Here is a 144,179-nt window from a genome sequence, read left to right as displayed (position 1 = left end):
GTTATTTTTTAATACAGTTTTTGATGTGCCTGTGGCAGATGGGACTAACTTTTAAAGGGAAACAATGAATAAACATGACTTGTTTTTAAATGCATTCATCCGTGTTGATTTAAAATTCATCATTACCGGCTGCTGAAAATGTCTGGCCGGCTAAATTTGTAATTGAATAGCCCTGATGTAAAGTATTACGAGTAGGGAGTAAAAATGTGAAGTATGAATATGCAATGGGAGGTCTGAAAATTGAGAGACCACCTTATGAGAAAGATTTAGGAGTAGTGGTGGACAACAGGCAGACAGTGTTCAGAAGTCATTAAGAAGGCTAACAGCACCTTGACGTGTGCAGTACAAGTCACAGGAGGTTCTGCTCAGGCTTTATAACTCACTGGTGAGGCCTCATCTGGAGTTCTGTGTGCAGTTTGGGTCTCCATAAGGACATACTGTAGCAGCACCAGAGAAGTTCCAGAGAAGAGCGACTAGGCTGATTCAGGGCTACAGGGGGTGAGTTATGAAGAAAGAGTAAAAGAGCTGAGCCTTTTCAGTTTAAACAAAAGAGGATTAAGAGGTGACCTGATTGAAGTGTTTAAAGTTATGAAGGGAATTAGTCCATTTGATCGACTGTGACTTTAAGATGAGTTCATCAAGAACACCGGGGCATAGTTAGAAACATAACTATAAATGTCACACAAACATTAGGAAGTTGTTCTTTCCAGGGCTACAGGGATGAGATATGAGAAAAGATTAAAAGAGCTGAGCCTTTTCAGAGATTAAGAGGAGACCTGATTGAAGTGTTTAAAGTTATGGAGGGAATTATTCCAGTCGATCGAGACTATGACTTTAACACTAGAATTCCTGAAGCCTATGAAAAAAGTCGTAATCCCTGGACACCTTAAATTCTTTCACACCTCTCCATCAGTGTCTTTTGAGCTGTAAATGTGTCGATCAGCACAAGCAGAAAGCGGCCTGCTATCCAACTCCCCTCTCACTGCCACAGCTGAAGTTGGACAAAAAGATCTTCCAGCTCAAGTCTCTTTATCTGGGTGAGACGTGCCTGGAGTTGTAGAGGCTAAAAAATATATCGTTATTTGGAACACATACATTTCATGTGTGTCCCGTGTCTACAGCGATCTGGGTAAATGTAGGATGACAGGAAATGCAAGGCAAGAAATGCTGAACACATAACTAAAACAGAAACCTTTTTCATGTAAAAAAATTGACTACATTTTGACATGAAGTGTATAATGCGTGAAGACCAAATATCAAATAAACACTTTCACAAATGGTACAAGTATAAGAAAACTAGTGCACTTTTATTCAAGAATATAACCAATGAAAAAGAAATCAGGTTAGGGTATGATACTGACACAACCTCTTGGGTGGTGCAGCAGTAAGAACAAAAGTAAGATCTCATAATCGAGAGGTTGTGGGTTCAATTCCTGGACCTTCCTGCATTTACCGTTTTGAGTAGTGAGCTGCTCTTGTCGTTACTATTATACAATATAAACATGCATTTGATCTGAGTCTGTAACAGCCGGTGTAAATTTATGGTACTTGTGAAGGTTAGCGTTTTGTTGTTATTCGGTTTTATTCTCTCAGCCATGATCACGCTCCTCCTGATCTGACACTGCTAGCTTTCAAATAAAGATGTGCTGTAACAGAGCTGAACTTAGGTGAGGATGAGGGTTCAACATCGGAGTAAGAGAACAGAAGCCCTCCTCGCAAAAAACGTCCACTCACATATAAGAAGGGCGAGCCTTGTCCTGCCAGTGAATCTGCCCCACGCATGTCCTTCAATGAAACAGCAGGGCCTACAGAGCTCGCCAAGGTATCATGCAATGTTCTGTTTGCGATTATGCTTTCTGATGGTCTTTATATGAAAACCAATCATGTGGCACTTATATAAACCCCACATTGAGTGTTATTTACCGATATTTATTTACTTATTTTCCTACAGCGTAAAGTCACAAGTAGACTGCAGAGCTTCCTGTGTTTGATCGACATGGGCACTGCCAGATCTAAGAACTAGCATGGAGAGTTGCCTTTTATTGGCTAGATAGATAGATAGATAGATAGATGTGACAGGCACTATAGATAGATAGATAGATAGATACTTTATTAATCCCCAAGGGGAAATTCACACACTCCAGCAGCAGCATACTGAAAATAACAATATTAAATTAAAGAGTGATAACAATGCAGGTATAACAGACAATAACTTTGTATAATATTAACGTTTACCCCACGGGTGGAATTGAAGAGTCACATAGTGTGGGGTCTCCTCAGTCTGTCAGTGGAGCAGGATGGTGAGAGCAGTCTGTCTCAGAAGCTGCTCCTCTGTCTGGAGATGATCCTGTTCAGTGGATGCAGTGGATTCTCCATGATTGACAGCAGTCTGCTCAGCGCCCGTCGCTCTGCCACAGATGTCAAACTGTTCACAATAGAGCCTGCCTTCCTCACCAGTTTTTCCTTCATCTTTATGCTGCCTCCCTAGCACACCACCGCGTAGATGAGGGCGCTCGCCACAACCGTCTGATAGAACATCTGCAGCATCTTATTGCAGATGTTGAAGGACGCCAGCTTTCTAATGAAGTATAGTCAGCTCTGTCCTCTCTTGCACAGAGCATCAGTATTGGCAGTCCAGTCCAGTTTATCATCCAGCTGCACTCCCAGGTGTTTATAGGTCTGCACCCTCTGCACAGTCACCTCTGATGATCACGGGGTCCATGAGGGGCCTGGTCCTCCTAAAATCCACCACCAGTTCCTTGGTCTTGCTGGTGTTCAGTTGTAGGCAAGGCAATCACAGTACAACACCCTGGTACCACATACAAACATTAGGAAGTTCTCCTTCACACACAAAACCACAGACACATGGAATAAGTGACTAAGTAGTGAGGTGGAGAGGAGGACTTTAGGGACTTTCAAAACTCGACTTGATGTTATTTTAGAAGTGTAAGAGCCAATCCTAGAAAGTGCAAACTTTGAATTAAACTCATATTAGTGTTTGCTTAATTTCAATAGAAATATACATTTCTTTCTTAGTCACAGACAATGGTATAGTCTTTTCCCCCTTTAAGCTAGTATGAGATAGAACCTTCTTGCTATAATTAAAATACAGGGTGACAATTGAGTCATTTGATGTCTCAGTGCACAGGGGCTTAAAAGACCCATTTTCAGCTTAGAAATGGGATAGACATACAATTCTCTGACCGTTCTGAAATGGTCCAGAAATGTTTAGAAGGGATTTTGGAACAATTGGAAATGAAACAAGATTTAAGCTTTGAACAGAACTTTTCTTAACAAAAACTTTTCTTTTTATTGCTATACAGTTTTATCTTCTTTGTGTGAACTGTTTTACTTTGAATTTTTACTAAAGCTTTTAAAAACGAAGATATTTTGTCTGTGGAATCATTTCGACACGTCAGGCTTTTTCTGAATTCCCTTTTTTTGTATGCTAGAGCTGCTGAACTTTAGTAGTGTCATCTCCAGACAGAGGAGTAGCTTCAGTGACAGACTTTTGTCACCGTCCTGCTCCACTGACAGACTGAGGAGATCGTTCCTCCCTCACACTATGCGACTCTTCAATTCCACCCGGGGGAGTAAATGCGAACATTAATTTTATTTTAATTCTTTTCATTTTTATTACTATTTAATTTAAAATTGTTTCTTTGTATCAGTATACTGCTGCTGGATTATGTGAATTTCCCCTTGGGATTAATAAAGTATCTATCTATCTATCTATCTATCTATCTATCTATCTATCTATCTATCTATCTATCTATCTATCTATCTATCTATCTATCTATCTATCTAATTTTGGGAAAATGCAGCTAAAAGAAGAATTACCATATATACTCACGGATAAGATCTCCCACAGATTAGTTGGGGCTTGATTTAACCATATAATTTCTGGTATTTGATAATGTCTGTCGTATAAGTCAAATGCGGAAAACTCTGGCTATTGGTCCAAGAGATTATGATATGCTAACGCCCACCTGAGAGAGTAACCGCGGAGCACGCTGCCTTTGTTTTCTATGCATTGTGCCTACGTGACCACACAGTAATACCTGAACTATTCCAAAGTGACATTTGCACTGTTCTGTGTTTTTTGTATCTCACACCCTCATACACCTTTATCATACGAGCATCCCTTATCTACGATGGGGCGTTCAATCAGAAGTAAATATGAAGCTTGTTTTAACTCTTCCAGGGCTGATGCCGACTTTTGTCAAAATTCAGGGGTAGAGGGCAGTAATCAGCTGTAAGCTGTGACAAAACTCGCCCATGTGTTTTAGTTGATTCTCTTGGCTAGAAGGAATGTTATATAGCTTTGTTGATTTGACCTCGCTTCCCTACGCGTGTGTGAGTAGCAAAGAGCAAACCACCTCTAAAATAGCTTCGACATCTGGCGAGATACCAAAGCGAATGTGCAAAGCAAAATACTCCATGGATGTTTTACGTAATTTCGTTGAATAGAACTCTGAGTTTGATAGTTATCTGGAGATGAACGACAGTGAGGTACCAGCATCATCTGATCGGTCTCCAGCTAATTGTGGTGCTGAACACTTTCATGTAGCTGATGCGCATACAGCACCATTTGCCTGGGAGGATCACCACATATTGCGTTACACTGCAACCACCACCAACCACCCACCTTCTGTGCGAAAACAGCCAGGCTGCAGGCCCACCATGTATTCCTGCTGTCCATTGAGGTTCCTCCATGCAGCCATTGCTGCTAGAGATGCCAAGCATGTGCCAACAGCAGCCACGGCATGTAGCAACAGATGTTGTATGTTGATTTATGTGTGAAACAATTGCTTTGTGCGCTTCTCAGAAAACTGAGTTTTTTAGAAAAAATATTCAGCCCTCAAAGAGTTCAATTAAAAGTCGTTGAAGTGGTGAAAAACTTTGGTAACTGCACCGTTGCCAAAAAATGCGAAGTGTCTGAGAAACTGGTGCGAGATTGGAAGAGGCAAGAACATATAAGAAAACAAACAAAACAATTAAGTGATGCATTTTTGAAAGGGTGCATAAGTCGGGTTCTGATTTTATGATCGATTTTTTCGGGTTTCAAGACCCGACTTGAACACGAATCTATATGATAAGTGGCTAGGGAACTGATGAAAAGCAACCCCCCTCTGAACACAAAGACGAAACTGCAACGTACACAAATACGGTCCATTCTACAGTATGGCACAGAAACCTTTTCTTTCACGTTGACACTTAGAAGGAAAATAACAGCTTTTGAACTATGGCGCTACAGATGGGTACTGAAAATGAGTTGGATAAAGGTGACTACAAACAAGGAAGTGATGTGAAGAACTGGTTTGACAAAACCAATTCTGGTGGAGGTGAAATTCTACAGTCATATTGCTTGGGGCTCGACTGGTGAAGAACTGTGCAAAATCGTGGAGGAGAAACTGGAAAAACAAAGGGAAAGGAAGAAGAAGAAGGTGGTGGATGGATGATGTAAAAGAAGGTGATGGGCAGCTGAGATGTGAAAATCGACATCAGAAAGGCCACAGACAGAACCAAATGGACAGAAATGGTCAATGCAAGATTCAAAGATCTGAAGACACCGATTGCCGCATACGGTCATGGGCGCACCGTGGAAGTGGCAGTAAGTGGGTAGAACTGGCGAGCTCTGTTGGGTTGAGAGGCCTGCTCTCTTCTATACACGCTCCTTATACTCCTTGTCGCTCCCTCAGGTCCTCGAGCAGTAATCTCCTTACTGTGCCATGCACCAGACTCTCCACCCTGGCAGGCAGGTCCTTCAATGCTATAGCCCCTCAACTCTGTAGCTCTTCTTCTATGAACTTTTGTCATCTGTGTAATTTTATTTATTTTTACTCTGTATGTAAAGTGACCTTGGGTTTGTGAAAGGCGCTCAATAAATGTAACTTATTCATATTTTTATTATTGTTCTAATATTCTACTGTTCTAAAAAGTCTCATAAAGTAGGGATGGTGAATCCCATCATGTCCTCTTGGCAGCCCCACGGAACCCAGCAGGGCTGCCTCATGTGACTAGGTCCCAGCATGCTCTGCATGCATCTGTGTGGGGAAACTTGTAGTTTATTGGAGGAGAAAATTCAGTGTTCATCTCTCCCAGTCCTTACATTCCAATGGCCTCCCAGCTGGGTAAGGATCCTTATTCAATCCTGTCCTGGATGCCAGTCCCTGCATGTTGTCCACTGCAATAGTAATGTGACTCATAACACATGGCTGCTTATGTCATCACATTATCGTGCAGAGTGCTGCTTGTTTTTAGTTAGCCTCTTTGAAACACAGAGCACTAACCACCAGGAACTCTGGCAGTAACCCAGCAGCCATGTATTTCATAACTTATGGAAATCCCCTACCTCGATTTTGAAGAACACTCTTGTCTTTTATAATGATATATACGTCAGAAAAGAAAAATAAAAGTAGAAATAAAGTAATGAGTGTCATGACACATACAGTCATGTGAAAAAGTAAGTCAACCCCAAGGAAATAGTTGACTTTCTCAGCATATTTGTACAGGCAGACATAGGGTGTTGTACCATGTTAGCCATTATGAATATAGAGAAAAGCCAAGCAAAATGACCCATTTTATTATTAACTAAAAGATTACAATATGCAAGCTTTCAAGGTAACTCTACATCTAGCCTGAAGAAGGGGCCTGAGTTGCCTCGAAAGCTTGCATATTGTAATCTTTTTAGTTAGCCAATAAAAGGTGTCATTTTCCTTGGCTTTTCTCTACAGGCAGACTTGATTAGGTCTTCATGCAAACAGTGCCCACAAATAAACGTGATCTGCCTGAACAAACAGCCCATAAAATGAACATGATGGATTCATTACCATAGTCTAAATTAATAAAAGTGCAGATTTGGAATGTGGAAAAAGTCAGTCCGCCCCAACATTTGTCACCACTTCGAATCCACCAGACTAGAATTAGGTTTTCCAGATGAGGTGCCAATGATTAGAACCTCCTTGGGGAGTGTTATGGAAGGATCTTATTCAATAGAGAAGAATCCTGAGCTATCGTTATACAGTATATGACATTCAAACATGGTTGTTGTTTATTTACCACGATTGGTGAAGACTCTGTTTACCTTGTTTAATGCAACATGGCAGACTGAAGAAATTTAATAGAAAGCTTCCTTTAATTAGATTAGATTAGATTAGGTAAACGCTATTAATCCCAAGGGGAAATCCAGAAGCATACAGCAGCAGAAACATTAAAACCAAGAATACAGACTCACAAGACAGATAATACAGCCGTAGCCAAAAGTTTGGAGAATGACCCAAGTGTTGGATTTCACAAAGTTTGCTGCTTCAGTGTTTTTTACATCTTTTTTTTCAGATGTTTCTATGGTATTCCGAAGTAGAATTACAAACATTTTTATAAGTTTCAAAGGCTTTTATTGACAATTACATTCAGTTTACGCAAAGAGTCAATATTTGCAGTGTTCACTCCTTCTTTCTTTTTCAAAACTTCTACACTTCAGGCAGGATCCCAGCCACCCTGCACGATCACTTTTCATCCTCCTCCCATCTGGGAAATGACTAAAGTTCTTTCAGATGTGGCACCTCCAGGTTCAGGAACAGTTTCTACCCAACTGCAATCAGACTCATGAACAATCAGTAGCCTTGTGTCACCTCCACTGCTACCTGCACATTCACTTCTGCCACTGTCTCTATTTATTCCTAGGATTCTGGTTTTATTTATTTACTAATTATATTCATTTATTTTGTGTGAGTTTTTTTTTTTTTGTCTATGTTCACTGTCTACAGGGACACATGCAAGCAAGCATTTCATTGTACACATGACAATAAAGAATTGAAATTGAAAATTGAAATTCACCCTGGCCGATGACCGATGGCAGCTGCCCATTCTTGCATAATCAATAAACAATAAACAATAATTGGTGGGTTTTTGTTTGTCCACCTGCCTCTTGAGGATTGACCACAAATTCTCAATGAGGAGTTTCCTGGCCATGGACCCCAAATGTCAATGTTTTGTTTCCTGAGCCACTTAGTTCTCACTTTTGCCTTATGGCCAGGTGCTCCATCATATTGGTCACCAAACTGTTGTTGGATGGTTGGCAGAAGTTGCTCTCAGAGGATTTTTTGGTCTCATTCTTTATTCATGGCTGTGTTCTTAGGCCAAATGGTGAGTGAGCCCAGCACTGCCTTGGCTGACATGAATGGTCTCGGGATGCTTTACAGTTGGCATGACACAGGATTGATGGTAGTGCCGCTCACTTTTTCTTTTTTCCAGATGCCCCAAACAATCGGAAAGGGGGATTCAGAGAAAATGACTTTACCCCAGTAGTCCCCCAGCAGTCCAATCCCTGTACCTTTTGCAGAATATCAGTCTGTCCCTGATGTTTTCTTGGTTTCTTTGCTGCCCTTCTTGACAGCCACCAGGCCATCCTCTAAATGTCTTTGCCTCACTCATACCCGCCTGCTGCCATTCCTGAGCAAGTTTTGCACTGGTGGTGCCCACAGCTGATCAACTTTAGGAGATGCTCCTGTCACTTGCTGGACACTCCTGGGCGCCCAGAAGTCTTTTTCACAATAGCATTTGAAATTGGGTTTTTAGGGATGAAGTTCATTTTCATGGCAATGAGGAACTTTGTAATTCATTGCAATTCATCTGATCACTTGTGATAACATTCTGGAGCCGAAAAAAATTGCCATCATAAAAACTGAGGCAGCAAACTTTGTCAAAATTAATACTTGTGTCATTCTCAAAACTTTTGGCCACAACTTTACAGCCTAATCAGCCAGGTTAATTTACATATAATGACCATGAAGTATTTCAAACACACCAATCAGCATACAGATAAATGGTATGGTCCAGAAACACGTCTCTGTATTATTAAGGATTACATGAAGTTCCAAACAAGTTAATTGTTAAAAGTCAGAGGTGAAAGAAATAAGACTTCTTAAATGTAAATTCTTATCAGAGAACATCATATAAAGTTAAATGTTACATATGACTAGGAGTCTGGCAAGGGATTTTTAAAAGATCCCCAAATTATTTGAATTTGATCTTTCCACTGTAAGGAAAAAAATCTATAAGTAGTGCAAGTTTCAAATGAATTTTAATTTGTCCAGGACTGGCCGACCCAGCATATTCAGTCCTAGAGTTGACCAACACTAAAAGAAAACTCCAAGAACCCCAAAATATCATAGCGGGATCCAAAGATAACTCTTGAAACATTTGGTGTCAAAGTGTAGGCATCGACAATCAGAAAGAGATTACAGGAAGTTTACCTCCATGTAAAGGTGTGCCAGGAAAAGGCCCTTGCTATCCAAAAAGAACATGAGAGGAAGACTACAGTTTGCCATTGGATATCTAGGCAAATACAAGGCCTGGCACAATGTGATCTGGACAGATGAATCAAAGATAGAGTTGTTCGGTCACAGTAACAGTAGACATATTTGTCGCAAACCAAAAAAAGACAGCATTTCAGAAGGAGACCCTCATATCAGCTGTGAAGTATTGTGTTGGAAATGTTTTGGTTTGGGGTTGATCTGCTGCTTCAGGGCCTGGGCAGCTTATTGAACTCAAGTCAACTATAAATTGTGCATCTTAGCAAAGTGGGCTTGAGGAGAAGGTGAGGCCATCTGTCTGAAAGTTGAAGTTGAACCAGAAATGGACCTTTCAGCATGTTAATGATCTGAAGATGACTAGCAAATCCACCTAGGAATGTCTGAAAAAGGAGACATTGAGGGGTATGGACTGGCTTTGTCAAAGCCCTGATTTGAATGGCATTGAAATGTTGTCCTGGGGGGGATTTGAAGCAGCTGCACAGGCAAGAAAACCCAGACACATCTTGCAACTGAAGGAATTCCACTTGATGCTGCTCTAAAATGATCACCAAGCTGACATCAGAGACTGGTGAGCAGTAATGAAGAACACCTCCAAGAAGTCATTTCATCTTAAAGGGATGATACCAGGTTGTGAGGCCAAGGGTGGGCTTACTTTTTCCCCAGTTGACCGTTACATCTATTTTGTGGAATAAATTACTGTAAAGACAAATTTCCTATTGTTCTATTCCTATTTCGTATTGTCCTATTGTCTTTATTCAAGTGTCATCTTTATCTGTAGGCATTGTCTGCATGAAGATCTACTGTTTGTCTGTCCAAACATGTTGAAAATGTCCACAACTTCCATGGGGTCTGCTTACTTTTTACATGACTGTAGGATCAAAACGACAAAAAAAATCAAAACTTACTAACATGTTAGTTTCTTTTAATTAAAATTTTGGAAATACCACTTTGCTGCCAGCTGGCCCTTTGTGTCCAAAAGCCTTGCTCTTTTCGGTAGGCAGTGCCACATTTACTTTATTATGGTTCTACACCCTTTGGCCAGAGTACAAGGGCAAAGGCAAGAGGCAGTTAAATAAAGCCTAGGCAAAGAAATGGCAAATGCAGTGGGCCACCGAGGCGTATACTGCCACCCTAACCTGACACAGACAGGCAGAGACACAAGTTCCAGCACAGTCACAAGCAGAGTCCAGCATTCAACATTCTTCTACAACAACAACATTTATGTATATAGCATATTTTCATACAAAAGGTAGCTCAAAGTGCTTTACAAAATGAAGAATAGAAAAATAAAAGACACAGTAAGAAAATAAAATAAGTCAACATTAATTAACATAGAATAAGAGTAAGATCCAATGGCCAGGGTGGACAGAAAAAACAAAAAAGAAAAACTCCAGACGGCTGGAGAAAAAAAATAAAATCTGTAGGGATTCCAGACCATTAGACTGCCCAGTCCCCTCTGTTCTGTCTCTCGCTTTTCCTCCACTCCTCCTGGCAGACTTCATCCACCTCCTCCAAACTCTGGCTCCTTTTATAAGGCACCCGGAAGTGCTACAGGTGCTCGTTGACCTACTTCTGGCAGTACTTCCCGGTGTGGCAGAAGTGCTGCACCAAAGGGTTCAACAGTTCTCCATGCACCCCCTGATGGTAGCCATACACACCAACAGGGTTGAACTTCCACGCTCCAAACCTATGGCACTACTACATGCCATGGGGGCTGCCCTCTAGTGCTCCGGGGGAGATAATGGTCTAGATAGGCTCTATTCCCTGGACCTTCCATTGTAGAGGCATCCTGGCCAAGAACCGCCACAATACATTAAGCAGATTTCAGCTTATTAAGTTCCATTTATTTCTGCTTATTTATTTTCAGATTGGGCACAGCTATAAAGATTAAGGATCATCAATCAGTTTGGGCTTTCAGTACATGGAACCTGCATATTTTCCCAGTGTCTGGGTGGAATTTTATCCAGGAGTGTATTGGGTTGATTGTTTAAGAACATAAGAAATTTGACAAAAGAGAAGGGGGCCATTCAGTCCAGCAGATCTGTTTATTTTGCTAATGGCTAAGCTGTCCCAGTATCTCATCCAGATCCTTCTTAAAGGCCGGTCAGGTTTCTCCTTCATCTCCATGTCTTGGTAGTTTGTTCCAGAGTCCCACAACTCTCTGCGTAAAGAAGTGCTTCTTGGCTTCAGTTTTAAATGCACATCCCCTCCATCTCCTCTGATATCCTCAAGTACCTGATTGACCCTAAATCTATAAGAATGTTTCTGGATCTACTTTATCAATGCCTTTGAGGATTTTGAAGACCTGAATGATGTCCTCACGCAGTTTCCGCTGCTCGAGACTGAACAGGTTTATTTGTCTGAGTGTGTCACAGTAGATCTTCTCCTTAAGTCCCATGATGCACTTGGCGGCTCAGAAAGAATGGGCAGTTTTAAAATAAATAATTTAAGGAGGGTGCGTGGTAGTGTGGTGGGAGTGGTTCCCAGGAGTAATGCGGGCGTGGATGTTTCCACACTGAAGTGCACAGGTGTATGATCGCCCGTGTTCATAATTAATGCCGCAAGCTGCTAATTGCCACAGCTGTGTCACAACCCCATTATAAATAGGAGAAGCACGAGTGTGGAGGGGAAAACCGAGACACAGAAGGACGGAGGTTACGGGAGAAGAAGGCTGCAGAAAGAGAGCCCGTGCGTGCGTGCGAGTGACCGAGCAAAAAAGCAAGAGCAGGCTCGCTGGAATGCAGGCAGATGGGAGGGGAACCCCTCTGCAGGAGTGTTTGACTGACAATTGGTTGCGGCAGTAGAAAGTGGCTGCCCCCAGCTGAGTGCTTCAGAGGAGCTGGACTGACCAGCAGCATAGACGACTTGCCGAATAAGTTCGAGAAAACAGTGGGAGTCGGAGAGGCTTGGAAGAGAGAGCCCCAGCGTGAGCGCCCTGGCCATTGGGGGAATCCAAGTTACCGACCAGTGTTGAAGGCAGCTGCACCTTCAGGTAGGGTCACTCTCCTGTGGCAATTGTTCTGTTATACTGTATTTGTACCTTTTGTGAAAGTGTTTCTTTGACATTTGGAATTCGGGCTTCACACATTATGCACTTTATGTTTACATTTTTAATTATTACTAAAAAATGAAAAACGTTTCTGTTTTAACGATCAGTTTACATAGGTCATTGTAGACACGGAACACACATGAAATGCAAGTGTTCCAAATAACGATATTGTATTCATAAAAGGTGTCATTTCGCTTCACTTCTCACTCTATACAACTTCAAGCAACTGACACGCAGGTAAACAGACTTGAGCTGAGAAAACTGTGCATTGGTGAGGGATTTGATAGCAGGCTGCTTGCTGCTTATCAACACATTTAAAGGACAAAAGACGCTGACGAAGAGGTGCGAAGCGATTTAAAGTGGGACGGATCTATGAGTTTTTTCGTAGGCTCTGGTAATTCTAGTGTTAAGTGCTGCTATGTCTTTCTTGAAGTGTGGTGACCAGAATTTCACACATAAGTCCAGATATGATCTTACCAGTGCATTAGCATAATGTCCCTTGACTTAAATTCAACTTTTTTATGATACATTCTAACATTTTATTTCCATTTTACTTGTCTTCTGTGCATTGCTTAGTCGATAAAAATGTTGCATCAACATATACGCCAAAATTCTTTTCAGAGGTTGCTTCCTGTATCTCATTGTCTCCCGTCTTGTATTTATAATTGACATTCCTGTTGCCCCAGTGTAGCACTTCGCACTTTTCTACATTAAACTCCATTTCCCAGGTGTTTGTCCAGTTCCAAAGCTTGTTCAGGTCTTTTTGAATTCTTGTTTGTCTGCCATTACCCCCCAATTTTAGTGTCATCTGCGAAAATTCACAAGTTTGCTAACCACACCAGAATTACTGTCATTAATACAAATCAGAAAAAGTAACAGTCCAAAGACTGACCCCTGAGGACTCCACTGATGATCCCCATCTCTTCTCATCTGCACTCTTTGTCTCTTACTGGTTAACCATCTAGAGATGCAGTTTTGCAGGTCATCTCTGATGCCTTTGTTTTTATGCAGTGAAACCAAATACATTCCTTTCATTCTCTTTCTTTCCATATCTTGACAATCATTTTTCTTCTTGAATAAAGTGAGTAAAACTTATCATCTGTCAGCATTTTTAAAAGTATTGTTGCAGGCCTGCGCACACTGGAAGCAGCCACACAACTCTGCTGAGATATTCACAATCAACACCCCCCTAGGTGAACCAAGTCAGTAAAGTCCTTTTTTCTGTCACCCACAGACCACAAGTTGAGTCACATGCTGGCCTCTGGTGTCACTTCCAGTTTGGCATTACAGACTTCACATGTTTTGCCCCGTGGGTTATTTAAAGAACACCGCGGTCAGAAATTGATGTTCATTTCTGGAACCGACTCCAAAAAGTGAATGGAGAATGTTTTAAACCTTTTTGCCAGAGAAAAGAGAAGGGCAGGATGGCATCATCCACCATCATTTTTGTTTGGTTGATTTACCCAACAACATTAAACAGGCTCCATGCTGGTCCCCACCCCTTATCATCTCCCTGTTGTCCTTATTTTTTTAAAGTGTATTTATTGTCGTGTCCTGGGTTTGAATCCTGTGCCCAGATGTTTTTCATGCATATTGTGAAGAAATAAAGTCACACAATATGAACTTTTGGGGTTTTCACCCCGGTTTACTTGAATGTAAATAGAGTACTGTCTCCACAATGCAAAGTAAATGGTCACACCGGACAAAATATACAGCAGAATAGGGGAACATTTATACAGAGGGACAGGAAATTGAATCAGGGATACTGGGAGAACTGAGATGCATGTTGGGATACTGACGTCATCATCTTGGGACTGGAAGGACAACAGGAACCCGGAAGTATGGCTTCTTTTTGTTTACCCTGGGCTTTCTTACGGCAGCGCTGTCTCGTTCTGGCATTAATACTTGTGTCATTCTCAAAACTTTTGGCCACAACTTTACAGCCTAATCAGCCAGGTTAATTTACATATAATGACCATGAAGTATTTCAAACACACCAATCAGCATACAGATAAATGGTATGGTCCAGAAACACGTCTCTGTATTATTAAGGATTACATGAAGTTCCAAACAAGTTAATTGTTAAAAGTCAGAGGTGAAAGAAATAAGACTTCTTAAATGTAAATTCTTATCAGAGAACATCATATAAAGTTAAATGTTACATATGACTAGGAGTCTGGCAAGGGATTTTTAAAAGATCCCCAAATTATTTGAATTTGATCTTTCCACTGTAAGGAAAAAAATCTATAAGTAGTGCAAGTTTCAAATGAATTTTAATTTGTCCAGGACTGGCCGACCCAGCATATTCAGTCCTAGAGTTGACCAACACTAAAAGAAAACTCCAAGAACCCCAAAATATCATAGCGGGATCCAAAGATAACTCTTGAAACATTTGGTGTCAAAGTGTAGGCATCGACAATCAGAAAGAGATTACAGGAAGTTTACCTCCATGTAAAGGTGTGCCAGGAAAAGGCCCTTGCTATCCAAAAAGAACATGAGAGGAAGACTACAGTTTGCCATTGGATATCTAGGCAAATACAAGGCCTGGCACAATGTGATCTGGACAGATGAATCAAAGATAGAGTTGTTCGGTCACAGTAACAGTAGACATATTTGTCGCAAACCAAAAAAAGACAGCATTTCAGAAGGAGACCCTCATATCAGCTGTGAAGTATTGTGTTGGAAATGTTTTGGTTTGGGGTTGATCTGCTGCTTCAGGGCCTGGGCAGCTTATTGAACTCAAGTCAACTATAAATTGTGCATCTTAGCAAAGTGGGCTTGAGGAGAAGGTGAGGCCATCTGTCTGAAAGTTGAAGTTGAACCAGAAATGGACCTTTCAGCATGTTAATGATCTGAAGATGACTAGCAAATCCACCTAGGAATGTCTGAAAAAGGAGACATTGAGGGGTATGGACTGGCTTTGTCAAAGCCCTGATTTGAATGGCATTGAAATGTTGTCCTGGGGGGGATTTGAAGCAGCTGCACAGGCAAGAAAACCCAGACACATCTTGCAACTGAAGGAATTCCACTTGATGCTGCTCTAAAATGATCACCAAGCTGACATCAGAGACTGGTGAGCAGTAATGAAGAACACCTCCAAGAAGTCATTTCATCTTAAAGGGATGATACCAGGTTGTGAGGCCAAGGGTGGGCTTACTTTTTCCCCAGTTGACCGTTACATCTATTTTGTGGAATAAATTACTGTAAAGACAAATTTCCTATTGTTCTATTCCTATTTCGTATTGTCCTATTGTCTTTATTCAAGTGTCATCTTTATCTGTAGGCATTGTCTGCATGAAGATCTACTGTTTGTCTGTCCAAACATGTTGAAAATGTCCACAACTTCCATGGGGTCTGCTTACTTTTTACATGACTGTAGGATCAAAGCGACAAAAAAATCAAAACTTACTAACATGTTAGTTTCTTTTAATTAAAATTTTGGAAATACCACTTTGCTGCCAGCTGGCCCTTTGTGTCCAAAAGCCTTGCTCTTTTAGGTAGGCAGTGCCACATTTACTTTATTATGGTTCTACACCCTTTGGCCAGAGTACAAGGGCAAAGGCAAGAGGCAGTTAAATAAAGCCTAGGCAAAGAAATGGCAAATGCAGTGGGCCACCGAGTATACTGCCACCCTAACCTGACACAGACAGGCAGAGACACAAGTTCCAGCACAGTCACAAGCAGAGTCCAGCATTCAACATTCTTCTACAACAACAACATTTATGTATATAGCATATTTTCATACAAAAGGTAGCTCAAAGTGCTTTACAAAATGAAGAATAGAAAAATAAAAGACACAGTAAGAAAATAAAATAAGTCAACATTAATTAACATAGAATAAGAGTAAGATCCAATGGCCAGGGTGGACAGAAAAAACAAAAAAAAAAACTCCAGGCGGCTGGAGAAAAAAATAAAATCTGTAGGGATTCCAGACCATTAGACTGCCCAGTCCCCTCTGTTCTGTCTCTCGCTTTTCCTCCACTCCTCCTGGCAGACTTCATCCACCTCCTCCAAACTCTGGCTCCTTTTATAAGGCACCCGGAAGTGCTACAGGTGCTCGTTGACCTACTTCTGGCAGTACTTCCCGGTGTGGCAGAAGTGCTGCACCAAAGGGTTCAACAGTTCTCCATGCACCCCCTGATGGTAGCCATACACACCAACAGGGTTGAACTTCCACGCTCCAAACCTATGGCACTACTACATGCCATGGGGGCTGCCCTCTAGTGCTCCGGGGGAGATAATGGTCTAGATAGGCTCTATTCCCTGGACCTTCCATTGTAGAGGCATCCTGGCCAAGACCCGCCACAATACATTAAGCAGATTTCAGCTTATTAAGTTCCATTTATTTCTGCTTATTTATTTTCAGATTGGGCACAGCTATAAAGATTAAGGATCATCAATCAGTTTGGGCTTTCAGTACATGGAACCTGCATATTTTCCCAGTGTCTGGGTGGAATTTTATCCAGGAGTGTATTGGGTTGATTGTTTAAGAACATAAGAAATTTGACAAAAGAGAAGGGGGCCATTCAGTCCAGCAGATCTGTTTATTTTGCTAATGGCTAAGCTGTCCCAGTATCTCATCCAGATCCTTCTTAAAGGCGGTCAGGTTTCTCCTTCATCTCCATGTCTTGGTAGTTTGTTCCAGAGTCCCACAACTCTCTCGTAAAGAAGTGCTTCTTGGCTTCAGTTTTAAATGCACATCCCCTCCATCTCCTCTGATATCCTCAAGTACCTGATTGACCCTAAATCTATAAGAATGTTTCTGGATCTACTTTATCAATGCCTTTGAGGATTTTGAAGACCTGAATGATGTCCTCACGCAGTTTCCGCTGCTCGAGACTGAACAGGTTTATTTGTCTGAGTGTGTCACAGTAGATCTTCTCCTTAAGTCCCATGATGCACTTGGCTCAGAAAGAATGGGCAGTTTTAAAATAAATAATTTAAGGAGGGGGCGTGGTAGTGTGGTGGGAGTGGTTCCCAGGAGTAATGCGGCGTGGATGTTTCCACACTGAAGTGCACAGGTGTATGATCGCCCGTGTTCATAATTAATGCCGCAAGCTGCTAATTGCCACAGCTGTGTCACAACCCCATTATAAATAGGAGAAGCACGAGTGTGGAGGGGAAAACCGAGACACAGAAGGACGGAGGTTACGGGAGAAGAAGGCTGCAGAAAGAGAGCCCGTGCGTGCGTGCAGTGACCGAGCAAAAAGCAAGAGCAGGCTCGCTGGAATGCAGGCAGATGGGAGGGGAACCCCTCTGCAGGAGTGTTTGACTGACAATTGGTTGCGGCAGTAGAAAGTGGCTGCCCCAGCTGAGGGCTTCAGAGGAGCTGGACTGACCAGCAGCATAGGCGACTTGCGAATAAGTTCGAGAAAACAGTGGGAGTCGGAGGCTTGGAAGAGAGCCCCAGCGTGAGCGCCCTGGCCATTGGGGGAATCCAAGTTACCGACCAGTGTTGAAGGCAGCTGCACCTTCAGGTAGGGTCACTCTCCTGTGGCAATTGTTCTGTTATACTGTATTTGTACCTTTTGTGAAAGTGTTTCTTTGACATTTGGAATTCGGCTTCACACATTATGCACTTTATGTTTACATTTTAATTATTACTAAAAATGAAAACGTTTCTGTTTTAACGATCAGTTTACATAGGTCATTGTAGACACGGAACACACATGAAATGCAAGTGTTCCAAATAACGATATTGTATTCATAAAAGGTGTCATTTCGCTTCACTTCTCACTCTATACAACTTCAAGCAACTGACACGCAGGTAAACAGACTTGAGCTGAGAAAACTGTGCATTGGTGAGGGATTTGATAGCAGGCTGCTTGCTGCTTATCAACACATTTAAAGGACAAAAGACGCTGACGAAGAGGTGCGAAGCGATTTAAAGTGGGACGGATCTATGAGTTTTTTCGTAGGCTCTGGTAATTCTAGTGTTAAGTGCTGCTATGTCTTTCTTGAAGTGTGGTGACCAGAATTTCACACATAAGTCCAGATATGATCTTACCAGTGCATTAGCATAATGTCCCTTGACTTAAATTCAACTTTTTTATGATACATTCTAACATTTTATTTCCATTTTTACTTGTCTTCTGTGCATTGCTTAGTCGATAAAAATGTTGCATCAACATATACGCCAAAATTCTTTTCAGAGGTTGCTTCCTGTATCTCATTGTCTCCCGTCTTGTATTTATAATTGACATTCCTGTTGCCCCAGTGTAGCACTTCGCACTTTTCTACATTAAACTCCATTTCCCAGGTGTTTGTCCAGTTCCAAAGCTTGTTCAGGTCTTTTTGAATTCTTGTTTGTCTGCCATTACCCCCCAATTTTAGTGTCATCTGCGAAAATTCACAAGTTTGCTAACCACACCAGAATTACTGTCATTAATACAAATCAGAAAAAGTAACAGTCCAAAGACTGACCCTGAGGGACTCCACTGATGATCCCCATCTCTTCTCATCTGCACTCTTTGTCTCTTACTGGTTAACCATCTAGAGATGCAGTTTTGCAGGTCATCTCTGATGCCTTTGTTTTATGCAGTGAAACCAAATACATTCCTTTCATTCTCTTTCTTTCCATATCTTGACAATCATTTTTCTTCTTGAATAAAGTGAGTAAAACTTATCATCTGTCAGCATTTTTAAAAGTATTGTTGCAGGCCTGCGCACTGGAAGCAGCCACACAACTCTGCTGAGATATTCACAATCAACACCCCCCTAGGTGAACCAAGTCAGTAAAGTCCTTTTTTCTGTCACCCACAGACCACAAGTTGAGTCACATGCTGGCCTCTGGTGTCACTTCCAGTTTGGCATTACAGACTTCACATGTTTTGCCCCGTGGGTTATTTAAAGAACACCGCGGTCAGAAATTGATGTTCATTTCTGGAACCGACTCCAAAAAGTGAATGGAGAATGTTTTAAACCTTTTTGCCAGAGAAAAGAGAAGGGCAGGATGGCATCATCCACCATCATTTTGTTTGGTTGATTTACCCAACAACATTAAACAGGCTCCATGCTGGTCCCCACCCCTTATCATCTCCCTGTTGTCCTTATTTTTTTAAAGTGTATTTATTGTCGTGTCCTGGGTTTGAATCCTGTGCCCAGATGTTTTTCATGCATATTGTGAAGAAATAAAGTCACACAATATGAACTTTTGGGGTTTTCACCCCGGTTTACTTGAATGTAAATAGAGTACTGTCTCCACAATGCAAAGTAAATGGTCACACCGGACAAAATATACAGCAGAATAGGGGAACATTTATACAGAGGGACAGGAAATTGAATCAGGGATACTGGGAGAACTGAGATGCATGTTGGGATACTGACGTCATCATCTTGGGACTGGAAGGACAACAGGAACCCGGAAGTATGGCTTCTTTTTGTTTACCCTGGGCTTTCTTACGGCAGCGCGTTCTCGTTCTGGCTGATGAGATAAGAAGAGAAAGGTTAGTGCGCCGCCTCTGTCCCTCGGCATGGGTTGTCGCGATTTGGTCCGAGTCCTTAAACTCCTCCCCATGCGCTCGTGCGTGACATGACCCCCCCTCTAGTCCAGACCCACCAGGTTGGGCGGCCCGAACCGAGAGGTCGTGAGCCCGTGCGAGTGCATCCGCGTTGGCCTGAAGGTTACCCGGCGATAGCGACAGTGAACTTATACGGCTGCAGGTCCAAAAACCACCTGGTAACCCGAGGATTCGATTCCCTATGAAGGGCCATCCACTGGAGGGCGGCATGGTCCGTCACCAGGGTGAATTCCCAACCCAGCAGGTAGTACCGCAGGTGAGTTACCACCCACTTGATCGCCAGGGCTTCCCGTTCCACCGCCGCATACCTCGTCGCCCGTTCTAACAGTTTCCGGCTCAGGTACATCACGGGGTGTTCGACACTGTCGATACTTTGGCTCAACACGGCGCCGAGGCCAGTGTCCAAAGCATCGGTCTGGAGGAGAAAAGGAAGTGAAAAGTTAGGTGTTCTCAAAATAGGTGCCGAAGTGAGGGCCTGTTTTAAGTCACTGAATGCTTGTTCCGCTGCTTCATTCCACACCACATGAAAAGGGGCCCTTTTCTTTGTCAAACATATCAAGGGTGCTGCCCTTTCAGAGAAGTGAGGTACAAACCGGCAGTAATAACTCGCTAACCCTAAGAAAGCCTGCACCTGTTTCTTGAGTATCGGAAGGGGCCATTCTAAGATGACTTTTATTTTTGAGCACTGTGGTTTCACCGTCCCCCCTCCTACCAGGTAGCCCAAATATTTAGCCTCGGTCAACCTAAAGAAGCACTTCCGGGGGTTGATCTGTAGGCCGGCCTTCGCTAGTGTCAGGAGGATGGCATAAACCTGTAATACATGCTCCTCCCAGGTGCCGGAAAAAATGATGACGTCATCGAGGTAGGCGGCACAATAGGACTGGTGGGGCCTTAGCACTCTATCTACCAGACGTTGGAAAGTTGCCAGTGCCCCATGCAGTCCGAATTGGAGAACTTTGTATTGCCAATGTCCACTAGGGGTACTGAAAGAGGTTTTCTCTTTAGCGGATGCCGTTAAGGGAATTTGCCAGTATCCTTTGGTCATGTCAAGTGTAGTCAAATACCGGGCTGTTCCCAATTTCTTGAGTAGCTCGTCAACTCGGGGCATGGGATAGGCGTCGAACTTGGAGACCTGATTAAGACGTCTGAAGTCATTGCAAAATCCCCACGAGCCGTCCGGTTTGGACACGAGAACAATGGGACTGGACCACGGGCTGTGACTCTCGTCGATAATGTCCATGTCCAGCATCCATTGAATCTCCAACTCTACCTCAGTCCTTCTTGCCTCTGGGAGGCGATAAGGTCTTTCCCGGATAACCACTCCCGGATCTGTCACAAAATCGTGCTGAATCAGTGCAGTCTGACCTGGTGCTTCGCTGACCACTTCCGGGACGGACAGGATTGGTCGTTCGAGCTCCTGTCATTGGAGGGCCGTCAAATTGTTGCTGAGGTTAAGTGATATATTTTTGGAGAAAGGGAGAGGGTGGACTCAGAAGGAGGTTTCTCCTCCCTAGACTTCCACAACTTTAACAAGTTTACATGATACACCCTCTCAGTCAGTCGATGATTTGGTTGGCTAACCAAATAGTCAACAAGTCCTTTTCTTTCTTTAACCTCGTACGGTCCCTGCCAATGGGCTAGCAGTTTTGAGTGGGAGGTGGGCACGAGCACCAGCACGCGATCCCCCGGCTGAAATTCTCGAAGGGAGGAGTTCCTAATTTAATTTCGGGCTTGCGCTGTTTGAGCCCGAGACATGTAGGCTTTTAGTATAGGTCTGAATTTATTTAATCGTTTGCATAATTGCGCGATATATTCCAACAGGTTTATGTTGGGAAGTGCCTCCCCCTCCCAACCTTCTTTTAGTAAATCCAAAATGCCCCGGGGCTGGTGTCCATATAAAATTTCAAATGGGGAAAACCCTGAGGAGGTTTGAGGCACCTCTCGATATGCAAAAAGCACCAAAGGCAGGAGCTGGTCCCAATTCCTTCCGTCCGTGTTGACTACCTTACAGAGCATCTGTTTAAGGGTTTGGTTAAACCTTTCTACCAACCCGTCCGTCTGAGGGTAATAAACAAACGTTTTGAGATGCTTAATATGGAGTAACTTGGCCACCTCCCTGAACGTATCCGAAGTAAAGGACGTACCTTGATCCGTAAGAATTTCTTTAGGTATGCCCACTCTGGAAAATAATCCTAATTAACGTGCGACATTTTTGGTATTAGCAGCTCTCAGTGGAACTGCCTCGGGATACCGGGTTGCATAATCCACCATGACCAATATATATTTCTGGCCTCTGGCCGAAAGCTCTAGGAGTTCAACGAGATCAACTCCGATCTGCTCAAAAGGGACGTCAATAAGGGGAATCGGGATTAGAGGAGCTTGGCCCTCCTAGGAATCTGACATAACTGACAGACTGGACAAGACTGATAGAAACAGCGGACCTCTATACATACAAGATACAATATTTTGTATCTTCTCCGCATGTCTGTATGGGTTTTCCTCCCCATCCATAAAGACGGAAAGGTTAGGTTAATTGGGAATTCCAAATTGGACCAGTCTAATGATGAATTAAAATGTGAGCATGACTGGGCCCTGCAATGGACTGATTCAGAGTCCAGAGCTGACTGAGAGCCCAGTGCTGCCAAGATAAGCTAAATCCCCCTGAAAACCTGAACTGGTTTAAGTGGTTAAGTGAGGATAACTTGCCATGACGAGACAATTTTATCATGCATAGTGTGGAGGCTGGCCCGGACACAGACAGGCAGACACATTCATGTCACCCACAAACATGTTTATTTACAAGTCCCAACTATTTACAAGGGTGCCACACAAACCCCCAAAGTCCTGGCTACACATTGCCTTACTTTCTTTAGGCCGCCTCTTTGCCTCCTCCAGCAAGCTCAGTGGTGAGTAAAACATGAGACATCAGACAGACAAGCTTTTCTTCTGTTTGTGAGGTCCAAAACCCTTGCGTTCCTCATTCCTTGTCGCTGCCTCCTATGCGTTGTACTTCCAGATGATAATTCACTGTTTGCCAGCTCTTGGACACACAGAGCTGCCACTATGACTAAAGACAAGCAGTTAATTGTAGGCTAATTGTACTGAATCACTAAGCATGTCACATTACACAACCGGGTTCACGGGAGCACGCCACTGTTTGCCTCAGATTCGATAAGATTGTATAAATAAAGGATATGACTGAAAACCGCTGGAAAAGTTGTCAAGTGTGACTCAAGCCACAGAAAGGTTTGCCACTCCTGACACTTGAGCAACTTTCACCCTTATAAAACCTTCAGGTCAGATTTAAACCCTAACCTTTCAACTATGGGGGAGGATCGAAAGCTTTAGAGTCGTTAAAAATTTTGATCTCCGGTTTTCGACAAATCTCAATATTTTAGGGTCCATTGATACCGAAAATACTGATATCTTGATGATGGGTGTGTGTCTGTCTGTGTGTCACAGTTTCTTGAGGACGGCCTAGAGCTAAACTGGCTGGACGGAAAAATATCAGACTCGAAATGTCAGCCTGTCATGAGATGACAATGTGCTGATTCGTTTTTGATCCAAATCGTGCAAGAGATAGAGGCACTTTAGAGGAACCCTTAAATACAGTAATTCTACAATTAATTACTGTATTTCTTCATAACTTATCCCCTGTAGCCCTAGTTGCTTTTCTCTGGACTTTCTCTAGTGCTGCTATGTCCTTTTTGTAGCCTGGAGACCAAAACTGCACATTCCAGATAAGACCTCACCAGGGTGTTATAAAGCTTGAGCAGAACCTCCTGTGACTTGTACTCCACACATCAAGGCACTATATAACCTGACAGTCTGTTAACCTTCTTAATGGCTTCTGTCTGGTAGTTGATAGTGTTGAGTCCACTCGCCTCCTAAACCCTTCTTATAAGGTGTACACTTGATTTTTAGACATCCCTGTTGTGTATTCAAAACTAACCTTAAATTTACTGACATTAAATGTAATCTGCTGCAAATCTGCCCAAACCTGTCTGGTGTCCAAGTCCACCTGTGATGATTTAACGGATTTCAAATTATCTGCCAATCCACCTATCTTGGTATCATCTTCAGACTTAACCAGCTTGCTACTTATATTCCTATCCAAATCATTTATAAATATTAAAAACAGCAGCAGCCCCAGCACTGACCCTTGCTGGACACCACTCTTAACATCAGCCAATTCATATAAGGTTTCTTTGGACCATCACTCCCTGCTTCGTATGTCTGAGCCAATTCCGCATCCATCTACAAACATCACTCTGAACTCCTGCTCCATTTAGTTTGATGGCCAACCTCCCATGTGGCACTTCATCAAATGCTTTCAGCGTGCCAACTTAGCGTGGTAGACAGTAGGAATTTAGGGGCCTCCAAAACTCAAATTATTTTAATGAATCTTTAAAAGTGCATTACAGTACATCAGTTAAAAGGGTCTAGGCCACCCTCTAATGGTCACAGCCATTACTGCAGCCCTCTGTAGAGATTTCTATCTAGTATAAGTCAAGTCATTTTTGTCATTTAATGACCTACTAAAGCTTTTGTTACATCTCGTTTGGATTATTGAAATGCCATGTATGTTGAGGTATCTTGTATGACACTGTCTCGCCTGCAAATAGTGCAAAAAGCAGCTGCTAGGGTATTGACAAGCAGCAAGAAAAGGGATCACATTACTCTGGTGTTGGTGTCTCTTCTTTGGCTCCCTGTTAGTTACAGGACGAGTTTTAAGATTTTAGTGTTTGTTTTTAAAGCCCTAGATGCGTCAGCTCCACCATACTTAGCTAATCGTCTTTTTCCATGTTCATCAGCCAGGCACCTGAGGCCTTCAGATGTGCTATTGCTTGCTGCCCCCCATGCATGAATGAACCTGAGGGGCAATCGGGCCTTTGCATTGGCCGGTCCTTAAATTGTGAAACGTTTTGCCCCTCGCAATAAAGTCAGCTCCCACACTTCATAGTTTAACATTAATAAGGGGTTTGCAACTTGTGCTGCCGCAATGTGATTTGCTCTTAGATAGATTGTAATATAAGAAACACTGTACAGATATCAGCTGGATGATACTTTATTTATATCAGTGTCAAGTTAATAGATAGATAGTTTTATTTGTCCCTCTGGGAAATTTGGCTTTTTGCAGAAGCTCATTAAATAAATCTCTCTCTATATAAAATCCAACGCCTGTTTGCCTGTCTTTCCAACTTTTCACGACAGAACTACTTAACGGATTTAGATCGGGATTTTTATCTATAATTTGCTTGAACATTCTGGCTGAATTTGCGACTTCTCTCATTGCGCTATGTATCATAGTTCGCTTGCAGTACTGATTTATTTGCGCTAATCTGAGAAAGATGCAGTGGGTAGAGGGGATGGGGCAGGGCCCTTCTCACTCACGCACCACCCTCGGGTCATGTACCTTACCTCTCTTGAGCTAGCGAATGATCAAACTACTTAACGGATTAAGATTGGGTTTTTATTTCTAGAATTTGCATGAACATTCCGGTTGATTTTGCGACTTCTCTCATCACGATAAGAATCACAGTTTGCTTGCAGGAGCGACGTATTCACGCTAATCCAAGACAGAGGCTGTGGGGCGAGAGGAGGAGGAAGCGTGACGTCAGGAGTGGGAGCAGGGCAGTGCAGTCCTCACTGTCGGTTTCACTACTAAGTGGGGGACGGCTATTAAATAAATAAATACACACACACACACACACACACACACACTATGGTCTGAACACACACCAGAATGACTTCAAAGAAAGATAATTAAAAAGAGAGAAAACTTCTTACTTTTAGCTCTTATTCTATGTAAAGCACGTTGGTCAACTTTTAGTCGTTATATATGTGCTTTATCTTCTTCTATAATACGTTACCATGGCTGTCCAGGATTTTAAATCACCTGTAGCTCGCAAACCGTTTGACCGTTGGACCTGAAATTTGGTACACACATACTACGTGACGTCTACTATCCACTTTCGGGTGATGATTGACCTCAAAGGTTATTCCTCTTTTTATTTTTATTTTATTTTATTGTAGAATCAACTCTCAGCATGAGTATGGGCGCCGTTCTCACCCCTACCACCTTCGCCGTCACTTCCCCTACCCCTTCACATCTTAAATCATTCTTGAGGCAGATTGAAGACTTAAGTGAAAAATTAAGGAAAACGTACTAAGTAACTGCAACACAAGCAGCTGACTTAATCAGTTTTAATGTGAAAAGATGCTGACGATAGAAGAAAAGAAGCAGCGGGCCACTGGGGGGTGGAGGACAGAAGAGCTGCTCAGGAAGCAGCAAGCGCATCAACCTCTGAGCAAACGAATGGTAAACGTACAGAGAAAGAGAATGACAAGTAGAAGTCAAGTGTATTCACTGCACGTTATACGAAATAAAACCATAAACCATAAACCACTACTTCTCTACAAGCCACACCAGGCAAGCACAGAGCAGACCAACAGAGATGAACGTAAATATGGAAATAATGGTGTTATGGTAAAGAAAAGGACTTCTACACATACACACAAATAATGATCTGTTACTGCACAAACTACGCACTGCAGCAAACTCCTCTTCTCTCTTTACAAAAACCACCAACAAATAAACCACTAATGCAGACATAACAGTTATATAAAAAGTGATGACATACAATGTAAAAAAGTCCTTGTTATGTCCATCAGTTTGACTCGGTTCATCTAATGGCTTCCTGCAGGTGGTGTATCTCCTCGAATGCCGGCACTTTCCCCTTTGCTTTTCTCTGGCTCCGCCCTCTCTTATTTATGGCTCTCATTGGGCCTTCGAGTCAGGTGGGCCCTCCAAAGCAATCCATAGGTTTGAAAACCCCCTAAGACTGAATTTATGTATTATTATGAAAACAATGAAAGGTATGGCAAGGTTCATTTCCCGTGTCCTCCCTGCATGGAGTTTGCATGTTCTCCCCATGTCTGCGTGGGTTTCCTCCGAGTGCTCTGATTTCCTTCCACAGTCCAAAGACATGCAGGTTAGTTGCATTGGTGGTCCTAAATTGTCCTGGGTGTGTGTGTGTGTGTGTCCTGCCTGGGGATTTGTTCCTGCCTTGTGCCCTGTGCTGGCTGGGATTGGCTCCAGCAGACCCCCGTGACGCTGTATTAGGATATAGCGGGATGGACAATGACTGACTAACTGACTGAAAGGTACAAACAGACACCTTCAGCAGATACATCAGACAACTGTTACAAGGTTTCTTGAGGCTGTTCCTCCATTTAGCTGTGGACCCCCCAGTCTTACTGAGATGGCACAGGCAGTGCACCAGCTGAGTGTAGGGAAGGCTGCAGGCATCTGTGGCATCCTGGGGTGAACTTCTCCAGGCTGGTGGTCAGGCTGTCCTACTGGTATCACAAGCAATCTTTTACTTCCATCTGAGAGACAGGCAGTCATCCCAATTGACTGGAAAATGGGGCTTGTCATCCCTTTCTGGAAAGGGAAGGGTGATCACCTGGATTGTGTCAACTACAGGAGGATAACACTGCTCTCAGCACTGGGTAAGGTCCTTGCTAAGGTCCCGTGATCATTTGCTCACCTACCAGCAACCAGAGACAGTCTGGTTTTATGCCTAAGAATTCTACCATTGACCACATCCTGCCACTGAGGGTTCTCACTGAGCACAAGCATGATAGAGCTGCCAGGGAAGAGGAAAGAGGAAGGCCTAAGAGAAGGTTTAAGGATGTGGTGGGAGAGGACATGCAGGTGATGGGTGTGACAGAACAAGATATGGAAGAAGATGATCCGCTGTGGCAACCTCTAACGGGAGCAGCCAAAAGAAGAAGAAGAAGAAGAATCGGTAACACTTTATAATAACTGCAAACTATGAGGCGTCATTAAGCATGACTCAATACTTTGTTCATCATTTAGAAAGCATCGCTTCCACATTAATTGGCATTACCAACCACTTTTTCATAGTGTGCAGTTATCTTTCTTTTATTATTGATAACTCTGTTGTTTCCCCATCATCTCAGGTCAAGAGTCTGGGTGTCATCCTCGACAGTCCTCTATCTTTCCAATGTCACATTAATAACATCACCCGGTCTGCTTACTTCCACTTACGTAATATTAATCGCATTCGTCCCTCCCTCACTCCTCATACTACTGCCATTCGTGTTCACAGTCTTGTCACTTCTCGGCTGGACTACTGCAATTCACTCCTCTTTGGTCTCCCTAATAAATCTCTTCACAAGCTTCAGTTAGTCCAGAATTCTGCAGCACTGGAATCCCATCTTTTCACCATATTACTCCGGTCTTGCAGCAGCTCCATTGGCTCCCGATCAAGTTTCGTATTGATTTTCAGATTCTGCTACTAACTTTTAAGGCCATCCATAACCTCACACCTCCATATCTGTCTGACCTTCTACATGTTGCCATTCCATCCCGTAACCTTAGATCCTCTCCTTCCACCCATCTGACCGTTCCTCCCGCCCGTCTAACCACCATGGGGAGCAGAGCTTTCAGCCGTTCTGCTCCCAAGCACTGGAACTCATTACCTGCGGATCTCCGAAATATCAAATCATATTCATCTTTCAAATGTAAACTTAAAACACATTTGTTTAAAATGGCTTTTTCTTCTTCCTCCTAATTATAGTGGTTTTGTTTGGTTTTATTTTTTAGATTTTCTGATGTTTTAAGTTGTTTATAATTGTATTTTGTATTTATTTATTTATTGTTTGTTCGGTGTCCTTGAGTTCTCTGAAAGGCGCCTTGTATAAATAAAATGTATCATTATTACTATTATTATAAAGTGTTACCGAAGAATCAACAAGGGCAAAGGGCATTGGCTGTTATGATTTCTGTAAACCACAAGATGTCACTGTTTCAAAGGTTTTGAAGCTTGGATTCTTTTTCTGGCACAATCAGGAAGAAGCTTTGGGCGCTTTGTCTGCCCATTACTAGCAGTGGAGATTTGCAGTATAATGGCCGAACCTGAACACTGGGAGTGCCAAGGATTTAAACATTTCAATAAAGAAGCTAGAAATGATAAAAATCAAGTCCTAAGTTTGTGTATGTCGGCTGTATGAACTGTGAAGATACATGGATTGAGAGTTTTCATTTAAGTGTTTGTAAAAAGAAGCAAAGTTTTTTTGGAGTATGAATTTGTCGATGTGTTTCTTTAGGTTAATTAGGCCCTGAAGCCCCCATGAGTCAAATGGTACACTGCAATTAGGGGTGACAGGTATACAGTAAAGCCAGTGGCAGTGGTGACAGCAAAGATCTGTCATTTTCATCAACCGAGAGAACACATGGGTCACAGAGAAAAAGTTGGGGCACCAGCCCCTTTAAATATTCACAACGTTCAAAATAGACAGGTGTGCTCGATGGTGTGCTAGAAAATAGCAAACGAAGAGCCGTGCAAAAATAAAAAAAGATTCAGCATCTTAGTAAAGTGGTCAGCACTCAGGTGGGCGCTCCATTCTTCAACCTGCTCTGTCTGAAATGGGTAAAGAAGAAACGTCCTGATGTTGGTGTGAAGTTTACTCTTCACAAGTTTCCAGCTTTGTCCTGTGTTCTTGATGAACTCATTTTAAAGTCACCGTCTGTATCCAGTAGGGGGTGCTCTTGAATGTATCTCCCTTGAATGTGTGCAGAACTGACTAGAGCCAATACCATCCCCTTTTGTACCCATGATGGAAAAATATGGTATAAAAAGAGTTACATGTATTTAACTTGCCTTAAAAGATAACTTGCATTCCCATAATGCAATGCATAATCCATTTATATATACATATTCAAGCCAGAGAGACGCCAAGGAAAAATACAACCACCATAGGTGGGGAAATGCTGTTACCTGTATGTTCGGCAGCATAGAGGTGGCGCTTCTAAATTCATGCTGGATCCTCGTCATTATAACCACTCACATATTTACAGATTCATAGAATTCTTGTCAGATACGGGGAGGGCTGTTTATTTCTGGACTGATCCCAAATAACACCTTCACCTGTTCTCATCATTTATTGCGACTCTGTGTTTTTTAACCATATTAGTCAAGCAGGCTTGTGTGTCCTCCACATGTTTTCTGTCCATCTCTCTCCCAGTCTCTCTCTTTCAGCCTAATTGCATGGCTTTGAAATAAATTTCACAGATTATATTGGCACAAAATAACCTTCTTGCTAAACCATCTCAATCCACTGGACTAATTCACTTCATAATTTTAAACACTTCAGTCAGGTCTCATCTTAATCTTCTTTTGCTTAAACTGTAAAGGCTCAGCTCTTTTAATCTTCCCTTCTAACTCCTCCTCTGTAGCCGGGAATCAGCCTGGTCACTCTTCTATGGACCTTTTCAAATGCTGCTATATTTTGTTAGAGCCTGGAGAGGACCTTCAAAAGTCTCCATTGTCAGAGGCTAAAAAAGCCAGGGTAGTGTGGATGAAAGCTGAAAACTGAGACTAATGTCTGCATTTTTAAATGAAAACGTAGCAATATGGACACAGCCTGACTTGGCACTGCAGATGTGTGTGTGACTGAGTGGCCCCGGTAATAAGTCAGTGGTCTGTCCAGTTTGACTGATGCCTTGTAGCCAGTGCTGCTTGGATAGGCTCTGACTCACTATAACCCTAAATTAACTTAAACTGCTTTGACTGTAATATTTTATTAAGACCATACATTAGCCATTGTTTCTCATGCTAATGTTTAATAGCAAGGCATCTAATTTTATGTTTTCATAATTAGAAGTATGGCCTAGCAGATAATGACACTTGACATCTATCTATCTATCTATCTATCTATCTATCTATCTATCTATCTATCTATTATATAGTGCCTTTCACATCTATCTATCTGTCTATCTATCTATCTATCTATCTATCTATCTATCTATCTATCTATCTATTATATAGTGCCTTTCACATCTATCTATCTATCTATCTATCTATCTATCTATCTATCTATCTATCTATCTATCTATTATATAGTGCCTTTCACATCTATCTATCTATCTATCTATCTATCTATCTATCTATCTATCTATCTATCTATCTATCTATCTATCTATCTAGTTTTAGTTTTATAAGTATTTTAACCGTATACATTCCACGATTGGTAAAAAGCAATCATTCACCTGTCACCTTTTTTTACATGACCTTGTATCCATGAAGTTGTTTTCCTTCTTTTCACCCTGTAATGCTGATTCACAGATATGTTCATTTGTGCAGTTTGTAGGAAATTAGACAAAGTTAAACAGCTTATGGGTCAAAGTTCGTGAGAATGAGTATTTCAAGGCTGTAACCTGATAAGTTAAACGGAGCTGAACGGACGTCCCCGATAATGAAGGGCCCGGCACAAGCCTGTGCTTCTAAATAAACTACTGAACAACTGATTTGAGGTGCAATGAACCACTAATGACACAACATTTCTTTTTATCTGAGGTTCAAAGCTCCATTCAACTCACTGTTTATGACTCCCCACCTAACCTAAGTGAACTGCTACCTACTTAGTCTTTATGTAAAGTTTTAAATCTTTTATTCTCCACATACCCTAAAATTTGCTTTAAGCTGAATGTTAAGTGTAAGTTGATGTACAGCACATCCATTCTTCAGACCCCTTCACTCTTTTCTCATTTTGTTCTGTTGCAACCTTGTGGTAAAATCATTTAAGTTCATTCTATCCCTGATCAAGCAACACTCAGTGCCCCAGAATGACAAAGCGAAAACAGCATTTTAGACATTTTTGCACATTTTTTCAAAATAAAACACTACAATAGCCCACTGACACAAGTGTTCAGACCCTTTAAAGCCATCTCAGGTACTTCCCTTCCCACTGGTCATAACTGAGATGTTTCTACACCTTGTTTGGTGTCCACCTGTGGGTCAGTTCAGCAGATTGGACAAGATTAGGAGAGGCACACATTTCATCTTTTGAAGGTACCACAGTTACGTTAATAATCTGAGGTCGATGGAATTACTTGAAGATCTGAGAGACAGGATTGAGTTGAGGCCCAGACCTCAGGCCTCATGTATAAACGGTGCATACACACATTTCAGTTTTTGTTTGTACTCCATGTTTTAGTGTGAATTCTACACACGCCGTTATACACAAGGCCCCAGGAGAGGGTTCCCAAGAGTACAATTGCCTCCATAGTTCTTAAATGGAAAATTTCTAGAACCACCACAACTTTTTCTAGAGCTGGCAGCCTGGCCAAATTGGGCATTCGAGGGAGAAAGGACTTTATTAACTGTTCTGAGGCGGGTGTCGACTTATAATACCATATAGGAGTGTCTCCACACAGTTGATCAGCTAGGGACCGATTAGCTGATGGTGGTACATCAGTTTCGTTTTTGATCTCCAGATCACTTGTGTCAAAAGTCCAATCAGTCAGAATCCAATTCAGCAATAATACGTTAAATGTTGTTCATGGAGTATTTTGTGTTGCGCATTTGCCTCACTGCCGCACCAGATACACCTTTAGCTCCGGCACCTCCTCTGCTGCACATTTCTGCCGGTGCCGAAGAGTCAAAATGGTCACTCAGGCTGAGCTGCAGAGAATCTGTGTGAACATAGGAGAAACTTCCAGAAGAATAGCAATCATCTGCAACACTTCACCAATCTGGGCCTTATGACAGAGTGGGCAGATGGAAGCCTCCCCTCAGTAAAAGACTCTGAAAAGACCAATTGGAGTTTGCAAGAAGGCACCCAAAGGACTCTCAGAATGTGAGAATCTGATGAAACCAAAATTAGTGTCATGTCTGGAGGAAACCAGGCATCGTTCATTCCCTGAGCAATGCCCACTAGGCTGTGACGCATGCCGGTGGCAGCATTAAGGACTGGCCGTCTAGACTGGGTGGAAGGGAAGCTGAACGGAGCAAATAACAAAGATGTCCTCAATGAGCTCCTGATCAGAGCAATTTGGACTTCCAACAGGGCCGAACAGGACAAAGCAAAGACACAGTAGTGGCTGAGGGTGACCTGTTTGTCCAGCCAGGGCCCAGACTTGAACCCAATTGAACATCTCGAGACCTGAAAATAGCTGACCACTAATAATCTCCATCCAGCCTAACAGAGCTCAAGAGGATCTGCAGAGAAGAATGGTGCAAAATTCCTAAATCCAGGTGGGTCAAGCATATCATGTCAGTAACAAGAAGATGGCAGGGTGGAATCGCAGCCGCAACAAAGTACTCAGTAATGAGTGTGAATACTTGCATCAAGGGGGTAGTTCAGTTTTTTATTTTTAATAAATTTGAGAAAATTTCTAAAATCCAGTTTTTGTTTTGTCATTCTGGGGATGTTGAGCTTTGCTTGATGAGGGCAAAAATGAACTGAAAAGATTTTAGTACAATATAAGCAAATGTGAAAATAGTGAAAACGCACACAATTCGCTTGAATGGCTAATTACATTTTTTACTTGCATTTCTCCCAGAATGCATTTTTTGTTTTTCTCAGTCTTGCATGAATGTTGCTGAAATTGGAAACCCTCTGCGTGATGAACTCCCCTATGTGTGTGTTTGCACCTCTGAGTGCCCACCACTCTTGTTGTCTTTCTTAATACAAGGCACTGCAATGGTTAGACACTGCCATGGTCGGAGTTAATCACAGATTGAAATCTCGACATCCTCTCCTTACATGAGAAATGGTGGAAGCCTGTGGATTTTATACTCCGAATGAGGTAACCTTGTCTGGTGGTGTGTATTTCACTGGAGCTCACAGAAAATGTCTCCCGTTATTCCTCTCATCCAGCCTGACCATGACGCAAAGACTACTTGCTTGTCTTTTGTCCTCTAAATGTAATTTCCTCAGACTCATAGATTCCCTGAATGTTGTTAGTGAGGAAAGATCTTTTGACTTTTAAATCTGAGATTGATAATTGGGAAATTCTCCCAATACTCCTCCTTAATGGGTCCTTAATCACCCAATCCTATGGTTTCTACTATCAGTGCTATACTGGTGATACACAGCTGTCTCTGTCATTCCCTCCAGTGGTCCACACGGTATCAGCTTGAACCTCTGCTTGTCTCACTGATACTGCAGCCTGGATGAAGGAACATCATCTGCAACTCCACCAGGCGCTGATGGACCTTCTTGTTATTCCAACTCGTCAGTCCTTTTAGCACATCATCTGTGTTCAGCTTGGTTCATTTAAAAAAGTGCCTTGAGCATGGGAAAGGTGGTATATAAATAAAATGTTTATTATTATTATTATTATTATTATTATTATTATTATTATTATTAATGCTAACACTGAATACTTCAAGGAATGAGAGATTTCTGTTTTTGATTTTTAATAAATGTACAAAACTTTCTGAAAGCTTGTGTTCACTTTGTCATTATTTGGTACTAAGTATTAGGCTAGACTGTAGTATCCCTAAGGGGAAATTGCCACTTTGCTCGTCCGGGTGTGGATAAAAGGGGGGAGTCGGGAGCGGAGAAGGACGGAGCTGGGGAGAAGAGGCGAGGAGGCAGCCTGAAGAGAGGGAGTGAGGCCTGGACTTTGGGGGAGATTTGGGGGTTGTGTGTGCTTCACTGTAAATAGTATGGACAATAAACGTGTGTTGGGTGTAACATCGCTGTCCGCCTGTCTGTGTCAGGCCACGTTCCACACTATATACTGTATATATATATACAGTGGTGTGAAAAACTATTTGCCCCCTTCCTGATTTCTTATTCTTTTGCATGTTTGTCACACAAAATGTTTCTGATCATCAAACACATTTAACCATTAGTCAAATATAACACAAGTAAATACAAAATGCAGTTTTTTTTACATTTTTACAAAATGGTTTTTATTATTTAGGGAGAAAAAAAATCCAAACCTACATGGCCCTGTGTGAAAAGTAATTGCCCCCTGAACCTAATAACTGGTTGGGCCACCCTTAGCAGCAATAACTGCAATCAAGCGTTTGTGATAACTTGCAATGAGTCTCTTACAGCGCTCTGGAGGAATTTTGGCCCACTCATCTTTGCAGAATTGTTGTAATTCAGCTTTATTTGAGGGTTTTCTAGCATGAAGCGCCTTTTTAAGGTCATGCCATAGCATCTCAATTGGATTCAGGTCAGGACTTTGACTAGGCCACTCCAAAGTCTTCATTTTGTTTTTCTTCAGCCATTCAGAGGTGGATTTGCTGGTGTGTTTTGGGTCATTGTCCTGTTGCTGCACCCAAGATCGCTTCAGCTTGAGTTGATGAACAGATGGCCGGACATTCTCCTTCAGGATTTTTTGGTAGACAGTAGAATTCATGGTTCCATCTATCACAGCAAGCCTTCCAGGTCCTGAAGCAGCAAAACAACCCCAGACCATCACACTACCACCACCATATTTTACTGTTGGTGTGATGTTCTTTTCTGAAATGCTGTGTTCCTTTTCGCCAGATGTAGCGGGACATTTGCCTTCCAAAAAGTTCAACTTTGGTCTCATCAGTCCACAAGGTATTTTCCCAAAAGTCTTGGCAATCATTGAGATGTTTCTTAGCAAAATTGAGACGAGCCTAATGTTCTTTTTGCTTAACAGTGGTTTCGTCTTGGAAATCTGCCATGCAGGCCGTTTTGCCCAGTCTCTTTCTTATGGTGGAGTCGTGAACACTGACCTTAATTGAGGCAAGTGAGGCCTGCAGTTCTTTAGACGTTGTCCTGGGGTCTTTTGTGACCTCTCGGATGAGTCGTCTCTGCGCTCTTGGGGTAATTTTGGTCGGCCGGCCACTCCTGGGAAGGTTCACTACTGTTCCATGTTTTTGCCATTTGTGGATAATGGCTCTCACTGTGGTTCGCTGGAGTCCCAAAGCTTTAGAAATGGCTTTATAACCTTTACCAGACTGATAGATCTCAGTTACTTCTGTTCTCATTTGTTCCTGAATTTCTTTGGATCTTGGCATGATGTCTAGCTTTTGAGGTGCTTTTGGTCTACTTCTCTGTGTCAGGCAGCTCCTATTGAAGTGATTTCTTGATTGAAACAGGTGTGGCAGTAATCAGGCCTGGGGTGGCTACGGAAATTGAACTCAGGTGTGATACGCCACAGTTAGGTGATTTTTGAACAAGGGGGCAATTACTTTTTCACACAGGGCCATGTAGGTTTGGATTTTTTTTTCTCCCTAAATAATAAAAACCATCATTTAAAAACTGCATTTTGTGTTTACTTGTGTTATATTTGACTAATGGTTAAATGTGTTTGATGATCAGAAACATTTTGTGTGACAAACATGCAAAAGAATAAGAAATCAGGAAGGGGGCAAATAGTTTTTCACACCACTGTATATATATATATTTATATCTTGTCACACACCTGTGCATGGGAGGCAGCTAAAGGGCTTGAGTGAAGGCAGTTCTGAGGCATGCCGGGATGTGACAGAGTGCACTGACTCTTTTTCTCCCTATCCTGTAGACCATTCCTGGGAGATTCCACCTGGCTCTCTTGACAGCACTTCCGGGACTGAGCCAATGGAAGTAGACATGACCAGCTCCTGCCCCTCTGACGTCACGTCCAGGCGTGATCCAATAATTGAAGAACACATGCCCGATCCTCATGACCTCACTTCCTGTCTTCCCCTTTAAAAGCCTGCTCTTTTCCCTTTTCCCTCAGTCTTGTTCTGGACTCAGTTGTATGCACTTCAGTGCTGGTTATCTGATAAAAATGACTTTTGCAGCCGGGATACCATATTATACTGGTGGCTGCCCCAAACCTTTATCTGTTTATGTCTCCTTTTTGTGACAATATATATATATATATATATATTTTTGCAGCTGGAGATCCACAAAAGGAGAAGACAAATCACGTATCATAAAGTGGCTTTTAATTTTGAGCTTACAGCCCCTGCCAGGAGCCATCATCAGAGGATAATTCTAAGAGATATAAGAATCAAAGGCAATATATAGCAAAATTAGGTGAGGGGGTTTGGAGAAGTATTGGTCGTAAAGTTTAATTTACTATGAAAATGTTCTTCTTAAGTTTACATATGCTGGGTTTAGAGTCCAAATGTCTGTTGATGGCGTTTTCGTTTGATAGCCAAGATTCAGCCAGCTCTCTGGCACTTTTAGTACTGGCCTTAAATCTTACTTGTACATTGTCCCAGTTGAATGTATGTCCGGTTGATTTTGTATGCGTATAGATTAGTGATTATGAGTCCTTCCTTCTGACGGCATTGTGATGTTCCTGTATACGTGTTGCGATTCTTTTGGATGTTTGTCCTATGTGTACCGCCGGACAAGAACTGCATGGAATGCTATAAACTGCGTTTCATGTTTCTGCTGTCGATTTGTTGTTTTTGGCATTGAAAAGGACAGTGCGCAGATTGTTTGAAGGCTCGTGTGCTATTCTGATACCTGATTTGGACAGGATGCGTGGTGCACCTTCTGACACCCCATGATGATAAGGAAGTGTGTACCAGGTGGGATGTGGGGTCTGGTTTGAGTTGATTTTATGTTCAGTTCTCTAGCGTCTCCTGTGTAGGCATTGTTTAATGAATGTCTTTGAGTATCCTTTTGAACTGAAAATATGGAAAAGATAGCGCCTTTCTTTCGTTTTTGTCTCCTTCGTATTACAATGGGTGTGGACTCTTCCGAATAAAGATTTAATACAGTGCTGTTTATGAGATGCTGGGTGATTGCTGAAAAAAGTAATGATGCCACCCTGATCACAAGTGTTTACTGTAAGGAATGCTATGCAGACAAGATATTACACTTCGCCAGCAAATCTCCCTTTGTGGATCTCCAGCTGCAAATATGCAAACCGTAGCACAGACCTGCGCTTCCATATTTCCGGGTGTCCCTGCTTCTCTTCCCCCCAGCACTTCCTGGTGTGGCGGAAGTGCTGAGGTCCAGGTTCCTCAAGGCATCGGGGCGCCTCCTGGCGGTGACCGCGGGCCCCTACAGGGTGGGGCTTCCATGCCCGTGGCCCCCAAAGCAACCAGGAAGGCGGCCCCCACGTGATCCCAGATGGGCACACGCCCACTTCCGGTCCTCCAAGGCGTCCCGGCCGGTTCGTGGCCCCTGGCATCCTCGACACTGCCCCACAGCCAGCGAAGACCACTCGGGAGGAGCGGCCCGTCCTGCGAGGGCAGCATACCCCCGAAGCGGGTCCTACTCCTGGGTCGCCGAGGTCCGGCCCTGTTCTCCCAACAGGGATAGGGGCAGAGACTGCACCTGGACACCACCAGTTGGTGTCTCCCTGTGTCTCGCACAGGTTGCGCTCCCCCCTCTTACCGGCACCCCGGCGGCCACTTGTTTGGTACCCCCTCTGAGGTTTCCGTGCCCCTTTGGTAGGAGCCACTCGCTCCTCCGTGGCCTCTGGCAGCCGTGGCGTCACCCCCTCACCGGCAGAGAGTCCTTCCCGCAGACGGCCTGTCTCCTGAGGGCAGGTACCCAACAGAGTGGGTCCTACTGCCAGTCCGGGGTCCAGTCCTGCAACAGACAGAAAGAAAGGGGCAGAACCGCTGCCTAGACACCCTTCCCCGGCGTCTCTTTGTGCCACGCACTGGCAGCGTTCCCCCCTCCATCCGACAAAAAAAAAAATATATATATATATATATAGTGGCAGATTGCCGGGGTCATTACCTGGGTGCATCCGGGTGGGAATAAAAGGCGCCGCCTCCTAACAGTCGACGAGCCAGAATCGTGAGTGGGAGTAGGACGAAGCTCCCAGGAGGAGAATAGAGGCGGCGAAGGACTGAGAGAAAGAGAAGGTTTATTCTGGGGATTATTGCTAAGTGCTTTGTGTGTTGTTCAGGACTGGATCCTGTGTTTATTTGGGGGAAAAATAAACGTGTGATTTTATAAAGATGTGGTCTCCGACTGGTAGTGTTCGGGCAAATACCACAATGGCGCCCAACGTGGGGCCTTCCGTTTGCTACAAAGCAAGGGACCCTACAAATACATTTTTTGTGAGCTGCCCGGAACCTCAGTCGGCCATGCATATGCAGTACAGGGAGGCGGTCCGCACACACACCACGGACGCTCCACAAATCACCCTAAAGCCGCTGGAGATTCTCCAGAGGGCCGTCTTCTACCCAAGGGGGGCGTGGAATGCCAGCCAAGGCAAGAGAAAGGCGGATGCTCCAATGTTCATCGTCGCCGGAAAAGCAGGTAGGCACAACACGCGGCCGGAGGAACCTGCCTGGCACCGTGTCAAAGGCAGAGGTGTGCCCAACCTGATCGCAAAGGTGGGACGGCCTCACTTGAGGAAAGGGAGGATCCGCTGCGTCTGCAGAGGCCGAGGCAGAAAGATGGCAGCGAGCATCACAGTTTCCTCAGGGGGAGAAGCAAGATGGCCGCGAACCGGAAGTTCATCCCCGTGACAGGCAAGAGATTGGATGGTGTGTGTCGTGTTCCTGTTGATGATTGGTTGAAAATGGGGCAGGCGAACGTCCATCTCGAGCAAGGGGAGGGACTGGTGAATCCCGGAAGAAAGCTCCAGAAAACACAGCCGGTGAAAAGGACTGATGTAAAGGTAAGTCCTTCACGGGCTGTTGATGATTATTTTCTACCTGCAGATCATGATATGTTGGACAAGATGCTTCAATTAATGCAGAGGATCGAGCAGGCAGAACACGACCTCCGTGTCTATAAGGATGAGCTGAAGGAGAAGGCGGTCGCCATGTCAGACGGGATGTCACAGGGCGGAAGGGCGCGCGCTGGAATCTTTGGCCAGAGGTCTATGGTGGTAGAGGTAAGTAAAACTAATACCGTAAAGGAAGAAAGAGGCACGAGCGAATCTGTCCCAGGATCGCGAGGTTCCGGGGACTTAGTAGCTGCATCTCTGAAAGCAGAAACAAAGCAAGGTGCTGTTCGCTTGGAAGGGGTGGAGCCAAGACGCTGGCTAACAAGTGCCGTGGGTCCTAGTGCTCTACCGCCGGAGCCAGCATCAGTCTTGCGTCATTCTGCAGGGGCGCAGACGGCAAGGAGTCTTTTCCTTTCCCATAGGAAGACCCAAGCTGTCAGAAGGCCCCAGAGAAACAGGAAGAATCGTTGGAGGAAAGCCAGTTCTTCCTAAAAAGAGTACTGGTCAAAGGGGGGAGCGTTGGCCCTATTATAGAAAAGAAAAGCCAAACAGTGGCCTCTGGGCAACGACTTCACCCTGTGCTCCCAGGAGGAGAATAGAGGCGGCGACGGACTGAGAGAAAGAGAAGGTTTATTCTGGGGATTATTGCTAAGTGCTTTGTATGTTGTTCGGGACTGGATCCTGTGTTAATTTGGGGAAAAATAAACATGTGCTTTTATAAAGATGTGGTCTCTGACTGGTGGTGTCGGGCAAATATCACTATATATATATATATATAAATATATATATATATATATTGTGAGCTGGAGGGCTGATCACACCCCAAATAGATACAGACACCCCTGGGAAAACCACAAACCCTGAAACACTGACTACCACCCTCACATTGCTCCTTATCCTTGTACTATAACGCGTAATACAAGCCTTGCGCACCGCCGACTTATAAGCCTTGCGCAGCGCCTGTCAGTTTTGGAATTGATTGCTTTTATCTCTCTCTGCTCCTAGCGGAAGTGTCATCTCTGACTTGTCATGGAGCACGTTTAAGCTCATGTGTTTGCAGTGTTTGAATAAAAAATCCTTCTTGTTTCTTCGACCTCCTGTGTCTCTGTGCAAATCTGTGTCCCAAGCGTGACAAGTGGTAACAGAAGTGGTTGCACAGATGGATGCCGCCGAAGACTTATTTCAGAGGTCTAAAACTTATGCACTTAAAGACTGGAAACTAAACATGGATGACCCAATCCATGCGCAAATTCAAGATTTGATACATAAAGTGCACTGCTGGTTTGAAGGAGACGTGATGGAAACAGTTGTCGTGAATATATTACTCTTATTACCTTAGAGACTGTGAGACTGTAAAAATACGCTGTGTACATGGTAATGTTAAAGATTATCAGACTTTACTTCTTCCTTTAACTTATAGGGGTCGCCACTTTAAGGTTTGGTCTGCCGTTTCAGACTCGTGCCCTTGGCCATTACTCATAGGACGGAGAAATGCCCTTTTTCCGAAACTGATTAATAAATGTAAGGGACCAGTAGTCCAGTCCACTAATGAACTTAGTGGGGGGGGGAGAAGAAGAAGAAAACAAAGACAAAGAACTGGTAGCGGCCGGGGAAAATCTAGAGCCCAACTTAGATATTGAACCCGATCTCTCCAGCGAGATCGAGGAGGTCACCCCCGACAATCTTCCAGAATGGGCTGCTCCTTCTACATCTTCCCAGATTGCAAACGCCTCTGAACACAAACCGAGCGTTAACGAACAATCAGATTTTGTGCGTTTGCAGCATACTGATAGCTCATTAGAATATGCATTTAAACAGGCTCGCCCTGCTAATGACTCTTATTACCAAGAGCGTAATTCCGGGGGTGTGAAAACCCCACACTTTATAGAAAAGGACGGTTGCCTTTTCAGAGTGATATCAGATCATTTGGAGGGAATTTATTGAACAACTGGTGGTACCTGAAGCACATAGGGAAACTGTTTTGCATCTGGCACATTCACACATCTTGGGGGGGCACCACGGTGCCGACAAAACTAGAGACCGGTTATCAAAAGATTTTATTGGCTTAATATGGGAAAAGATGTTGAACGATTTTGTACTTCATGTCCAGACTGCCAGATCGTCTCTGCTTATAAGCCTCCTCGGGCTCCCCTTTGTCCTATGCCCATATTGGAAGTTCCCTTTCAGCGTGTGGGATTAGATATTGTGGGACCATTACCTAAGACTAAGGATGGGTACCAATATTTGCTGGTGTTGGTTGATTATGCGACACGATATCCAGAAATGATTGCGCTGAAAAGGCCAACTCTTCACTGTAGCCAAAGCACTATGTGAAACTTTTACTCGTATTGGTATCCCTAGAGAAATCTTAACTGATCAGGCACACCTTTCACTTCTCGTGATGAAACAATTGTGTGACAGCTTTGCTATTAAGAAATTGAGTACTACTGTTTACCATCCTCAAACGAATGGTTTAACCGAGCGATTTAACAAAACATTGAAACAGATGATCAGGCGAGTTGCTCATAATGATCCCACAACATGGAACACTGTCCTACCTTTTGTTTTGTACGCGCGTGCGAGAATCACCACAGGCGTCCACTGGCTTGAGTCCCTTCGAGTTGTTATTGGCAGGCGGCGCGAGGCATCCTGGATGTGGTACGTGAGGAATGGATAGGAAACGAGAGAGCAGCTAAGGTCCAAGCTTTGCAGATCGACTAATTTCGTTGCAAGACAGAATTTCTATGCTTTCCTCTATTGCTGTGGAACACCAACAACGAGAACAGAAAACTCAGAAGCGTCTTTACGATAGGCAGCAAGCTCCGTGAGTTCAAACCTGGCGATCGTGTTTTGGTACTGGTTCCCTCGGATCCACACAAATTCTTAGCTAAATGGCAGGGCCCGCCATTATTGAGGAGCATGAGTCCGTAAATTACAAGGTTAGAATACCAGGCGGCGCAAACCATTCCAGATTTTACACATTAACCTCTTGAAGGAATGGCACGACCGACAAGAGGTTAACACTTCCTTGGCTGCTGTTTCTCAGACCGATGTTACCATTGGTAACGATCTTACTGACACGCAAAAGACAGAACTGTTATCTTTGATAGAACGGAACACTAGATTTACCAGGCAAGACTAACATTACAAAACATAAAATTACCACTGAACCTGATGTTGCGTACAGATGCGGCCGTTCGGATACCGAAGCGCGAAATATTGTGTGTGAAGAGGTAAAAAGATGCTGACACTGGGTGTAATTGTGAAAGTAAAGTGACTGGTGCAGCCCAGTCGTATTAGTCCCAAAGCAAGACGGTTCGGTTCGGTTCTGTATCGATTTCAGACGCTTGAATAAGGTCTCTAAATTGATGCTTATCCCATGCCCGTGTCGATGAACTGTTGGAAAAACTGGGTCAGGCGAGCTATATCTCCACGCTAGATCTCACGAAAGGCTATTGGCAGGTGCCTTTAGAGGCTAGCAGTTGTGAGAAAAGGCATTTGCGACTCCTGACGGACTCTATGAATTTACAAGACTCCCTTTGGTCTTCACGGGCACCTCTAACTTTTCAGCGTATGATGGATCAGATCCTACGTCCTCATCTGAATATGCTGGGGCATACCTTGATATGTCGTGATTTTTAGCAATGATTGGAAAACACACTTAGAGCGGCTTCAAGCCGTTCTTGAAAGCTTGAGACAGGCTGGCCTTACTGCTAACCCTAAGAAATGTAAACTAGGCATGTCCGAGACTCATTACTTAGGCTATTCTATGGGCAAGGGTTTACTTAGGCCACAATTAAGGAAAATAGAAGAAATGCTTGTTTACCCGAGACCTGAGACACAGAAACAAGTGCGCTTTCTGGGACTCGCTGGTTACTACAGAAAATTCATTCCAAATTTTGCACATAGAGCTGCTCCTCTTACAGAACTTACTAGAGGCAGAAAAACCGACCTATCTTGTGGACAGAAAATTGCGAACGTTCTTTCAACGATTTAAAAAAAGCATTGTCTTCTTACCCGGTTCTAAGGAACCCGGATTTCACAAAAGATTTTATCTTGCAAACAGACGCAAGTGCATTTGGTGTGGGCGCAGTCCTGTCACAAATTTTTGATGGAGAAGAACATCCAATCACATATTTGAGTAGGAAATTACTTCCTAGGGAACGCAATTATTCTACAATTGAGAAAGAATGCTTGGCAATTAGGTGGGCTGTGGAAGCGCTTCGCTATTACTTGTGGGGACGAAACTTCACTTTGGTAACTGATCATGCTCCACTCAGTGGTTGTACCGACAGAAAGATACAAACTCTCGTAATGAGATGGTTTCTGGGTTTACAACCTTACAGTTTCACAGTAAAGCACCGACCAGGTTCTGAACACGTCAACGCAGACGTATTATCACGACTAAATGAACCTGGTACAGAGAGTCGCTTGATTCACAGGAATGTGAATAAAGCTGAGGGGGAGGGTGTGAGCTGGAGGGCTGATCGCACCCCAAATAGATACAGACGCCCCTGGGAAAACCACAAACCCTGAAACACTGACTACCACCCTCACATTGCTCCTTATCCTTGTACTATAACGCGTAATACAAGCCTCGCGCGCACTCCGCCGACTTATAAGCCTTGCGCAGCGCCTGTCAGTTTGGAATTGATTGTTTGCTTTTATCTCTCTCTGCTCCTAGCGGAACTGTCATCTCTGACTTGTCATGGAGCACGTTTAAGCTCATGTGTTTGCAGTGTTTGAATAAAAATCCTTCTTGTTTCTACGACCTCCTGTGTCTCTTTGCAAATCTGTGTCCCAAGCGTGACAATATATATAGTCAAAGGTGGCTGGGGGTGGAGCCCAGCCGGGACGCCCATAAGGGACCGGAGGAGGGCTGGTGCCTCCTCCTGACCATGAAGGGGCGACTGCCTTGGTTTTGTTGGTGGCCTCGGTTAGGGGGCTTGGAAGCCCAACCCTGTGGGGGCCCGTGGCCACCGCCAGGCGGCGCCCCTGTGCCTGAAGAACCCTGGAGCCCAGCACTTCCGCCACACCAGGAAGTGCTGGGGGGAAGAAGACAGGAGACACCTGGAGGGCTTCCGGGTGCGCAGCCGGCACTTCCGCCACAAAGGGGCGTGTCCAAGGAGGAGTGCCGGGAAACACCTGGAGCCCATCCGGGGTGGAATAAAAGGGGCCGCCTCCCTGCATTCGAAAGCGGAAGTCGGGTGGAAGAGGCCTTAAAGGGATTGTGAAAGGCCCGGACTTTGGGGGATCGGTGCTGGAGGCACTGGGTTTGTGCACTGAACTATTTGTACATATTTGTAAATAAATGTGTGTGTGGTGGAAGAAACGATGTCCGTCTGTCTGTGTCCGGGTCACGTTCACTATATATATATATTGTAGAAGATCAGGCCCCGGGCACAGACAGGCAGACACCATAAGTCAAAAAACACACGTTTTATTTATCAAGCCCCCTTCACACAACACAGTGCTCCAAACAGTGCTCAGTCACTCTCTTCCCGTCTCTCTTCTACTGCTTCCTTCCCAAAGCTTTGTCTTCCTCCTCCCGACTCTGGCTCCCGAATGAAGTGAGACGGCCTCCTTTATAGAGCACCCAGAAGTCCTCCTGGTGTCCCTTGATTAACATCCGGCAGCACTTCCGGGTGTGGCAGAAGTGCTGCCCTGGAACCCCGCTCTTCTTCTGGCAGCACTTCCGGGTGTGGTGGAAGTGCTGCATGTCCAGGCGCCCCCTGGCGGCGGCCATGGACCTCTACTGGGTTGAACCTTCAAGCCTCAATTCCATGGCCCCGATGTAAACCCCGGGTGCTGCCCTCTCGTGGCCCAGGGGAGATACTCCTGATAGCATGTCCATTCCCCAGGTCTTCTCCTGGAAAGGGCCCTGGCCGTCCATCACACTATATATATATACAGTGGTGTTAAAAACTATTTGCCCCCTTCCTGATTTCTTATTCTTTTGCATGTTTGTCACATAAAATGTTTCTGATCATCAAACACATTTAACCATTAGTCAAATATAACACAAGTAAACACAAAATGCAGTTTTTAAATGATGGTTTTTATTATTTAAGGAGAAAAAAAATCCAAACCTACATAGCCCTGTGTGAAAAAGTATTTGCCCCCTTGTTAAAAAATAACCTAACTGTGGTGTATCACACCTGAGTTCAATTTCCGTAGCCAACCCCAGGCCTGATTACTGCCACACCTGTTTCAATCAAGAAATCACTTAAATAGGAGCTGCCTGACACAGAGAAGTAGACCAAAAGCACCTCAAAAGCTAGACATCATGCCAAGATCCAAAGAAATTCAGGAACAAATGAGAACAGAAGTAATTGAGATCTATCAGTCTGGTAAAGGTTATAAAGCCATTTCTAAAGTTTTGGGACTCCAGCGAACCACAGTGAGAGCCATTATCCACAAATGGCAAAAACATGGAACAGTGGTGAACCTTCCCAGGAGTGGCCGGCCGACCAAAATTACCCCAAGAGCGTAGAGACAACTCATCCGAGAGGTCACAAAAGACCCCAGGAGAACGTCTAAAGAACTGCAGGCCTCATTTGCCTCAATTCAGGTCAGTGTTCACGACTCCACCATAAGAAAGAGACTGGGCAAAAATGGCCTGCATGGCAGATTTCCAAGACGCAAACCACTGTTAAGCAAAAAGAACATTAGGGCTCGTCTCAATTTTGCTAAGAAACATCTCAATGATTGCCAAGACTTTTGGGAAAATACCTTGTGGACTGATTAGACAAAAGTTCAACGTTTTGGAAGGCAAATGTCCCGTTACATCTGGCGTAAAAGGAACACAGCATTTCAGAAAAAGAACATCATACCAACAGTAAAATATGGTGGTGGTAGTGTGATGGTCTGGGGTTGTTTTGCTGCTTCAGGACCTGGAAGGCTTGCTGTGATAGATGGAATCATGAATTCTACTGTCTACCAAAAAATCCTGAAGGAGAATGTTCGTCAACTCAAACTGAACCGATCTTGGGTGCTGCAACAGGACAATGAGCCAAAACACACCAGCAAATCCACCTCTGAATGGCTGAAGAAAAACAAAATGAAGACTTTGGAGTGGCCTAGTCAAAGTCCTGACCTGAATCCAATTGAGATGCTATGGCATGACCTTAAAAAGGCGCTTCATGCTAGAAAACCCTCAAATAAAGCTGAATTACAACAATTCTGCAAAGATGAGTGGGCCAAAATTCCTCCAGAGCGCCGTAAAAGACTCATTGCAAGTTATCGCAAACGCTTGATTGCAGTTATTGCTGCTAAGGGTGGCCCAACCAGTTATTAGGTTCAGGGGGCAATTACTTTTCACACAGGGCCATGTAGGTTTGGATTTTTTCTCCCTAAATAATAAAAACCATCATTTAAAAACTGCATTTTGTATTTACTTGTGTTATATTTGACTAATGGTTAAATGTGTTTGATGATCAGAAACATTTTGTGTGACAAACATGCAAAAGAATAAGAAATCAGGAAGGGGCAAATAGTTTTTCACACCACTGTATGTATATATATATATATATATATATATATATATATATATATATATATATATATATATATATATATATATATATATATATATATATGTATATATATATATATATATATATATATATATATATATATATATATATATATCCATCCATCCATTTTCTAACCCGCTGAATCCGAATAGGGTCACGGGGGTCTGCTGGAGCCAATCCCAGCCAACACAGGGCACAAGGCAGGAAACAATCCTGGGCAGGGTGCCAACCCACCGCAGGACACACACCCACACACCAAGCACACACTAGGGCCAATTTAGAATCGCCAATCCACCTAACCTGCATGTCTTTGGATTGTGGGAGGAAACCGAGCCGGAGGAAACCCACGCAGACACGGGAGAACATGCAAACTCCACGCAGGGAGGACCCGGGAAGCGAACCCGGGTCTCCTAACTGCGAGGCAGCAGCGCTGGCACCCTGTGCTTTTCCCAGATGAGAGCAGGTTCACTCTGAACCCATGTGACAGACGTGAGAGGGTCTGGAGAAGCCGTGGAGAACATTATGCTACCTGTAACATCGTTCAGAATGACTGGTGTGGTGGGGGGTCAGTGATGGTATATCTGGTGAGGCATACAGTATCCATGGAGGGACATACAGACCTCTACAGGCTGGACAATAGCACCTTGATTGCCATTAGGTATCGGGATGAAATCCTTGGACCCATTATCAGACCCTATGCTTGTTGCAGTGGCTCCTAGTGCACAACAATGACCAGCCTCATGTGGTAAGAGGATGAAGGAATTGATACCATTGACTGGCCCCCCAACACTCTCACTCGCCTGACCCCAATTCAATAGAACACCTCTGGGTGGGACATTATGTTTTGGTCCATCTGACGCCTTAGCCTGTCCAGGAGCTCAGTGATGCCCTGGTCCAGATCTGGGAGGAGATTCCCCAGGACACCATCCGTCATCTCATTAGGACAAGACACATACAAGAATGTACAAGAACATTTGTTTTTGGGGGTTAACACATACAAACTACTGAGTACGATTTGGAGTTGCTGCAATGAAATTTTGGCCAAATGGACTCACCTGCCTGCCACATCATTTTTTCAATTTGATTTTTGGGGTGTCTTTGAATTCAGCCCTCTGTCGGTTGATTGTTTTCATTTCCATCCTTTCGTTCCTAATACATCACCAGTCCAGATCAGTAGAGCTATCCTGAAGAATTTTTTTTCCCATTGAGATCTGATGTGTTTTCAAAGTGTTCCTTTGATTTTTGTGAGAGTTTTTAAACGCGGAATACATTGAAGGTAGTGTAAAAATGATGGGAAAAGTGAATTCCTTTTAAAAGGTTTTTTGGCAGAAACATTTTTGTTTTGTGGTGTAGTTTTTAAATGCATAATTTTTGACAATGAAAAAATGTCAATTAAATTAATATTATTATTAGGTTGATTTAATTCTATTGCCACTATAACATTGTTTCAATAAGACTAATGCAAGATGAAAATATAGTTAAAAAAAAAAACAAAATCCAATAGAACACCTCTGGGTATGACATTATGTTTTGGTCCATCCAACGCCGCCAGTTTGCACCTGAGACTGTCTCAGACTGTTCTAAGTGTTCCTTTAATTTTTGTCAATCGAGCTCCACGGTGCCCACTAAAAGATGTCCGGCCCTCAGACCACCCCCATGAAGTCTGTTTCTGATTGTTTGGTCAGAGACATTCACACCAGTGGCCTTCCTACCTGCTGGAGGTCATTTTGTAGGCTCTGCCAGTGCTCATCCTGTTCCTCGATGCCCAAAGTAGCAGATACTGGTGGGTCCTGCTGATGGGTTAAAGACCTTCTACGAGGGGCCCTGTCCAGCTCTCCTAGAGTAACTGCCTGTCTCCTGGAATCTCCTCCATGCCCTTGAGACTGTGCTGGGAGACACAGAAAACCTTCTGGCAATGGCACGTATTGATGTGCCATCCTGCCTGTTCAACCTCTGTATCGTCCAGGTATGGCCAAATGCAAAACGATTGACAAAACAGATGAGGAGGGAAAAATGTCAGTGGCTTCCACCTGTTAAACCATTCCTGTTTTGGGGGGTCGCCTCATTGTTGCCCCTCTAGTACACATGTTGTTCATTTCATTAACACCAAAGCAGCTGAAACTGAAGAACAAGCCCCTCTGATACTCTGTGATGCCAGTGTGAATGAAAGATATGGTGAGATAACCTATCAGGACTACAGGCTCTCCTGATACACTGGATGGCAAATGGGACCTGTTGTCCCATAGGGCAGCCATGTTGGGTTCCATGGGGGCTCCCTGTGGGAACTCTGGAATATCATTAGAAAGAAAGAATACACTGATGAGCTGTGGACGTGCCAGAGATGACTATATGCATAAGACTTCATGAACAGGCATACAGAGGCCACACTGCAAGATGCGAACCACAAAGCAGGATGGCCAGGTTACAGTTTGTGGAGAAGGACTTGAAAGAGCCCACAGAATTCTGGGAAAGGGTCTTGTGGACAGACAAGACAAAGATCAACCTCATCAGAGTGATGGCGAGTCCACCTCATTTGTTACATCTGGTGCTGGGGGTGTCATGACTTGAGCATGTTTGGCTGCCACAGCTCCTAGCACACTTCTTTTCAATGATGAGGAACTGTTGGCAGCAATCACATTATGAATTCTCAGGTGTGTTGAAACATCTACTCAAGTTCCAGTAGATGCCTATAAACGTAATGGACGGCACTCCATCCTACAACAAGATACAGTAATGATGCAAACATACTGGTGAGGGGACAAATGAGTCTATCAAAGCTAAAAAATGGAAATATCTTGAACAGTCAAGCCGGTCACCCGATTTTAATCCAATTGAGCAGGCCTTCCATATGCTGAAGAGAAAACCTATGGGGACAAACTTCCCAAAAAAAGCAAAAGCTGAAGATGGCTTTATGAGGGGCTTGGCAGAGCATCGCCAGAGAAGACCCTCAACACCTGGTAATGTCTGTGAATCGCAGACTTCAAGCAGTCATTGCATGTGAGGGATGTGTGACCTCAATATGACAACGGCTTTAACAGACCTGCCTTTGCTGTGTTCTAACAATGGGGAGATTCTGTAGAAGAAGTCCTGTGTGATGGACATTTCTTCAAATCCCCTTAAATGAAAGTCTGTAACGTGCAATTTAATCATGATGCTTGAATTCTTTGATTTGGAATTTTAAACTATGGAACAGAAGGTCAAATCAAGGAAAATATGGCTTTGTCCCAAACATTATGTAGGGCACTGCGACTGCATAATAACAAATTTAACTAAAAGTAGTTTTTTAAATCTTAAAAACGTATTCATTTTGAGTAGAGTCAACCTAAGATAATATGGTAATGGCAGTGTATCTAAAAATGTTGTCTGTTATTGGTGGTCTTAATTAAAGCAATGAATTCCATTTACATTGTTTGCGTGCTAATTATACTTCTTAATATGAAACACAAGGAAACTGAAGTCAGTTGTGCGTAAAGCCATAAAATCTGCTCATTTTGAGAAAAGTTACTTTACGTTAGCTGAGTTACAGCAACACACCCCAAGAATAATTTTTTTTTAGAATCCTTAACTGTTACCCTGTTGATGAAGCTTATTTTATCTATATATATAATTCACTAAGGGCATGCAAGACAGTGAGCGCAAGCAAAACAGAGCCCCGCCCGCCAACTCTAACCCTCCTACCACGTCATGGGATACGCACGACAGAGCCACAAATGCCAACTGTAACCGTCCTCCCGAGTCCAGTGTCACTCTCGAGGCACGCAACAACTCACCAAACACAGCCTCAGTCGCTTTCGTCTGTGCAAAAGTCCAAATGCACCTCTGAGTCACGTTGACTTTACACCGCACGCAAGACAGAGAGCCACGATCGCCAACTCACAGAGCCCTGCCCGCCAACTCTAACTAAGGGCAAGCAAGACAGAGAGAGCACACAAGGCAGAGAGCCACGCCCACTCACTCTAAGACCATGGGATACGCACGCATTTAGTGTCGAAATGGATTTAAATAATTGCATGTAAACAATTCGCCAAAATCTGTTGTATGTAAACGATACTGTTTAAAACTTTATTGTTTTTTCATCAGAAAACCCGGTTTCCACGTCTGTCTGTATTAGTTTAAATGGCACTTTTACCACTCGCAATAGGGTGGATGCGCTGACTCATCGTGTCGACTGGGCAACACAGTGAATGCGGCGTCTATCTATATATGTCTATGTTTTCCGTAGCCTGCTACAGGAAGGTGCTTTCTCGACCATTGGCATTGGTTTCGCTCCTTGCTATTTTCGTTATACTGTAACGGTGGTTTCCTAAGCCTTTGTTATACTGAATTCCTTTCTCATCGTTTTCTATTCCTACTCTTATACCTCCGTATGGTACGGCGGGCTTCGGCTAGTTGTGTTATATTTCACTAGCGACGCCCGTAGCGCACGATGTAAGAATAGGAACGGAAAACAGTGAGAAAGGAATTCAGAAATCAAGAAGAAATAAATACTTCTTCAAAGACGCAGTGTGCATATAGAATTTCCGGTCAAGCAGGATTACGTGTGTATCTTGGACTTCCTGGAAATGTGGATGGTAATATGATCATTTTGCCTGCTCGAACGTTGTTATTTTCAGTGTTTGTTTGCTGTGCGTCTAAAAGTCCTTTATATTGTTCCACGCGCAGATCTCGTTGATGTAATCTGAGATAGTTGAGACGCGCGCTCTCTGTTTTAACATACGCATCTACGACGTACTGTTGGAATAGTCTGCCGCTGGAGTGCAAAATACTAAATGTATTCCTCATTGCTAATCTGTACGTGTAAAATTGGCATTGAGTAAGCCTTATTCGCTTGCCGGTTCTTTTATCGGGAACATGTAAATCTTTGTGACCGGCCAATGTCTCCGTAAAGGGAATAAAAGTGGGTAAACCTTAGGATTGCAATTCATATTGAGCGTGGAAATCTGTTTACAGGAGTTGCTTCTGGGATAATAACAAATGTCCATTTCAGTAGGAGTTTTGCCATCTTCTCCAACGAAAATCGCTGTCAACATCGGTGTGACATGTCGGGGCATTGTATTGTCGTAAATCCTGCCTAGGGGTTTCCTTGAAAACCATTCGTACAGATGCTGTTGGATTGGACTGAGCGATTTCATGCATGTGTTTGTATGATTTAGCGAAGGGGTTGATGGTTCTGAGCATGGAAACTAGCTGGAGAAGTTCATTTTCGATGCATGCAGAATTTGCTCTATTTTGTAAGCGTACTGCAGTAGCTTGTGCTGTGTCAAAAACATACAATGTCCATATCCTGGAGAGGTAGAAGTGTTAGCGTATAGTGGAGAGATTTGGTGATAAATTTGCCCATGTATTTTAAAACAGTATGGTCCGCGGCCAGGAGGTTGAGTTATCTGTGCACCCATGGAGGCAAACGCTAGAGAAGGGTTGTATTCTCGAATGTGTTCACGATAATTTTTAGCTTCTGATGTTTGCTGTATAAGAAGCTGTTGTAAAGACAACCCGCAAGGGTGGTTAACCTACTTTACCGTCGTGGCAGCACCTCGAGTACTTGTTGGATGTATTACGCTCAGCAGGCCAGTATAGTGCATGACATGGAAGACGACGAAATGGGAATCGAGAAATGCTGTGTCGGCTGCGTGTGGATGGGACCGGTTTTGAAGTGGAAGCAGGACGAACCAGAAGAGAAATATATATAAGAGAAGAGCAATAGAGCAATGAGAGAGACCTGTTAGCAAAGCAAATCAGGAGGAACCGAAAAGAACAATGAAAAGTCAATGTGGCTCAGAGGTGCATGTGGACTGTAGCAGAGAACAAAGCGACTGAGGAAGTGTTTGGTAAGGTGTTGGGGATGGGCACATGAGCAGGCAGTGCGCATGTCTCGAGAGCGAGGGTGGGCGTGGCTCCATCATGCGTACCCCATGGTTGGGTGACTTGGTCGATTATATACTGTATATAGATGTTCTCTAAAATTGTTATATGATGTGTCCTTTTCTTTGATAGGAAAACCACTTGTGTAACCACACTAAAGAGGAAATGTTTGCGGAGACGGCACACCAAAGACTAAACTATCCATCCATCCATCCTTCCATCCATAATCCAACCCGCTATATCCTACCCACAGGGTCACGGGGGTCTGCTGGAGCCAATCCCAGCCAACACAGGGCGCAAGGCAGGAAACAAACCCCGGGCAGGGTGCCAGCCCACCGCAGAAGGCTAAACTATCAAAGATGAAACCCCCTACAGTGGAAAGGGCAGTCCAGTGAGATGAAAAGTCAAAATTCTAAATGTTAAAATGCTCAATTTCTGGACTCTCCACTACCGTAAAAGCGAAGCAATCAAATCTTTGGCTATCTTCTCATGCACATGTACTGATATAATCTGTAAAAATGATATTGGACAGAGAGAGGCTAAGCAGGGCTGGCAAAAGTGTTAATTTTGCACCATGCAGTGCCAGTTGAAGGCCATTTGGAACAAATCTCACATGCCCATGACCCGACGACAGCCTCCTGTGACTCAAATATGGCTGGCAGGCACTGGATTAGGTATCTGTGAATGTATGACTGGCTCTGTGCCCAGGGCTGCCAGCACAGGCATTGTGTCCCCACCTGTAACCCAGAAGCTATCATGAAAATATTTGAATTGGCTGAGTTTAATCCAGATGTGAAAGACAAGAAAAAAGCCACATCAACAAGAAAATTCACTAAATAAACCTATGTGGGGCAACCACAGGAGAAGGCAGGAGAAGATGGGTGAAGTGCAGCACAAAAATCCCAATGGAGTTTACCAAATGTCAGCTTCCTTTGTGTTGAGTGGTATACGAAATTGTTCCAAGGACTGGCATGAAAACTAATTTTGAAAGTAAAGGTTTGCATGAGTATACAGGCATACATATTTAGTTACAAACTGTTTACTTGCTGCTTTGGAGTCTTATGAAGTGTTTGTGTGTGTTTTGTCATGGTGTGTGCTAATGGGAGACAGTTTAAGGGCTTTGGAGATGGAAATTCTCCACCGGTCCAGGGGTTGGCACTGAGCAATAATGACCTCTGAAGACTGACAGCTCTCCTCCATCCAAAATCTCCCTGCCCACGCACGTCATAACCGGAGGAACCACAGTCTTAGACAGCCACCTAACAGGACTCAGGTCTGAGGAAGACTCAGTTTGTGTTTAACACACTTTTTCATTCCATTAATTTATTCTTTATTGAATGATACAGAGTTTGTGGTGAGGTGCCACAACACCCTGATGCTGTCTTGTCTGTTTGTCACAGTGGCGTAGTCAGCAGGATTTTGTGTAGATTTGAAGATGACGGAACAGCAAAATGTAACTGTGATCATTCAAGCCATGACCTCCGAGAAACAGAATTGTGTTTTGTCTAAAAAAAAACCTTTTGTAAGGTATTTGGTTCTTTAAAACCTTTTATTTGTACTTGGGAATTGTATCTGTACCCCAGTGTTCACAATATGTATATTGTTTTCTAAAAATATATATATATGCATATAAATATATATGTTGTGGAGACTGGCCCAGACACAGACAGGCAGAAACATTCATGTAACCCACAAACACGTTTATTTACAAGATCAAGTCACAAGTGCACCACAAAACCCCCAAAGTCCCCAAAGTCCTGGCCACAATGCCTTACTTCCTTCTTCAGGCCGCCTCCTTGCCTCCTCCAGTAGGCTCAGTCCATTCCCCTCCCGACTCTCGCCTCGAATGAAGGGAGGCGGCCCCTTTTATTATCACCCGGATGTGCTCCAGGTGGGTTCCGGCAATCACCTGACGACACGCCCCTGTGTGGCAGCTGCATCCCCAGGAAGGACTGGAAGATGGAATTTATATCTTCCAGGTGACAAGGGGGCAACCACCAAGGGTTAGGAAAGGACCACTGGAAAGGAACAAGGAGATTCCAACCCATTGGGACCCGTGGCCACCGCCAGGAGGCGCCTTAAGCCTCAGGGAACCCGGGAAACAATTACTTCCACCACACCCGGGAAAATGGAGGAAGATCTTTCCAGGGAGGCTTGGAATTTTTCCGGGGTAAAAGGCAGCATTTCCGCCACACCAGGAAGTGCTGCCGGAAGGACGTCATCGGGCATCTGGAGCACATCTGGGCGGGAATAAAAGGGGCCTCCTTCCTACAATCGGGGAGCTAGAGTTGGGAGCGGGAGCAAGACGAAGCTTCCATAAGGAGAGGAAAGGTGGCCACGGACACTGAGAGAAGCCCGAATTAGAGGTGACTGGTGCAGGGGCACTGTGTGCTGTGTTTGGGACTGTGTTATTTGTGATTTAATAAATGTGTGCTTTTATAAAGATGTGGTTACTGACTGGTGGTGTCTGGGCAAGTCTCACAACATATATATTGCCACACACATGCACTTGGGACACAGTTTAGACAGTTTATGGGCTCGAATAAGTATGTTCCCACCAGACCACATGTTGGCGCTGCCCTCTAAACTCTTTCTCCTCTTTCACTGCAGACCAGCTGACAAACCATCAGCCTAAAGCCACTTCCAGTCCTCAGAAGACAACCACCATCGCTTCATCATCCGGTCCTCAAGATCCCACCTCCTTCCGACATCATTTCCAGTACCCTGAATGCCATTCTCCCATTACATCATTTCCCGTTTACCGAATATATATATATGGCAGCCATTTTTGTTTTTCCTCAGTTTTGTTTTGATCTCCTGTCTGTAAAGACCAACTTTAACCAACCTTATTTCAGGTATACGAGGTGTATCCCCAAACCTTTCATGTTGTTTTGTGTATTCTTCTACTAGATGTTGTGACAAAGGATGGCGCTATATCAGCGCTTCACCTGACACAGACAGATGCAGGAGGTGCACTGATGAAACACAAATGGTTTTATTTTCTTCAACTTGTGGGAAACGCCTTCTTCATTTCCCACAGGCACAACACAGTCCCAATACGCAGAACACTGCACAATACTCTTCCTTTTCAATTTTCATTCTCCTCCACTCCTCCTGGCAAACTTTGTCTCCCTCCTCCGGGTCACAGAGTACTGTCCGCTGGTCACCTGGAAGTGCTCCAGGTGCTCGTTGACCTACTTCAGCAGCACTTCAAGGTGTGTCGGAAGAACTGCCCACACGGGCTCAGGAATTGTTACAGGACCCCCTAGCAGTGCCCCCAGATCCTAACTGGGCTGTAACGAACTCCAATTCCCATGAAGCCCAGTGGGAGTCCAAGGTACTGCTGCCTTCCATGGGAGCTGCCATCTAGTGTTCTGGGGGAGGTGATGCTCAGTCCATACTTGCTCCAAGGCAGAGGCATCCCAGCAGGGCAAGGGCCCCGTCCATTTATGACTATCTCTATATATTATATATACAGTATAAATCCAAGGGCAATACTTGTTATGAGAGATATTTTAGGTGCAGGAGACTAAATGTTTTTTTATAAAGGGGGGTACCTTGCACTAGACAGTAAAATTTGTCAATGCCATGGAATATGCCCTCTTGTTTCTGGACTTCTCTAGCGCCTTCAGCACCATCCAACCTCTGCTCCTTAGGGACAAAATGACAGTGATGGGAGTAGATTCATACCTTGTGCCATGGATCGTGGACTATCTTACAGACAGACCTCAGAATGTGCATCTCGGGAACTGCAGGTCTGACATTGTGGTCAGCAGCACAGGAGCACCGCAGGGGACTGGACTTTCTCCGGTCCTGTTCAGCCAACATACATCAGTCTTCCAATACAACTCAGAGTCCTGCCACGTGCAAAAGTTCACTGACGACACTGCTATGGTGGGCTGCATCAGGACTGGGCAGGAGGAGGAGTAAAGGAACCTAATCAAGGACTTTGTTAAATGGTGTGACTCAAACCACTTACACCTGAACACCAGCAAAATCAAGGAGCTGGTGGTGGATTTTAGGAGGCCCAGGCCCCTCATGGACCCCGTGATCATCAGAGGTGACTGTGCAGAGGGTATCTATCTATCTATCTATCTATCTATCTATCTATCTATCTATCTATCTATCTATCATATAGTGCCTTTCATATCTATCTATCTATCTATCTATCTATCTATCTATCTATCTATCTATCTATCTATCTATCTATCTATCTATCTATCTATCATATAGTGCCTTTCACTCTATCTATCTATCTATCTATCTATCTATCTATTGTAACAGATTAAGATGCTTGCTCGCACCCTTGCACCCTCAGACACCAGGTCAGACACTAGGTAAAAGTCCAATAATGATATTTATTATATCAATAATGTGCACAAAGCACCCTCCACTCCCAAATACTCCAATAATAATAATAATCCTCCACTCTCCCAGACGCTTAGCCACCCTGCCTCCCAACTCAGCTCATCGTCTGGGAGCTCCCACAGTCCTTTTATATTCCCTGACCCGGAGGTGTTCCTTCCCAACAGTCCAAAAGTCCTTATTCCTTCCGGGTCAGGGTAAATGATGTTTTTTCTCACCCCGGAAGCCCGTCGCTCTTCCTATGATGAACTTCCGGGTCATAGGGCATGAAGAACTCTTCGGTCCTCCCTGCAGCTCCCTCTCGTGGCCCCCATGGCATCCAGCAGGGCGGTGCATAAAAACTACATGGTCCATAATGCCCTGCTGGTCTTCTGGGGACCTCCATGCTGCAAGGAGGGCTCCACCTGGCGGCTTGGGGGTATTGGCCGGGGTACATGGCCGGCCATATCTTACACTATCTATCTATCTATCTAAACTTGGCACAATGACAGTTGACAGATTGGGTCACAAAAAAAATGGACTCCAGGGTTGTGCATCTTGAAATGTCTTGGTTATCCATCCATTATCCAACCCACTATATCCTAACTACACGGTCACGGGGGTCTGCTGGAGCCAATCCCAGCCAACACAGGGCAGGAACCAATCCTGGGCAGGGTGCCAACCTACCGCAGGACACACACAAACACACCCAGCACATGTAGAATCGCCAATGCACCTAACCTGCATGTCTTTGGACTGTGGGAGGAAACCCACACAGACATGGGGAGAACATGCAAACTCCACGCAGGGAGGACCTGGAAAGCGAACCGGCGTCTCCTAACTGCGAGGCAGCAGCGCTACTACTGCGCCACCATGCCGCTCATGTCTTGGTTATGTCCTGTAAAATTCAGTTTTTTTTTGGAAAGAAAACCCTGAAGCACCACATTTTATTGAGTTTTATTTAGTTGCTATTGGTGTAAACAAATGTTTTAAGTCAGTTAGTCACTTTCTTTTAACAATTGCTACTCTTCTGCCATTTGCAGCTTCTTTTTTACAAGAAATGACTAATAGATGTTTATTTTTGGGTTTGTAAATTAGTTATAATAATCCCAAAAATGGCTTAGTGCCTAACGGGTTCATATAAACTTAATATGCAAGATCTTTGTTGATCCGAACTGCATATATTAGAACACTTAAAAAAGAAGAGAAACAGACTTTAGTGCAAAGCATCGTAAGGTTCATAAAAGCAAACATCAAGCAGTCTGACCACGAGGGATGGCACAGATTTTGTAAGGCACAGGGGCACGCGTGAAGCCAGTGATGGCATCTGATGTCAGGCTTGTTCCTTCAGGGGCACGGAAGGTGAACTTTCTCAGGAGACATGTGAAAAATAGGAAAAGCTCAATTTTTGCCAGTGGTTCACCCAAACAGGGCCGCTTTCCTAAAAAAAAAAAAAAAAAAAAGTTAAATCAAGAATAGTGAAGTTAGTCTTTATAGGTTCAAACTGTTATTCAGAGGTGGGAAAAGTAAGTCTTTATGTAGGCCGTCACACATGTGCGCCTGGGGGGACCCCCTTCTGGCTTTCATTGAGGTAAGAGGTCACAATGGGGATGCTGATGCTAATTGTAACTCCTCTTTCCCTTCTAGCTCTGATAAGATTTCCACGGATGTCATCTAGCCCCACCCACAGAGTGCTGAGAAGGCTCCGCCCCTTCCAGCATGAACACTATAAGAAAAACGGGCGGGCAGCAGAAGGTGGCATGGCATTTTGACCGAGCGGTCAGCGAGGACAGAGCTCCCAATGTTGCTTATTTGTTGTGCTAAGAGTATGTGTTGTATTGTGACAATTAAATGAGGCAATCCGACATTTGTTCTGAAGCAGAAAACTTGACAACCTTCAAGAATACTCTGGATGAGATATTGGGACAGCTTAGTTATTAACTAAAGAAAAGGGCCTGATGGACTGAATGGACTCCTCTTGTTTGTCAAATTTCTCTTGTATGTTTCTGCTGCCTGTCTCTTGGTCTGTTCACCCGTTCACAAGGCCTAACTTATAACTGGCTGGTTTCAGGCATAGCCTGACTGTTATAATTCTGCTTTTTTGATTTTTTTGAGTTTAATACATTTTGGTTTGTAATGTTATAATGTTTTCCTCAGGTTCTCAGATATTTGGAATTCACTTTTATTTCATTATTTTTGGGTGTTTCTGAATCAATTCTGATTAGCTTGATTTATTTTACCATCTTGTTTGTTTCATTTTTATGCAATGCTCCTCAGAGTGCATCAAGGGACCACAAGAGTTGTAGCATTGCAATGCGGTGTTCACTGGCTGTTCAAACTGTTCTTTATTCAGCCTCCAGTTAATCCAAAATGCCGCTGCAAGAATTATTACAAGAACAAGAAAATATGAACACATAACCCCAGTTCTTAAATCTTTACACTGGCTCCCAGTTAAATTTAGGGCAGATTTCAAAATCCTCCTTTTAACATATAAAGCATTAAACGGCCAAGGTCCGGCTTACTTGTCTGAACTTATCATGACTTACAAACCTGAGCGCACATTAAGATCTCAAGATGCCGGTCTGCTTAGGATTCCAAGGATTAATAAAATAACAGTGGGAGGTCGAGCTTTTAGTTACAGGGCCCCTAAACTGTGGAGTGGTCTGCCTGCTACTATAAGAGATGCCCCCTCGGTCTCAGCCTTTAAATCCCGGCTGAAGACTCACCACTTCAGTTTAGCATATCCTGACTAGAGCTGCTGATTAACTGTGCAGACTGCATCTCTGTTGTCAGTCATTAGCACTATAACATAAGTAACATGAATAATTATATTTGAATACTAACCCTCACCTATTCTGTTTCTTTTCTCGGTACCCAAATGTGGCCATTGGTGCCACGGCCCACCTGCCAAGTTGTTTGCCTGCCTATGGTATAGTCATCCCTGATGGAGGATCACAGGAATCATGGGAAAGAGGGGTCCTTTCATCGGAGCAACGTTTCAGCCGTGGCATGGCCAAATGGGGATGCAGCTAGATGGATGAGGTCTCCAGGACTCTAAAAATATCGAAACCTAATTATGTCATATCATCTACTGTTAAACCGTAATTCTAAAATTTTTATTATTATGCTGTCTTAAGGAATTGTTCTGTTGTGTATATTGTATTTTATTGACCCCCTACCTTTGACACCCACTGCACGCCCAACCTACCTGGAAAGGGGTCTCTCTTTGAACTGCCTTTCCCGAGGTTTCTTCCATTTTTCCCTACAAGGTTTTTATTGGGAGTTTTTCCTTGTCTTCTCAGAGAGTCAATGCTGGGGGGCTGTCAAAAGGCAGGGCCTGTTAAAGCCCATTGCGACACTTCCTGTGTGATTTTGGGCTATACAAAAATAAACTGTATTGTATTGTATTGTAGTTACTAGAGACCTTCAGTCGTAGGTTGGCAGGTTCAGGGTCCCTCGGTGGATGAAACTTTCTTCAAGGTAACTCTTAAGGTGTGTTCACAACTAGTCTGTTTGGTGTCTTTTTTGCCAACACTGCTGCGTTTACGTTAATGTGAACACTTCACACACTGGTGTGGACCAAAGAAATCATCCTGAGACCTTTTGGAAAGAGTTTTGCCCGTGAAATACTGGCTTAAATTTCCCCCTCACAGCCCAGTCATTCCGGCTCCATATTCACCCCATGTCTCTAATTGGCGGACTATCTCTCATCTCTCACCTCTTCACCACCTAACAGCTGATATGTTGTGGGCGTACCAGCACAAAAATGGCTGCTGTTGCATTTTCCAGATGGGTCTTGCACATTAGTGGTGGCTGAAATGGCTCTACACTCACTATGTAAAGCACTTTGAATGGTGGGTGAGAAAAAGTGCTCTCTAAATGTAAAGAATTATTATTATTATTATAACCCAGAAGTGGTTCTCAAGATGTATGAATGTGATCCAGAAATTATGGAAACTCATTCACAGTGTGTGTCGAAAGTTAAAATGGAGCATTAAAAACAACAAAGAATTGAAAATAAATACGCACATAAGTACAAAAGTAACGCCGTTCACATAAAACAACTGCCACAATTACCAGGCGATTAATAACTGCTTGCATTTATATAGCGCTTTTCTCACTACTCAAAGCAGCTGAGCAATGGCAAGTTAAGGGCCTTCCTCGCTCAAGGGCCCAACAGAGCTGAGTCTCTATTGGCATTTACAGGATTTGAACCGGCAACCTTCCAATTGCCAGTGCAGATCCCTAACCTCAGAGCCACCACTCTGTGCCAAGGATGGTGCGTATTACTCGATATATAGCTGCGATTCTTGAGAGACGATCTACCAGAAATTATTGCAGGGATCCAGGTTCGAATCCCGCTCATGGCACATTGCTGAATGGAAATATATATCTCTAAAATATATATATATATATATATATATATATATATCTGTTTAAACTTTCTCTTCAACGAATGGTGCTTTGAATTCTACTTTGCAGATTTAGTTGTTTATTTTTCTCTTTTGATTAAACAAAATTTACTGAATGATTACATTTGTCAAGGAACACATAGACAACAAGCATAGTTAAAATCACAATTAAACAAACTGCCTTCAAATGCTTTTGTATCATAATTATAACAAATAATAACGCATTTCACTTCCTTATATAGCGCCTTTACCATGGTCTCAGACGGCCGCACAGATAATCAAGAGGGGTACAAAAAAAATGGCAGCACAATAAGAATGAATAAATAATAGTGCACAGCCTTGTGTTTGTATGTATTTATAAAATTTGGGAAGTAATATATTCTAGTTGATGCTGACATTTAATTAATCTGAAGTTGGTAAAAATAAATAATTGGAAATATTGCAAAGGGAAATGTTTATATACTTAGTGCAAAATAACTAAATGTGTGCTAGTAAACACATTATACACACCACTTAGTTAATTATATATATATATATATATATATATATATATATATATACTAATAAAGGCAAAGCCCTCACTCACTCACTGACTCATCACTAATTCTCCAACTTTCCGTGTAGGTAGAAGGCTGAAATTTGGCAGGCTTATTCCTTACAGCTTACTTACAAAAGTTGGGCGGGTTTCATTTCGAAATTCTACGCCTAAGGGTCATAACTGGAAGCTATTTCTCCCCATATAATGTAATGGAGTCTTGAGTTGGAGATGGCCGTGGGGGGCGGAGTTTCGTGTGACATCATCACGCCTCCTACGTAAGTACGTAGAGAACAAGGAAGAACTCCAAACAGCGATGAGCACAAAATGCCATTTCACAATTGAGAAGGCAGAAAAACATTATGAAGCAAATGATGCATACAAGCATATTCATAAGTACAGCTACTGCGGAAACAAAGCACACGGTGGAAAAAGTGAATGTCCTGCTAAAGGAAGACAGCGTAAAAAAAAAAAAAAACGTGCATGCAGTTTGTCACGTCTCAGATAAAGAGGAAGACGAGCTGTTTATTGATGCAGTAAGAAACTAATCGATGAATGAAACCTCTTATCTTTACAATGATTGACAAACACGGAATGTAACTTGAACACATCCTACAAATACGAGCCTGATTGAAAGAAATAATGATAATCAAATCCTTGATGACAGCAACATTCAATAACACTCACAAAACAATTACTGTATATTGACAATCATGTTACGTTATTTTTAAAATGTTCCCTTTATTAGCACAAGCACAGCTGAGAAGCTTCGATGCATGTACTCCATAACGCATTAAAAAATAACGCATTTAATCACACTTTCAATTCCAAGCAAACGGGAACTTTTGTCAATGCATGATTTCCTGGTACATCCATTACACTGATGCACACATCACAGCTACAAAAATGTTAGAGTCGGAATAAAGCGCGTTCCTACGACTGATCATTTCGACTACCCGAGCGAAGCCTTGATAAAAGCCTGGTTTTGTGCTCACTGAAAAGCAAGCAAAATTAGATGCATTACAGAAAGCGGACTTTGTGGCTCTTACTGGGGATCATTGGACTTCCGTGACCGTTAGTAATTCTAATTACATCTAATTACAAAATGTTCAATGATCACACTGTTTTAGCCTAATGTACAAAATAATTTTGGCTAATGTTACTCAGAGTTTAAAGATTAAGTTGGTCAAATTACCTTTTATGTTTCTGACTTATTTTTTTAAGAAGAAAACTGCACTTTATGTTGAAATTTTGGTTATTATTATTTAAAGACAATACTATTCTGAAAATGTACTTAAAGTACTTAAACTACCACTTTATTTTTAAGTCTGCCCAATTTTAACCAGGGATGATATTTTTGTTTCTGTTTTGAATTCAAATGCAGTTTAAAAGCTTTTTTTCAGAAATTAAAACAGCTTCAGTTTACAATATTCATGTCCATGTCTATTATTTGATTCTGTCGCCCACTAAAACCGTTTTAAATTAAAAAAAAAACATTTGCGATTTGGGGCAAATTTCGTGCGATTACATACGATTAATCAAGATTAATTCTTACACAGCCTCTAATTAATTGGATTAATTTTTTTAATCAAGTCCCACCCCTAATATATATATATGTAGATATATATGTAGATTTGTATATATATGTGTATATACAGTATATATGTAGATATGTATATGTTGTATATACAGTATGTATATATGTGTGTGTGTATATGTATATATATATAACTGTATATATATATATGTGTATAGATGTGTATATATATATATATATATATATTTATATATATGTTTATATGTATATATATGTTTATATTTGTGTCTGTGTGTGTAGTATATATATATATATATATATATATATATATGCCAGCAACACTCATGACAATGACAAAACAATTACATTGTCAATCATGTTACGTTATTATTAAAATGTTTCCTTTTCTTTTTACTTCTCCGCTGCCAATCGCAGGTATTTTGCTATATATATATAGATATATATATATATATATATATACTAATAAAAGGCAAAGCCCTCACTCACTCACTCACTGACTCATCACTAATTCTCCAACTTCCCGTGTGGGTGGAAGGCTGAAATTTGGCAGGTTCATTCCTTACAGCTTCCTTACAAAAGTTGGGCAGGTTTTATATCGAAATTCTACGCGTAATGGTCATAACTGGAAGCAGTTTTCTCCATTTACTGTAATGGAGATGAGCTTCAACGCCGTTGGGGCGGAGTTTCGTGTGACATCATCACGCCTCCCACGTAATCACGCAGTACATAGAAAACCAGGAAGAGCTCAAAAAAGCGCTTAAGAAAACATGCATTATATAATTGAGAAGGCAGCGAAACAATAAGAAGCGAGCGAGTGACATATACAACCATATTCATGAGTTCTGCTACTTCGGAAACAAAGCATGATGTAAACCTACACTTTAAATTAAGTTCATAGACAGGCTGCGCTGGCGTTTGTAATTTAGTGCCTGCCCATATAAGGCCGTCCGTCAGCGGCAATCCAATAGCAAACTGCCACGGGTAAATATTCACGGGTGAAGGACTGTGCTTATGGAGAGGAAGATGAGATGGTCAGGGTGGTGTTTGACACAAACTCAGCGAAACTGCGAGAGAAAGTTTTAAGTGCCAGGACTAAGGTAACATTAAATACAGCCACGGACATAGCACGAGATGGCACCAGCACAGGTGGGAAACTTCGATGCATGTACACCGAGTGGCTCACGTGAACTGGACGCAGTGCACAGATAAAAAGCAACAGTTCCAAAGAGCGCTGAACAAAAACCGAATTACACAATTGAAAAGGCAGCAAAAAATATGTAGCGTCTGATAAGCATATTCATAAATCCAGCTACTGCGGAAACAAAGCACACGGTGGAAAAAGTCAATGTCCCGCTAAAGGAAGACAGTGTAAAAAACCCGTGCATGCAGTGTGTCAGGTCTCGGATAAAGAAGAAGACGAGCTGTTTATTGATGCAGTAAGAAACGAATCGATGAATGAAACCTGTCATCTTTACAACGATTGACAAACACAGAATGTAACTTGAACACAACACATCCTACAAATACGAACCTGATTGAAAGAAATAATGATAATCAAATCCTTGATGACCGCAACACTCAGTAACACTCACAAAACAAATACTGTATATTGACAGTCATGTTACGTTATTTTTAAAATGTTCCCTTTTCTTTTTCTACCTTTTTTAACACACTACTTCTCCGCTGCGACGCGGGTATATATATATATGTATATATATATATAACCCGATCTACATACTCGAATAATGGATACTTTATTCGCCATCAATGATTGTTTTGGTAAAGCCATACTCAGTGTATTCATTAAATGAACGGTAAAAAGTAAGAGCGAGGGGAGGATGACTCATTGAGGCATGCAGGCTGTAGTCTTGCGTCAACTCTATCTGAATTGCGATCACATTTGAAAAATATATCTTTTCAAGTTCTATTTAGTCCATATGTGTCAAACTCAAGGGCTGCGGGCCACATCCGCCCGGCGTGTAATTATATCCGCCCGAGATCATTTTATATACTGTATTATTGTTATTAAAGCCCGGGTATATGAAGCGCTGGTAACACAATAAACTACAGATCCCATAATGCAGCGCTTCAGCTGCCTTGCCGAACACTTACCGCTTACTACACATATTGCGCACTGAGTTTGCACGGCGCTTTGGTGACTTTGAAGAACAAAAAAAGTCCGTCTACATGCGGCTTGAACCTTGTGCATGTTTGGTAGCACATATCTGTGTGAGAAGCTCTTCTCAGTGATAAAGATTAACAAAACAGCACACAGGAGTCGCCTCACTGATGAGCACCTGCAATCCATCCTGAGAATCTCCACAACACAGAACCTCACACCAAACAGAAACGAACTTGTGGCCAAAAAAAGATGCCAGGTTGTCCAGCTCTAAAATGACATCTGAGCAAAGACAACTGAATGATTTGATTTGTTATTGCACGTAAGAGCGGGAGTCAACCGTTTTAACAAACAGCGTATTGCACTGATACTGAAATAGCTGTGTGTGTATATATGTAGATATGTATGTATATGTATATATATGTTTATATATGTGTGTGTGTATGTATGTATATATATATATGTATTTGTGTGTATATATGTGTGTGTATGTATGTATATGTGTGTATATATGTGTATATGTATAGATATGTATATATATATATATGTTTATGTGTGTGTGTGTAAATATATATATATATATGACAACAACACTCATCACTCACAACAATGACAAAACAATTACATTAACAATCATCTTACGTTATTTTTAAAATGTTTCCTTTTCTTTTCATTGCTTCTTTAACACACTACTTCTCCGCTGCGAAGTGCGGGTATTTTGCTAGTATATATATATTGTGAGCGATAGGGGGCGCTCTCGCGCCCTTGAACCCCTGTCCACGACTCCAGACACCAGGTAAAAGTCGTCAAGTTGACTTTATTTTGTCGCCACAGTGCACAAAGCACACTCTCCACCACAATACTCCTATAAATACTCAATAATCACTATAAACAAGAATCCTCCAGCACCCAGACACGTTGCCACCCTTCCACCCAGCTCAGCTCATTGTCTGGGAGCTCCCACAGTCCTTTTATAATCCCTGACCTTGAAGTGTTCTCAACCCTCAGTCCATGTGATCCTCAATCACTTGCGGGCCAGGTAAAAGTACTTTTCTTCAACCCGGAAGTCCGTTGCTCCTACTATGACGAACCTCCAGGTCACAGGGCACGAAGAAGCCCTCGGTCCTCCCTGCAGCTCCCTCCTGTGGCCCCCATGGCATCCAGCAGGGCTGTGCATAAAAACTCCATTGTCCATGATGCCCTACTGGTCTTCTGGGGACCTCCATGCTGCAAGGAGTGCTCCACCTGGCGGCTTGGGGGTATTGGCCGGGATAAATGGCCGGCCATCCTTCACAATATATATATATATATATATATATATATAGTGGTACCTCGGTATTCATCCTTAATCCGTTCCAGATCCTTTGACTTATACCAAACAAGACGTATACCAAACACATTTTTCCCATAAGAAATAAAGGGAAAATGATAATCCGTTCCCATGAAAACAAATCCTATTGTTATTGGCATATTATACATTGATGGGGTTGTATAAAATAATTTAAACTCTGATTAATACTAAAATACATAAATACAAAATCAATTGGATGAAATAAATGAAAATTTAACCTCACTTTACTTTTAAAAAACATCTTTGTTTTTCACAATCGTAGATACCGTCGTTCTCAGCATATGGTATGCAGCAGCCAAAATCATATGAAAATTCACAGAGAGTTATAGCGCGGGTTGTTCACTAAATGCTACCATCTGGCGCACTGACGCTCGTGGGCAGTCGTGACTTTGTCTCGAGAGGGGTAAACAAGGGTAGCACGCGAGTCGTATTCCAAACAAAGGTCGTATACCAAGCAAAATTTTTTGCGTCCAAACAGGACGTTTACCAAGTTGGACTTATTCCAAAGCAGACGTATACCGAGGTACCACTGTGTATATATATATATATATATATATATATATATATATGGTGTTCTACAGCACGATTAGAATCGTCTGAGTATTAAGGTGTAGGTCTATTTTATAAGCATATTTGTCTATATTAACAATGTTAATATAGAGTATACAGTAACTATAATTATTATAATTCTGTATTACCACTGATATGAACGATTTATGAAATTAGTGTTAAGTATAAAAATGAAACTATGATTATACAATTCGATGTTTATTATATTTATACATTATTACATCTGTCTTTACACGTTTTGCCCACATATTTAATAAATGTAATAAATTGCACCAAGAATGTTTAAAACATCATTCTAAAAATGTGTAGTTGAATGTAAATATATTTGCACAAACCGACACTCATGAGTAACATTTTTAGAAAGTTCAAAATGAAACGCAAATCGCAAAGCGTTTGTGTGCCAACTTGAACAAACATTTGCAGAATACATTAACTGACAATAGGTTGGCCCACCCTTTCCGAGTTTTGGTAGCCAACATGAGCCGTGATTCATCAATTCTTGGTAGCTGACCGAGTCGTCATTGGCCAATTCTTGGTAGCCGATACGGGCTGCAATTGCCCCGAGTTTTCAATTCTTGGTAGAATCTTGGTAGCAGAAAGTGATCTGATTGGTTTTCCATCCATCCATTATCCAACCTTCCAATATCCTTTTCGCTACCAAGAATTACCTCGACTCATGGCTGCTTGGGGGCGCCCTAGATTAGATGAACCATAGCACCTGATTCAACCTCACAACCCCTTGTTGTGTGCAGCAGTTGACCATGTTTAAAAACATCGGGTCAATCAAAAGACATAAAGAGGTGTGGTGAGAAACAAACAGCAGTGCCCTATGAGCCTGACGATCAAACTCTCTAATTTTACACCACCAAAGTTATGCGTCCTCTCAATGCGCACACTAACTTTAGTGTAAGTAAGTAGTAAATGTTAATCAAACATTCCAAAATGAACGTTATTAACAAATATTACATGTGTGATTTGAGATAAACTAAACTGAGGTGATGTTCATATGTCGGCTACCGGAGACTACGCCATATCACACGGTTAAATGAAACCCACCGGATCCATCTACTGTCGGAATGAAGGACATCAACAGAGCTCGCTTTGCTTTGTACAGTTGCCATTTTTAAACGTGTCCTTTATGTAACAGAGGTGTACTGGCAGGGCAGGCGATTTCTTGGGACCACATACTGGAGACCCCCTTTGAGTGTCCATTTACATTGTAATGACAAAATCTGTGAGTACCCCTTAAAGCACACCATTGACAGACTGCAATGACACATTCCCTGCCCAAAAAGGGCCCCAATCTCCATTACAATAGCGTTTGTGATGAAAGTTTCCTTCTTACTAACATTAAATGTAATTGGTGCTGTTTCCATAAATTAAGAAGAGGATTTACTAATTCCTGGAACCAAAAAGTGGAAAAAAATAAGACTAATAAATTTTATCATGTCCTGACTGTACTTGGTGGGGCAAATTGAAAGGCCCCATGGAGTTTTTTTATGTATATTTGATAGAGTCCCAAAAATGGCATTCTAGCAGTAGCACATAGCTGTTAAGTTGTCTTCTAGTTGTTAAATACTGTAAGTAGGCGTTTATGTTTGCTAAACCAAATAATTCTGGAAAATGTAACGGTGAGCAAACACAGCTGTTCTCGGCCTTCTGTGACATTTTTTTCCCAGGAACAAAGAAAAAAATGTTTGCATTCTATGAAAGAAGTCCAAAACAAGCCCGCTCGATGTTTAGTGTGCTTTCCAATACAAACTGAAACCGAACTACTTGTATATACTCGTGTATAAGTCGGGTCTTGAAACCCAAAAAATCGAACATAAAATCAGACCCTGACTTGTACGCCTGTTCAAAAATATGACAATTTTTTTTTTTCTTCTTGCCTTCTCAAGTCTTGCACCAGCTTCTTAAACACATTGAATTTTGTTACCAGTTTCTTTCGTCGCTTCAATGACTTTTAATTTAAAACCAGCTGCATATTTTCATCTGATCGTAGATAAGGGGATGCTCTTATGATAAAGGTGTATGAGGGTGTGAGATTCAAAAACACAAAACAGTGCAAACGGCGCTTCAGAATAGTTTGGGTATTACTCTGTGGTCACGTGGGCACAATACATAAAAAATAAAGGCAGTGTGCCCCATGGTTACTCTCTCGGGTGGGCGTTAGCATATCATAGTCACTTCGACCAATAAGTTTTCCACATTCGATTTATACGACTGACATTCTGAAATACTGGAAATTACACGGTAAAATCAAGCCCCGACTTATACACCGGAGAACTTAAACGTGACTATATAGTATATAACTGGAAACTGGAACAAAGTCATGAGTCAAGGAGTAGATTCACACCTGGTGGCATGGATTGTGGACTATTTTACAGACAGACCTCAATATGTGCATCTTGGGAACTGCAGGTCTGACATTGTGTTCAGCAATACAGGGGCGCCGCAGGAGACTGGACTTTCTCCGGTCCTGTTCAATCAACATACATCAGACTTCCAATACGACTCGGAGTCCTGCCACGTGCAAAAGTTCACTGATGACACTGCTATTGTGGGCTGCATCAGGAGTGGACAGGAGGAGGAGTACAGAAAGTTAATCAAAGACTTTGTTAAATGGTGCGACTCAAACCACTTACACCTTAACACCAGCAAGACCAAGGAGCTGGTGGTGGATTTTAGGAGGCCCAGGCCCCTCATGGACCCTGTGATCATCAGAGGTGACTGTGCAGAGGGTGCAGACCTTTAAATATCTGGGAGTGCAGCTGGATGACAAATTGAACTGGACTCTGTGCAAGAAAGGTCAGAGCAGACTATACTTTCTGAGAAGGTTGGCATCCTTCAACATCTGCAGTAAGATGCTGCAGATGTTCTACCAGACGGTTGTGGCGAGTGCCCTCTTCTACGCGGTGGTGTGCTGGGGAGGCAGCATAAAGATGAAAGACGCCTCACGCCTGGACAAACTTGTTAAGAAGGCAGGCTGTATTGTAGGAGTAAAGTTGGGCAGTTTAACATCTGTGGCAGAGCGACGGGCACTAAGCAAACTCCTATCAATCATGAAGAATCCACTGCATCCACTGAACAGGATCATCTCCAGGCAGAGGAGTAGCTTCAGTGACAGACTGAGGAGACCCCACACTATGCGACTCTTCAATTCCACCCGGGGGAGTAAATGCTAACATTAATTTTATTTTAATTTTTTCATTTTATTACTATTTAATTTAATATTGTTTCTTTGTATCAGTATACTGCTGCTGGATTATGTGAATTTCCCCTTGGGATTAATAAAGTATCTATCTATCTATCTATCTATCTATCTATCTATCTATCTATCTATCTATCTATCTATCTATCATATAGTGCCTTTCAAATCTATCTATCTATCTATCTATCTATCTATCTATCTATCTATCTATCTATCTATCATATAGTGCCTTTCACTCTATCTATCTATCTATCTATCTATCTATCTATCTATCTATCTATCTATCTATCTATCTATCTATCTATCTATTATATAGTGCCTTTCAAATCTATCTATCTATCTATCGAGTTACCCTCTGATTTGGAACAAAGCAAATGGACTGTGAGTGTGAAAATGCCTTTTGGTGTCAGTGAGTGCTTCAAGATTTTTTAAGTGCAGTTTGGAATTGCCTGCTGCTCAGGTTTGTACGCTCTTTCCGTTTTTGGCTTGCGATTCTGTATTAGTTCCCCTTAAACAACAGAGATGCTCATTCTGCTGGTTTGTCCTTTGGTGAATCATTGACTCTCCTTTTACCTCACACCATCAGTTTCATCTCCTGGACGTTGTTACCTGCTCTCATCTCACAGCCATTTTTTGCTCTTTCCTTTGCCCAGATCATTCCGAAGTATCCCGAACCAATCGCTGACATATTACTTGTAAGCTGGTAAGTTGTTGACATTATAGCTGTGAAGATTACTGTGTAGTGCTAAGTTGGCACTGCCCATATTGCTAGGCTTTAGTGGCACAGCAGATTTAACAGGGTGGCATTAAAGCCAACTGCGCTTACTAGAATCAATGCAAAAACATCCAATAATAGAACTGAATTCTACATACCAAAAAATCTTACATTTCTGCAATTAACAGATGCCTTCATCCAAAGCAACTTACAAAAGTGGTCAACACGATCGAGTAAGCATCAGTTTGGAAACAAGTTTGACAGGACAGAAACTGATCATCACAAGTGAAGAGTTCAGAACAATACAAATGAGTCACACTTGTTATAAGAACATATCAAAACCATTAAGAATTAATTGTAATAAAAATAATTCTTTACATTTATAAATCACTATCCTCACAACACAAAGTGCACATAGTAAGTGGGGAGCCACTTCAACCACCTCTGACGTGCAGCACCCACCTGGATGATGTGACGGCAGCCATTTTTCCACCAGTTATACTCACCATACATGAGCTGCTAGGTGGTGAAGTGGTGAGAGAGATAGCAAATTAAAGTAAGGGAATGATTAAGGGGGGTCACAATGACTAGGCTGTGGTGGGCAATTCAGCCTGGACCCTTACTCTTTTTGAAAGATGTCCAGGGATCTTTCATGACTACAGAGAGTCAGGAACTCAGTTTTATGTTTCATCCAGAGGATGGTGCCATTACTACAGCACACTGTCCCCCATCAATACACTGGGGCATTGGGGTCCACAATCAGACCACAGGGTAAGTGCCCCCTGCTCCCTTCACTAACACCTTCTGCCAGCAGCAACCCAAGGTTTTCCTATGTGGTCTCCCATCCAAATACTGGCCAGGCCTGAGCTTGCTTAGCTCTAGGTGGGTGACCACTTCTGAAGTGCAGGTACTAAGACTAATAGACATAAATTCAGCGAACAAAAGGGTCTTCAAACACTTCTTAAACACACTGAAGGAGTCAGAATTTTTAATGGAGGGTGGGAAGTTATTTCACCAGCTTGGAGCTACACGTGAAAAGAGTCTGGATTGAGATTTGATGCCTCACAGGGGTGGCGTCACCAGACACCATTCATCAGCAGACCTGAGTGGTCGAGAAGGAGCACCGGACCTAACAAGGGTCTCGATATTTGTGGGTTCTGAACAACTGAGTACTCTCTGGGAAAGTATCAGAAATGACATTAAGTTAGTGAAGAAAATGTATTAAACCCAAGAAAAATAAAAATTCAAATGGAAAACGATATCCCTACATTGTATAGGAACAAGACTGGTAACCTCGTAAAATTAAGAAGAAAGAGACGTTGGTTATTCTTATTTTGAAAATACAAAAAATAGAAGCTCCATACCCATCTAACAATTGCTAAAATAAAATTCCCATTACCAGCTGAGAAAGGCATAAAGGCTTCCTTTCGCCGGAACTTCCCATCCGGGGTGAGAAAATGTCCAGGATTAAATGTGTCAGGGGTCTCCCACTCATTCTTGTCATGGAGGACTGAGCTCAGATTAATGAGTACGGCCGTATCCTGAAAATAAAAACAGCAGTCACTCTCCATGCCACAAAAAATGAAATGAGTAAATAAGAAGTGACAAAGAGGAGTCACAAATTTACAAAAAATATCTTAAATATAGTTTGACACTACAGCTCATGAGAAATGCAGTTTAAAAATTCTTCTCCGAAAATCCATCAAATAGGAAACAAGAGCTAAATATCATAAGGTGTTCCTTTGTAGACTATCCAGGGTGGACACCCTGGTGGTAGTATTTGGACTACCTCCCCATATTTTGGCTGGATCCCTGCTTTAGCTGTCATTGGTTCAGCATGAGGCTGCATCCCGTCTTCGCCACCAATTGTTGTCTAGCAAGGGGGCTCATGATCCCTGGGAATGTGTTGTTTTTTAAAAATACTGATCATAGTCTGAACCGGTGTACATACCCCATTGAGTAACCATGATGGAAATATTAAAAGCAGGGAAATATGGTACAAAAGAAAAGATAGATTTAACTTGTTTCAAAATACAACATTCATATTCTTGTGGCTCACAGGCTCTTAGTTTAACACCATCACTGATGCCGAGCTACTCTGAAGTTCTATACACCCACTACCCTTTTTTACACCCTCAATATACATTGTAGTATAATCATTTATATATACAAGAGGAGCCATTGGATCAGTGTAAGCATCGCTCAGTTCTTCTGATGACTGAAGTTCCATTTTAGCTGTACTATGATCTGCACTTCTAAAAAGAACACATTACCAGACAGCATGGCACCCCAAGGCCTAAGTAAGCCATTCTTGAAGACTTTTCTTCAGTTCAACAATTAATGGACATGTATGGGTGGGCTCCACCCAATAGACATGCTGTTTTAAAAATTCTTCTTCTACGTCCATCAAATGGGAACCAGCTGACAGAGGTGGGAGAAATCTGAACTAGAGAGACATCCATTGTCAGGCCATTTATGGGACAACTCTTCAGCTTCCCAGCAGCCTTAGTGGCCAGTGAGCCCAGGGACAATGAGGACATGTAAGTAAGAGTGTATACAGCATTCATTTTATTATTTTATTAGATTTTATTTTATTAGATCACCTTTGGAATTAAGTAGCCTCCAATTGTCATGTCCTCCATGGTCATTTTCACAAGGTTCACGGGAACAATGTCGCCCACCCTCTGGATCTCATGAACCACTGCCTCGGTGTACGGCATGTTGATTTTGTCCTCTATCGATGGCAGATGAGTTTGGCCCAATACACTGTCAATCTCGGCTTGGACTTTTTCTAAAATGAATGAGAACCAAGAGCATCATATCACAGGGTGATCATTTGTCATTTGTCCATTCGTCCATCTTTTAATAGTTGTACTGGCAGGCTGGGTGGGCAGCACAGGGTGTAAAGCAGAAAAACCTTGGATGAGATGCACATCCACACAGTCGTTGTCACAGTTCAGTTCAGATTCAAACTGCTTTCTGCTAAAACAAATCTGCCTTTAATTAAGGCTGATTTATACTTCTCTGTCATTCTATGACGTAGCCTGACGCGCAACTACTCAAAAATTTGACCATGCGTTGCAATGACATGAGCGCTACGGCTCTGATTGGTCAGTTTGATAACTACATATTTCCATTCACGTTCCACTATTTTGAAGTAAACAAGGCACAGATTGAGGAACAAAAAGTTAGAAAATACACACATTTATGTGATACCTCATCACAACACTACAAGGATGATCAGATGGCGATGAATTTCAGGCACAAAATATCGCCCGACATCGGTTTGGAAGCTGGTCAATGTATGAAAAAGTGGAAGCCTATAGAAGAAAATGTGTAGCAATAGGAGCATTGATCCTGCGGAGGGCAAAAACTGGCACATTTTAATGGATCATTTGCCTTTCTTGCATGCACCACACACCGCCACCGAGCATTCAGGCATGCGCAGTGCGATGCTTAAGTATAAATTGCTTAGCGCATAGGCTACATGCATAGCTACGGCGTAGGCTCGGCACAGAAGTTTAAATCGACCTTAAGTGCAGCTAAAGTGGGCATATGGGGGTTGGAGAAAGGAAAATACAGTTGTGTACTGACTTGGACCACCTTGTGAACAGATCTAATGGACTGCATGCACTGGTCAATGTTACAAAATAAATTTAACGCACATCAGACAGACTGTTATGGGCGTGAAAAAGCACAACTAAAAAAATCATGATTATAATTGGAAGGAAGCATAGAGTGTGTGATGGACGGTTAGGGGGTCCTGCCCAGCTGGGACGCCTGGAAGGACTGGGAGAGGAACAATACCTTCCCTGGGCCAAGAGACGGCAGCCTCCCTGGTCTGCATGGGGGACCTGGGTACAGAGCTTGGAAGCTCATACCTGTTGGGGCCCGTGGCCACCACCAGGGGGCGCCCGGACAATTATGGAGCACTGGACGGCAGCACTTCCACCACACCAGGAAGTGCTACCAGAAGAAGAGTCCAGAGACACCCGGAGTGCTGCACCGCTCTTCTGCCACACCAGGAAGTGCTGCTGGAAGAAGATCAGGAAGCGCCTGGAGCACATCCGAGTCGGGAGGGAGAAGACGGAGCTTGCGAAAGAGGAGTGTAGGCGGCTGAAGAGAAATAAAAAGGACTGAGCTTGAGGTGTTATTGTGTGGTGCAATAAAAAAACGCAAGTTTTTGGGACATCTGGAGTCCGTGTCTGTCTGTTGCCGGGCTGATCTTTCACAAGTGATACTTATTCAAGTATATTTAACTCAATGCCACAAAAAAAAGACAAGTGATGCATGGAATTATTTACTGTATATACTCGTGGATAAGCTCTCCCGCAGATAAGTCAGGGCTTAATTTTACCGTATAATTTCCAGCATTTTATAATGTCGGTTGTATAAGTCGAATGCGGAAAACTCACCCTATTGGTCCAAGAGATTACGATATGCTAATGCCCACCTGAGAGTGTCACCACGGAGCGCACAACCTTTTGTTTCTACGTATTGTGCCTACGTGACCACACATTAATACCCAAACTATTCCGAAGCGACGTTTGCACTGTTTTGTGTTTTTTGTATCTCACACCCTCATACATCTTTATCGTAAGAGCATCCCTTATCTACGATGGAGCGTTCGATCAGAAGAAAATATGAAGCTGGTTTTTAAATTAAAAGTCATTAAAGTAGTAAAAGAAATTGGCAACTGCGCTGCTGCAAAAAAAATTGATGTGTCTGAGAAACTAGTGCGAGATTAGAGGAACCAAGAAGATGTAAAAAAAAAAATTACGTGTCGTATTTTTGGACGGGCGTATAAGTCAGGTTTGATTTTCTAATTGATTTTTTGGGTTTCAAGACCCAACTTATACGCAAGTATTTACGGTATATTGCAGAATACGTTTTGTCTTGTTAGAGTTCTGTATTACTCTGCTTTACCCTTTTGTATACTTTATTGTGTAGACTTGCCTCAGATCCAGTAGACTTACCACTGTTTATAAGATATTGTACTTTATAACTTCTCCCCACCTTCTCTCCTACATCTATAACCTCAGATAATTAGGCCCTGTCTACACAGGCATTGAAATCTTGGTTAAACGAAGGCACTCTGAGCGACATACAGTGGTGTGAAAAACTATTTGCCCCCTTCCTGATTTCTTATTCTTTTGCATGTTTGTCACACAAAATGTTTCTGATCATCAAACACATTTAACCATTAGTCAAATATAACACAAATAAACACAAAATGCAGTTTTTAAATGATGGTTTTTATTATTTAGGGAGAAAAAAAATCCAAACCTACATGGCCCTGTGTGAAAAAGTAATTGCCCCCTGAACCTAATAACTGGTTGGGCCACCCTTAGCAGCAATAACTGCAATCAAGTGTTTGCGATAACTTGCAATGAGTCTTCTACAGCGCTCTGGAGGAATTTTGGCCCACTCATCTTTGCAGAATTGTTGTAATTCAGCTTTATTTGAGGGTTTTCTAGCATGAAGCGCCTTTTTAAGGTCATGCCATAGCATCTCAATTGGATTCAGGTCAGGACTTTGAGTAGGCCACTCCAAAGTCTTCATTTTGTTTTTCTTCAGCCATTCAGAGGTGGATTTTCTGGTGTGTTTTGGGTCATTGTCCTGTTGCAGCACCCAAGATCGCTTCAGCTTGAGTTGACGAACAGATGGCGGACATTCTCCTTCAGGATTTTTGGTAGACAGTAGAATTCATGGTTCCATCTATCACAGCAAGCCTTCCAGGTCCTGAAGCAGCAAAACAACCCCAGACCATCACACTACCACCACCATATTTTACTGTTGGTATGATGTTCTTTTTCTGAAATGCTGTCTTCCTTTTACGCCAGCTATAACGGGACATTTGCCTTCCAAAAAGTTCAACTTTTGTCTCATCAGTCCACAAGGTATTTTTCCTAAAGTCTTGGCAATCATTGAGATGTTTCTTAGCAAATTTGAGACGAGCCCTAATGTTCTTTTTGCTTAACAGTGGTTTGCGTCTTGGAAATCTGCCATGCAGGTCGTTTTTGCAGGCCAGTCTCTTTCTTATGGTGGAGTCGTGAACACTGACCTTAATTGAGGCAAGTGAGGCCTGCAGTTCTTTAGACGTTGTCCTGGGGTCTTTTGTGACCTCTCGGATGAGTTGTCTCTGCGCTCTTGGGGTAATTTTGGTCGGCCGCCACTCCTGGGAAGGTTCACCACTGTTCCATGTTTTTGCCATTTGTGGATAATGGCTCTCACTGTGGTTCGCTGGAGTCCCAAAGCTTTAGAAATGGCTTTCTAACCTTTACCAGACTGATAGATCTCAATTACTTCTGTTCTCATTTGTTCCTGAATTTCTTTGGATCTTGGCATGATGTCTAGCTTTTGAGGTGCTTTTGGTCTACTTCTCTGTGTCAGGCAGCTCCTATTGAAGTGATTTCTTGATTGAAACAGGTGTGGCAGTAATCAGGAAATTGAACTCAGGTGTGATACACCACAGGTAGGTGATTTTTGAACAAGGGGGCAATTACTTTTTCACACAGGGCCATGTAGGTTTAGATTTTTTCTCCCTAAATAATAAAACCATCATTTAAAAACTGCATTTTGTGTTTACTTGTGTTATATTTGACTAATGGTTAAATGTGTTTGATGATCAGAAACATTTTGTGTGACAAACATGCAAAAGAATAAGAAATCAGGAAGGGGGCAAATAGTTTTTCACACCACTGTATATATATATATATGCATGAAACCGAGTCCAAAACAGAATTCAGGGAACAGGGAAAAGGTGGAGGCTTTTAAAGGGGAAGACAGGAAGTGAAGTCAAAAGGGTTGGGCTCATGTTGGTCTTCTGTCATTGGTGCGAGCCCAGACGTGACATCACAGGGGCCGGAGCCGGCAAGGTCTCCTTCCATTGGCTCGGTCCCGGAAAATGACGTCAAGAGGACCAGGTGGAATATCCCGTGAGTCTTCTGCAGGCTCCTCCAGAGCGCTGTAAAAGACTCATTGCAAGTTATCGCAAACGCTTGATTGCAGTTATTGCTGCTAAGGGTGGCCCAACCAGTTATTAGGTTCAAGGGGCAATTACTTTTTCACACAGGGCCATGTAGGTTTGGATTTTTTTTCTCCCTAAATAATAAAACCCATCATTTAAAAACTGCATTTTGTGTTTACTTGTGTTATATTTGACTAATGGTTAAATGTGTTTGATGATCAGAAACATTTTGTGTGACAAACATGCAAAAGAATAAGAAATCAGGAAGGGGGCAAATAGTTTTTCACACCACTGTATATATATATATTGTGAAAGATAGCAGCCCTGACACACACCGCCACCAAACCCCCCAAAGTCTAGGCTCTCAATAGCCACTATTTTCCTATACAACACACTCGGGCCTCTCCTCACCTCCTCTGCCTCGACCTCGTCCTCCTCCTCACCCGACTCCTTAAGTAGGTGGCTGATTGGTGACCACACCCAGCCACCTGCGACAGTACTCCCCCGCTAGCTGATACCTCCCGGCGGCCCTCTGTTACTCCCTCTTTCGGCTTTCCCATGCGGTAAGTCCACCTCCCGCGCTGCGAGGTTCTCCTCTGCCTCCGCAGAGGCCAGCCCTTCACGGGACGTGCGCACCCAGCGACACGTCCTCCCCTGTTGGAGGAACTGGTTTCCTCAAGCCGCTTCCTCCGCCTACTTTGGGATGCCGTGGCGGCTTGGATCTGCTCATTGTAAGAACGCAGACCCGGCCCCGCTGGTGTCCGGAGCTTTACGGGGTCGGTATCACCTACCTTCCCCGCTGTACCTCTCCGTCCAGGAGCTCCTGCAGTACGCCGATCCTTTCTCGCCTGCGGCGCTCGACTTAACGTCACTGCCATCCTTCCTGAGTCAAGCTTCTTCGCCTGGAGGGCACATCGCTCGGCCGGCGGCGACAGCATAAGGCGCAGTTCTTCTTGCAGCTCCTGTAACACAGCCGCCAAGGAGAGAGAAGCAGCCGACGGTGGGCTTACCTTGTGCGGGGTTCCACCGACAGACTGCTCTCTATGGGCCTTTCCCTGCGGCCCATTCGGGTTTCCTGGGTGCACGGGACGGGCATTCCCTGCTCTCGCCTTCGACCAACCGCTGGCGAGAGAACAGGACACACTGTCCAATCCCGTGCCTGTATTGAGGAGGGACTTTTGTTCGGCCTTAACGCTCTCCTCTCTTCCTGGAGAGCGTCTCTGCTGGCAGCATCGCGGCTGCTGTGGCTTCCACAGCTCCAGCCTCACCTTCTCGGCAGTCCCCTTGCTGGGCTCCGCATCGGTGAGCCGCCCCTTAATGACAAAGTCCTTCAATGATCCCCCAATGGTCCATACAGCACTTCGCTGCTGCGGGGTTGGGTGCACGCCGCCTCTGCGGCACGTGGGTGGGCTCCCCTGTTGTGCCGGGCCTTTCACAGAACTTTTTAGGAATACAGGTCCCCACCTCGACCCAGGTGGAGCATCCTGCCGGCTATGCCACTGTGAAAGATAGCGGCCTGGACACACACAGGCTCCATCAGTCACATTTACTTATACAATTATATTACAAAGTCAAGTGCACCACCACCAAACCCCCAAAGTCTAGCCTCTCAATAGCCACTATTTTCCTATACAACACACTCAGGCCTCTCCTCGCCTCCTCTGCCTCGACCTCATCCTCCTCCTCACTCGACTCCTGCCTTGATTGCAGGGCGGCTCCTTAAGTAGACAATATATATATATATATATATATATATATATATTGTGGAAGACTGCCGGCTTCGAGGCGGTCCGCACCCCCAGGCCGACAGGAGGAGCTCTCCCGACAGCGGGATCATGCCCCGAGGTCCAGCAGGGCCTTATGGACTCTGTGGTGTTTATACACAGCCCTGCTGGATACCTTGGGCCACCAGGAGTCGCTGTGGGGGGACTTATGGGCTCTGTTGTGCCTTATGACCCGGGAGTACGTCACGGTCACGTGACAGGAAGGTATGGCGTGCTCCCGGGTTGAAGTAATGGACTGATTGCCCTGACCCGGAAGGAATAAGGAACTGTGGACTGCTGGGACAGGAACACCTCCGGGTCAGGGGCTATAAAAGGACGCTGCCTCAGTCCAGACACTGAGCTGTGCTGGGTGGGAGAGGAGCAAAGTGTCTGGGCGAGGAGGAGAGGTCATTGTGTTTATTATTAGTGTGAGAAACAGATTTGTGAGGAGTGTGGGAGGTGCTTGGTGCACTGCGAAAAATAATAAAAGATTCGTGGACTATTACCTGGTGTCAGGAGTCGTACCTGAGGGTTCAAGGGTGCACTACTGCCCCCTACTGCCACACTGGCGTAGTCGGCAGGATTCTCTGGCCGTCTGTTGGCAGAGGACCTGCATAAAAAACAAAATTTGTGTGGGCAGACAACCCTCGGTCGAATCCCCATTTTTACACGGAGGTGCACAACACCACCCGCTGCCAAGGAAGCGGCAACAGTGCGTGCTATCCCGCTCTACAGGGCCATGGGAAAGAAAACAGGAAAAAAGAAGGTCAGTCCCAGCCGCCTGCAGGGCATGACGGACGCCGCGATGTCCTGGACCCTCCTGACCGGGAGCGAGGAAGACAAAGCGCTGATACGGGCCAAACAAGCCCGGGCCGCGAAGGACCCGGCACACGGACAAATCCCGGGCGCAGCGTACTCCTTAGACGGTCCGGGGGTGCCGCATTCCGTTACGGAGGCGGCTTCAGGTAAACCGCCCGATGTCCCGTCTTTGTTGTTTTCCTATTTTGCAGACGTCCGCCGGGAGGATTGCAGCGGCGTCTTGGATGACGGCCTCATGCCTCGGCAAAATGGCCGCGGCTCCCAGAAGGCAAGTCGCGGTGAAAGGCGGCTAGAGACAGCCGCGGTTGGTGACAACAGACTGGTCACCCGCGGGGTTGTCGGGACGGTGGAGGAAACCCGAGTCCGCCCGGCGAGGCGGTCGCCCCTAACGGGTCCGAGCCTCCTCGAAGGGAGGGAAGGCGGGCGGCGCTGCCGAAAGAAAAGCCGCCGACAAAGAGGGCGGGTTGTGGCTGACGAGTCTGCCGCGGTAAAGGAGAAGGCAGATCGCAGCCGCTTGTAGTAGCCAGCCGTCCCTCTGAGGACTCCAACTCCCAGGAGCCTTTGCACGACCCAGCGGAACACGTGCCTGGAGGCGACGTGCTCATTGGTTCCCGGCCGGAAGGTAAGCACACCGCGGAAGCGAAAATGCAGCCGGCCGTAGTAACTGACTGTTTGGACTTACGGGGTCTCGAGAAATACCTCGAGCCCCTGCACCGTTTCTTGCAGGGTATCGAAGACCTAAAGGAACGAGTGGAGGAACTAGGAGCGACGGCAGCAGCACCTGTAAAGGCGCTGAAGGATTTCGTGCAGCGGCTGCGCCGGGAAGCTCCGGAGATGATCGGCGGGAGTACAGGTGAGTCCCTCCCGTGTCGAGAGAGTAAGGGGACACAGTGCGATCGGGCACCGCGGAGAATGAGTAGCGCGTGTCAAAGCACTGTGTACCCGACAAGAGACTGGGGCACGATGACCGATTGGTCGGGGACTGGAGCAAACAGCCCGGGGCATGCGCATGGCGTGGCTTTCCGGGGCAGTACGGCTCACCAGGACCCGACCGGTCTTAAGTGCGGGGTAGCGCCGATGGTAGGAGTGCCGGGGGATGCGCCGCTCGTGCCGGTGCAGCTGAATAGTGCTGTTCATCGGTGCGGGACGGTGCAAATGACGCCGACTCCCAGTAAGCGGAAGGTAACGGGTGTGCAGACAGCACAGAGGCTCTCCTCTTCCCATGGAGGGCCTCAGGCTGAACGCAAGCCCACATTGCGGGAGATCCCCAAAAGGAATGGTGGGTCTCCCAACAGGATGGAAGGAAGGCTTGAGGGCCGCCAGGCGGCCATGATGACTTCCCTGGCAGGTGAAGGGGCGGAGACGACGCTGACGGAGTTCCCGAGATGTTTTTGGTCCCGCAGAGGGGAACAGCCAGGAGGACTCCGTCGGTGCTATAATTGCCGGCGACCGGGCCACGAGGCGCCATTGTCCCCGAGAGACAGGAGGTACACCGTCCCCAAGGTTCGCTCGAGGACAGGGGCAACGCACTCAAGGCCGGACGACGCGTCCTCCTGGAGGAGGACGTCCCTCTCGGGGCCGGACGCTCCGCCCCAGAAGTCGTCACTAAGGGGGGGGAACTGTGGAAGACTGCCGGCTTCCGAGGCCGGTCCGCACCCCCAGGCCGACAGGAGGAGCTCTCCCGACAGCAGGATCATGCCCCGAGGTCCAGCAGGGCCTTATGGACTCTGTGGTGTTTATACACAGCCCTGCTGGATACCTTGGCGCCACCAGGAGTCGCTGTGGGGGGACTTATGGGCTCTGTTGTGCCTTATGACCCGGGAGTACGTCACGGTCACGTGACAGGAAGGTATGGCGTGCTCCCGGGTTGAAGTAATGGACTGATTGCCCTGACCCGGAAGGAATAAGGAACTGTGGACTGCTGGGACAGGAACACCTCCGGGTCAGGGGCTATAAAAGGACGCTGCCTCAGTCCAGACACTGAGCTGTGCTGGGTGGGAGAGGAGCAAAGTGTCTGGGCGAGGAGGAGAGGTCATTGTGTTTATTATTAGTGTGAGAAACAGATTTGTGAGGAGTGTGGGAGGTGCTTGGTGCACTGCGAAAAATAATAAAAGATTCGTGGACTATTACCTGGTGTCAGGAGTCGTACCTGAGGGTTCAAGGGTGCACTACTGCCCCCTACTGCCACAATATATATATATATATATATATATCCATCCATCCATTTTCTAACCCGCTGAATCCTAACACAGGGTCACGGGGGTCTGCTGGAGCTATCCTGGGCAGGGTGCCAACCCACTGCAGATATATATATACAGGTATATATATATATACATAATCATGGGATTTATCAGGTTATCCAAAATGTTTTCTTTGCGCGCATTGGAATTTTGCCAGTGTGAGGTTTCTGAACTCTTTCAGGACCTACTCCAATCGGGGCAAACCTGCCGTGTCTGTGGAGAACTGTTTCTCCATTGCCGAGAGAACCACTGGTTTGCAGTGCAGCAGCAAAGCGCCACAGAAACAACTACGAACCGATCGAGATTGCGCTATACACGCCTGTGGCCGATGGGTGATGCAAGCGAAATTCTAAATTCAGGGAACGGTATAACTTGGCCACTGACCTTGCCCCGACTATGCCCGTTTGCTGTGTCTGTGTATAGGAGAGTGGTAGCTCCCACTGCAATAAATAACCCTGTTGTTAAAGATGAGTAAAGCTGGTGTTGCTAAAGAACTGAGACTCAGCCTTGTGTTTTGGGGTGCAAGACAGGGAGTCACACGTCACAGAAGAAATTGACGCCAAGAAAAAGCTGCCTGCAATGTTTTTTTGATGCCATCCAAACACACATCCGACAAAACACAAGAGGTGAAACCCCTTGTTGATTATCTGATTCGCTGCAATGAGCATAAAAACATTCGCTGTTCAATTCGCGCTCACCTGACTCTACACACAGCAGAAAAAAGCTCAGTTCAGATGTCTGTGTGGACGGGGCTTTGCACAGAGTAAAAGACAAGCAGGAGTTAAGTTACAACTTTAAATAATGTGGTATTGATAATATATTGTTAAAATAATATCAATAAGCAAAATACATCTGAACATTGGCAACCATACAACCTGATAAATGCTGATATGTAGTTTCAGGCGGCACACAGACTTGTAGTTACTTTAATGTCTCTAGTTAAGGCATCGTTTTTAGTCCGCATGCCTGTCTCAATATGGCGGCCGAGTTGTGCTTCTCAGTGTGTTGTCTTTCTGGCCATGGTGTCAGAGAGAGAAGCAGGGTAAAGCGACCACATTTGTACATACGACTACATTCTCTCTCCAAATCCTTACACCAGCAGGGTGTTGTGGTACAGAATGGCCTCTGATTCAAAAACCAATCCCAAACAGCCATACCTCAGACCAATAGAATTTCAGTGTGATTCATCCCCCAGATTAGGGGTTCTCAACGTTGGTCCTGGTCCAGCTTCTGTTTAAATTGGAATCCTGAGCTAATGAAGTGAACTGTTCTTGCCCAGATTCTGTGTTTTGGAAACAATATAGATTTATATAGATATAAATATAGAAATTAGAAAACTAAGTTTGGTTAAAAAAATAAAAATAAAATATACTTAGCAGTTTTTTTAATGTTCATTCTGTTTTTCTAATTGTTTAATTAATCCATTGTTTTCTAACTAGTGGGTCTGATGTTAAAGTACAGTAGTTGCAGCCTTTCATGATTCAGTGTTGTTTGCCCGGGTGTCTGCTCTGCTGGTTGTCATTACTAAAATACAATAAAGGGAGAAAACTGCACTGAGAAAGGGCAAAATATAATGAAAGCAACAAAAGTGAGTTAAGCATTTAAATCTATAGTGAAAATGGAAATATTTCTAAATGCCTTATAATAAATGAAAAAATCATGCCGCTAATTAATGGTCCACTACCTCCCAACTTCGACTCGCATGAATAAGGGGTCTGCTGGAGCCAGTCCCAGCCAACACAGGGCACAAGGCAGGAAACAAACCCCGGGCCCACTGCAGGGCACACACACCCACACACCAGCATACACTAGGGACAATTTAGGACCGCCAATGCACCTAACCTGCATGTCTTTGGACTGTGGGAGGAAGCCAGAGCACCCGGAAGAAACCCACGCAGACATGGGGAGAACATGCAAACTCCATGCAGGGATGCCACGCGAAGCAAACCCAGGTCTTCTAACTGCGAGGCAGCAGTGCTACCACTGCACCACTGTGCCACCCTTGTTAATTATATATCTATCTAAATCATTTATATATATTAAAAATAGCAGCGGCCCTAGCACTGACCCCCGCTGGTCACCACTCTTAATGTCACCCAATTCTGATGAGGTTCCTTGCACCATCACCCTCCACTTCCTGTGTCTGAGCCAATTCTGCACCCATCTAAAAACATCTACCCTGAAAGCCCACTTCTTTTAATTTGATGCCCGCCCTCTCACATGGCACCTTATCAGGACAGTGAGGAGGACCTCGCCCGGCTCCCCACTCCTGACATCACGCTTCCCCCTCCCCTTGTCCTGCAGCATCTGTCTCAGATTAGCACAAATATATCGCTCCTGCAAGATAACTATGATTCTTAGCGCAATGAAGGAAGTTGCAAAGTCAACCAGAATGTTCAAGCAAATTATTGAAAAAAAAAAAACAATCTAAATCCGTGAAGTAGTTCTCTCATTCGCTAGCTAAACGGAGGAAAGGAAACCCCCGAGGCTGGCCCTTGAGTGAGGTGGGCCTCACCCCCTTCCCTTCAGCCCGCTGCGTGTCTCTCAGATTCACACAAATAATTTGGTACTGCAAGCAAACTCTGATACTTAGCGCGGTGAGAGAAGTTGCAAAATCAATCATAATGTTCAAGCAAATTGTAAAAAAAACCCCAATCTAAATCCATTAAGTAGTTCTCTTGTGAAAAGCAGACAGACATACAGACGTTGGATTTTATATATATATAGAGATAATGTTATATGATAGTTATGTGATAGTAATATCCATCCATTATCCAACCCGCTATCCTAACTAGTGGTCATGGGAGTCTGCTGGAGCCAATCCCAGCCAACACAGGGCGCAAGGCAGGAAACAAATCCCAGGCAGGGCGCCAACCAACCGCAGGGCACACACACACCAAGCACACACTAGGGACAATTTAGGATTGCCAATGCACCTTACCTGCATGTCTTTGGACTGTGGAAGGAAAGACACACAGACACAGGGAGACCATGGAAACTCCACGCAGGGAAGACCTGGGAAGCAAACCTTGGTCTCCTAACTACGAGGCAGCAGCGCTACCCACTGCGCCACTGTGCCACCCGTGATACTGTAGTAATATGATTATTAGAATTTGTTACTAATCCTCACCTATTGTGATTCCCTTCTTGGTACTAAAATGTTGCACTTGGTGCCACTGCCCACTGCCCAGGGGTCCTTTCATCAGATTGGCTGGCCCAGCACTGACTCAGCTGTGGAATGGCCAATAGGGGGAGGCATCTCGATGGCCGAGGTCTCCAGGACTCTCTGAACAAATCCAAATATTATTATTTGATATCATCTACTGTTGAATTCTGCTCTGTACTTGTAATATTTCTATTGCACTATTATATTGTATTGAGGATGACTTGTGTTCTGTTCTGTGTATTGTATTGAACCCCCTTTTGTTGACACCCACCACACGCCCAACCCACCTGGGAAGGGGTCTCTCCTTGAACTGCCTTTCCCGAGGTTTCTTCCATTTTTTTCCTACAAGGGTTTTTTTGGGAGTTTTTCCTTGTCTTCTTAGAGAGTCAAGGCTGGTGGGCTGCCAAAAGGCAGGTCCTGTTAAAGCCCTTGTGTGATTTTGGGCTATATGAAATAAATTGTATTGTATTGGATTGTTGCTGTATTGAGCGAACTTCCGCCTGACTCAGAAGTGCTCCCCATGGGCTACGCCCTTACACTGAAAGTACTTGCTGAAGTGTCACTCACTCTCCTTCACCTCACCTTCACCTATAAATGAGGGCGATTCAGACCTCCCAATCTAAAGAGAACATTCTGAAGTGAAGGATCATGGGACATTTGTAATTACACTCACCCTGTATGTGTGGGTTTTGAGCCATGAAGAGCAGAGCCCAGCGGATGGCCGTGGCAGTCGTTTCACTTCCAGCCACAAACAGGTCAAAGGTGTCTGAGCACAGAGCATCGTCGTTGAATTCAGCTGCAGGGTCATTTTTGCGCTGAAAAAAACACAAAATATTCCACTGTCAGTGCCAGATACAGCAGTGCCGGTATTTTTAATAGAATCAAACAAGCAATGTCTAATGTAATAGTGGCATTACAAGTATGAAACTGTCACATATGCATGCTGTACTTTCTTCACATTATGTAATTAATATAATCATCCAACCTCTGCTCCTTAGGGACAAGCTGACAGAGATGGCAGTAGATTCACACCTGGTGTCATGGATCGTGGACTATCTTACAGACAGACCTCAGTATGTGCGTCTCGGGAACTGCAGGTCTGACATTGTGGTCAGCAGCACAGGAGCGCTGCAGGGGACTGGACTTTCTCCGGTCCTGTTCAGCCAACATACATCGAACCTCCAATACAACTCGGAGTCCTGCCACGTGCAAAAGTTCGCTGACGACACTGATATGGTGGGCAGCATCAGGAGTGGGCAGGATGAGGAGTATAGGAACCTAATCAAGGACTTTGTTAAATGGTGCGACTCAAACCACTTACATCTGAACACCAGCCAAACCAAGGAGCTGGTGGTGGATTTTAGGAGGCCCAGGCCCCTCATGGACCCCCGTGATCATCAGAGGTGACAGTGCAGAGGGTACAGACCTATAAATACCTGGGAGGGCAGTTGGATGATAAACTGGACTAGACTGCCAATACTGATGCTCTGTGAAGGAGAGGTCAGAGCCGACTATACTTCATTAGAAGGCTGGCGTCCTTCAACATCTGCAATAAGAAGCTGCAGATGTTCTGTCAGACGGTTGTGGCAAGCGCCCTCTTCTATGCGGTGGTATGCTTGGCAGACAGCATAAAGAAGAGGGATGCCTCACACCTGAACAATCTGGTGAGGAAGGCAGGCTCTATTGTAGGCACGGAGCTGGACAGTTTGACATCCGTGGCAGAGCGACGGGCGCTGAGCAGACTCCTGTCAATCATGGAGAATCCACTGCATCCACTGAACAGGATCATCTCCAGACAGAGGAGCAGCTTCAGCCACAGACAGACTGAGGAGACCCCACACTATGCGACTCTTCAATTCCACCCAGGGGGGTAAACGTTAACATTACACAAAGTTATTGTCTGTTATACGTGCATTGTTATTTATCAGTATGCTGCTGCTGGAGTATGGGAATTTCCCCTTGGGATTAATAAAGTATCTATCTATCTATTATATAGTGCCTTTCATCTATCTATCTATCTATCTATCTATCTATCTATCTATCTATCTATCTATCTATCTATCTATCTATCTATCTATTATATAGTGCCTTTCAAATCTATCTATCTATCTATCTATCTATTATATAGTGCCTTTCAAATCTATCTGTTTATCTATCTAATCATATAAATCTCTTCTTTGGGACACATAAAGTCTGTCAATGGCGATACGGATGGACCAGCAACTCGACCAGGAGGTCATAATGGATAGACAGTATAATGGAAGAAGCAGCCCAGCTAGGATGGCTATTAATTCCTATCCCAGTCTGGGCAGGTGGGGCGTAGTGAATGGACTGGGACAGTTTATCCCCCCAACAAGGGAGGAGGAGGTGCTTCTCTGGTCAGCTCCCAGCTTAGACATGTGCAGGGTATCATTAGGACCTGTAGACTTGAAGGGCTACCCTGTTGGGGTCTCTGGGTGCCACCAGAGGACACTAACAAAAGAATCTCTTCTTATTTTGGGGAGCTTCCATCTGACCTGGAAGTGCTTCCCATAGGCTAAACCCTGACACCTCAACCAGAATGTTTGAGAAAATTATAGAAAAAAAAACCAATCTAAATCCGTTAAGTGATTCTCTCGTGAAAAGCATACAGACATACATACAGGCAGACAGAGATTTTACATATATAGAAATGTATGCATAATTATTATTATCTAATTTTAATTTGTTTTTCTTTGCATGTGACTACTTTTTTGATATCACCTAACGCACATTGAGCCCATCCTTTGTATGAAAATGGGTTGTAGAACTACATGAGAAGAACAGGCTACAGCGAATACTCAACGATCCCCGTCGCTCGTCTTCCCACCTTTCAGGAATCGACCTATTCCAGATTCACAAAGTGGGTGGGGATAAAAATCACAGGTGGCCCCTCACTAGAGTTAGTTTTAGGGCTGTTGGAGGGTCATCTGACTCACAAAATGCCAAGTCCTCCCAGGGTGGAGGCTCCGGGGCTGCGGAGATACCAGACTCATCTCAACAGAACGGACAAATCGAGCCAGACGCCTCACATCCAGACCACAACCTCTTTGAACTTCTGCCATCTGCCAGGCCAAAACAAGCAGAAAGCAGAACTGCAGCAGGCCATCAAGCTCACAAATAGTTCTGCCATCGACTCCACTATCTTGTGAAATTCCGTACATAAAACTAATGCTTGACTGAATATTTATTTTACTGCACTGCCATGCACTTTGTATGCATGTCTTTACATTCTTTGTCTTGTATTTATCTCATCTTGTCTGTCACATAATGAGTTGAAGAGTCACCAACAAAAAAGGCACAGAATCGGATTCCTTGCATGCCGGCAGACTGGACCAATAAATGTGATTCTCATTACAATCGTAAACTTCTCTTTTGCTTCTATGCTCCATTTGCGCCCTTATTAATTTATTTCTTTTTGTTTCTCCTCATTGTTCCTCATTCATGTAGAACACCACACTGGACAACTAAGCCTCATGTTAAAAGACGACTCTGCTCCTGCATTTCTCCATCCTGCTCATCTTTGCACAATGAGAGCATCGTGACATGTACATTTCATCAATTTCTGAACCTGACCAAAATACAAGTGACACAAGATGGACCTTTTCCATTTCCTTGAGGTAGGCGTCAATGAAATCACGAGGGGACGTCGGGTCCAAGTCCTTCTTATGGTTTCTGATTTCTTCTCTCAGAAAATCCTGAACTTTTCCATAGCTTGAGAAAAGCTTGTTGTGATCCCCTGGTAAGTACCTCATGAGTCGAGGAAACGCATTGTAAGCCTAAAAGGAAGAAGAAAAGATGTCACTTCTTATTGGAATCGTTTCAAAAAGACGTTAAACCAGCATGTCAGTGTCCATTTATACCGACTACATACTAGAGGTGGAGAGAAATGGAAGAAATAGAGCAGAGTTTCTCGATCACTGGGTCACAACCCTCTTTTGTGTTTCTGGCTGTCGCTGGCGGGCCGTGAGTTACTATGTTTTATAATGGTAGTGGGTTGTATTGGGTCAGTGCTCCAGTGTTCCTCCCTGCTGTGACGATCATGCTTGGTTCATCAAAGGGAACCCCCAGGCCAACTGTTTGTAGGATTGTGAAGACACTTACATGGGAAAAAGGGGGTCACGGCACACAAACTCTGTAGGGCATGGATACACTGGGCACATGTACTGGGGTTTGTTTATCTTCCATTTGAATTAAAGTTTAGTGATACAGTCAAACACTTGTGCTCAAGTTAAGTTCAGACTAGCTGTGCTGCCCATCTAGAGGAGAAGGAGGAGAGGTTGGGAGCAAACACAAAGAATACATATATACAACGGGGAAAATGAGTATTGAACGCGTCAACGTGTGTGGCAGACGGCTGGTGATTCAACCCAGCAAGGACACCTGGAACAACCAGGAGAGGGACAATACCTCCCCTGGGCCACGAGAGGGCAGCCGCCCTGATCTGCGTGGGGGCCAAGGGAACAGAGCTTGGAAGCTCATCCCTTGTTGAGATGTTAGGGACTTTCAAAACTCGACTTGATGTTTTCTTGAAGGAAACAAGTGGATAGGACTGGCGAGCTTTGTTGGGCTGAATGGCCTATTCTCGTCTAGATTGTTCTAATTGTGGCCCGTGGTCACCGCCAGGGGATGCCCAGATAATTATGGAGCCCTGGAAGGCAGCACTTCCACCACACCAGGAAGTGCTGCTGGAAGAGAGTCCAGGTATTCCTGGAGTGCTTCCAGGTGCGAGGGTAGCACTTCCGCCACACCAGGAAGTGCTGCCAGAAGATCATCAGGAAACAACGTCAATGTCAATTTCTTTATATAGAACATTTAAAACAGCATAGGAATGCTGTGGCCAAAGTGCTTTGCAATAAAAGAAGAAAAAAACATACAATTAACATAAATAGAAATAAAATAAATGAACATAAATGAAATATATAATAAACAGAAGTAAGATTACATAATCACAATGAGGAAACCATCAGTATTACTGAAGGTCACGGAAAGCAAGTGGATAGAAATGAGTCTTTAATCTCATTTTGAATTGTCGACGATACATAAAGATAAGTGATTGTGCATCGATATTATCAATTTGTTATGATGAGAAACAAAGAGATATAATATTTCAGAAATATTGCACAACTGGATGTGGTTCTGATGACCTTTTCCTCCGAGTACACGAGAAAGTCGAGGGGAGCGCACTCCCGATTTTTTAATTCATTTTATTTTTTAATCCAATATATTATGTTGTATTTTACAGATGAAAATAGCTCACAAAATTTCTATTTTTATTCTTATTTTTAATAAATAAAATAAAATTCACGTCTTGCTTTTTTGTTGTGTTTGTTTGCTTTCACTATGTTCTCATTATATAAAATGGAGGTGACAGTAACTAGCGTAGAAAGGCAGTAAAAGTAAGGAATAAGTAATGGATAATCAGCGGGTTTATTGTGTAACAGTATAACAGTCAGTCAGTCATTTTCCAACCTGATATATCCTAACACAAGGCCAATCCCAGCCAACACAGGGCACAAGACAGGAAACAAACCCCGGGCAGGGCGCCAGCCCACCGCAGGGCACACACACACCCATACACCAAGCACACACTAGGGGCAATTTAGGATCGCCAGTGCACCTTACCTGCATGTCTTTGGACTGTGGGAAGAAACCCACGCAGACACGGGGAGAACATGCATCTCCTTATTGTGAGGCAGCAGCGCTACCACTGCACCTCCATGCTGCCCTAGTACAACATCCATCCGTCCATTTTCCAACCCGCTGAATCTAACTAGCGGTCATGGGAGTCTGCTGGAGCCAATCCCAGCCAACACAGGGCACAAGGCAGGAACCAATCCCGGGCAGGGTGCCAACCCACCGCAGGACACACACAAACACACACTAGGGACAATTTAGGATTGCCAATCCACCTAACGTGCATGTCTTTGGATTGTGGGAGGAAACCCACACAGACAGGGGGAGAACATGGAAACTCCACGCATGGAAGACCTGGGAAGTGAACCAGGGTCTCCTAACTGTGAGGCAGCAGAGCTACCATGCTGCCCTAGTATAACAGTGTATAATTAAATTCTAATGAATAATACAATTACTGTAATAATGTATAGAATTCAAAAAAAAAAAAAAAAGAAATGCATAGTAGATGCTCGAGATGGATGTCCATGGCTCTTCATTCCATTGGATTTCAATCACAGCCAAATGAAGTCGATTACACTGATTCTTTTTATTCACTAGAGATCTTAATTTAAATACTAAATAAGAAGCAGACACATATACAGAATTACTGCATGTAAAGGCTTCCAAAGAGGAATTAAATGTCTTTCTTCTTAAGAGAATAGCACAAATTTAACAGAAACCGAAATACGACTCATTTCACAGTTTTTATTTTTTGTGAAGCGAAACACAGCGTTTTCCTTTCAAATCCAACTTTGTGCGCATCGTTTTGCTCATCACTACCTATGAAGCATAAAGCGTTCATGAATTGTTCCAAGTTTTAATGTTCTCTTACCCAAGCCCACCAACTTCCTTCCAAAAATACACCCTTGTTCATCAGATGTTGGATCTCTCGGTAGTGGCTGTCGCTGTACTCAAATCGATGACCAAGGACGATCGAGCAGATGATGTTGGAGACGGCGTTGTTAATCATATAATGAGGATTAAATGGCTGGCCTGAGAAATTAAAGATAGTAAAGCATAGCAATGGTCAAGATCTGCTTTTCATGAACGCGTTCCTTCTAAATGTCACGACTATGCAGTAGACATGCAGCGGCAGTTCAGTTAGTAGTAGCAGTTTATTTATATATATATTTCTATGTTAATTAATGGTGACTTATGTTTATTTTTTATTGTGTCTTCTATTTTTCTATTCATTTTGTAAAGCACTTTGAGCTACATTTTTTTGTATGAATATGTGCAATATAAATAAATGTTGATTGATTGATTGATTGATTGATATAGCGCCCCTCACAGACAAAAGGGCACAGAGCGCTGAACAGCAAATACAATACAAATACAAACAATTAAAACAAAACCAATAAAAACAATACATAAACAAACTGGAACTATTCAGCTCCGATTAAAAGCTTGTTTAAAAAGAAATTTTTTTAGTTGTATTTTAAAAGAATCAACAGACTCGACTCCACGCAGACCACAAGGCAGGCTATTCCATAGTCTCGGTGCCACAGACTGAAAGGCACGATCCCCACGGGTTTTAAGCTGAGTGCGTGGGACAACGAGAAGAACCTGCTGCCCAGATCTGAGAGTCCGGCAAGCTGTATGGCGTTGGAGCAGGCTGGTTAGGTACTCAGGGGCCTGTCCGTGCAAAGCTCTGAAAGTAAAGTACCAAAAACTTTAAAATGAATTCTATAAAACACTGGGGGCCAGTGCAGTGTGTACAGAATGTGAGTTATATGATCACTCCGGCTGGCACGGGTTAGGAGCCTGGCAGCTGCATTTTGAACTAACTGAAGGCGTGAGAGAGAGGACCTGCTCAAACCTGTAAAGAGAGCATTACAGTAATCAAGCCGTGAAGAAATAACAGAATGAAGAAGCATCTCCAGTTCTGGACATTTCTTAGTTTTGAGAGATTTCTTAAATGAAAGAAACACGAGCGGCTGACTGACCGTACATACTCATCAAGTGTCAGGGACTGGTCAAAAATAACCCCAAGGTTACGTAGACTCGACTTAATAACTTGAGAGACAGAAGATAATTTTAATCTGATCTCAGAATGAAGAACAGGAGGAGCAACTATTAGTATCTCAGTTTTCCTGAATTCAACTGCAGGTAATTAACTACTGAGCCAGTCGTTAACCTGAGACAGACAATCAACCAAAGTTGACCAAAGTATTTATTTGGTTAGGCTTAAATGAAAAATAAAGCTGTATATCATCTGCACATACAGTGCATCCACAAAGTATTCACAGCGCATCACGTTTTCCACATTTTGTTATGTCACAGCCTTATTCCAAAATGAATTAAATTATTTTTTTTCCTCAGAATTCTACACACAACAGCCCATAATGACAACGTGAAAAAAGTTAACTTGAGATTTTTGCAAATTTATTAAAAATAAAAAAACTGAGAAAGCACATGTACATAAGTATTCACAGCCTTTGTCATGAAGCTCCAAATTGAGCTCAGGTGCCTCCTGTTTCCCCTGATCATCCTTGAGATGTTTCTGCAGCTTCATTGGAGTCCACCTGTGGTAAATTCAGTTGATTGGACCTGATTTGGAAAGGCACACACCTGTCTATAGAAGGTCCCACAGTTGACAGTTCATGTCAGAGCACAAACCAAGCATGAAGTCAAAGGAATTGTCTGTAGACCTCCGACACAGGATTGTCTCGAGGCACAAATCTGGGGAAGGTTACAGAAAAATTTCTGCTGCTTTGAAGGTCCCAATGATCACAGTGGCCTCCATCATCCATAAGTGGGAGAAGTTCGAAACCACCAGGACTCTTCCTAGAGCTGGCCGGCCATCTAAACTGAGCGATCGGGGGAGAAGGGCCTTAGTCAGGGAGGTGACCAAGAACCCAATGGTCACTCTGTCAGAGCTCCAGAGGTTCTCTGTGGAGAGAGGAGAACCTTCCAGAAGGACAACCATCTCTGCAGCAATCCACCAATCAGGCCTGTATGGTAGAGTGGCCAGACGGAAGCCACTCCTTAGTAAAAGGCACATGGCAGCCCGCCTGGAGTTTGCCAAAAGGCACCTGAAGGACTCTTAGACCATGAGAAACAAAATTCTCTGGTCTGATGAGACAAAGATTGAACTCTTTGGTGTGAATGCCAGGCATCACGTTTGGAGGAAACCAGGCACCGCTCATCACCAGGCCAATACCATCCCTACAGTGAAGCATGGTGGTGGCAGCATCAGGAACTGGGAGACTAGTCAGGATAAAGGGAAAGATGACTGCAGCAATGTACTGAGACATCCTGGATGAAAACCGACTCCAGAGCGCTCTTGACCTCAGACTGGGGCAACGGTTCATTTTTTAGCAGGACAACGACCCTCAGCACACAGCCAAGATATCAAAGGAGTGGCTTCAGGACAACTCTGTGAATGTCCTTGAGTGGCCCAGACTTGAATCCGATTGAACATCTCTGGAGAGATCTTAAAATGGCTGTGCACCGACGCTTCCCATCCAACCTGATGGAGCTTGAGAGGTGCTGCCAAGAGGAATGGGCGAAACTGGCCAAGGATAGGTGTGCCAAGCTTGTGGCATCACATTCAAAAAGACTTGAGGCTGGAATTGCTGCCAAAGGTGCATCGGTAAAGTATTGAGCAAAGGCTGTGAATACTTATGTACATGTGATTTCTCAGTTTTTTCATTTTTAATAAATTTGCAAAAACCTCAAGTAAACTTCTTTCACGTTATCATTATCGGATGTTGTGTGTAGAATTCTGGGGAAAAAATGAATTGAATCCATTTTGGAATAAGGCTGTAACATCACAAAATGTGGAAAAAGTGATGCGCTGTGAATACTTTCCAAATGCACTGTAGATCATACGAGATGTCCTTAAAAGAGTTAAGAATCTGTGATACGGGAAGAATATATAAAGAGAAGAGTCCAGGTCCAAGAACCGATCCCTGTGGCACTCCACATGTCAGATGAAAAGCCAGCCACACCAACTGAGAAACTCCTATTTGACAAATAAGAGGAGGACCAGTCCAAAGCAGAGCCAGAGACACCTAACAGCTCTAATCTATTAATTAAGATCCAATGGTCCACCGTATCGAAAGCTGCAGTAAGATCTAACAGTACAGGCACAGAGCACCTGCCTGCATCAGCAGCAATTAAAAGATCATTAAAAATGTTACGAAGAGCTGTTTCTGTAGAATGTCACCTCTGAAAACCAGATTGAAAAGAATCAAAGAACCCCTGCTTTTCTAAGAAGGCACAAAGTTGCTGTTCAACCACCTTTTCCAAAACTTTGGCAAGTTTTGAAATTGGCCTGTAATTACTCAAAATAAAGGGATCAGAATTATTTTTTTTCAGTAATGATTGAATTACAGCATGTTTAAAATACGATGGAACCACACCAGATCTCAAGGAGCAATTTATGATATTCAAAAGGCACGGACCTATAAAACTCAAACTACAGTGACCAGACGTCCCGATTTATCCGGGACAGTCCCTATTTTGGGATCACCTGTCCCGGCATCCCCAAAAGATCAGGAAATGTCCCGGCCTGTGGCATTTTCCGACAAAATGCGTACTTTTCCTTAGAGGCCTAGGCCCCATTCAGTCTTTTTGATTCCAAATCATTCTTTCTACCCATCATGACGTCAGACGGTTAGTCGAACTTCTTCTGAGTCTGACGCCTGCTGGTGGCCATTGTTTGCAGTATGGAAACGCACGGAAGGCGAGAAGGCGGAAGCGGACGCATCGTCGGATGGTATCGGCCGTGCCTTGTGATACGACACGTTTTGGCTATGCTACGCTCTGAGCCAGGAATTATCTTATTACAAGGCTGACCCGCCTTTTAAGGCGACCGACTTTTAAGTTGACCACTTCTTAAGGCAATTCAATATGTAGATCAAATTTGATATTTTATACAAACTTATTAATTTGGTTATATTGCATTTGAGCGGTATTACTTTAATACTCATAGTTTCTGTTATTTTTGTGATGAAATTTAAACTTTTTTTCTATATTGAGGTCGCCCTTTTGAACCCCCCTGATATTTACTATGTGGTTAGGCATTTGTACTCCATCAACATTAATTATTTCCAGAGACATAATTTTGTCTGTTTTTCCAGCGCATCGCGCACAAAAGCAAGGGAACGATGGGAGCACCAGAACTCTGCTCACATCATGTCGCTTCGTACCGCAAGCTGCAAGTAGTAAGTCTGTGATAAACGGAATACCGCTACGCTTTCCACTCGCGGGACGGAAGGACAATCCCGACCGCTTTTATATAGAAGGATTCCTGCTCTGAGCCTGATATAAGAGCTGATGCCTGATTCAGTCATTCACTCGCCAATAAGGCGTTCGAGGTGAGCCGTTTTCACTGAAGTTAAAACTTAAACGAGTTAAACTTGCCAATTTATTTTGTAGGACAAAATTGAAAGTGCTGACAGTTTATTTTTTTTAACTTTCATTTTAGCTCTTTATTCTTTAAGTAAGTACTGCTGTACCCACTTTACTGTATAGTCTCAAGTCTGCAGACTGTACTCTCTGTAAATTTCGTCGTATCTGATAATATTAATTTATATATTAATAGTGAATGAATATTTGACACAAGTCACAACAACATTTGCGGATGCTTGCCTGTTCCTTACACTTACAGCTGTCTTTTACTTTGTTTTCCTTTAGTTGAGAGTGCAGAGTGACATTGCTTCTTCCCTTGCCTCTTTGGAATTTGGTTTGCTGTTTCTTCTTTTGAAGTCGGGACGCGCACTAGCAGTAGCACATGTACGTGGGATGCAATATTGTGAATGAAGCACGTTTATCCTGCAAGTGTAACTGACCTAATAATGTACACTAATGAGTTTATTTGCTCTTCAGGAAAGCGTGTCGTTCAGTCAATTTTCACGAACTGTTTTTGGCAAGATCTAGCCAGTAATTTCACGAAAAATAGCAAACAATGGCATAGAACCCTACTTTGAAAATGGGTATATGTTTGTGGTTTAATAATATGATTGTTTCAAATGGAAGAAACTCGTACAGAATAAGGTGCCGGAAACACGAAAATAGGCATTTCCATTATTAAAGTCTATCTGGCTTCTGAGGCCCCCCGCCTGGTGTCCCAGGTTGCCCACAGAAAAATCTGGTCACTGTATTTTAATATTAATGATGTTGGCAACAGGTCAGTAGGACATGATGAAGGTTTCATCTTCCTGAGCAAGTCAGAAAGATCCGAAAGTGAAACTTCTGAGAACACAAATGACTCAGAACATGAGTGAATGAGGTAAGACAGCGGGAACAATATTAGCCCGAACAACATTAACCTTGCCAATAAAAAATGTAAGAAAATTATTACAGTCACTACCAGAAAAAACCTGAGTAACAGATTGAGATGGAGAAATAATATTGTGAATAGTATCAAATAGCACTTTGGGATTACGCTTGTGAGTCTGAATAAGATTAGAAAAACAAGCTGTTCTAGCATCCCTAACCAAAGAACAAGTGAGACACCTATGGCGCACGCAGGAACGAGCCACGCCCACCAACTCCAAGATCATTGGATACGACGACAACTCACAGAGCCACGCCCACCAACTTGGACGCGACGACACAGAAAAACCGCCGTCATTTATATTCGTTTGTCGTAGGGGTCACATGCAGCTCTGAGCCACGTTGACTGTTCATAGAGGCATGTTTCTCGTGGAGGTGAATCGCCATATGCAGTGTAAAACGGTTTGCGAGGGCAATCCCATGGGATCCTTAAAACAATCCTTTACAACTGAGGTTAAAACACAATGAAGTAAGCAGTCTTTAAAAAACGAGTTTTCGGTTACGATGCACGACTGCGTAAACCTTAATAAAAAAATGTAAGAAAATTATTACAGTCACTATCAGAAAAAGCCTGAGTAACAGATTGAGATGGAGAAATAATATTGTGAATAGTATCAAATAGCACTTTGGGATTACGCTTGTGAGTCTGAATAAGATTAGAAAAACAAGCTGTTCTAGCATCCCTAACCAAAGAATTAAAGGAAGCAAGTAAATCCTTTAAGTATGAATGATGAACTTCCATAGGCGCTCCGCTTTTCGGCAGGAATGCCTAAGATTACAAATGGAGTCATTCATCTGAGGAACTGAGTGGGTAACAGAACACTGCCTGATTTTAAGAGGAGCGATCTTACTTAAAATATCATTAAAACATTGAACTGCTAACTCAACATTATCAATATTACTGCCGATATCAGATGCCACAAACAAACTGATTGGTCACTGACTCATTAATGAAACAAGTACGCCTAGAGTTAACATAGGGTGACAGCTCTAAATCTGAAGACAAGTCAAACAAAACACACTTATGATCACTAAAGGTTACATTACAAATTGTAACATCATTCGAGCCAACTCCATAAGAAAAAAAACAAATCCAATGTATGCCCCCCACTATGAGTAGAGCCAACAACATGTTGAACAAAACTGAAAGAGTCGGTGATACCCAGAATTTCAGAAGCCACACTACATAAAATATCATCCACATGGATGTTAAAGTCACCAAGCATTATTATTCTATCCAGCTTAATAATGGTGGATACAAAATCTTGAAAATCAGTAAGAAAAGGACTAATCACACCAGGTGGAGGATAAATTAAAATCTATATATATAATTCACTAAGGCAAGACAACCATGGAAAGCACGCCGGAAGGGGTGTGGATTCACTAAGCCGCCGACACTATGGCGCACGCAGGAACGAGCCACGCCCACCAACTCCAAGACCATTGGATATGACGACAACTCACAGAGCCACGCCCACCAACTCAGACGAGACGACACAGAAAAACCGGCGTCATTTGTATTCGTCTGTTGTAGAGGTCACATGCAGCTCATAGAGTCGTTTCTCGCGGAGGTGAATCGCCATATGCAGCGTGTAAAACTGTTTGCGAGGGGTATCCCATGGGATCCTTAAAACACTCCTTTACAACTGAGGTTAAAACACAAGGAAGTGAGCAGTCTTTAAAAAACGAGTTTTCGGTTACGACGCACGACCGCGTGCACCATAGCAAACTGTTTTACACGCTACATACAGCAATTTGCATCCGCAACAAACATACGTCTTCTTAGATGCTCCTGCACTTTGTACACACCGCCCTCCCACCTCGCTACCACCATGGTCGGGTGTCTTGGTGGATTATATATAGAAAGGCAGCCAAAACCACACAGAGCAATGAAATGTCTACGTGAGTCACAGGTGCATCTCGACTGTGCAAAGACGACAACGACTCGAGTGACAAGTTGGAGGTGGGCACATGTGCAGGCAGTGTATATTGAACGAGAAATCAGCAGACTAGCATCCTTCTCCTCTTCTCCCGTTCCACCCTCCATGCCTGAGCGCCGCACGGACGATTGTGTGTTAGTTCGTTCCGTGCATTGGTTAAAACCCAATGAAGGAGGCAGTCTTTAAAAACCAATAAGCCCTGTGCCTCTGTTTCATTACCGTCTCACCTGCTTCACCGATGTAAGCCCTGCAACAGTCGAGACGCTCTCTCGGCAGCTGACCTTCTCTGTGCCTGACCGGTTCACACAGCGGCACCACATGACCAGGCGGTGTGTATGCTTCGAGAACGAGGGTGGACGCGGCAGGACTATCTAAGAAGAGGCATGTTTGTCACGGATGTAAATCACTGTATGCAGCGTGTAAAACGCTGTATTGTATGTTGCCCTCACCCAAGTTGCATCTTTTCATTCACCTACAGTCATATACACAATGAAGTGAGCAATCTTTAAAAACCGAGTTTTCAGGTTACAACACACGACCGCGTGCACCATAGCAAACTGTTTTACACGCTACAAACAGCAATTTGCATCTGCGACAAACATGCGTCTTCTTAGATGCTCCTGCACTTTGTACACACCGCCCTCCCACCTCGCTACCACCGTGGTCGGGTGTCTTGGAGGATTATATATAGAAAGGCAGCCAAAACCGCACAGAGCAATGAAAAGTCTACGTGAGTCACAGGTGCATCTGAACTGTGTAAAGACGACAACGACTCGAGTGACGAGGTGGGCACATGAGCGGGCAGTGCATACTGAACGAGAAATCAGCAGACCAGCATGACGGAGAGAGTGGAGTGGACGTCCTTCTCCTCTCTTCCCGTTCCACCCTCCGCGCCTGAGCGCCGCACGGACGATTGTGTGTTGGTTTGTTCCGTGCATTGTTACAATGTTGCTTTTCTTGCTGATTTATTACATTACCGATTTTTCAAATGTTAATTTTCTCCCTGTGCTTAAAAATTATTAAAAAACCGGCCTGATTATGCGGCGTATGGTACGCCACGGGTTGGCTAGTACAATATATTAGGGTTACACACCCGACTTTAACAATCTGAAGTTCAAAAGTCTTATATGAAATGGTAGGAACAAAATGACATAAAAATAACTTCTTAAAAACCATGGCGAGCCCACCTCAATGGCCGGTGTGCCGCTGTGTGTTAATGAAAGAGCAGTCCTTGGGGCACAATTCTATCAGATTAGTAAAATCAGAATCACGCTGCCATGTCTCTGTCAGGAACACGAAATCCAATTTACTACTAGTGAAAAAGTCATTTAAAATAAATGACTTGTTTGCGATAGAACGTGCATTAATTAATCAGTGCTACCTTAGCTGGTAGAGGCATAGAAACCGCGGCCGTCAAATTAGCATTTTCTGGAATACGAGGGATAGCATGGAGCAGTACGGGATTAATCCCTTGGCGAACTCGGAGTCTCGGACGGGGAGCGGGAAGCAACACGTCAGGTAATCCCGGCAGAACAGCTCTCACGAACGCCAGCCTGCTCAGATAATCCTTAGGTAAAGATGGATGATCCACATCAGAAACACAGCGCCATAGACACCGAAACCTCGCATGCACTCCTGCCCTTTTTCCACGTTTCCTCTGACGGGACCGCAGGTTGACTCGGGTGCCATTAACCAACAGTGAGGAATAGCTGTCATAGTAAAACGGTATAGTTGTAATGTGAGAGAAATTTTCCATTGCTGATCTAATGTTGATCAATGAAATGCCATTGTACACAAACGCGGCTGGAAAACCGCGTACGACTAGTGTCACAAAATAAACAAAAAACACAAAAATATCCCACAACCTCAATGAGCGGGCCAAGACAAACGCAAAGGCATAGCCATTTTTTTATTATTACATTGAAAAAATAGTTAAGGTTGGTAAGGTGATGCTGTCTTCATTAACCCCACAGTCTACTTACATTGGGGAGTCAGCCATGCAACTTGTTGTTACCAACGAAAAGCCATGGCAGCCCCCTCTGTTCAAATGATGGCAATGTGCTTTCCATATAATAGCAAGTCCAAAAATCTGGAATCCATGTATTTAGTCCTCCAACTAAAAAGTAGCTCCAAGAGCTTGGAAATTACTCACCTCTCTCCTCCTCAAAGGCTTCTACAAAGAACTTGGCCTCCTCCATGATGATGGACTCTAAGCTCTTCTTTCCAACTCCAAAGTTTCTCAGTGTGGTCAAAACGAACCTCTTGTGCTCTTTCCAGGTGTACCCGTTACTTAATGCCATGCCTACATGGGGGGCAAATGCATGTTAGAGCCAGGAGAAAGTGGAGTCTGTTTGGGTAAAAAGGGACACATAGGAGGAAGAGGAGGAAAACGGCAACCATTCATTCTGTAGACACTGCATCACTAAAATTGTTCGACTGAATTTAAGGAACAAGTGGAAATCAAGTTTGAATGATTCTGAAGTTTGGTCAGGACTGGACTGACAGTCCAGTTTCAAAGTGTCACCAAATGGTGGTTTTGCCAAATGACTTACTTACTTACTTACAAGCTTCCTCCATCGGGAACAGTCTGTCACAATATTGGAAGCATCATTCCACCCCACATTGATGGCACTGAAGTGTTGTTGACAGGTTGCTCTTCAAGCTTTGATGGGTCATCCCTGTCATCTCTTCTACTTTTTTGGGCATCGTGTACATCAGGATTTGGGGTAGTTGATGATTGGGTAGGAATGGAGTAAGAGTGTGAAACTGACCACATTGATTCACAATGGATGTTGCTGAATGGTTTTGTGAAGTCAACTTAGTTAATTAACACCAGTCAAGTGACAGACCACCAAAACTTGGCTACTATAAAAGACAGATTACTCAAAGTGCCAGCACCCCAGGAGTCAGACTGCGCTAGATCTCAAACTGCAAATAGCAGACTGTGAAAGAAATGACATTGAAACAAATAGGCAACAGAATATCCAGATCTGAAAGGGGACACCAGGAGATGTCAAAATAGCAAAGGATGGGTTATTAAATGATGACAAGTCCAGAAATGTGACACAAGAAGAGCCTGAAGAGCACATTGGTAAAGAAGTGACATTCCAATGGTCAGACTACTACACACTGATATCCTGAATAAAAAATAATCTATCTATCTATTATATAGTGCCTTTCACTCTATCTATCTATCTATCTATCTATTGCGGGGTGGTACAGAGCCGGGATGCCTGGAAGGACCGAAGGAGAAATTACGCCTCCTCCGTACCATGAGGGGGGCAACCGCCCTGGTGGCTATGGGGACTACAGGAAAGGAGCATGGAAGCTCAACCCTACAGAGGCCCGTGGTCACCACTAGGGGGCACCCAGATGCCTGGAGAGCCCTGGTCCTCAGCACTTCCGGGTGTGGCGAAGACAAGGGACACCCAGTGTGCTTCCGGGTGCACAGCCGGCACTTCTACCACACCAGGGAGTGCCAGCAGAAGTTCATTGGGATGCACCTAGAGCTCGTCCAGGTGAAGATAAAAGGGGCCGATCCCTCCATTCGATAGCTGGAGTCGGGTTTAAAAAGGACGAAGCCTGGAGGAGAGGAGTGGAGGCGGACAGAAGAGAGAGAGAGGCATTGTTGAGGGCCTGGACTTGATGGGTTGATGGTTGATTTGGTACAGAGTACTGGGTTGTGTGCACCGGTAAATATGGAAACTGTAAATAAGCATGTGTTTGGGTGCAATCTATCTATCTATCTATCTATCTATCTATCTATCTATCTATCTATCTATCTATCTATTATATAGTGCCTTTCATATCTATCTATCTATCTATCTGTCTATCTATCTATCTATCAGAGTAGTTCCTTTCATCTGTCTGTGTCTATCTAATGTTATGCTTTTTTTACTTATTTAACTCTTATTTTCACGTCTGTCTATCTATTCATTCCTACTAAGTAATTATTCCAGATATTCACTGCAGTGGTGGACTTCACTGTCATTAGGAGGTTCATCCTTCAAGTCCCATTATACAAAGAAACTTGCAGAGCTCTCTCCTCTGGTCAGATCTTTGTTTAGGTCCCACTTTCAGATCTGAAAATGTCTATAAGCACACACAGTTCTACTTACACATTACTAACAAAAACATTATCAGGTGACATAGGCATATTATATGTTATATATATATATATATATAATATATATATAATATAAATATACAGTATATATAGATGATTACCAGGTTTTTTGTAGATCCTGTCATAAATAGCAGGTTGTGGCCGGCCAGTCAAGGCATATCCTTGCGTCAGCAGAGCCTCCCTGGCCAACTTGTACCCGTTGACAATTACAGTTTTACTTCCTCCAAGTCTCAGACTGTAGATATCTCCATACTTTTCTGTAAGCTGAACAGAAATCAAAGGTAAACTCTTCACTTACACACTATTCTCTCTCTTTCTTTAAATATATTCATGTACAGTATATGTTGTCACGCAGGAGCATCTAAGGATCACTATCCAAGATATTCTCAAGTATGTCATACCACCCTGGGCTAAAAGGGGGCACAGCTGCTAACAGTCTTGTCATTTTCTTCTTCCACAATCTTGAGAAACCGGTCAATGAGGGCAACTGACCCTGCCCCTTCCGGGCTTGGAGCCTCAAAGGGATGATGGCCCGGAAAAAGGAGTCATTGATCACAGAGATGAGCTCCAAATCTGAGGACCCATCAGGAGAACCATAATGTTTAGGCACCACTTGACTAAGTGCCACTTACTTTTGTTGTCTTTTCTAATGCCTTCAGGTGTTATTTTTCTTTTGTAACTTATCAGTAAAGAGGGAGGGCCGTGTAGGTACCACAAAATATTCGTGTTTGGTTGACCCTTCTTCACTTGGGGGACACTATATATTGTAAGCTGGAGGGCTGATTGCACCCTCAGAGGACACAGATGCTCCTGGGAAAACCCCTGAAACAGCTGACAGTCTACCTTCGCATTGCTCCTTACCCTTCTTACCTTATTTGCGCTATAATGCGTGATAAACCTCTCGTGCGGTACTTAAAAGCCTTGCACAGCGCCTGTCAGCTTTGGAATTGATTGTTTGCTTTTATCTCTCTCTCTCTCTCTGACATTCTCTGTTCCTAGCAGAACTGTCATCTCCGACTTGTCATGGAGCACGTTTAAACTTTTGAAAAAGAGACAAATGTTTGTTTTCAGTGTTTGAATAAAATTCCTGTTTTCTACAACCTCCTGTGTTACTGTGCAAATCTGTGACAAGCGTGACAATATATATACTTATAGGTCCATAAATATTTGGACAGAGACAACTTTTTAACGGCTCTTAAATGGCTCTTTACTGGGTTGAGTAAGGAGCCATTTCACTCCATAAAGAGATAAAATCAGTCCTTCATTCACATTTATTCACTTAGCAGACATTTCTATTGAAAATGACAAACAAAAGGGGTGACCTAACATCTGGGCTTGTAGCCAATACAGTATTTCAATAAGACAGAAATCTTCAATGTGTAGTGGGCAATGGAAGAGGATTAAATAAATAAATTAAAAAATAAAATAGTAAACTTATCCTGCATGATTGTATGCCACAGCAGAGCTCACCGGTATTTTATAAGTCACATCCATGGTGGGGATGCTGGAGTCTAAAGTAGTGAGCACTGGGGCACAAGGCAGGAACAATCTCAGGATAGAGTGCCAGTGCACCACACCATCTCTCCATAGTTAATTCATAAAATCTGTTATGGATCTAAACAGATAACAGTTCATTGCGGAACCTTTTACATGGATGGTTCTTCAGAGAACTTAAAAACGATTCCACTGTGTCATCGCCCTGCTTTGCAGTACAGGTGACAGTCAGCCAGTGCTTATTCATGACATGCTGCGGTTCCATAAAAAAGAATGGAAGAAAGAAAAAGAAAACCATGAAGGCAGAAACTTAAGTAAAATAATGATGACTTGCAGTTGGACGAATGCCATCTTCTCTGTTCTGCAACTACCGCAGACTGGCACTAAGAGGGCGCTATATAAATGTAAATATGAAATTATTATTATTATTATTATTATTATTATTATTATTATTTATTCACTTTTGGCTGTATGTGTCGTCTTTATTTCTAAGTATTGGAGTCGGACAGTCGAAGGAAGAAGAAGAAGAAGAAGAGTCGGGAGTTCGGACTCACCTTTGCCAAGTACTGGTGCGGCTGATCAGAAGTCATACTCAACAAGTCGCCCACAAACGGCACCCAAATAGGACTCGGCGGGAAGTTTTTGCCATCCCTGTTCTTCAGGTAATCGGACACAAGCAACAGCACCACGATGAAGATGAGGGCGCTCCGAGCATCCAGCTGCTCCCACAGCCACCAGACCGACATTGCGGATTGAATTGCGCTCCGCTCGGCTGTCAGGCTGCCTTTAACTTGAAGCCGACGGACTTCGTGCAGCCCATCTGGGGCGGGCACTGCGTGTGACGTCACTCATGCACGAGCCCAATAGTAGCTGGGGTGGAGAACAACTGGAGGCTCTTGAAAGAGAATGACATCTGATAACATTTTTTCGAAACACGCGACAAGCGGGCTCTGTCTGCTCGGTCAAATCCTGACCGCTGGCGAGACTACAATTCACCAAACTCAACAAATCCGCAGTTTGTTTATTCCAAGCAGTGCGACGTTACAGACACCTGCTTCTCGTCGGTCTGATCGTTCACGTCTGTTACAGTAATACCGAAGGCAAACCGGGAAACACACAACCTTGCTAAAGCCCCTTAAAAGGCAGCGTCACGGCTATGGATGGTCTACTCACCGCCGAATGGTAACTGGAGGAGATACAACTGCTGCAAGGGCACAGCAAAGCTCGATGAAAAAAACATAATAAAAATAATCATTAAAGAAAAATCAAGATTGTCATCGTAATAGTGACAAAAGCCTGTCCCTGTTCAATCAGTGGGTAGATTTCACTTGGAACAATTGCTCTTTCACACAGTGCCAGGCTGTGACGATGCTGTGATCTTCGTGGAGTCAATGGAGGCTCTGATTGGGGCTCTCTAGAGACTGAGTAAGGAGTCTGAGTGTTTGGGCTTGTGAGGGTCCTGATAAAAACCAAAATCCAGGCCTTTAATAACCTCTTGGGCACGGCCATCAGCAGTGTGTCTGTTTGCAGAGAGAGTGTTGACCTTGTTCAGAGGTTTACTTACCTTGGCAGTGACATTCATGTCTCTGGTGACTTTTCCTATGAAGTCAGTAGAAGGATTGGGAGAGCATGGGGGGTCATAAGGTTGGTGGAAAGGGGTGTGTGGTGCTCCTGATATCTATGCAAAAGGACGGAGGTCCAAGTCTTTAGAGTCCTGGTGCTTCCTGTCTTGCTATATGGTTGCGAGAAATGGATGCTATCCAGTGACCTGAGATGAAGACTGGACCCCTTTATGTGCATCTCTCAGGAAAATTTTTGGGTACCGTTGGTTTGACTTTGTGTTGCTCATGGAGTCCTGAATGAGGCACATGACCTGCATTGTGAGGGAGTATCAGTTACGACACTACGGCCATGTGGTATGTTTCCCCGAGGGTGATCTGGCTCATAAGATCGTCATTGTTGGGGACCCGAGTGGCTGGACTAGGCCAAAGAGATGCCCACGTAACACCTGGCTGCAGCAGATAGAGGGTCATTTCCAGATGGTGGGACTGGACCGCGTGTTTGCCTGCGGGGTTGCCAACTGCTGTTTTGACATGTTTGTGTGTGCGGCAACACACTGTACCAGTGCATGCTCCCTAACTTGACTTCACTTGACAGTGCCAGGTAATTGTGAATAACATTATACTTTAGACGAATGCATATATTGTAATGGATGAACTCCCTTCCCTGATCTGGCCAAAAGGCTCAGGTGGGAAATGTGCAGAAAGAGTGGCAGGGTGCTTCTTGCCTTAGCCAGGATGGTGGCAGCAGATACCAGTGCAGAAGTAGGCATGCTGACATCCTGGCAGGGTTGGACCAAAGAAAATCATCTAGCTGGGAGAAAAGTGTGGCAGAAGGAGAGGGAGAGATAACCTGTCAGGACTACAGGCTCCCCAAGTGTGCTATATGGCAGCATCCTTGGTTTTGGATCCCCATACAGACACCCGCAGAGCATGCTGGAACCTGTAGTCCCCTTGGGTCATCTTGTTGGATTCCACCGGGGCCGCTCTGCTTTTTGGGGCTTCCTGTTGACCCAGAAGTGCTTCCAATGAGCTAAGAAAGAGAGAAAAGAAGAATTATTTTGACTACAAGAAACCTCTTCAAGATATTTGTACAATAAATCTGTTATTTGTACTTGTGAGCTTGGGAGGAGTTGGAGGCGGTAGTGAGGAAAGAAAGGAGTTTGGACGACTGTTTGATGGTGATTTGTGCACTGTGTTCTTGTGTGGTGTAATAAATGTGTGTTTTAGGACATTCTGTGTCTGCCTGTTGGTGTCCAGGTCCGAATATTTTCACTATACACAGTATATATATACAGTGGGATGCAAACGTTTGGGCAACCATGTTAATAGTCATTATTTTCCTGTATAAATCGGTGGTTGTTACGATAGGCCTCAGTTCGATGATCGACTTTGTGGTCGTGTCGTCGGACTTGCGGCCATATGTCTTGGACACTCACATGAAGAGAGGGGCGGAGCTGTCAACTGATCACCACCTGGTGGTGAGTTGGCTTCGATGGTGGGGGAAGATGCCGGTCAGACCTGGTAGGCCCAAACGTGTTGTGAGGGTCGGCTGGGAACGGCTGGCAGAGTCCCCTGTCAGAAGTAGCTTCAACTCCCACCTCCGACAGAACTTCAACCCGTCCCGAGGGAGGTGGGGGACATTGAGTCCAAATGGGCCATGTTCTGTGCCTCTATTGTTGAGGCGGCTGACCGGAGCTGTGGCCATAAGGTGGTCGGTGCCTGTCGTGGAGGCAATCCCCGAACCCGTTGGTGGACACCGGTGTTGAGGGATGCCGTCAAGCTGAAGAAGGAGTCCTATAGGACCTTTTTTTTCCTGTGGGTCTCTGGAGGCAGCTGATAGGTACCGGCAGGCCAAGCGGAATGTGGCTTCAGTTGTTGCTGAGGCAAAAACTCGGGCATGGGAGGAGTTTGGAGAGGCCATGGAGAACGACTTTCGGATGGCTTCGAGGAGATTCTGGTCCGAAGGGGAAGCAGTGCATTGTCAACATCATATATGGTGGGGATGGTGCGCTGCTGACCTTGACTCGGGAAGTTGTGGGTCGGTGGGGGGAGTACTTCGAATACCTCCTCAATCCCACTAACATGCCTTCCACGAGGAAGCAGAGCCTGGGGACTCTGAGGTGGGCTCTCCCATCTCTGGGACTGAAGTCACCGAGGTGGTCAAAAAACTCCTTGGTGGCAGGGCCCCGGGGTGGATGAGATCGCCGAGTTCCTTAAGGCTCTGGATGTTGTAGGACTGTCTTGGTTGACACGTCTCTGCAACATCGCATGGACATCGGGACAGTGCCTCTGGATTGGCAGACTGGGTGGTGGTCCCCTCTTTAAAAGGGGACCGGAGGGTGTGTTCCAACTATAGAGGGATCACACTCCTCAGCCTCCCTGGAAAAGTCTATTGGGGTTCTGGAGAGGAGGGTCCGCCGGATAGTCGAACCTCGGATTCAGGAGGAACAGTGTGGTTTTCGTCCTGGTCGCGAACAGTGGACCAGCTCTTCACCCTTAGCAGGATCCTGGAGGGTGCATGGGAGTTTGCCCAACCAGTCTACATGTGTTTTGTGGACTTGGAAAAGGCGTTCGACCGTGTCCCTCGGGGAATCCTGTGGGGGTGCTCGGGAGTATGGGGTACGGACCCCTGATAAGAGCTGTTCGGTCTCTGTACAACCGTGTCAGAGCTTGGTCCGCATTGCCGCAGTAAGTCGAGCCCGTTTCCAGTGAGAGTTGGACTCCGCCAGGGCTGCCCTTTGTCACCATTCTGTTCATAACTTTTATGGACAGAATTTCTAGGCACAGCCAGGGTGTTGAAGGGGTCCGGTTTGGTGGACTCAGGATTGGGTCACTGCTTTTTGCAGATGATGTTGTCCTGTTTGCTTCATCAGGCGTGATCTTCAGCTCTCTGGATCGGTTGCAGCTGAGTGTGAAGCGGCTGGGATGAGAATCAGCACCTCCAAATCTGAGACCATGGTCCTCAGCCGGAAAAGGGTGGAGTGCCCTCTCAGGGTTGAGGGAGAGATCCTGCCCCAAGTGGAGGAGTTCAAGTATCTCGGGTCTTGTTCACGAGTGAGGGAAGAATGGATCGTAAGATTGACAGGCGGATCGGTGCGGCATCCGCAGTGATGCGGGCTCTGTATCGGTCTGTCGTGGTGAAAAAGGAGGTGAGCCATAAGGCAAAGCTCTCAATTTACCAGTCGATCTACGCTCCTACCCTCACCTATGGTCATGAGCTATGGGTAGTGACCGAAAGAACGAAATCGCGAATACATGCGGCTGAAATGAGTTTCCTTCGCAGGGTGTCTGGGCTTTCCCTTAAAGATAGGGTGAGAAGCTCAGTCATCCGGGAGGGGCTCAGAGTAGAGCCGCTGCTCCTCCGCATCGAGAGGAGTCAGATGAGGTGGCTCGGGCATCTGATCAGGATGCCTCCTGGACGCCTCCCTGGTGAGGTGTTCCGGCACGCCCAACGGGAGGAGGCCCCGGGGAAGACCCAGGACACGCTGGAAGGACTATGTCTCCCGGCTGGCCTGGGAACGCCTTTGGGATTCTCCCGGAAGAGCTGGAAGAAGTGGCCGGGGAGAGGGAAGTCTGGGCCTCTCTGCTTAAGCTGCTGCTCCTGCAACCCGATCTCGGATAAGCGGAAGAGAATGGATGGATGGATGGGTTACGATAAAAAATGTCAGTTAAATATATCATATAGGAGACACACACAGTGATATTTAAGAAGTGAAATGAAGTTTATTGGATTTACAGAAAGTGTGCAATTATTGTTCAAACAAAATCAGGCAGGTGCATAAATTTGGGCACCGTTGTCATTTTATTGATTCCCAAACTTTTCGAACTAATCATTGGAACTCCAATTGGCTTGGTAAGCTCAGTGACCCCTGACCTACATACACAGGTGAATCCGAGTATTTAAGGGGGTCCATTGTAAGTTTCCCTCCTCCTTTCATTTTCTCTGAAGAGTAGCAACATGGGCGTCACAAAACAACTCTCAAATGACCTGAAGACAAAGATTGTTCACCATCATGGTTTAGGGGAAGGATACAGAAAGCTGTCCCAGAGATTGAAGCTGTCTGTTTCCACAGTTAGGAACATATTGAGGAAATGGAAGACCACAGGCTCAGTTCAAGTTAAGGCTCAAAGTGGCAGACCAAGAAAGATTTCGGATAGACAGAAGCGACGAATGGTGAGAACAGTCAGAGTCAACCCACAGACCAGCACCAAAGACCTCCAACATCATCTTGCAGCAGATGGAGTCACTGGGCATCATTCAACCATTCGGCGCACTTTACACAAAGAGATGCTGTATGCGAGAGTGATGAAGAGGAAGCACAAACAGAGCCGCTTGAGGTCTGCTCAAGCACATTTGGACAAGCCAGCTTCATTTTGGAATAAGGTGCTGTGGACTGATGAAACTAAAATGGAGTTATTTGGGCATAACAAGGGGCGTTATGCATGAAGGAAAAAGAACACAGCATTCCAAGAAAAACACCTGCTACCTACAGTCAAATATGGTGGTGGTTCCATCATGCTTTGGGGCTGTGTGGCCAGTGCAGGGACTGGGAATCTTGTCAAAGTTGAGGGACGCATGGATTCCACTCAGTATCAGCAGATTCTGGAGACCAATGTCCAGGAATCAGTGACAAAGATGAAGCTGCGCCCACCGGGCTGGATCTTTCAACAAGACAACGACCCAAAACACTCCTCAAAATCCACTAAGGCATTCATACAGAGGAACAAGTCCAACGTTCTGGAATGGCCATCTCAGTCCCCAGACCTGAATAGAATTGAAAATCTGTGGTGTGAGTTAAAGAGAGCTGTCCATGCTCGGAAGCCATCAAACCTGAATGAACTCGAGATGTTTTGTAAAGAGGAATGGTCCAAAATACCTTCAACCACAATCCAGACTCTCATTGGAACCTACAGGAAGCGTTTAGAGGCTGTAATTTCTGCCAAAGGCGGATCTACTAAATATTGATTTCATTTCTTTTTTGTGGTGCCCAAATTTATGCACCTGCCTGATTTTGTTTGAACAATTATTGCACATTTTCTGTAAATCCAATAAACTTCATTTCACTTCTCAAATATCACTGTGTGTGTCTCCTATATGATATATTTAACTGACATTTTTTATCATAACAACCAACGATTTATACAGGAAAATAATGACTATTAACAAGGTTGCCCAAACTTTTACATTCTACTGTATATATCTATTGTGAAGGACAGCCGGGTTCCATGCCCGGTAGGGATGCCCCTGCTGCTTATGTTCTGGGGGAGCCGCCATGGGCAGTCCAATACCTCCCCCAGGATGCTTAGTGGCAGCCTCCCTGGCCGACGGTGATTCCCCAACCGCCCGCAGGGCTTCATGGGAGATGGAGTCCTCCACAGCTGGGTTGGGGCCCGGGGTGGCCGCTAAGGGGGGGCTGTCTGCTTCCCACAGCCCGACTGGACGAGTCCTTAGCCCCACCCGGAAGTGCAATTAGGACCAGGTAGTTAATCACCTGGAACACTTCCAGGTGGGCTATAAACGGGCCCAGCCACCACCACTTCAAGAGCCAGAGTTGGGATGAAGGAGACGAAGCTTGTCTGGGAGGAGTGGTGGAGAAATTTGTGAGTTTTTTGTTTTGGGACTGTGTTTGCGCTCTGTGGCACGGGGAAGACGTGTCCCACAGCTGAAGAAAAATAACAATCTTTTGTACTTTTTATACATGCCTCCGTGTCTTTCTGTGTCGGGTCAGGCGCCTATATAGCGCCTTTGTTACAATATATATGTATATATAGCTCTATTATAAAAAAAATCCTGGGAGAGAAAGACGGGAGACGAGACGTGATCTTCACGATGAAAGAGATTGACCCAGGACCGTCTTGTGATGACGTAGAACATGAGATCCTTGCAAGGCACACCCTACTTACAACCAAATAAGACCACGGGCAGCAACACACTCAGTCGTGTTTTGGCTTTGAGCACATGCAGATCCAGGGCTCTCAGCGCATATAAAGCGTAGAAGAACAATACGTTATAAATGAAACATCAATGACTAAACGAAGAAGAAAGCAGCGCAGAGAAAAGAGATGCAAAAGCGTTGGAGACAAAAAAAGAGCACAAAAGAAAAAGAATAATCTAGGTGCAGTAAGGAAAATAATAATCAGCCTGGAACAAGTGGAACTGAAAAAAAAAGCAGGTCCAATCGGGCTCAGAATTAAAAGACAAAGTAGAACTTCATAAAGACGTTCACAAACATTGGCACTAAACACATGCAGAGCAGGTTAGACATTACGAAAACAGAGGAATTCGAAAGGCTCCAAAAAAAAACTGTTGGCGCGATACACACGGGGAGAAAGTTAAAAAATATGAAAGTTGGAAAATTAGAAAGTATAAAAAAAGAAAGTCAAGATCGCAGTAGCGCAAACAAATGGAAATTATTACTCGAAAAAGGGCAAATAATCACTACGAACCAGGTGTCATTGAAAACAAAACAGGACAAAGCGAGGTCAGAAATAAAAGACAAAGAGTAGAAAACAAAGTTAAAAAACAAAGGCGGACAAACATATGCAGAGCAGGTTAGAAAAAAATGAAAACTGGAATTCAAAAGACTCAAAAAAAACGTAGGCACGAAACACATGCAGAGCAAGATACAGAATATGAAGCTGAAAAAAATGAAAGAATCGAAACAAATAAAGTAAAGACCGCATTAGCGCAATGAAAGAGAAATTATTACTCAGAGAAATAACAAAAAGGCGAATAGAGATCGAATATATGGACACAGGTGATATGTCAGAAGTATGGAAATATTGTAAGGCTTTGAAGTTTAAGTCAGAGAATTTTAAAAACAGGGTTTACCTCACATGCATTTATTGGTTACTTTGCAAAAAAAATGATTAACTACTGATGATGTCGATTATTTTGTCGGTGCCGAAACTCAGAGAAATCGATCCTGAATTATGGTACAAAGTTATTAAACACAAGTCTCATGCACATCATTAAAAAGATTCAGCATATTGGGACTCAAAAGAATCCAAATGTTGTTTTGACAGAAGTTCTGAAATAAAAGTGAAACTAATGAAATAGCAACAATTCAAAGAAAAACAAAATTCCGGAAAAACAAACATGCGGGTTGGTGAGCGAAGCACTAGGGGGTTACCTCCTGCTTGCTTCACTTGCCAACCCCCTTGCCTGTGCTACGCGCCAGCCGCTTCGCATCTCTGCATCTCGTGTTGTGAAGAGGGGAGCTGAACACACCCCAAGGAGACGCGGTCGCCCCTCCAATATCCCCTCTTAAACAATGATACAATGGGAAATAAATAGATTTTTTTTTATCTCCTCTTTGCTCGATTAGCTGCTGGATTGTTATGTGATCTGCGTCTTACATGGCGCTTCGAACATTTAAAAGCCTGTACAGCATCTGTTTGTCATCTACTCTTTGTCTTTTATTTTCGGCCTCGGGCCTGGTTAAATCTCTTGACACAAATTCTCGTCTTGCGGGACGTGAGTTCTTGATATTTTTTAGTTTAGAATTTATAAATGGAATAAGAACCTGAAAATCTAACAACATCACATTAAAGTTCAATAAATTCTGAAAAGAATGATACCAAACATGTACACTCACCTAAAGGATTATTAGGAACACCTGTTCAATTTCTCATTAATGCAATTCTCTAATCAACCAATCACATGGCAGTTGCTTCAATGCATTTAGGGGTGTGGTCCTGGTCAAGACAATCTCCTGAACTCCAAACTGAATGTCAGAATGGCAAAGAAAGGGGATTTAAGCAATTTGGAGCGTGGCATGGTTGTTGGTGCCAGACGGGCCGGTCTGAGTATTTCACAATCTGCTCACTTACTGGGATTTTCATGCACAACCATTTCTAGGGTTTACAAAGAATGGTGTGAAAAGGGAAAAACATCCAGTATGCAGCAGTCCTGTGGGCGAAAAAGCCTTGTTGATGCTAGAGGTCAGAGGAGAATGAATGGGCCGACTGATTCAAGCTGATAGAAGAGCAACTTTGACTGAAACAACCACTCGTTACAACCGAGGTATGCAGCAAAGCATTTGTGAAGCCACAACACGCACAACCTTGAGGCGGATGGGCTACAACAGCAGAAGACCCCACCGGGTACCACTCATCTCCACTACAAATAGGAAAAAAGAGGCTACAATTTGCACAAGCTCACCAAAATTGGACAGTTGAAGACTGGAAAAATGTTGCCTGGTCTGATGAGTCTCGATTTCTGTTGAGACATTCAAATGGTAGAGTCAGAATTTGGCGTAAACAGAATGAGAACATGGATCCATCATGCCTTGTTACCACTGTGCAGGCTGGTGGTGGTGGTGGTGTAATGGTGTGGGGGATGTTTTCTTGGCACACTTTAGGCCCCTTAGTGCCAATTGGGCATCGTTTAAATGCCACGGGCTACCTGAGCATTGTTTCTGACCATGTCCATCCCTTCATGACCACCATGTACCCATCCTCTGATGGCTACTTCCAGCAGGATAATGCACCATGTCACAAAGCTCGAATCATTTCAAATTGGTTTCTTGAACATGACAATGAGTTCACGGTACTAAAATGGCCCCCACAGTCACCAGATCTCAACCCAATAGAGCATCTTTGGGATATGGTGGAACGGGAGCTTCGTGCCCTGGATGTGCATCCCACAAATCTCCATCAACTGCAAGATGCTATCCTATCAATATGGGCCAACATTTGTAAAGAATGCTTTCAGCACCTTGTTGAATCAATGCCACGTAGAATTAAGGAAGTTCTGAAGGCGAAAGGGGGTCAAACACCGTATTAGTATGGTGGTCCTAATAATCCTTTAGGTGAGTGTATATGTAGGTGTTAAAATAAGCCTGATTTAAAGCGTGACAAACTGCTCCCACTCAGGTCCTCAACAATGTGAGCCGGATCACCCTCGGGGAAATCGCACCACATGGCCATAGTGCCGTAACTGACACTCCCTCACAATGCAGGTAATGTGCCTCATTTGGGACTCCGTGAGCAACAAAGTTAAACCAACGGTACCCAAGGATTCTCCAAAGAGATACAGGAGTCCAGTCTTCATCTCAGGTCACTGGATGGCGTCCATGTCTCGCAACCATATAGCAAGACAGGAAGCTCAAGGATTCTAAAGACTTGGACCTTCGTCCTTTTGCAGAGATATCAGGAGCACCACACCCCCATGTCTAGTGACCTCATGACCCCCCCATGCTCTTTCAGTCCATCCATTGACTTCATACGAAGAGTCACCAGAGACATGAATGACAGACACTCAGACTCCTCGCTCAGTCTCTCAAGACCTCCAATCAGAGCCTCCATTGACTCCACGAAGATCACAGCATCTTTTGTAAATTTGAATTCGGTGAATCTTTCTTCACCAACAGATGCCCCACAGCTGCTGGACCCGATGACTCTGCCCAACACCCAGTCCATACAAGCACTGAAGAAAGAAAGAAAGAAAGAAAGAAAGAAAGAAAGAAAGAAAGAAAGAAAGAAAGAAAGAAAGAAAGAAAGAAAGAAAGAAAGAAAGAAAGAAAGAAGCAGAACACACAACCTGACAAACTGGGAAAAACACACAGTTTCTGCCTTCATTCTGCAGAGCACTCACCTTACCAGTGTAAAGGCCGGCCAAGTTTGCTGGGATCCCATGAAGTGTCAGGATGTCCCATAGTGCAGCTCAATCAACTGAGTGAAACGCTTTATGAAAACCGACAAAGGCTGCAAAGAAACTCTGCCGATATTCGCGTTTGCACTTGATGAGAACCCTCAGTGCCAGGATGCAGTCGATGGTAGACTTCTTAGGTGTAAAACCAGACTGCTCTGGTCACTGCTAGGTGAGCAAGTGTTTGATCACGGGTCCTGTTGAGGACGACCCTAGCAATGACGTTACCCGGCTCTGAGAGCAGCGTTATCACCTTGTAGTTGCCACAGTCCTTCCATTTCCAGAAAAGGACGACAAGTCCCATTTTCCAGCCAGTTGGGATGTCGCCCATCTCCCAAATAGAAGAAAAGTTTGCTTGCTATGCCAGGAGGACAGAAGAAGATCACCCCAGGATACCACAGATCCCTGCAGCCTTCCCTACCCTCAGCTGCTTCACCACCTGTGCAATCTCAGTGAGACTGGGGGGTTTATACCTAATTGGAGGGTCAGCCTCAAGAACTGCAGTCCCAGAGACCAGAGGCTCAACTTTGTACTGCTGCTCAGAGTAGCCAGTTCAGCGGGTTACACGTCCTGACTGCGAGTCTCCAAAAATCTGATTTGGATTTTATACATAACTGCAATGTTTGTTAACTTGGCATGTGGTGCCAAACAGCAGAATTGTGCCAACTAAACTTTGCACAATGACAGCTGACAGATTGGGGCAGAAAAGAAAATGAAGTCCAGGGTTGTGCGTTATAAAATGTATTGGTGATTTCCAGTAAAATCCAGTTTTTTGGAGAGAAAACCCTAAAGCACCAAATTTATTTGTGTTTTATTAAGTTTATATTGGTGAAAACAAATGTTTGTAATCATATACTGCTCTTCAGCCATTTGCAGCTCCTTTATTACAATAAAAGAGTAAAAGCTGTTTATTTTTGGGTCAGTAATTTAGGAGCAATTAAGCCAGAAACTCCTTAGTACATAAGGGGTTAATATAAAATGAATATGAATGAACTTTGATCCAAATTGCATATATAAGAATATTTAAAAATGAGGAGAAGCAGACTTAAGTGAAAAGTTTCATAAGGTGCAGAAAAGCAACAAGAGAAAACCAACATCAAGCAGTCTGACCACGAGGGATGGCACAGATTTTGTGTGGCAAAGGGGCTCGCGTGAAGCCAGTGATGGCATCCAATGTCAGGCTTGTCCCTTCAGGGGCACGGAAGGTGAACTTTTTCAAAAGGCACGTGAAGAACAGGAAGAGCTCAATTCTTGCCAGTGGTTCTCCCAAACAGGGCCGCTTTCCTGATAAACAAAGACAAAAGAAGTTAAATCAGGAAGAGTGAAGTTAGTCTTTAAAAGTTCAAACTGTTATTCAGAGGTGGGAGGAGTGAGTCTTTATGTGCACTTGGGGACCACCTTCCAGGCTCTAGTGAGTCTGTATCCAGCAGCGGGCGCACACTCCCTGAGAATAGGATTGCAGCTTTTGCTAAACCAAAACTGGCATGGCTTTGCCTGAGGCCTTGACTTCTGACGTTCGATCCCCGTGAGCGGAAGTTAAGGTATTGTAAAAGATGTAATAGGAGACAGCATAAAGGTTTGGGGTTTGTCGGCCCCGTATATTGTACACAATCCAGTACATTTTTATGGTCAAAATTATAAACAAAAAGTTCATAACGCGCGACGCCAAAACATGGCGTCGGCGGCCATTTTATTAGGGAGGATCCGGAAGTGGCGGAATGCTGGGAAGGACTGTGAGGGAGGATGGGATTGATGATGTCAGGGCAAGATGGCGGAGGAAGGGCGGAAGTACCGCACTGCGGTCAAAACCCGGCTTATGGTGGAGAGAGGTCCTTTTCCTTATGAGGAAGCAGAGGGAGAAAGTTAGTACCCCACCATTCTCTGCCGGCGAATGTGTTCCCAGGTGAGTTTGAATCCATCCGCGGTTTCCTACTCGCGCGTGACACGATCCCCCCCTTAGCCCAGGACCGTCAGGTCGGGCGGACCTAACCGAGAGGTCATGAATACGAGAGAGGGCATCGGCATTGGCCTGAAGTGTGCCTCGCCGATAAGTGACAGTGAACTTATACGGCTGTAAATCCAGAAACCACCTGATGACCCGCGGATTCGACTCTTTATGTAGGGACATCCACTGAAGTGCAGCATGATCAGTCACCAGAGTGAATTCACGACCCAGCAGGTAATACCGGAGATGGGTCACCGCCCACTTAATGGCCAAGGCCTCCCTCTCCACTGCCGCGTACCGGGTCTCCCGGTCCATCAGTTTCCGGCTTAGATACATCACGGGGTGCTTGACACCATCGATGCTTTGGCTCAGCACGGCACCCAAGCCTGTGTCCGAAGCATCGGTCTGGAGAATAAAAGGGAGCCTGAAAACGGGTGTCCTTAATACTGGTGCCGACGTTAGGGCCTTCTTTAGGTCACTGAATGCGTGTTCCGCCTTGTCGGTCCACACCACGTATAAGGGAGTGCCCTTCTTTGTCAAATTGGTCAAGGGTGCTGCTCTTTCGGAGAAACGGGGAACAAACCGGCGGTAGTAACCCGCTAGACCCAAGAAAGCCTGCACCTGCCTCTTGGTATTCGGACGGGGCCATTCCAAGATGTCTTTAATTTTTGAACACTGTGGTCTCACCTGTCCCTGTCCTATGAGGTAGCCTAAATACTTGGCCTCCTTTAAGCCAATAAAACATTTACGAGGGTTGATGCGGAGGCCGGCTTTTGCTAGTGTTCTGAGGACAGCCGTGACCTGCAATAGATGTTCCTCCCAGGTGCTGGAATAGATGACGACGTCATCCAGGTAGGCGGCACTATAAGACTGGTGGGGCTTCAGCACTCTATCCACCAGACGTTGAAAAGTCGCCGGGGCCTTGTGCAGCCCAAATGGGAGAACCTTGTATTGCCAGTGCCCGCTAGGGGTGCTAAAGGCCGTTTTTTCTTTCGCGGATGCCGTTAAGGGAATTTGCCAATACCCTTTCATCATGTCAAGAGTAGTCAAGTATCGAGCCGCACCCAGCCACTCAAGGAGGTCGTCAATGCGGGGCATCGGGTAGGCATCGAACTTGGAGACTTGATTCAGACGTCTAAAGTCGTTACAAAATCTCCAGGAGCCATCTGGCTTGGACACGAGGACGATAGGGCTGGACCAGGGGCTATGGCTTTCCTCAATTATGTCCGTGTCCAACATTCGTTGCACCTCTAATTCCACCTCCGTGCGTTTTGCCTCCAGGAGTCTATAGGGCCTCTCCCGGACGATTACACCGGGGTCCGTGACTATGTCATGGGCAATCAGTGAGGTCCGGCCGGGCGACTCTCTCACTACTTCGGGGATGGCTCGGAGTGTTTGGGTTAACTCCTGCCGCTGCCTGGGGTTTAGCTCTTCGCCGAGGTTAAGGGCAGTCGTGCATGTGAAGAGGGAGAGTGACCTATGGGAGCCGGGAAGCTCCTCCCTATCTTTCCAGGGTTTTAACAAGTTGACATGATAGATCCTCTCGCTCGGTCGACGATTGGTTTGTTTCACCAAATAGTCGACGAGTCCTTTTCTTTCCTTAACCTCGTAAGGCCCTTGCCAGTGAGGGAGCAACTTGGAGTGGGAGTGTAGGAACGAGCACCATTACTCGGTCCCCAGGGCGGAACTCCCTGAGGACGGAGTTGCGGTTGTAACCCTGGGCCTGCGCTGCTTGCGCACGAGTCACGTGTTCCTTTAGGAGGGGCCTGATTTTTGTGAGTCGGTCGCGCAGTTGCGCCACGTACTCCAATATGTTAGAGGAGGGAAGGGCCTCATCCTCCCAGCCCTCTTTTAGTATGTCCAAAATTCCTCGGGGTTGTCGCCCATACAACAATTCAAACGGGGAGAAGGCCGTAGAGGCCTGAGGTACCTCCCGGTAAGCAAAAAGCAAGAGCGGGAGGAGCTGATCCCAGTTCCTGCCGTCTGCGCTGACTACCTTGCGAAGCATCTGCTTAAGCGTCTGGTTAAATCGTTCCACCAGCCCGTCAGTCTGCGGGTGATAGACGGACGCTTTCAGGTGCTTTATTCTCAGTAATCTGGCCACTTCCCTGAACGTATCCGAGGTAAAGGGCATACCCTGGTCCATGAGGACTTCTTTGGGTATGCCCACTCTGGAGAATAAACTGACTAATTCCCGTGCGATGCTTTTAGTATTAGCGGAGCGCAGGGGAACCGCCTCTGGGTACCGGGTGGTGTAATCCACCATGACTAATATGTATTTATGGCCACGGGTTGAGGGCTCCAAGGGTCCTACTAAGTCGACCCCTATTCTATCAAAAGGGATATCAATCAGGGAGATAAGGACGAGAGGAGCACGGTCCCTTCTAGGAATCTGGCGGAGCTGACACTTCGGACAGGATTGGCAGAAACGCCGGACCTTCTCGTTAATCCCAGGCCAATAAAACCGGAGCTTAATCCTCTCCAACGTCTTTTCGGCCCCGAGGTGGGCGCCAAGGAGGTGAGCGTGAGCTAACTCGCATATCTCCCGCCGGAAGGTACGCGGAATTAGCAGCAACTTCCGCACCTCGCCCTTGTGGGTCGCCACTCGGTACAACAGATCATTTTCGAGGACAAAAAAGGGCTCACGCGGTGTGGAACCGTCGGCTTGTGAGCTGTTTGGCAGAACCACCGCATTCCGGGCAAAGTGCAGGGAGTCATCATTCCACTGTTCCCTCCTAAATGAGGCCGGCGTGGACCGAAATTGATGGTCCAAGCTACCGAGCGGGTCTTGTGACCTGGGCACCGGAAGAGTTCCCTGGCTAGTCCCTTCCCCGGCGGAGTCTTCCGGGTCGGGGTCCGTCGCCGCGGAAACATCCCCTGGAGCGCCAGCTCCACTAGGGCCTGCCCCTGAGCACAGTGTGGAGACCGCGGGAGGGGTGCCTTTCCCCCTCATAACCAGATCCAACGAGGCCCCGGGAGCGGCGGGTGTCTTACCGCAAACTTTTTTCGACCAGTCTTGTCCCAAAATCACCGGATAGGGGGGTTCAGGCAACACAGCGACCATCAATTGAGTTAACTCCCCCTTCCAGGCGATATAGCACTGTGCGGAATGATACGACTTGGTCCCCGCATGTACACAAGTGACCAATAGGTGCTGTTTCAGCCATTGTCGCGGTAAGACAAAACGGCGAGCCACAATGGTTATGTTGCTGCCGGAATCAAACAAAGCCACCACTGCGTGCCCATTTAATAACACCACTCCCGTGTTCAGACTCGCCAAGGGATCAGTACCTCTCTCCTGTTGTCCAGGTGCAGTCCATGGGCTCCGCCGTGATGTTGAGGGGACAGGTTGACAGCAAATGACACTTGTAACAGCGCGGCGGGATCGGCTTCTCTTTAGGCCTCGACGGCGCTTCCGCAGCGCGTCGAGAGGGCTCGGGTGTGGCCGCCCGTCCCTGTCGGTTCCCACGAACCGACCTTTCTGACCCCCCGACTCGGAGGACCGCGAGCTGACGCTCCAGGACATCCAGAAGACCCGGCATGTCCTTATAGGGATGCCTCCGGACCTGCTGGGCGAGGGAACCGGGCGTCGTGTTCACCAGGCCTTCACGGGCCACCTGCTCGACGACTCTCTGAGCCTGGGGTCCCTCTGGCCGTAGCCAGCGCCCTATCTTGCCCCAGAACTCGATCGCCTGGGCGCGGGCAGGCTTTTCGGGGTCAAACAGCCAGTTCCGCCATTCTGCCACCTGCTGGCCCGGAGTGATGCCGTAGCGGGCCAGATTTCTGGTTTGAGAAGGTCATAGTTTGCGGCCTCCTCCTCAGGAAGGTCATAATAGGCCCGCTGCGCGGGTCCCTTCAGGTAAGGCATCAGAATGGACGGCCACTCGGACTGCTGCCACTCGTTCCGGGTGGCCGTCCGTTCAAAAATGCCCAGGTAAGACTCAACGTCATCGGTGTCGGTCATCGGCACCAAAGGCGGAGGCGTCAGTTTGGGCGGGTCTGGCCTTGCTCTACGCGCCTCTGCCAGCCTGGCCTTTGTAGCCTCCACCTCCCGGGTGGTTGCGGCTTGCGCTTGCTGCAGGGCTTGGAGTTGGGCATTCATCCCCTGCAGCACTGTGTTTAGATCCTGTCCCTCCGTCAATTTCAGGGATCTTGTACGCCACTGTAAAAGATGCAATAGGAGACAGCATAAAGGTTTGGGGTTTGTCGGCCCCGTATATTGTACACAATCCAGTACATTTTTATGGTCAAAATTATAAACAAAAAGTTCATAATGCGTGACGCCGAAACATGGCGTCGGCGGCCATTTTATTAGGGAGGATCTGGAAGTGGAGGAATGCTGGGAAGGACCGTGAGGGAGGATGGGATTGATGATGTCAGGGCAAGATGGCGGAGGAAGGGTGGAAGTATCGCACTGCGGTCAAAACCCAGCTTATGGTGAAGAGAGGTCCTTTTCCCTATGTGTTCCCAGGTGCGTTCGAATCCATCCGCGGTCTCCTACTCGCGTGTGCGTGACAGTATATACACCTGATGAGCCCCAATTAGGGCGAAACACGTGCCATGTACCCTTTGTATTGCTTGGCAGGTACTATATAATGCAGATAGTGCAGTGGCTTGGTCACCTCAGTCACATGGATGATGGTCTTTAATTAGATTAGGATGCTCCGCCCCCTGCTCACTTTGCTCGCCCACCCCCGGGTTTGGTTACCCAGATATACAATTTTAAGAGATTGTTATTTTCATGGGAATTGTCACATCTGCATTATTTTCACTTTTACTTTAAAACTTTAGTAAAAACAATATTTGTAATTATCGCATTGAATTTTGATTCTGCGTTTGGACTTACATCGTGACAATGCAAATATCGTTTCTTTCTCTCTAATAAATCAAACGACCTTTTCAAATGTTTGTCCCTGCTCTTTTGCTTAGTCGTTGACGTGTCTTCTAAAACGTATATAACATTACTGTCCTGATGAAATTTATAAGAACTGAGAGCGTTGGAAGTGTGTCTCCCAAAGGCATTCACATGACTGAGGTTAGTTGACCGTGGTCTTGTTTGAAAATAGTTGTAAATAGGGCATGACTTGAAAGAATCTCATGTTAAAAGTTTCCGTCTCACAGAACTTCATACCGCTCCACCGTTTTTTGAAATCTTTTCATTCTCGCTGATAACACGAATGAGATGATCTACAAGTCTCCGACTTAAAGTTTAAATCAATACAAAATATACGAAACACACACATACAGGGTGAGCGTAATTTCAAATGTCTCATGCTCCTTCACTTCAGATTGGGAGGTCTGAGTCTCCCTCATTTATAGGTGACGATACTTGACTTATGTGCTCCTTGAGGAAGAGCAGAGTGAGTGACACTTCAACAAGTACTACCAGTGTAAGGGTGGTAGCCCATGTGGAGCACTTCTGGCTCTGGCAGAAGCTCCCCCAACACACCAACAGTACAATACAATACGATTTATTTTTGTGTAGCCCAAAATCACACAAGGAGTGCCGCAATGGGCTTTGACAGACCCTGACTATTGATAGCCTTGACTCTCTAAGAAGGCAAGAAAACCCTTGTAGGGAAAAAAAAAATGTAAGAAACATCGGGAAAGGCAGTTCAAAGAGAGACCCCTTACCAGGTAGGTTGGGCATGCAGTGGGTGCCCAAAAAAAAGGGGGTAAATACAAGTACAGAGAAGAATTCAACAGTAGATGATATCCCATAATAGGGTTTATATTTGTTCAGAGTCCTGGAGACCTCAGCCACCAGGCTGACTCCCCCTATTGGCCATTCCACAGCTGAGTCAGTACTGGACTAGTCAATCCAATGAAAGGACCCCTCTACCCAACGTTTCCTGCGATCATCCATCAGATGTGACCCGGCCATGGAGAGCAATTTAGCATGGATATTGGGATATACCTTTCTTTTATGACCACAGGATAGTCTGAAATTTGGTTTTATATCTCATCCAATGGATGGCACCATTTTTACATCACAGTGTCCCCGTCACTGCACTGGGGCATTGGGATGCACATTCAGAGCACAGGGTAAGCGCCCCCTGCTGGTCTCACCAGCACCTCTTCCAGCAGCAACCCAAGCTTTTCCTAGATGAACTCCCTTTCAAATACTGGCTGGGGCCAAAAAAGGCTTAGCTTGAGGTGGATGACCTGTTCTGAAGTGAAGCTGCCATGACAAATAGAAATGTACCAAAAATTCACCAAACAAGAGGGACCCCCAAAATTTCTAAAACATGTTGAGGACAACTCATTCCATCAGCCTAGAAGCTACACTTAAAGTGGCTGGAATGAGATTTGATGCTACACAGGGGTGGCATCACCACTGAGAAGGAACACAGGACCTCACAAGTGTCTCAATGTTTATGGGTGCTGACCCATTGAGTATTCTGTTGGCATTCATCAGGAATAATATAAGATTAGTGACAACAATATGTTAATCCCAAGAAAAATAAAAAATATAAATAAAGAATGATACCATTGACATTGTACAAGAGTAAGGCTTACAGTATATTAGTCAGTAAGACACTAAACATGCAAGAAGAGGCACATCATTCAGGAGCAGGAGACATTGGTTATTCTTATTTGAAAAAAAATAAAATGGAAGCTCCATATCCATCTAACAATTGCAAAAATAAAATTCTCCTTACCAGCAGAGAAAGGCATAAAGGCTTCCCTTCGCCGGAACTTCCCATCCGGGGTGAGAAAGTGTCCAGGATTAAACGTGTCGGGGGTCTCCCACTCATCCTTGTCATTGAGAACTGAGCTCAGATTAATGAGAATGGCCGTATCCTGAAGACAAAAACAGCAGTCACTTACCATACCACAACAAAGAAAGGTGTAAGAAAGAGGGTGACACAAATTTACGAAAAATATCTTAAATAATATCTCAAGGCTCTGGATGTAATAGGAATGTCCTGGTTGACACGCCTCTGCAACATTGCATGGACATCGGGGACAGTGTCTCTGGATTGGCAGATCAGGGCGGTGGGTCCCCCTATTTAAAAAGGGGGACCGGAGGGTGTGATCCAATTACAGAGGGATCACAGTCCTCAACCTCCATGGAAAAGTCTATTTGGGGGTCCGTCGGATAGTTGAACCTCAGATTCAGGAGGAACAGTGCAGTTTTCGTCCCAGTTGCAGAACAGTGGACCAGCTCTACACCCTTAGCAGAATCCTGGAGGGTGCATGGGAGTTTGCCCAGCCAGTCTACATGTGTTTTGTGGACTTGGAAAAAAAGTTCGACCGTGTCCCTCAGGGAATCCTGTTGGGTGCTCTGGGAGGATGGGGTACCGGACCCCCTGATAAGGGCAGTTCAGTCTCTGTACAACCGGTGTCAGAGCTTGGTCCGCATTGCCGGCAGTAAGTTGAGCCCATTTCCAGTGAGAGTTGGACTCCGCCAGGGCTGCCCTTTGTCACCGATTCTGTTCATAACTTTCATGGAAAGAATTTCTAGGCACAGCCAGGGCGTTGAGTGGGTCTGGTTTGGTGGACTCAGGATTGGGTCACTGCTTTTTGCAGATGATGTTGTCCTGTTTGCATCATTAGGCCGTGATCTTCACCTCTCTCTGGATCGGTTCGCAGCTGACTGTGAAGCGGCTGGGATGGGAATCAGTACCTCCAAATCCAAGACCATGGTCCTCAGCCGGAAAAGGGTGGAGTGCCATCTCAGGGTTGGGAGCAAGATCCTGCCCCGAGTGGAGGATTTCAAGTATCTCGGGGTCTTGTTCATGAGTGAGGGAAGAATGGAACGTGAGATCGACAGGCAGATTGGTGCGGCGTAAGCAGTGATGCGGGCTCTTCATCGGTCTGTCGTGGTGAAAAAGGAGCTGAGCCATAAGGTAAAGCTCTCAATTTACTAGTCGATCTACGTTCCTACCCTCACCTATGGTCATGAGCTATGGGTAGTGACCGAAAGAACGAGATCACGAATACAAGTGGCTGAAATTAGTTTCCTCTGCAGGGTGTCTGGGTTTTCCCTTAAAGATAAGATGAGGAGCTCAGTCATCTAGGAAGGGCTCAGAGTAAAGCCACTGCTCCTCCGCATTGAAAGGAGTCAGATGAGTTGGCTCGGGCATCTGATCAGGATGCCACCTGGACGCCTCCATGGTGAGGTGTTCCAGACACGTCCACCCAGGAGAAGGCCCCAGGGAAGACCCAGGATACACTGGAGGGCCTATGTGTCCCGGCTGGCCTGGGAACGCCTCGGGATTCCCCAGGAAGAGCTAGAAGAAGTGGTAGGGCAGAGGGAAGTCTGGGCCTCTCTGCTTAAGCTGCTGCCCCCGCGACCCGATCTCGGATAAGTGGAAGAGGATGAATGGATGGATGGATCTTAAATAAAGTTGGACGCTGCAGTTCACTAGAATTGTTGTTTTAAAAATTCTTCTCCTAAATCCATCAAATAGGAAAGAAAAGATCAAGAGCTACATACCACTAGGTGCCCATTTGTAGACTACCCAGGTGGCACACTGTGTCTAGCAATGGGAATGTGTTGTATTTAGAAATGCAGCTCATAGTTTGAACCTTTAGTAATCATGACAGAAATTTTTAAAGAAGAGAAATGTGGTACAAGTGAAATGATAGAGTTAACTTGCTTTAAAATACAACATTCACTCCCAATATACCTTGTAATATAACCATTTATACATACAGAGATGGCCAAAGAGGAGCCATTGAGTTAGTGTGATCATCATTCAGTTCCTCAGTTGGTTGGTCACTAATGATTGAAGTTTCATTTCAGCTGTACCCTCCCAGGGATACTAAGCCCCCTTGCTAGAAACAATTGGTGGTGAGGATGGGATGCAGCCTCTTACTGAGCCACTTGCATTAATGCTAGCTAAGTAGGGAGCAGCCAAAATATGTGGCGGTAGTTCATGGACCCCTGTGGCTAAGCAACTCGACAACCTGGGTACAACTTGTGTAGGGGGGGAGGGCAATTCACTTGAAATTATAAGTTGGCAGAATGAAATTTGGGTGAAAAATGTCAAGTGAAAAGTGTAGCAAGCTGTACAGGAAATGATGTTTGTGGTTGAAATTTTATGCAAGTTTAATTAAGGGTCCAAAGGATAAGAAAAAAAAAGTGGAGATAAAGAAATGCTAGCAATTTGGTAGCATTAAAGAATAAGCGTTTTGCTGTAGAGAACTGGCAAAAATTCTGGTGTTTGACATCCATCACAATACCGATATGTTAGCTGAACTGAGATACCCACCGGAGAAACACAGGATTTTGATAAAGTTGGCGGGAAGGTGGGGGGTGGGAGCTAAGAAAGATAGACCCTTACTTACTCAGTTTATGGAAGTTTAAAAGCTTGCTTGAATTAAGAAAATTTTTATTAAAAAGTACGCAGCGGAAACATGCAAAGCAAACTGCAGGAAGAGAGGAAAATGTGAGCCACTGAAAAGTGTTGTTGATCTTTTAGTAAGCCATTTCTGAAGGCTTTGCTTCAGTTCAATGATTATAGGAATGGCTGGGCTCCACACACTAGACGTATTGTTATAAAATGTCTTCTCCTACATCCATCAAATGTGAAACAACTGACAGAGGTGGGAGAAATCTGAATTAGAGAGACGTCCATTGTCAGGCTCTTTATGGAACAACTCTTCAGCTTCCCAGCAGGCTTAGCAACCAATGAGCTCAGGAACAATGAGTTCATGTAAGTATGAGCGTATACAGCAATCATTTTATTATTTTATTAGATCACCTTTGGAATTAAGTAGCATCCAATTGTCAAGAGATAAGTGTAGCAAGCCGCAGAGGAAATATTGGTTGTGACCGCAATTTTATGCAAGTTGGACTTAAAGGTCCAAAGGATACGAAAAAAAAAAAGAAAGTGGGGAGTTAAAATGAAATGTTAGTGATTTGGTAAAACAACAAGTGAACATTAGAGAATAAGCATTTTGTTGTAAAGAATAGGCTAAAATTCTGGCGTGTGACATCCATCATAATACCAATATGTTAGCTGAACTGAGATTCCCACTAGAGATCTTTTAGTTAGCCGTTCCTGATGGCTTTGCCGTATGCACAATACAGAGAACCACCCTGATTGGGACCCAAGTGCTGCCGTGCAACAGGTGACACCCCAATACCAAGCTGGCACAGCGTGAGTTTTTTTTTACATTGGCTGGAGTGCCAATCCTGCCACCAATGCCCAAATTGTCCCTGCAAGTTGGAGGACCTGCTTGCAGGGCTGGATGCAGAGTAACATCATGCCCAGGAAGGAGCAATAGCAGGTTAAGGGCCTTGCTCAAGGCCTTAATGGAGTAGAGTCACTTCTACCGTTTATGGGATTCTAACTGGCAAACTTCCAAATGCTGGTGCAGATCCCTAGCCTCAGAGACAACACTCTGCTTTGATTTTACGTTACTCAGCTTTGCTACAGTTCAGCAGTTAATGGACAGGTATGGCTTGGCTCTATGCACTAGACATGCTGTTTTAAAAATTCTTCTTCTACATCCATCAAACATGAAAAAAATGACAGAAATGGTTGATTCTGAACTAGAGAGACTTTCACGGTCAGGCAGCACCACCTGCGCTTCAGAAGAGGTCATCCACCTGAAGCTAAGCACGTTCAGGCCTGGGCAGCACTTGGATGGGAGAACATCTAGGAAAAGCTAGGGTTGCTGTAGGAAGAGGTGTTGGTGAGACCAGCAGGGGGTGCTTACCCTACAGTTTGTGTGTGGATCCCTATGCCCTCAGTCCAGTGCCAGGGACACTGTGTTGTTAAAATGGCGTTGACCTTTGGATGAGACATAAAACCAAAGTTCTGGTTCTCTGTAGTTATTAAAGATCCCTAAAGTAGGGTGTTTCCTGTTGTCCTGGCTAAATTGCCCGCCATGACCGACTCATTCTGTCCCCCTAATTATCTAACTGATTATCTCTCTCATCCACTACCTTATCACCTAACAGCTCATGTGTGGTAAGCCTACTGATGCAGAAATGGCTGCCATCTCATCATCCATTTGGATGCTGCACATTGGCGTCTCCCCATTCACTAATTAAAGCACTTCTAGTTATAAGAAAAGCACCATTTAAATGAGAATTATTATTTATGGAGCAACGGCCAATGAGCCCAGGAATGCTGAGGAAACATAACTATGAGTGTACACAACGTTCACTAAATTATTTTATTAGGTCACCTTTGGAATTAAGTAGCCTCCAATGGTCATGTCCTCCGTAGTCATCTTCAAAAGGTTGACGGGAACAATGTCGGCTTTCCTCTGGACCTCGTGGACAACTGCCTCGGTGTACGGCAGGTTGATTTTGTCCTCCATCGATGGCAGGCGAGTTTGGCCCAATACACTGTCGATCTCGGCTTGGACCTTCTCTGGTATGAAAGAGAATCGAGAGCATCATATCACAGGGTGATCATTTATAGACTGTCCAGGTGGTACCCATCCAGTCAGGCAGAAAAGGTGAGTGCGATATCATTTATACATTCATCCATCTTTTAATAGTTGGAATGGGAGGACATGAAGGAGGCTTTAGGCACAAAGCAGAAAAAAGCCCTGGATGAGGTGCACATCCACACAGCCATTGTTATAGTTCTGTTCCATTTCAAACTACTTTGTGTTCTTTCTGCTTAAAGGAATCTGTGGACTCATTAATGAATCAAGGCTGATTTAGATATCTGTGTTGTCCTACGGTGTTGCCTGACGGGTACCTCCTCAAAGATGTGACTACACGTAGCGTCAACATGACCCAATGATTCTGATTGGCCACTTTAGTAGCTACTCATTGTGAGTGCCACATGGGATCGACAATCATCCCTACCAGGAGAGGGGAAGATTCCTTCCCCGGAGGGGAGGCCACAACTGGATGGACAGGCATCCCGACCAAGAAAGAGGAAGGGGACTTACATGGGCCAAGTGGATGGACGGACATCCCAGTCAACAGAGGAGATGATTTCTTACCTGGATGGGAAGCCCCAAGCAATTAGACAGGCGCCCCTGACCAGGCACATGTGTAACACCTTCCCAATAGCAACATTTGGGGGTAGCAAGTGGGGCGACCGCCTCAGGCACCGCACATAAGGGGGCCCCACTTGTGAGGTCCGTGTTTACCGTTCGAGCAGATTTGTCAAATTACATTCTCCTGTATAGATCAACCATGTCTCCAGGCAGGCTTTACGGTCTGGCAATCCTATCTAAAGAAAAAGACATTGCAGATCCAGATTAGACTACGAAGATGTCATCAACGACTTTTCCAATCGGAAGGCAAGAAAAGTGGATTTTCGTCTTTGAACCTGGAAACTGGTAAGAGATTTCATGAGGATACCTCGATGTTAATTTCACACTTCCTGTCGAAACACTGAAATTCACATTTTATTTGTGGGCCATAAACATGTCCGACTATTAATGCACAAAAACATGATAACTGGCTGACATGACATCAACGTTACGACAATGACATCCTGCATATCGAGATTCAGAGTATCCTAGCAATTTGGGTCCTTTTCTAGAAGAAGCCCTGCTAATTTCCGCATGACACTGCATCGTATTTCGCACTGTCATGGTATCGTCATGAATTATGTATTGCACGTTTTTAATAGATTATATCATTATATTTTGATAAAGTCCACGTGTTATCTTGCAAAAATTTAGCTGAATACTGTAATGAGGAAATTCGGTGTATGTTAGCATTATTTTTATTAAATTTGCGTGCAATTTTATACAGTTCACACATAATGGTAACAGCATTTGACATAACCAGCCCTACGTCGAGTTGGTCAGCCGTAGGCCACCACACACCCCTAAGGCCGCCTCTGCACGTTCCCTGGATGGGACAGAAGAAGAGGACAGGGAAGGACTGTCTCTGGGGGTGGGGCTTATTCTCCCCAATTGTTATATGGCAACGGCCCTCGATATCGGCGCAAATTTGGGAGCCAGCAGGGAATGCTAGGAGTTGTAGTCCGGCAGTGCAGTCCGTGCACCGTGGGTGCCGTAAGATGTACTCCCTATTATTTGGGCCTTCCATATAACCCAGAAGCACTTCCAATGGGCAGCAGCTACTGGGTCCTCAATAAAATGTCCACACTCCCTTGTCCAGGTGAGTATGTGGCAGTATGTTGGTGGGCTGTGTAAGTACCCGTATCATATCTACACGTGGAAGTGTGTGTGTCTGTCTGTCCGGCCTGAAAGTGAGAGGTGAAGTCGGGGTAAGGGCTTCATCTCCGAGGATGCACAAGCGAGGCCAGCACGTCGGCAAAGCGAAACCTCCAAAGAAGCATAAAGTCGCTTAGCTACTAATACAGAAGCGAGACGAGAACATCGGCAAAACGGTATCCCTTTTACTTTTCCTCCCACCGCTAATACACAAGCGAGGCGAGCACGTTGGCAAAATGAATCCCCCTAGGAGAGAGATGCCCAGAGTAGTTCCTTTCAATTACCTGACATCTCTACATTTCAGTTTATATTCTGATGATTTCAATCGTTTCTAGGACCTATTGCTTTTTACAGCGCGGGCTTACACAACCAGTCGTTGTATATAATACGCTACCGTGGCTGTCTGTTTGTCTGAGCAGGATTTTAAATCACCTGTAGCTCACAAACCGTCTGATCGATTGACCTGAAATTTGGTACACATATACTACGCGATGTCTACTATCCGCTTTCAGGGTGATTATTGACCTCTAAGGTTATTCCTCTTTTTATTTTTATTTTATTTTATTGTAGAATCAACCAGGGCTCGCTTCCTGGGTCCTTGCAAACCGTTTGACCGATTCACCTGAAATTTGGCATACATATACTACGTGACGTCTACTGTCCGCTTTTGGGGGGGATGATTGACTTCCTCTTTTAATTTTAATTTTATATTATTATAGAATCAACCCAGGTCCTCCCTGCATGGAGTTTGCATGTTCTCCCCGTGTCTGCGTGGGTTTCCTCCCACAGTCCAAAGACATGCAAGTTTGGTGGATTGGTGATCCTAAATTGTCCCGAGTGTGTGCTTTGTATGTGGGTGTGTGTGTGTGCCCTGCCTTGTGCTTATAGTGAGTCCACCCTTACAGTTTAATAAGGAAAGTTTAATCTTTCCTCATAATTCACGCCCTGTAGACCGGAATCAGCCTAGTCGGTCTTCTCTGGACCATTTCTTGCGCTGCTATGTCCTTTTTCCAGCCTGGAGACCAAAACTCTCGATTTTCTGACCACTCATGGCGTATTCAAACCTCACATTTTTACTTCCTATGTGTAATTCTTTACATTTACTGATATTAAATGTCATCTGTCACAAATCTGCCCAAGCCTGTCTGCTGTCCAAGTCCTTCTGTGATGATATAACAGATTCCAAATTATCTGCTAATCCACCTATCTTGGTATCATCTGCAAACTTAACCAGTTTGTTCCTTATATTCCTGTCTAAATCATTTATATAAATTAAAAATAGCCACGGCCCCCTCACAGCCTCCTGCTGGTCACCACTCTAAATTCTGATGAGGTTTCTCACACCATCACCCTCTGCTTCCTGTGTCTGAGCCAATTCTGCACCCATCTAAAACATCACCCTGAAATCCCACTTCTTTTAATTTGATGCCCAACCTCTCATGTGGCACCTTATCAGGACAGTGAGGAGGGCCTTGCCCGGCTCCCCACTCCTGATGTCACGCTTCCCCCCCATCCTGCAGCCTCTGTCTCAGATTAGCGCCAATATATCTTTCCTGCAAGCAAACTATGATTCTTAGCGTGATAAGGGGAGATGCAAAGTCAACCAGAATGTTCAAGCAAATTATTGAAAAAAAAACCAATCTAAATCCGTGAAGTAGTTCTCTCATTCGGTAGCTAAGCGGCGGTAAGGAACCCCCCGAGGCTGGCCCTTGTGTGAGGCGGACCCCGCCTCCTTCCCCTCGGCCCGCTGCGTGTCTCTCAGATTCACACAAATAAATCAGTACCGTAAGCAAACTCTGATACTTAGCGCGGTGAGGGAAGTCGTTCAAGCAAATTATAGAAAAAAAAAAATGATCTAAACCTATCAAGTAGTTCTCTCGTGAAAAGTGGACATCCAGACATACAGACTTTGGATTTTATAGATATAGAGATGATGTTATACTGTATGATAGTTGTTATATGATAGTTGTATGATAGTAATATGGTTGTTAGAATTTGTTGCTAATCCTCACCTATTCTGATTCCCTTCTTGGTACTCAAATGTTGCACTTGGTGCCACTGCCCACTGCCCAGGAAACCTCGGGTAAAGGGGTCCTTTCATCGGATTGGCTGGCCCAGCACTGACTCAGCTGTAGAAGGGCCAATAGGGGGAGGCATTTTGATGGCCGAGGTCTCCAGGACTCTCTGAACAAATCCAAATCCGATTATGTGATATCATCTACTGTTGAATTCTGCTCTGTACTTGTAATATTTCTATTGCACTATTATATTGTATTGAGGATGACTTGTGTTCTGTTCTGTTCTGTGTATTGTATTGTACTGACCCCGCCTCTTTTGACACCCACTGCATGCCCAAACTACCTCTAAAGGGTTCTCTCCATGAACTGCCTTTCCCAAAGTTTCTTCCATTTTTTGTTTGGGAGTTTTTACGTGTCTTCTTAGAGAGTCAAGGCTTGGGGGGGGGCTGTCAGAAGGCAGGTCCTGTTAAAGTCCATTGTGGCACTCCTTGTGTGATTTTGGGCTACACAAAAATAAATTTGTATTGTATTGTATTGTATTGTATTGGGGGAGCTTCCGCCAGACCTAGAAGTGCTCCCCATGGGCTACGACCCTTACTTGCTGAAGTGTCACTTACTCTGCTTTACCTCAAGGAGCACATAAGTCAAGGATAGTCACCTATAAACGAGGGAGACTTAGACCTCCCAATTTAAAGAGGACAATCTGAAGTGAAGGATCATGGGACATTTGTAATTACACTCACCCTGTATGTGTGGGTTTTGTGCCATGAAGAGCAGAGCCCAACGGAGGGTTGTGGCCGTCGTTTCTCCTCCAGCCACAAACAGGTCAAAGGTGTTTGAGCACAGAGTGTCGTCATTGAATTCGGCTGCAGGATCATTTTTGCGCTGAAGAAAACACAAAATGTTCCATTGTCAGTGTCAGATACAGCAGTGCTGGTATTTTTAATAGAATCAAACAAACAATGTGTAATGTAATAATGGCATTACAAGTGTGACATTGTCACATATGCATGTGGTACTTTCTTCACATTATGTAATTAATATAAGCATATACATTTCTTCTTTAGGACAAATAAAGTTTGTGAATGGTGATACGGATGGACCAGCAGTTTGACCGGGAGGTCATAATGGATGGACAGTATAATGGAAGAAGCAGCCCAGCCTGGATGGCTATTAATTCCTATCCCAGTCTGGGCAGGTGGAGTGTAGTAAATGGATTGGGACAGTTTATCCCCCCAACAAGGGAAGGAGGAGGTGCTTCTCTGGTCAGCTCCCAGTTTAGATACCTGCAGGGTATCATTAGGACCTGTAGACTTGAAGGGCTACCCTGTCGTAGTCTCTGGGCACCACCAGAGGGCACTAACAAAAGAATCTCTTCTTATTTTGGGGAGCTTCCTCCAGACCCGGAAGTACTTCCTATGGGCTAAACTCTGACGCCACAAGTACTCTCTGGGTTTTGTATAAAAGCAGTCACCTCACTTCCATTTGGGGAATCAGAGTTGGGAGACGATGGACAAAACTCACCAGGAAGAGTGGAAGGAGAGGAAAGAAGAGAAAGAAGAACAAAGTGTGTTTGTGCGAAAGCTTAGAAAAATAACTTGTGTGTGGGTCTTTGACAAAGTAAATTATTAGTTGACTTGTGTAGTTGTCACTATGTTTGAGGCTTGGGGGCTGAGTAGCATCCCCTATGGGTCACAGGCCAGGTTCTCACAATAATGGTCCACAGACAAAAAGACAAAGAAATAGGAAGGAGGACTGCCAGTCTGTCAGTAAAGAAACAATCAAGGTGAGAACCATCGCATGGCACTATAGTCAATTTAGATTACCCCTTACAGTATAGCATCCTTCACTCTACATAATGACACAAGTGTCATATCCATTAAATGCCATCATCCTCTTTTCCACAACAGCTTCCAGTGTGGTCCTGTGATGGAGCAGGCTTTTGTGATATGTTTGTTCAACCATTTCCAACTTTTGGTATTGTCCTTGTTTTATTTAAGTTAGATCTTCTACTATCATTACTTCTGTTTGGATCACTACTAGTATGTCTAATATAAGGTTTATGTCCTGTTTAATTACCGGCATACACAATACATACAGTAAAATAAAAATATCATGTTCTTCATTCGTGCTGACATCAGATGAACTTCTCTCCATCAAACCGTACTGGTCTGACAACACTGGCACTGGACAAGAAGGGCCAGAACAGATTGGACTTCCTGAGGAGACTCATGTCTTTGATGTGTGCACCAAGCTGCTGGAAATGTTCTACCAGTCCATAGTAGCCAGCGTGATCTACGTACAAATGCAACGTGAGCTCAAAACAAGCCTAATATCTGAACAAGCCTACCAGGAAAGCCTGTGGACTGGACAAACCCTGGGCACTCTAGGAGCTGTTGTGGAGAAGAGGATGATGGCAAAATTGAATTCCATCATGAACCCCCCCTCAGCCAGCTGTGTCTCTCTCGGATTTGTGCAAATATATCGCTGCCTCAATTGAACTATGATACTTATTGCGATGACAGAAGTCGAAAAATCAACCGGAATGTTCAAGGGAGTTATAGAAAAAACAAAACTGATCTAACTCTGTTAAGTAGTTTTCTCGTTTGCTAGCTAAGTGGAGGTAAAGAACGTCCCGAGGCTGACCTGCAAGTGAGTAGGGAGGAGGGCTCCACCCCCCAATTCCCCCCACCCCCCCACCTTCCCCTCGGCCTGCTGCGTGTCTCTCGGTACCGCAAGTGAACCATGGCACTTAGCACGATGAGAGAAGTCGTAAAATCAACTGGAATGTTCAAGCAAATTATAGAAAAAACCCGTTAAGTAGTTTTCTCGCGAAAAGAGAACATGCATACAGACAGACAGACAGACGTTGGATTTTATATAGAGAGAGATTTAGGCATAATTATTATTATCTAATTTTAATTTGTTTTTCTTTGCATGTCACTACTTCTTTTATATCTCTTAAAGAACGTCGAGCACATCCTTTCTATGAAATTGGATTATAGAATTAAATGTTGTTGTTATGCATGAGAAGAACAGGCTACAGTGAATTCTCGAAGATCACCGTCACTCGTCTTCCCACCTTTAAGGACTTGAACTCTTCCAGATTCACGAAGCAGGTTGGGGATAAAAGTCATCAGAGACCCCTCACTAGAGTTACAATTGGGGTTGTTGGAGGGTCGTCTGACTCACAAAATGCTAAGTATTGTCAGGGAAGTTAGCACCACCTACTTGGAGCTCCAGGGTGGAGGCTCTGGGGCAGCGGAGATACCAACTCAACTCAAGAGAATGGAGTCAGATGACTCACATCCACACTACAACCTCTTGGAAATTCTCCCATCTGCCAGGCCAAAACAAGAAGATATAAGAACAGCCACAGGCCATCAAGCTCATAAATGGTTCTGCGCTACCCCTTCCCTTGACTCCACTATCTTGTGATATTTTGTACATAAAACTAATGCTTCACTCAATATTTATTTTACTGCACTGCCATGCACTTTGTATGCATGTCTTTACATTCTCTGTCTTGTATTTACAGTTTTGCTTGAAAGTTTGTGAACCCTTTAGAATTTTCTATATTTCTGCATAAATACGACCTAAAACATCATCAGATCTTCACTCAAGTCCTGAAAGTAGATAAAGAAAAAACCAGTTAAACAAATGAGACAAAAATATTATACTTGGTCATTTATTTATTGAGGAAAATTATCGAATATTACATATTTGTGAGTGGCAAAAGTATGTGAACCTTTGCTTTCAGTATCTGCTGTGACCCCCTTACTAAAAGTTTCCGGTAACTTTTGCTCATTCCTGCACACCGGCTTGGAGGAATTTTCGGCCATTCCTCCGTACAGAACAGCTTCAACTCTGGGATGTTGGTGGGTTTCCTCACGTGAACTTCTCACTTCAGGTCCTTCACAACATTTCGATTGGATTAAGGTCAGGACTTTGACTTGGCCATTCTAGAACATTCACTTTCTTCTTCTTTAACCATTCTTTGGTAGAACGACTTGTGTGCTTAGGGTCGTTGTCTTGCTGCATGACCCACCTTCTCTTGAGATTCACTTCATGGACAGATGTCCTGACATTTTCCTTTAGAATTCTCTGATATCATTCAGAATTCATTGTTCTATCAATGAAGGCAAGCCGTCCTGGCCCAGATGCAGCAAAACAGGCCCAAACCCTGATACTACCACCACCATGTTTCACAGATGGGATAAGGTCCTTATTCTGAAATGCAGTGTTTTCCTTTTTCCAAACATAACGCTTTTCATTTAAACCAAAAAAGTTCTATTTTGGTCTCATCCGTCCACAGAACATTCTTCCAATAGCCTTCTGGTTTGTCCACGTGATCTTTAGCAAACTACAGACGAGCAGCAATGTTTGTTTTGGAGAGCAGTGGCTTTCTCCTTGCAACCCTGCCATGCACACCATTGTTGTTCAGTGTTCTCCTGATGGTGGACTCATGAACATGAACATTAGCCAATGTGAGAGAGGCCTTCAGTTGCTTAGAAGTTACCCTGGGGTCCTTTGTGACCTCGCTGACTATTACACGTGTGCCTTGCTCTTGGAGTGATCTTTGTTGGTCGACCACTCCTGGGGAGGGTAACAATGGTCTTGAATTTCCTCCATTTGTACCCAATCTGTCTGACTGTGGATTGGTGGAGTCCAAACTCTTTAGAGATGGTTTTGTAACCTTTTCCAGCCTGATGAACATCAACAACTCTTTTTGTGAGGTATTCAGAAATCTCCTTTGTTCGTGCCATGATACACTTCCACAAACGTGTTGTGAAGAGCAGACTTTGATAGATCCTGTTCTTTAAATAACACAGGGTGCCCACTCACACCTGATTGGCATCCCATTGACTTGAATTTCACCCTCAGACTAACTGATCATCCTAGACGTTCACATACTTTTTCCACTCAGAGATATGTAATATTCGATCATTTTCCTCAATAAATAAATGACCAAGTATAATATTTTTGTCTCATTTGTTTAACTGGTTTCTCTTTATCTCCTTTTAGGACTTGAGTGAAAATCTGATGATGTTTTAGGTCATATTTATGCAGAAATATAGAAAATTCTAAAGGGTTCACAAACTTTCAAGCACAACTTTATCTCAGGTGTCTACTCCTCATCTTGTCTATCACATAATACATGGAGAGTCAACAACAAAAAAAATGCACAGAATCGGATTCCTTGCATGCCAGCAGACTGGGCCAACAAATTACATTACATCATTACAATTCTATATCATAAACTTCTCTTTTGCTTCTGTGCTCCATTTGCCCCATTTGCCACATTATTCATTAATTTCTGTTCATTTTTGTTCCTTGTTTCTCATTTATGTAGAACACCACCGTGGACAACTAAGCCTCATGTTAAAAGACGACTGGCAGATCTGCTCTCTTGCTGCATCTCTCCATCCTTCTCATTTTGTATGATCTTTGTGCAATGAGAGCATCGTGACATGTACATTTCACCAATTTCTGAACCTGGCCGAGATAAAAGTGACACAGAACGGACCTTTTCCATTTCCTTGAGGTAGGCGTCAATGAAATCACGAGGGGACGTCGGGTCCAAGTCCTTCTTATGGTTTCTGATTTCTTCTCTCAGAAAATCCATAACTTTTCCATAGCTTGAGAAAAGCTCGTTGTGACCCCCTGGTAAGTACCTCATGAGCCCAGGAAATGCATTGTAAGCCTAAAAGGAAGCAGAAAAGAGGAGATGTCACTTCTTATTGGATCGTTTCAAAAAGACATTAAACCAGCATGTTAGTGTCCATTTATACTGACTACATACTAGAGGAGGAGAGAAATGGAAGAAATTGAGCAGAGTTTCTTGATCACTGGGTCACAACCCTCTTTTGTGTTGCTGGCTGTCACTGGTGGGCTGTGAGTAGCTATCTTCTTATATAATACGCTACCATGGCTGTTCGTTTGTCCGTCCAGGATATTAAATCACCTGTAGCTCACAAACCGTCTAATCGATTAACCTGAAATTTGGTACACATATACTACGCAACGTGTACTATCTGTTTCCGGGGTGATTATTGACCTCTAAGGTTATTCCTCTTTTTATTTTAATTTTATTTTATTGTAGAATCAACCTGGGCTCGCTTCCCGGGTCCTCCTTGCGTGGAGTTTGCATGTTCTCCACATGTCTGTGTGGGTTTCCTCCCACAGTCCAAAGACATGCAGGTTACGTGGTGTGAACGCTGGCCCCGGCACAGACAGACGGACGACATATTTTGCACCCACACACTGTTTATTCACACTATTTACAATTATATAAAAGTCACGTGCACTCACGAACCCCAGTGCCTCCAGCACTGATTCCCCCAAGTCCAGGGCCCACAGTCCTTGTGCCTTCCTGGCCGCCTCCAGTCCTTCCACAAGCTCAGTCCTTCTGCCTCCCGACTTCCACGAGGCGGCCCCTTTTATGGGGAGCCGGATGGGCTCCAGCTGCTTCCCGGCACTTAACGGCGGCCACACCCCTGTGTGGCGGAAGTGCCGGCCGTGCACCCGGAAGCCATCTGTGTCTCCCCGGTCGTCTTCCCCGGCACTTCCTGGTGTGGCGGAAGTGCCGGGCTCCTGGGATAAACAGGCACTGGGGCGCCGCCTGGCGGTGGCCACGGGTCCCTACAGGGCTGGGCTTCCAAGCCCTGTACCCGAGGCCCCCTGCATAACCAGGATGGACGCCCCCACTCAGTCTGGAGGAGGCACACGCCCTCCTCTGGTCCTCTAAGGCGTCCCGGCCGGGCTCCATCCCCAGCCGAGGACCGTACGGGGTAAACCGGCATCGGGGCGCCGCCTGGCGGTGGACACGGGCCCCTACAGGGTAGGGCTTCCATGCCCTCGACCCGTGGCTCCCCACAGAACCAGGACGGACGCCCCCTTGCGGTCTGGAGGAGGCACAAGCCCTCCTCACGTCCTCCTGGGCGTCCCGGCCGGGACCACAGTGGATTGGTGATCCTAAATTGTCCCTAGTGTGTGCTTGGTGTATGGGTGTGTGTGTGTGCCCTTTGGTGGGCTCGTGCCCTGACCAGGGATTTGTTCCTGCCTTGCGCCATGTGTTGGCTGGGATTGAATCCAGCAGACCCCCGTCACCCTGTGTTAAAATATGGCGGGTTAGGTAATGACTGACTGACTGTTTAATCAACTCTCAGCAGCGGCCAGCAGGGCAGCTGTGTGGCACATGCATATGGGCACCGTTCTCATCCTTACCACCTTCACCGTCACTTCCTCTACCTCTTCAATATCTTAAATCATTCTTGAGGCAAATTGAAGACTTAAGTGCCAGCTTAAGTGAAAAATTAAGAAAAACGTAGTACGCAATTGCAACACAAATACTGACTTAATCAATTTTAACGTGAAATGATGCAGATGAAAGAAGAAAAGAAACGGGCCACTAGGGTGGAGAAAAGAAAAGCTGCTCAGGAAGCAGCAAGCGCATCAACCTCTGAGCAAACGAATGTTAAACGTACAGAGAAAGAGGAGGAAAACAAGGAATGCTCAAGTCAAGTGTATTCAATGCACGTTATCATGCAGTGCGCCGTTACTGGTGTTTTATAATGGTAGTGGGTTGCAAGTGGGTCGCATCGGGTCGGTGCTCCAGTGCTCCTCCCTGCTGTGATGATCATGCTTGATTCATCTAAAGGGATCCCCCAGGTCAACTGTTTGTAGGATTGTGAAGACACATGCGAAAAAGTGGGTCACGCCACAAAAAAGGTGGAAAAACGCTGTAGTATTGTTTTGTTCCTATAGGGCATCAATAGACTGGGCACATGTACTGGGATTTGCTTATCTTCTATGTAAAGGAAGGTTTAATGATACAGTTAAAAACTTGCGGTCAAGTTAAGTTCACACTAGCTGTGCTACCCATCTAGAGGAGAAAGAGGAGAGGTTGGGAGCAGACGCAAAGAATACAGTTGTGCTTGAAAGTTTGTGAACCCTTTAGAATTTTCTGTATTTCTGCATAAATATGACCAAAAACATCATCAGATTTTCACTCAAGTCCTAAAAGTAGATAAAGAGAAACCAGTTAAACAAATGAGACTAAAATATTATACTTGGTCATTTATTTATTGAGGAAAATGATCGAATATTACATATTTGTGAGTGGCAAAAGTATGTGAACCTCACGGATGATCAGTTAGTTTGAAGGTGTTTTCAATCAATGGGATGCCAATCAGGTGTGAGTGGGCAACCTGTATTATCTAAAGAACAGGATCTATCAAAGTCTGCTCTTCACAAGACATGTTTGTGGAAGTGTATCATGGCACAAACAAAGGAGATTTCTGAGGACCTCACAAAAAGAGTTGTTGATGCTCATCAGGCTGGAAAAGGTTACAAAACCATCTCTAAAGAGTTTGGACTCCACCAATCCACAGTCAGACAGATTGGGTACAAATGGAGGAAATTCAAGACCATTGTTACCCTCCCCAGGAGTGGTCGACCAACAAAGATCACTCCAAGAGCAAGGCACACGTGTAATAGTCGGCGAGGTCACAAAGGACCCCAGGGTAACTTCTCAGCAGCTGAAGGCCTCTCTCACATTGGCTAATATTCATGTTCATGAGTCCACCATCAGGAGAACACTGAACAACAATGGTGTGCATGGCAGGGTTGCAAGGAGAAAGCCACTGCTCTTCAAAAAAAAACATTGCTGCTCGTCTGTAGTTTGCTAAAGATCACGTGGACAAACCAGAAGGCTATTGGAAGAATGTTCTGTGGACGGATGAGACCAGAATAGAACTTTTTGGTTTAAATGAAAAGCGTGATGTTTGGAGAAAGGAAAACACTGCACTCCAGCATAAGAACCTTATCCCATCTGTGAAACATGGTGGTGGTAGTATCAGGGTGTGGGCCTGTTTTGCTGCATCTGGGCCAGGATGGCTTGCCTTCATTGATAGAACAATGAATTCTGAATTATATCAGAGAATTCTAAAGGAAAATGTCAGGACATCTGTCCATGAAGTGAATCTCAAGAGAAGGTGGGTCATGCAGCGAGACAACGACCCTAAGCACACAAGTCGTTCTACCAAAGAATGGTTAAAGAAGAAGTAAGTGAATGTTCTAGAATGGCCAAGTCAAAGTCCTGACCTTCATCCAATCGAAATGTTGTGGAAGGACCTGAAGAGAGCAGTTCACGTGAGGAAACCCACCAACATCCCAGAGTTGAAGCTGTTCTGTACGGAGGAATGGGCGAAAATTCATCCAAGCCGGTGTGCAGGAATGAGCAAAAGTTACCGGAAACGTTTAGTAAGGGGGGTCACAGCAGATACTAAGAGCAAAGGGTCACATACTTCTGCTAGTCACAAATATGTGATATTCGATCATTTTTCTTAATAAATCAATGACCAAGTATAATATTTTTGTCTCATTTGTTTAACTGGTTTCTCTTTAACTACTTTTAGGACTTGAGTGAAAATCTGCTGATGTTTTAGGTCATATTTATGCAAAAATATAGAAAATTCTAAAGGGTTCACAAACTTTCAAGCACAACTGTACATATACTGTATACAGCCAGGAAAATAAATATTGGGCGCGTCAACGTTTTTCTTAGTAAATGGATTTCTGTCCTCCCTGCGTGGAGTTTGCATGTTCTCCCCGTGTCTGCGTGAGTTTCCTCCCACAGTCCACAGACATGCAGGTTAGGTGCATTGGCGATCCTAAATTGTCCCTAGCGTTTGTGTGCACCCTGCGGTGGGCTGGCGTCCTGCCTGGGGTTTGTTTCCTCTCTTGTGCGCTGTGTTGGCTGGGATTGGCTCCAGCAGACCCCCGTGACCCTGTGCTTAGGATGTAGTGGGTTTGATAATGGATGGATGGATGTATTTCTAATGGAGCTGTTGGC

General features: G+C 44.3%; 2 protein-coding genes across 3 annotated transcripts in view; both read right to left on the bottom strand.

Annotated features, from left to right (window-relative positions):
- Positions 1–58,006: 58,006 nt before the first annotated feature.
- On the bottom strand, positions 58,007–106,829 carry LOC120514536 (cytochrome P450 2J2-like). The gene is made up of 9 exons (XM_039734965.1): positions 106,588–106,829; positions 104,641–104,803; positions 102,566–102,715; positions 93,021–93,181; positions 90,115–90,291; positions 87,168–87,309; positions 74,140–74,327; positions 72,936–73,077; positions 58,007–58,506 (listed from the first exon to the last, which is right to left on the bottom strand). Exons 1-9 carry the CDS (start codon positions 106,777–106,779, stop codon positions 58,319–58,321), a joined length of 1,503 nt encoding a protein of 500 aa, XP_039590899.1. The 5' UTR covers positions 106,780–106,829; the 3' UTR covers positions 58,007–58,318.
- An 11,140-nt stretch (positions 106,830–117,969) lies between these two features.
- Positions 117,970–144,179, bottom strand: part of LOC120514765 (cytochrome P450 2J2-like) — a 68,979-nt gene continuing 42,769 nt past the window's right edge. The window contains exons 5-9 of one of the 2 annotated variants that reach the window (XM_039735304.1): positions 139,851–140,027; positions 135,067–135,208; positions 130,341–130,528; positions 125,855–125,996; positions 117,971–118,531 (exon numbers count right to left, since the gene is read on the bottom strand). In XM_039735304.1, the coding sequence (XP_039591238.1) occupies positions 118,344–118,531; positions 125,855–125,996; positions 130,341–130,528; positions 135,067–135,208; positions 139,851–140,027 (837 nt within the window). In that variant the 3' untranslated portion in view covers positions 117,971–118,343. Of the gene's footprint in view, positions 118,532–125,854; positions 125,997–130,340; positions 130,529–135,066; positions 135,209–139,850; positions 140,028–144,179 lie in introns of both variants that reach the window. The other variant, XM_039735305.1, reaches the window with a different exon arrangement.

Source organism: Polypterus senegalus, chromosome 14 (genome assembly GCF_016835505.1).
Source record: "Polypterus senegalus isolate Bchr_013 chromosome 14, ASM1683550v1, whole genome shotgun sequence".
Lineage (NCBI taxonomy): Eukaryota > Metazoa > Chordata > Cladistia > Polypteriformes > Polypteridae > Polypterus > Polypterus senegalus.
This window is presented reverse-complemented; position numbering and strand designations above follow the sequence as displayed.

Bases quoted from the DNA above. Each gene is read 5' to 3' on its own strand.
- LOC120514536 (XM_039734965.1), bottom strand. From the start codon at position 106,779: ATGTCGGTCTGGTGGCTGTGGGAGCAGCTGGATGCTCGGAGCGCCCTC. The intron at 73,078-74,139 runs GTGATCTAATAA...TTTTATTTTCAG, and splicing joins GAGGCTACTTAATTCCAAAG to GATACGGCCGTACTCATTAA. The intron at 58,507-72,935 runs GTAATGGGAATT...TTTTTTTTTTAG, and splicing joins CTTTATGCCTTTCTCAGCTG to GAAAGCGGCCCTGTTTGGGT.